The 108,738-nt window shown below is 36.9% G+C and overlaps 8 protein-coding genes and 1 pseudogene across 14 annotated transcripts; 5 read left to right on the top strand and 4 right to left on the bottom strand.

The window, feature by feature from the left end:
- Positions 1 to 3,759: 3,759 nt before the first annotated feature.
- On the top strand, positions 3,760 to 20,176 carry LOC113069889 (nuclear receptor ROR-beta-like). 2 transcript variants are annotated; one of them, XM_026242993.1, is made up of 10 exons: positions 3,760 to 4,099; positions 12,026 to 12,111; positions 13,055 to 13,196; positions 13,473 to 13,928; positions 14,559 to 14,680; positions 14,891 to 15,023; positions 15,580 to 15,687; positions 15,990 to 16,100; positions 16,209 to 16,321; positions 17,187 to 20,176. In XM_026242993.1, exons 1-10 carry the CDS (start codon positions 4,093 to 4,095, stop codon positions 17,346 to 17,348), a joined length of 1,440 nt encoding a protein of 479 aa, XP_026098778.1. In that variant the 5' UTR covers positions 3,760 to 4,092; the 3' UTR covers positions 17,349 to 20,176. The 2 variants fall into 2 exon arrangements, with proteins under 2 accessions (XP_026098778.1, XP_026098779.1); XM_026242994.1 differs by lacking the exons at positions 3,760 to 4,099; positions 12,026 to 12,111 and adding an exon at positions 12,459 to 12,642.
- A 1,241-nt stretch (positions 20,177 to 21,417) lies between these two features.
- LOC113069888 (endophilin-A2-like) lies at positions 21,418 to 40,340 on the top strand. 2 transcript variants are annotated; one of them, XM_026242991.1, is made up of 10 exons: positions 21,418 to 21,786; positions 31,374 to 31,442; positions 32,005 to 32,077; positions 33,768 to 33,911; positions 34,012 to 34,145; positions 34,552 to 34,710; positions 36,093 to 36,196; positions 36,289 to 36,422; positions 36,685 to 36,732; positions 38,153 to 40,340. In XM_026242991.1, exons 1-10 carry the CDS (start codon positions 21,742 to 21,744, stop codon positions 38,344 to 38,346), a joined length of 1,104 nt encoding a protein of 367 aa, XP_026098776.1. In that variant the 5' UTR covers positions 21,418 to 21,741; the 3' UTR covers positions 38,347 to 40,340. The 2 variants fall into 2 exon arrangements, with proteins under 2 accessions (XP_026098776.1, XP_026098777.1); XM_026242992.1 differs by lacking the exon at positions 36,685 to 36,732 and having other exon boundaries at positions 21,419 to 21,786.
- Positions 40,341 to 46,338: 5,998 nt separating this feature from the next.
- Positions 46,339 to 56,054, top strand: LOC113069885 (signal-transducing adaptor protein 1-like). 3 transcript variants are annotated; one of them, XM_026242985.1, is made up of 14 exons: positions 46,348 to 46,770; positions 48,005 to 48,076; positions 48,287 to 48,406; positions 48,513 to 48,569; positions 49,164 to 49,303; positions 51,484 to 51,615; positions 51,853 to 51,925; positions 52,463 to 52,565; positions 53,368 to 53,460; positions 53,763 to 53,852; positions 53,982 to 54,047; positions 54,178 to 54,243; positions 54,559 to 54,675; positions 54,818 to 56,054. In XM_026242985.1, the coding sequence occupies exons 1-14, from the start codon at positions 46,678 to 46,680 to the stop codon at positions 54,859 to 54,861; spliced, it is 1,266 nt and encodes a 421-aa protein (XP_026098770.1). In that variant the 5' UTR covers positions 46,348 to 46,677; the 3' UTR covers positions 54,862 to 56,054. The 3 variants fall into 3 exon arrangements, with proteins under 3 accessions (XP_026098772.1, XP_026098770.1, XP_026098771.1); XM_026242986.1 differs by having other exon boundaries at positions 46,351 to 46,770; positions 51,856 to 51,925; XM_026242987.1 differs by lacking the exon at positions 53,763 to 53,852 and having other exon boundaries at positions 46,339 to 46,770.
- On the bottom strand, positions 55,500 to 66,328 carry LOC113069882 (fibronectin type III and SPRY domain-containing protein 1). The gene is made up of 14 exons (XM_026242981.1): positions 65,972 to 66,328; positions 64,343 to 64,438; positions 64,000 to 64,131; positions 62,584 to 62,685; positions 61,587 to 61,609; positions 61,050 to 61,171; positions 60,148 to 60,357; positions 59,964 to 60,062; positions 58,811 to 58,964; positions 58,499 to 58,581; positions 58,144 to 58,395; positions 57,581 to 57,669; positions 56,977 to 57,015; positions 55,500 to 56,867 (listed from the first exon to the last, which is right to left on the bottom strand). The coding sequence occupies exons 1-14, from the start codon at positions 65,984 to 65,986 to the stop codon at positions 56,667 to 56,669; spliced, it is 1,617 nt and encodes a 538-aa protein (XP_026098766.1). The 5' UTR covers positions 65,987 to 66,328; the 3' UTR covers positions 55,500 to 56,666.
- A 288-nt stretch (positions 66,329 to 66,616) lies between these two features.
- Positions 66,617 to 71,357, bottom strand: LOC113069883 (coiled-coil domain-containing protein 181-like; annotated as a pseudogene).
- On the top strand, positions 71,354 to 77,275 carry LOC113069884 (oxygen-dependent coproporphyrinogen-III oxidase, mitochondrial-like). 2 transcript variants are annotated; one of them, XM_026242984.1, is made up of 8 exons: positions 71,354 to 71,894; positions 72,832 to 72,975; positions 73,160 to 73,270; positions 73,380 to 73,521; positions 75,123 to 75,341; positions 75,872 to 75,976; positions 76,337 to 76,442; positions 76,476 to 77,275. In XM_026242984.1, exons 1-7 carry the CDS (start codon positions 71,354 to 71,356, stop codon positions 76,419 to 76,421), a joined length of 1,347 nt encoding a protein of 448 aa, XP_026098769.1. In that variant the 3' UTR covers positions 76,422 to 76,442; positions 76,476 to 77,275. The 2 variants fall into 2 exon arrangements, with proteins under 2 accessions (XP_026098769.1, XP_026098768.1); XM_026242983.1 differs by having other exon boundaries at positions 76,337 to 77,274.
- A 3,654-nt stretch (positions 77,276 to 80,929) lies between these two features.
- LOC113069886 (transmembrane gamma-carboxyglutamic acid protein 1-like) lies at positions 80,930 to 83,580 on the bottom strand. Its single transcript, XM_026242988.1, has 4 exons — positions 83,505 to 83,580; positions 82,910 to 82,953; positions 82,333 to 82,493; positions 80,930 to 81,482 (listed from the first exon to the last, which is right to left on the bottom strand). The coding sequence occupies exons 2-4, from the start codon at positions 82,917 to 82,919 to the stop codon at positions 81,009 to 81,011; spliced, it is 645 nt and encodes a 214-aa protein (XP_026098773.1). The 5' UTR covers positions 82,920 to 82,953; positions 83,505 to 83,580; the 3' UTR covers positions 80,930 to 81,008.
- Positions 83,581 to 86,132: 2,552 nt separating this feature from the next.
- Positions 86,133 to 92,158, top strand: LOC113069887 (transmembrane protein 47-like). The gene is made up of 3 exons (XM_026242989.1): positions 86,133 to 86,588; positions 91,181 to 91,321; positions 91,780 to 92,158. The coding sequence occupies exons 1-3, from the start codon at positions 86,354 to 86,356 to the stop codon at positions 91,956 to 91,958; spliced, it is 555 nt and encodes a 184-aa protein (XP_026098774.1). The 5' UTR covers positions 86,133 to 86,353; the 3' UTR covers positions 91,959 to 92,158.
- A 1,427-nt stretch (positions 92,159 to 93,585) lies between these two features.
- Positions 93,586 to 107,951, bottom strand: LOC113069881 (TGF-beta-activated kinase 1 and MAP3K7-binding protein 3-like). 2 transcript variants are annotated; one of them, XM_026242979.1, is made up of 7 exons: positions 107,767 to 107,951; positions 98,385 to 98,553; positions 96,400 to 97,561; positions 96,028 to 96,188; positions 95,499 to 95,592; positions 95,301 to 95,372; positions 93,586 to 94,415 (listed from the first exon to the last, which is right to left on the bottom strand). In XM_026242979.1, the coding sequence occupies exons 2-7, from the start codon at positions 98,484 to 98,486 to the stop codon at positions 94,288 to 94,290; spliced, it is 1,719 nt and encodes a 572-aa protein (XP_026098764.1). In that variant the 5' UTR covers positions 98,487 to 98,553; positions 107,767 to 107,951; the 3' UTR covers positions 93,586 to 94,287. The 2 variants fall into 2 exon arrangements, with proteins under 2 accessions (XP_026098764.1, XP_026098765.1); XM_026242980.1 differs by lacking the exon at positions 107,767 to 107,951 and adding an exon at positions 107,204 to 107,753 and having other exon boundaries at positions 94,288 to 94,415.
- Positions 107,952 to 108,738: the final 787 nt, after the last annotated feature.

Genomic DNA, 108,738 nt, shown 5'->3' with positions numbered 1-108,738 from the left:
GTGGTATTTTTAGCCTGGGTGAAGATTACTAAGGGAGCTGCAGAAGGGAGGAGAGGAGAAAGAAACAGAAGATGAAAGGAGAAGAGAATGATGGAGGATAGGATGGGCAGGGTAAAACTGGATTACACCCTCGCACAGAGAAAGAGAGAGGGATTATCCAGCCTGTGAAAGAGGAGAGGAGTCAGCGGATTAAAGAGATAATGAAGAGGAGTGGTGAGGGGATTATGCTGATGAGAGCTGGATTCACAATAATCCCTTCTGAAAACCAATATTTTATCAACTGCCAAACACACTAGCACTGATTGTTTCATATATTTCTCCATAACCTCATCCACTCTGTTTCTCCACCTGAAACTCATTCGCCAAGATTATAATGCACTTCTAATCTCACTTCACGATAACTTTCTTGTCATGTTTTCCAGCAGACATTTAATAGAAATGATGCTTCATTCACTGCCTATCCGTGTGCCTCCATCTAATGGCAGCCTGTTTCACTCTATTCTCTGATGGAGCAAGCTCTAATTTAAGAGACTGTGGTAATATGAGACAGATGGTCAGGAGGTCAGTGATTGTGTGTGTGTGTGTGTGTGTGTGTATATCCCTTTTGAATGAAAATATGCAATTCAAGACTGCAGGAAGGCGAGGAACAGACTCTGAAACAGGAAGAGGATTCTAAACAGAGGAATAATGAAAAGGGAAGCAATGCTCCTGGAGCAGAAAAGTTCATATGTTTACCCCAAGGAGGTCTGTTTTGACAACGCTGCACAAACACTGAAAGACTAATTTCCTCCCGTTCTCTAAAACAAAGAACTCAGTTTAATGTGTATAAAAAAGTTGGAAACGAGACAGAGATAAAGTCTGAGGGAATCAAAAAGGTTCATGATGATAGGGACAACAGTGTAATTCAAAATAAAGGACATAAGTCTAAAAGAGAGTTATGAGAAATTAGAAGGAAAGAAAGCTGAGGCTGAAAAGAAGGAGTGACCGGGTGGGAAGGAGTGAAAAAAGCTTTCTGTCAGCTTCTGTGCATTTCCACTGTTCTACTAACCTACATACTATAATCTCTTCTCTCCTCATTTCATAATGGAGACTCCCTGGTTACATCATGCCCTTTCCATCCTTTCCACTTTCACACGTCCTGTTATTTCATCCCACATAATTATTGTCATTGTTATAGTGGCATCCTGAAGAAAACTCCCTGCCTTCTCTCAAACTTTGCTTTAACTCTCAGTCACCCTCCCCTACAAAAGATGTTCACTGAAATTAGATTTATTTTTTGATAATCTTTTTTGAGACGTGAGAAGAGACAAAGCCCCAAAATTGTGTTTCCATGGGAGTCCAATTTGGGCCATTCATCTGTAGTAGTGTCCATGTTTCTTATTTTAAATGTTGTCTCATTTGTCAACATTAAACACTGCATTTTTGCAATGCTTTTTTGAATAGACAGAGACCAGATGTAATTATTTACATCACTTATCTAAACATTTTTGCACAACATTTCTTCTTCTTGGCTATTTGAGAATGTAATAAAACTTTGCTATATGGCAAAGATACTTGTATTGAGCTCTGTTTTGGATTAATTTCTGTGCATTGCTTTATTCTTTATCGTTTCTCTGAATAAAACTGGATGCTAAAAGAATAAATGAAATTAATTAATAGATTTGATTTCCATTTGGCTAACTTGGTATAATCCACATATAATAGAAAAATATCCATACCCCATAAACAGAGATGTATAAAGTATTAGAGAACCATACTTGAGTAAAAGTACAAGTGCTCTATCAAAAAAGTGACTTGAGTAGAAGTAAAAGTGCTCTTTAAGCACCACACTTAAGTAGAAGTACTAAAGTATTCAACATTTTTTGTACTTAAGTATTGCAAATAGTCTATTTTAAAATGTACTACTCAAGTACTGAAAGTAAAAGTAGAAGTATTGTGTTATGTAGCTATTAAAGAAAGTAGTCAAAAGTTTGAACATATTGTTTTTACTATTTCAAATGATTAACCTAAAGGACAATCACAATTCCTTTGACTGTAACTTCTTGTAAACAAAAAAACGGTTACTAGGGTTAGTTAGCCCAATTTGCAAAATGATGTCATTAATAACTTACCCTCATGTTGTTTCAAACCCGTAAGACATCAGAGGATCATTTTGAATTTTTTGAAGCATCGAAAATACATTTTGGTCCAAAAATAGCAAAAACTATGACTTTATTCAGCATTGTCTTCTCTTACGTGTCTGTTGTAAGACAGTTAAAAACAAAGCAGTTTGTGATATCTGGTTCGCGAACGAATCATTCGATGTAACCGGATCTTTTTGAAACAGTTCACCAAATCGAACGGAATCGTTTTAAACAGTTCGCGTCTCCAATACGCATTAATCCACAGATGAATTAAGCTTAACTTGTTTAATGTGTCTGACACTCCCTCTGAGTTAAAACAAAACAATATCCCGGAGTAATTCATTGACTCAAACAGTACACTGACTGAACTGCTGTGAAGAGAGAACTGAAGATGAACACCGAGCCGAGCCAGATAATGACTCGTTCACGAGTCAAGAACCGTTTCTGTCAGACGCGTCCGATTCGTGAACCGAGGAGCTGATGATACTGCGCATGTGTGATTCAGTGTGAAGACCGACACACAGAGCGTCTGAACCGAACTGATTCTTTTGGTGATTGATTCTGAACTGATTCTGTGTTAATGTTATGAGCCCAGGTGCAGTCAACGAAAAGGACGCCATTGCATCGAGCGCAAAAGAATCGGTGAACTGTTTTCTTCAACTGGTTTATTGAATCGAACTGTCAGAAAGAACTAACGTTACTGGTCATCCGAGAACCGATGCAACCGGTTCTTGACTCGTGAACGAGTCATTATCTGGCTCGGCTCGGTGTTCATCTCTCTCTTCACAGCAGTTCAGTCAGCACGCGCAGTCTTCTTAATCGCTTGATTCGCTTAATGATGTGCCAGCTTCATCAAACCTGCCATCTACAGTTCTGGCAGTGGTTTGTAATGGAATGATTCGTAACATTATTATAATTGTAACGAGTAACGATGCAGCACATAAAAAAAATATCGGAGTAAAAGTATTAAACTCAGCGAAAATATGTACCGAAGTAAAAGTGGAAGTAGGAGAAAAAAATAATACTCTAGTAAAGTACAGATACCGCCTTTTAGTACTTAAGTACAGTAGTGAAGTAGTTCTACTTCGTTACTATACATCTCTGCCCATAAATATATGTGCAGATTTGCTAAAATATTGTAAAACTATGGTATATTCATGCAATGTCTCATTTAATCAAAACCACCTAAAAGCACACAATAATAGGTGCCTTTTTAAAATGGTCTTCAACTGTTTTTACTGACTGTATGGAAGAAAGAAATACACGGGCACTTATATGATAACCTGGTCAGGTCTGTTTTAAACCTATAAAACATTGATTTGCAATTTCTCTAGCCTTTTCGAATTACTTGACTATTAACAGATAAAACTGTGTTGAAAGAGCTTCGGCAGCAGTCAAGTACATTTGGTTTAAATGTGGAAGGATAAGAACACTGTTATTTTTTTCAACCGGTGCTGTGCTGTGATCACAAACAATCACAGCCGCAGGAACCGCGAAAGATTCCCACGATTCTGCCACACTTTCCCACGCGCGCTCGGGCTCTGGCCTACAATATGGCTCTGGCACACGGATCCTCCTTAAAGCGCGTGGCCGAGTGCGCGCGCCGCTGCCTGAGGGCACGAGGCGGGCCAGTGGAGCTGGATCATGTGAGAGTCCACGCGCCGAAAGTAGGTTAGACTACAGTAGAGCACAGACGCAGAGAGAGAGAAAGAGAAGAGGGCATCATTTTATTGCACAGCTGACAGTGCGCACATTTACGGAGGAAAAAAGCCTATGATGGAGCGGAATTTACTCTGAAGAACCAGATGAGAAAAGCAAGTAGGCTGTGCAAGAAGTTACGAGTTTTAGTAGTTATTTTCTTACAGCCGCTCTCTGTTTTGGAGTTTTAAAAATTTACCTGAGTTTAACTTTCGGCGCAGTTCAAATGTACTGGAGTTTTATTATCGTTCGCAGATAATATAGCATCAAAATGAGAGGTAAGTTCAATGAAATAAAATAAAATAAATATATATATATATTGTCTAATAATGGAAACAATACTGTCACTTTGTCAGCGGTATGGTGAATGGGTTTGCTTTGATGTTTGTTGCACGAACTGCGCAAAGTCTTAACTGATGTTAAGCGCACAAATATATCTCCAGCAGCAAATCTGCACTGTTTGGTTGTTTGTAACATATGTTTCTTTACTATTTGATAGCTTTTCACCCCCACCCAGACATATATAGAAAATAACAAGTGCACTGACATTTTAAACTTTGCATGGTTCGGTTTTGTTTTTTCGCTTGTAAACGTGAAAGAAAAGCGATGAGCGTCATGAAGGAAGCGTCTCGTGAGTTGCCATGTCCGCTTTTTATAAGCAAGTTGGGATTGTTTATTGTTGGTTTATGTTTTGGAGTTTTTTTTTTTTTTTACAATATAGCCGCGCATGTAAATACGCATTTTAGCCAAAAGCTGTGCGCGGGAGAGATTTATTTAATAAGTATTTGAAATAAGGCATATAATTATTGAAATTACGTACCTTGCAGTAAGTTACAATTTAGACTATTTGTTTATTTTGCTAGAATAATTTATTCAACTATATTGACAACAATATTTTCTACTTCGTTTGCTTATTTTGAAAAAAAAAAAAATCTTGTGATATTTGGCAACACTCCTCTGACTGTAGTTACTGTTAACTGACACTAAGCCAAACCTATTATGTAAGAATCAAACAACGTGTTTAAAATGCTTAAAATGTATCCCTGGCTACTGTCATTTGAACTGAATTAAATCATGGAAAGCTCAAATGCTGCATTATGGTCGAACGCAAAGTTCATATGCCTTTGGTTAAGTATGTATAAGCCCTTAGCCGCCATGTTGAACTTGAGCTCAGCTTAATGTTTGTCTTTATCGTGATGATGCTTATCAAGCAGTTGAGGGGAGACCCTCAGCTTGTCAGTAGGTTGTGTGAGCGGTTGGGGCACAGGGAGTGGGGATGTGTCTGCGGAGTTGTGCGTGTTGTTGTTTTACAGTCTCAGCATGGCCGCCTGTGTGACAGAGTCTATCTGCCCCATTGACCTACTTCTGTCATTGAGCATTACAGCTTATTACAACACTGCGAGATCAGGAAGAGACTTGGTCAGTTTGAATATCGGTTTATTGTTTTCCTTACTGGAATTCTATTTTAACCTTTACCCAGTGCTGCATCACTGCATAACAAACAGCGTGTTGGTAAAACTACGTTAAACCTAAAATGCCGTACAAAGGAAACAGCGCCTCCTTTGGTGCAAAGGTATAACAACATGTGCTCAGTCAAGCTTAGTTGCCTTTGATTTCAGTTGTATATTAACTGTTTAAATCAGATATTTATGCTTTTCAACTGAATGTTGCAGACTTTTGTTAGAGTTTCATCTATGAAATTCATAGCATGTGCTAAACAGTCTACAGTACCAGTAGAACTGAAAATGTGGATTAAAGCAGTGCCATTGAAAAATTTTATGAAATGAGCATTGGATATTCAGTATATTTCTTTTGACTTTGTCCATGATCCTGAGGAAAGGCACTCTTCTGTATGCAGAGAACTATAGTCTATAAGCCACCATTGGCTTTAAAGACTTAAGCAATGAGCTGTCTATAAATGAATGCTGAGCAGCTTAATGCAGTGGCACTTTGACACCTGCCCATGAACTTTCCATTCATTTAAACCACAATTTGACCAGTCATTTGAACTGTGAGGGATTACAATCTTCTTTTTCAACATCAATTCAATATATTCAGTAATTCTTAACAATAAATACATTATAATTGTTACACGCCTAAGGTGCATTCTTATGTTTTTTTAGTTAATGCGTCTTAAACCCAGCCTTTTTTTATGTGAAGCTTAACTCACTTTTTTTCCCTTCATGAATCATTGATCATGATAATGACCAAGCAATTTTCATATTTTTAGCATTTTTATACAAAGTGATCTTTTTTCAACAAGGATTTTTTTTTTTTTATTATAAAGTCAACATATAAAACCACAAGATTGGAAAATGACTGAATGCATGTATTTGTAGAGACTTTTATTGTTTCCTAATCCCAGCAGGCATCAAGATAATTAATACCCATCTGGAGTCACCTTACAATCCCTATCAGCTCATGTTTTTCAACTTGGTGTTGTTACTTATACCAAAGAATTACTCAATCCCTCTGTACATATTTAAAGAGAGGCTTGCGGTGTCATTTCACCATCTCAGTTTACTTAATACAGGTAGGCCATTTTTAAGTGATGTGGGAGAGGAAAAATCCTTACAAATGAAATCTCAATTAAAAGTAAGCGGAGGCAAATTGAACCCTGTTTGTGTAATTCAGAGCAAACCTGCTGGTGAGGACAGAGCAGACTCAAATTGGCTCTAATATGAACTGCACACACACAAATCTCATAAAAGTTAGGTTAGTTATACACTGTGCTATGCAGATGCAAGGTAAATGAAACCTTTGGACGTTGCTGAACAAAGTTGTTTGATTACGTGCGGTAAAAGGGCAAAGTCTCTGAATTTGTATTGGGTTTTTCCCAGCATTACTCTGTGAAACTGCTGACTGGTGTTTGATGGACTGACATACTGACTAAATGACATAGAGTGGCCTAGAGAGAGGAGATAAGAAGAGCTAGGTTACTAACCCCAGCTTGCCCGATAAACATAGCACTCTAATAAATCTCCTCTTAATTAGTTTTCTGTAGTCTGACTGTGTTTGCCTCCGGTTTCAACAGCAGTGCTCGAATCGGTTAATCAAACAAGAGCCGTTTGATACTTTTGATTTGTCTTATTTGAATGTTTGTGGGAGATTGCCTTGATATGTTATGAATAATGGCTTTCAAAAGATGTATTAACTAATTAAACTTTTTAAAGTGATAAAGGGAGATTTATCAGTCTAAATACCAGAGGTTCCTGATTTTAACTGAACAGGCGGTCATCTTGCTTATTCTGTCAGCCCTTTTGACCTCAAAAGTTTTAGTCAGTGATATATTTATTCCCATTTTTCATTGATGGATTTACCATAAAACTTGTAATGTGTCTTGACAATACTGTTTGATGTGTCATATTGCCATGTAGTCTGTGCAGTTTGCTTTTACCTGACATTTTGCTGTGTGATATTCTCAGTATGAAAAGTTTTGTTTAACTAACACATAACATGGTAAAACCAAGTCTTTATTTAATTCAACCTCCAACTATGGAGTTAGAATTGTGTCTTTATTACATGCGAGAAAATAAAAGATCTGAGAGAAAAAAAAAGTTTGAGAGAAAAAGTTATCACACTGATAGCAAAAAAACATTTCATGAGAGAAAAAAGAATATTTGAGAGAAAAAGTTTTCATGCCAATAGCAAAAAATAATAATATTTGAGACTAAAAAAAGTTTTGAGAGAAAGTATTTTCTCATAGAACATAAAAAAATATACATTTGAAATTTTTTAAATTATTTCTGAGAAAAAAAAATCTCTCTCAAAATACTTTGAAAAAAACTCTCAAATATATATTTTTTGCTATCAGTGTGAAAATATTTTCTCTAAAAAAAAAGTGTTTCTCTCGAAACGCTTTTCTTTGCTCTTGATGCAATTTCTTGCTCTCGTGTCAGGATTTTGCTTTCACTGTGAGAATTGTGTCATGGGCGGGGCCACGTTCCTATTGGCCAGTCGGGTGAGCATCGTCTTGTCTTGGGAGTCGAACTGAATCATTACACCATTGTTCGGTTCACCTGCATAGATGCCGCCTCTGCCTTATGGCTAGTTAAGTTGAGCACGGACACTCCAATGTTTGGGTAAGATGATGACACACAGCTGGCTGAGCAAGTTCAGTATCACTGAAGATTAAACATTAAAAAATAGTGCTTTAAGTGGCCCAAAAGAGGTGCCGGTACTCTATTATAGCATATATATATATATGTTTTTTTTTATGACTCCCCTCATCCCCATTGTAAAAAGAAAAAAACATAAAAAAACAATGACAGTTGTAACAGTGCATAAATCAGACCTTAACTCTAATGAGCTTAAACTTATTTTTGTTCACAGTGCCCGAACTGTGTGACAACATCTAAATAAGGCGTGAAACTATCTAAATCAAAACATTAATTTGGCATTTGATTTAAACAGTATAAACCAGGTGAGTTTGCAAGTTTACCTAGCATGATGGCTGGTTAGCTTTACTAGCGATTAGCAGTGCTTTAAGTGGGCGGGTACACACCGGTACTCAGTACCGCCACTTCCAAATATAGCTCTTGAGCGTACCACCACCTCTCCGTGCGCCCAGAACGTGCTTGTAGCGTACCGGTACGCTCATTTGGACATCTGTTTTAATATAGGCTTTAATCTTTTGCCTGCGCTGCCGCTTTTCAGAGCGCCCTTCACAATGCAAGCTTCATAATTCGTCTCACCGAGTGCAGAGACTATATTAACCATAAACCCTAGAGTTTCACTAGTGAAAAGCGCATGCAATTGCGTCGCTTTTCCCGCTGTCAATTACAACTCAGCGTGGCCGGAGAAAACGTGTGATACGCGCTAGCTCAGTTCTGTAATGTTTAAAGTCAGTGAACAACACCTATGCTCTCCTGGCTTCAGACTCTGATTATTATAAGAACAGCACGGTCAGAATCAAATGACTCGCTTGCTGACTCTTTATCTAGTCTGTGTGATAGCGTTGCAGGTCAGACGCAAGCTAATGAAGTAATGCAGCAGCTCTTTCAGGAAGGGTGACCAGACATCCCGAAAAATTCGGGACAGTACCGAAATCTAAACTGTTGTCCAGAATCCCGAATCTGGCCCTAATTGTCCCGAAAATTATACTAAAGCAAAATCTTGAGTAGTTATTGTCTGATAAACATTAAAAACTGTCTGCGGAGGTTGAGTCATCCTGCAACCAGCCCCCGCCGGCTGCTCATTGGCTGCAGCATCTTTTCTCTAAGTTCTAAACAAAAATACCGTAGGTGGCTAGGCACGAATTTATTTATTTATTTATCTGATTAATCCATATGCACGAAGACAATACGACCGTTTTGTCCACTTTTTGTTTTAAAGCTCGATGAAGAGAGCGCAAGTTGCTGCAGCTGCAGCTGCGATGAGGACAGTCAGTGATGCACGCGTGTACAGGAGTGATTGACAGTTCGGGCACTGTGTACAAAAATAAGTTTAAGCTCATTAGAGTTAAGGTCTGATTTATGCACTGTTACAACTGTCATTGTTTTTTTATGTTTTTTTCTTTTTACAATGGGGATGAGGGGAGTCATAAAAAAAACATATATATATATATATATATATATATATATATATATATATATATATATATATATAATATATATGCTATAATAGAGTACCGGCACCTCTTTTGGGCCACTTAAAGCACTGGCGATTAGCAAGCAAATAATATAATACACATAAATTCATGAATATGAGTGCTATTTTTTAATGTTTAATCTTCATTGATACTGAACTTGCTCAGCCAGCTGTGTGTCATCATCTTACCCAAACATTGGAGTGTCCGTGTTCAACTTAACTAGCCATAAGGCAGAGGCGGCATCTATGCAGGTGAACCGAACAATGGGGTAATGATTCAGTTCGACTCCCAAGACAAGACGATGCTCACCCGACTGGCCAATAGGAACGTGGCCCCGCCCATGACACAATTCTCACAGTGAAAGCAAAATCCTGACACGAGAGCAAGAAATTGCATCAAGAGCAAAGAAAAGCGTTTCGAGAGAAACACTTTTTTTTTTTTAGAGAAAATATTTTCACACTGATAGCAAAAAATATATATTTGAGAGTTTTTTTCAAAGTATTTTGAGAGAGATTTTTTTTATCAGAAATAATTTAAAAAATTTCAAATGTATATTTTTTATGTTCTATGAGAAAATACTTTCTCTCAAAACTTTTTTTAGTCTCAAATATTATTATTTTTTGCTATTGGCATGAAAACTTTTTCTCTCAAATATTCTTTTTTCTCTCATGAAATGTTTTTTTGTTATCAGTGTGATAACTTTTTCTCTCAAACTTTTTTTTTTCTCTCAGATCTTTTATTTTCTCGCATGTAATAAAGACACAATTCTAACTCCATACCAACCACCATGCACAGCAGTCAAAACTTAAAAATAGTTTTATGTGAGCGCTACGAGACAGCTGGGACTGTGCTCAAATTCTTGACAGGCTGCCACATGTTGAGGGGCAAGTGTAAGTTACAGAGCCCTTAATGAGTGTACTGTAGATATTTCAAATGTGCAAAAGTCATATATCACTCCTGTGCCATTACATAAAATGCACCTCTTGATCATGTGTCTGTGCTAAAAAAAAAAAAACCCTATATATATATATCTATAATATCTGGAGTCACTTATAGAGGCCTTGGATTTGTCTGAAACTGAAATGACAATTTTTCCTGATAATATAATGGTCTTTGATTTTTGCGGTTCCTCCTTAAACATGCCAAGAAGGGGGGAAAAAAAAGGAAAGAAAAAATAAATCAGATTACAGCACTTGTGAGGCTACCGCACAAGCGCCTCCCTCGGCTCGGTAGGAAAGTGTGTCAGTAGAACAGTTCAGCCCCATAGCCTGACTGTGCTACGCAGGTGAGTGGCATGTGAGCGGACGAGTCAGAATCAAAGCCACGCTGTCACAAGCCAATGGGAAGGTGGGAGGGGCGGGATGGAGGAATGCTCGTCACTCCGTTGCTAGGGTGATCTCCTCTGAATGAGTGTGTACGTGGAATGTAGCCAGACAGCAGTTATATAACACGGGGAGGGTGGGGGCCGGGGGCTCAGAATGGAGTAGAAGGAATGACAGCGAGTGAAAAAAAGATAGAATGTGTTCCATTAAGTAATTTCACTGACTTACTGTATTAAGGAATACATTTTTGTTTTCTTTCTCGATGCTTTGAAAAGTGCTTGAGCAGATTGTGTTTATCAACTGAGCTTTTGGAAACATCACAAAAACTTGTCTCATGTTCCCTCTGTTTTTATTCGCCCCGCTCTCAGACTCCATTGCTCAAATGTGACACACATCAACAAGCATTCGGGCTCAAGTGCGAGTCCTCATGTCATTTTCTCTGGAGTGACGGTTCCCTGTTACAACAAATGTCACAACCGTTACCTAAGATATTGCATCATTTGCATAAAACATGAATGACCTTTCCTACATCCACGTCATCATGATAAAAACCTTTTTTGTGATCTATCTTGTGCCATTTGGCTCATCTGCACTAGGTGAAGCTTCCTTACCATAGGCCCCTGAAGAAAAATTATATTGACCTGCTGTTCAAGGATAGTGTTTCTGCTTGAAAGAACAGCTTGTTTTAATGGGATATAGAGGACTTCCAAATGTAAGTGTGTATAATGTTGTTTGGTTCTGAGGAACTCTTTACACTCAAAGGTACTATTCATGAACCTGCAACTGTTTATAATTCCCATACAGAGCATTACAATCTGCTTAATTCCATCTCAGCTGTGCCAAGCAGAGAGCAAGCTTTGTTTATAAAGCTGTTTTTCATCCTGTGGTCCAAGGACTTGTGTTATTATGTCATCCTGAGTGGGTCAAAACCTAAATTATTTGAATGTGAGCTGTAGCGCTTAACCCATCTCTTTATGCATTAGCTGTGTATTGTTGCTGTTGAAGGAATATGACAATAGCAAAGTTTCCACGTCCCTGTGAGAGTCAGACCAGACCTTCGGGCTCGACGCCAGCCTATATTTCTTTTATGTTTTTGATTGATTGCTCAAAGATCAATGGGTCAAACAAAGAACACTGTAGCTGTAGCTCACTTTAGAACTGTAAGTAGCAGATGGATTTCAATGCTTTGTGTGCTTTGTGTCAGGACCTTTATATAGGCTGTGTATGGGAGGTGCTGGGTAAGTGTGTCAAACTTTAGCCAATGTTTCATGTTCCACTTCTCCCTCTCTTAGCACAAATCGAAGTAATCCCATGCAAGATTTGCGGGGACAAGTCATCAGGCATCCACTATGGCGTGATCACTTGTGAAGGCTGCAAGGTAAGAGAGCATCCTTTCAGTCAATTCATTTTCAATTCTATACAAGGTTTAAAGGGAGCAGAACAAAATGACAATTTTATAATAATTTACTTACCCTCATGTCATTCCAAACTTCCACGTTGTTCTGTTTTTCTGTGTAGTGCAAATTAAGATATTTTGTCGAATGTTTCACTGTTTGTCCATACAGTGAAAGCCAAAGGGGCCCAAATCTTTAAACCCCTGTTTATTGTATGGACAAAAACACTGAGACTTTTTAAAAACATTGTTTTCTGCAGAAAAAGAACATCATACAGCTTTGTAACAGCATGAGGGTGAGTAAATGAATATAGAATTACATTTTTCTCTTTAAAAGACCAACATTTCTTAGAATTGCTTTAAAGGTTTCTGTCAAACTGTTTTCCCCCAAATTTTCCCTTTTCTTCAGATAAAAAAAGGTAGAATAAACACATTTGAAGTATACAAGACTTGCAAGAAAGTTAGAGTACCTTGTAGTTACACCCTGATGACGTCTTCAGACCGTTTCCTGAAACGGTAAACAATTCAACCCCTTTATCTGATTGGCTCTCCGACGAGTCAGAAATCTCAGTCAGCTTGTATTTGACCACAAGACATACAATGTGTGTCAGATCTGATCTAATGTTTCAGACTCTCTGCCCGAAAGTCTTTGCCAAATGACGTGCTCTTTGTATTGAACCACATTACTCCACATTATGATTTTTTCAAACCGTCATGGATTGCATATGGTATTAATAAATGATGGCATGATTGCACTGGTGTCTGAACCAATACAGCTAGTCCTTGAGATTTTGATACTATGAAAACAGTGAGGTTTTAGAGTTAATTGAGGTTTTGACCTTGATTTACGAACAATGAGGAAATGGAAACGCGGGCACATTTCTTGACCTCAGTTTTCTTTTTTTTTTTCACATTTTCATTCATAAAGGGCTTCTTCCGCCGAAGTCAGCAGAACAATGCGATGTACTCCTGCTCCAGGCAGAGGAACTGCCTTATTGACCGAACCAATCGCAACCGCTGCCAGCACTGCCGCCTGCAGAAATGTCTGGCACTTGGCATGAGCCGTGATGGTGAGTCTAATTTTATGAAAAATCATATTTCCTACTGGAAATGGAGTATCCTTGAGCTCTATTAAACACAGCTGTGGTGTTAGTATGACTGTTAGGACTTCATTTAGCCACTGGCCGAAGAAACACAGTCAGGCATGAAAAGTAGTTTCAGTTTTGATCTCCCCTGTGTGGTATGAAGTTGGCACGTTCCGTGTTTTTAAGCTTGCTTTTCAGTTCTTATCTAAAATCAAATATAACTGTTGTCTTACTTTCCACACCCTCCTTTTTTCTCTGCAGCGGTGAAGTTTGGACGCATGTCAAAAAAGCAGCGTGACAGCCTTTATGCCGAGGTTCAGAAGCACCAGCAGTCCCAGGAGCGGACAGGGGGCTTAGGCAATGGTGTACCCAGCCATGTTGGTGACGAGGTCGGGGAGAACAGCAGCAGCCAGGGCCGGACCTACAGCCGGGGCTCCAGCACCACACTAAGTGACCTGGATGACATAACCACGCTACCAGACGGTCTCTTCTTTGATCTGCCACTCACACCGGAGGAAGCTGCTGACTACTGCAGCCTAGAGCTGCTGGGAGGAAGCGGTGGGAGCAGTGAGTCCTCCCAGAGTTCTCCTGAGCAGAACAGACAGGAGTTTAGTGACACAACACGGATCAAACACGAGTACCAGACCCTGCACGAGACGGGACTTTACACTCGCTCATTACTTAACCCACCTGAAGGCTGTTCCTTGATGGAACTCGGTTAGTATACAGTGATAATGGAAAAGTATGCATATTCTATTATATTACTGTATATATAATATGTACCAGTATGCACTACCGTTCATAAGATTGGGGTTGGTAAGATGATTCTTTTTTTTTCATATTTCTGAAAGAAGTATTTAAATCTCACCAAGGCTGCATAAATGCATAGATGTATTTGCTGTTACTTTTGAGCAATTGAATGTGTCCTTGCTGAATAATAGTATTACTTTTTTTCCAACAAAAAAACAGTCCAACCCCTAACCTTTTTTGAACAGTAGTTTTTGAATATTATTAAATGTCTATGATTAATTATTTGTTTGTTTGCATTAGAAATTATGCTATTTTCTCTAAATAAATAAAAAATAAGAACGAATCAATTGTTTTACATGCAACAAATTCCATGTTTTAAAAAAACAGTTTTATTTTTTATTTTGTTGTTTAAATGTTAACCTTAAGTGAGCAATTTGAAAATTAACATGTATCATTCAGCATCGACTGATACCGCCATAAAAAAAAAAAAAAAAAAAACTAATTTCTGTTATTTATCTTTGTGACATTCTTCCATATTTTATATAATCTTTATGATGTTGTGTTTGGTCATATTGTAAAAATGTATGTTTCCTTTAGAACGGATTACACAGAATGTGGTAAAATCCCACATCGAGACAAGTCAGTATAGCACAGAAGAACTGAAAAGATTTGCTTGGACGCTCTACACACCTGAGGAGATGCGTGTCTTCCAAAACAAGGTACCACAGGGTGTAACCGTATGTACAATATATCTATGTTATGATCCAAGCAATTGCCCAACCTTAAATTCCATTTTAATGAATAACACAGAATACTTAATATTTAAGGGGCTAATTAAAAACAGATTAAAAAGTACGTCAAGTGCACATCATAATTGTGAATAATTAGAACATGGGTGGAAGAGTCTAAAATGTATTGCTTTATCCAAGTCCACAGAGGTAATGTGGCAGCAGTGTGCTGAGTACATCACGAACGCCATCCAGTATGTGGTGGAGTTTGCCAAGCGCATCTCTGGATTCCTGGACTTGTGTCAAAATGACCAGATTATCCTTCTCAAAGCAGGTCAGCATCAACTCTGTGCAAGACAGCAACCAAATCAGTTATCTGTTATCCACATTAGTTAATACCTCCAGTAAATACACTTAAGTGCCCAGTTTATATTTCTGGTTAACCCTTCTAATACAGCATATTTATTATGGCATGATAGTTGTATGTTTCATTTCTCAACTGTGTTCTGACAATGGCTCTGTTGTTGTTTTCTCTCACCCATTTTCCCCCGCTTATGTCCTCCCTATTTGCATTGTGTGGTGTGCCTTTTACCCGATTTTAAATGGAAACAAAAAACACTTTTGTCTTTTTTCTTTCTTTTCTTTTAAAACAACCATCATTGCCATTCGATTGAATGTTGACATCACTCTTTGATTGTGAAAATGATGACTGTTTTAATGAAACCTCAATTTGAAAACATTTTGTAATTTGTGCAATTAAATCCTAACTGTTTTTTGTTTTCCTGTGTGTACGTGTGCATCGTGGAGCATTCGTTTGCCTATTTCTTCCCCCTGCCTCCCTCTTTCCTGCCTTTCCTATGTCCATCTTCTATGTGGTGCTGCCCATCCAGGCTGCCTGGACGTGCTGTTGATCCGAATGTGTCGGGCCTACAACCCCATCAACAACACACTGTTGTTCGATGGAAAGTTTGCAAGCCCACATCTCTTTAAAGCGCTCGGTGAGTCTCTTCCCTAGACCTTTCACATAATTTAGAACCTTGTGGCATTCCGAAGGGCATGTTTGGTACTTGTATGCAATTAACCTGAGCAATGGTACACCATGTGCTGTAAAATCACATGATTAAGTCACTGTTACTCTTTATATAGACCTAAACAAACATTCATTTTAAATGCAAAATAGGTCAATTAAAAGATTGCTGAAGTTGGCTAAAGTTGTGACATTTTTTACTGCTCTTGGTAAACTGTGCTCTACTATTTTATTTATTTTTCAAATGTGTTTTCTGGGTTTTCCTGTCTGTAGGATGTGATGATCTAGTGGGTGCTGTGTTTGAGATGGCTAAAACCCTGAGTCGGCTACAGCTGTCTGAAGAGGAGATGGCTCTGTTTACCGCCACTGTGCTTCTGTCTCCAGGTGGTTTTACTGTAAAATTAGTTTAAAGTAATCTTTAACTCTTACAGTCTTTCCAAAAGATACATAACCAGACATTAGAGTTTACTCTTCCACCAATTTATTTTACAGACAGACCGTGGTTGACAGATGCTCAGAAGGTGCAGAAACTTCAGGAGAAGGTCTATGTTGCGTTACAACACTGTCTTCATAAAAGCGGTGCCCCTGAGGAGAAACTGGCAAAGGTACTGGGGAAAAAAATCTTAGGAATGGATGAAAAACAAGTTCACTCTCTCACAGCTGCTAAATGTGAGAAAATCAGGGCTGTCCAAATAAACACATGCAATTAAATATATTTATGCCATTCTGATTTTTATGCTGTTCACACACTTAATCAGTTTGACATTTTAACTGTTTTTTTATTTTTATGATTTGTGTGAATTCTTAAAACTGTTCCAAACCTTGTTGACTATGACAGATGTGTCAAAGGTCCTATTTGTCAGTGAATAATGGAGAAGACTTTATTTATTCTAAATATTATAATAATAGATGTAAAGTGTCAAATTCTTTATGAATTAATAATATTCATCTTTGTATGGTGAAACATGATTATTTTTTTCATTGTTACACATTACTGTTAGAACGTTTGGGATCAGTAAGTTGTTAAAAGTTAAGGAATACTTTTATTCTACAAGTATGCATGAAACTGATCAAAAGTGACCGCAAAGACAATTACAATTATTCAGAAGTTTTATGTTTCAAGACTGCTGAAAGGTTAACCAAAAAAACTAAATTAATGTTGCTGTTTTTTTTATTAAATAAATGCAGCTTGGTGAGCATAAGAGAGAGCATAAGAGAAAAAAATATTACAGACCCCAAACTTTTGATTCATAGTGTATATTATTAATTTCCATAAAATTAATTTAAAAAGACCCAAATGCACACATTTTTCACTACAATTTTTTTTTACACTTACATTAGAATATTGAATATTTAAGAATTTTATCAATCATGTTAAATGATATTATACATCTTTTTTGTGATGTTTTTATGAGTTATGTAGTAAAATGTTATAACTGCTTTTTTTTATTTTTTTTATTGACTCAATAGATGGTGTCCAAGTTGCCCATGATGAAGTCAATTTGCAACCTCCATATTGATAAGCTGGAGTTTTTCCGTCTCCTTCACCCAGAAACGGCCTACAGCTTCCCTGCTCTCTACAGAGAGGTTTTCTGCAGCGAGATCTCCTTCCCAGACTCCACCGAGGGCTAACATTCATTGAAGTGTCATATTGGCTCTGATGCGAGACAGAGAGAGGAAGAGACAGGGAATGGAAATAGGAGGAGGTAGATGGATATGTGTTTGAGAAAAACCAGCAACACACTGACAATCTTGCACGTTACACTTTAGGACCTCATCTATAACCTCCCTCCTGATGGAGTGATTCACTCCTCTATTTGAACAGGACCCACATTTCTTATAAGATGCTGTTTAATATCAGCAGTCATTTAAGGTGCTTGTTACTCATGCTACCTACATATAGTGACTCGAAGAGAGTAAATGAAGTATATTTAATTAAAAAGAAAAGAGTATTCAAAGTGCTTGAAAAGTGGATACTTCCCATTTTCAGAGTAGACTTAGGAAGAAAACTATGAATGTAACTCAACTGACATGTGGCAAAGCCTCAGGATTTAGACAAAATGTATTATGTATTCCTGCTCCATATATAAAACAAGCTTTAAAGGCCTGGTTTCTGTAAACTAACAGTTTTGAATCCATGCAAAACTGTTTAAAGGGACCAATGCATGTACACCAGATGAGCAGCTTCACTTTAACAGACTGAACACTAATGCACAGCACACTGCACAGGCCATACGTGCACATGGTTGTCATTTGAGCTCTTTATTTTTGCATATAAATTTAAAAGATGCAACTAAACTAATGAAAACCTCATCCTTATTTCCCTTTCCCATGCAAATGCCACTTGTATAAAGACATCAGATGATATTTTGATAACCTCATTAGATCCGAAACCACACGTATGTAGAAAGATAGATGTATTTGAGAGTATATTTATAAACAGAGCCTGTAGATAGCATATGTAGGCAGAGATAGAAAGTTTGCACCTTAGATTGAATGTTCTCAAGCCCTTTCAAAGACTTCCCAACCATAGGAGATGAATTCTGGGCTGGAGTTGGAATTGGCATGACATGCACATTTTGAAAGCTTTAGATTTAGATGCAGGTGGACAGCACTTAAACACTCAACATAAAAAGGACTTTGCAAGAGCAGGTCTTTGCTGTCTCTTCACATTAAATGGCGAAAAGACAATGCCACTATATGAGACTTTCTGAAGCACAGCAAAACACTCAAGACAGCTCTGGGAGCAAGGCCTTGGGAGAATGCAAAGAACTTGGAAGGACCTTATATTTCTAGAGACAACGGCCAACCTGAGCTAGCCGTCAGTCATGAGGACACCACAGAAATGTTGTAACTTTTCTGTTTCTACAGCTGTGAGGATAAGTGGATTCACAGGCCATACCTCATGCTTTGCATTGTGTCTGATTCGGGGATCGGTGTTGTGTTGCTATGTGATTATTTTCCCCCCATCATCCATTTGCCCTTTGTTTTCACTTCTAACACAACTATTGGTCGACAGAACCATCAGCTACCCCCCTGAGTTAGGGAATACTGATTAGTTTATGTTCCAAAACTCAAACCAAAGGAGAAAGATCTACTATCTGTCCGTTCTTATGAGGATTGGTCTCAGAGGAGGTGTAAGAGTGGCCCAGAAACCAGAATGCAAACTAAAGCCCAAAGGAGGGCTTTTCGAAACCCTTTAGTGCCCGGTTCTAGCTTTTTGAGATTACAGAGATAATAAAATATGTTTTGAATGATTGATAAGTATCAACGTCCAGTTTCCTGATAGATAAACTTATCAAGCTCGTCTGATGTTTTATTTTTGCACTGCTGGACCAGTGCCTAACTGTATATTTTCTTGTAAGATTTTATATGGTTGGTATAATACACATTTTCTGGGTGTTTAACACCGTATCATAGTGTCTGCCTGTGCAATAGTCAGTCTTTCCATTTTTAGTATTGACGGCTTTCACAAGCTGAGGGTCTGCTTGGATTTCATAAGCACTCCATCTCAGATCGTTTAACACCCCCTTTGCTAAGGTCCGGCTACACATTATTTTTTTACTCTTGTCTATTAGCTTAAATTAAATTAATGTGTGAAGGTGGAGAAAGATTGTGACAAAGTGCAACTACTTTGTAAAAAACTTTTAGAGTTTTAGACTATGTATATTTTGGAGTGTAACTCGCAGCCCTAAAAAAAGCCACAAGTGTCCGGCCTGTCCTTGAGGCTAGTTCTGGAAGTGTGCACTCAGTCACTCAGGGAGATAGCTGGGTTCTCTGTCCTAAAATGTCTTCTTCAGTTAGCCTTAGCAAGACACCTTGAACCAAATAGAAGTTTGTAAACCTTGATCACTGTGTTATTGTGAATGTTAATCACAGAAGTATGAAAGAATTTTACCCCTGTCTTATATCAGTGCTTTTGGAGGACTTTTTCAGTTAAAATTGCTTACAAAAATGAATAGGATCAAAACTAAGCTGTTTGTGTATGTATATGTGTGTGTGTGTGTGTGTGTGCGTATATATATGTATATATATATATATATATATATGCACACACACACACACACACACACAACAATGGATTTAATCTTTAAATCTAGTGTTGTTGTTTTTTATTGGTTTGTGATATTTTCTTTCATAATTTCTGCGCTTTTATGTAAAATTTTCTCACCCACGTAGTGTCGTCCTTTGTCTTGAAGAATTAAAATTGTATTTTTTTAAACAGCACTTTTTAAGCAGAATTCCCCTACATGAGTCCTAATTCTTTGCCATGGTCCTTCTGTGGTTGTTTCAGTTGTAACTTTATTTTTAAGCAAATAAATCATATTATAGATTTAAAGGAATATAATTTATGGTGTATTATGGACACAGAGAATAAAAGAACCCCATTTAGAGTTAATATTGTACAATAAGAATGATATACATGGATTCCAGAATGTAATAAAGGTATTTTTACTTTATACTGAATGTTCTGTGGCTGAATTTAATTGTTTATTTATTTATTTTTATTACATTTTTATGTAAAATGCAATGCAAGACCGAAATCCCCAAAGTTCCCATATCTTATTCATGTCTAGAGACGGGGGGAGAAAAGTGTGTAGATGGGTAAGTTACAACAGTACTGCTCACTTATTTGATAATAAATATGTTTGTGTATAGCCTACTGTTCACTGTATTGGGCTAAGTAAGATTTTTTATTATAAAAAAAAACAAAAAAAACTTTTATTTAACAAAGAAGCATTAAATCGATCGATAATGACTTACAAAAAATTTCAATTAAATGCTGTTCCTCTGAACTTTTTATTGAAGGAGAATAAATAAAAAGGCTTAACACAACCGCTTAACTTTAAAATAAAAATAAAGAAATATATAGGCTATTCAAAAATATATTTGCCATTCAAAAATATCATAAAATTGAAAACAATTGTAAAAATATTTTTACAATATTACTGTATTTGTGAGCATCAGATAATTATGTACTATAAAACGGCCTAATAGTTGTAGTTTCATTATTGCTGTTCATCTAATAGCTTTATTCGAAAGACAAAATGTTGTGCTCAGAAACCACATGTCGCCAAGATCATCTCAGTATAGTATTAGCATAGAGCAGTGGTTCCCAACCTTTTTCAACTCGTGACCCACAAAACCAAAAACATATGTTTGCCACAAAATAGCCTGCCCCTGCTATTGTTGGGTTAATAACTTAGTACTCAGACACTAGATTGTTAACTGTCTTTATTGAATGAACTGGCAATGAATAGAAAATAACTCGGGCTGGCACCGCTTGGCACAACTGCTATTGTTCTGTAGCATATGCAGCAAAAATATCTAAGATAAATTGGTGGTTTATTCTTAAACCAATCAGCGAGCTCGAATAGTGGAAGCATAGTTACAGTTTAATATTTATTTTTTGTTATTTCTTTATATGAAATTGTGTTATTATGTTATGACTCAGACATTTTTACATATGTGAACAATATTATTATTGCTTTTAATAGTTATTGGCGGCCCACCTGCAATAACATCGCGACACACTAGGGGGCCAAGGACCACAGGTTGAAAACCACTGCCATGAGTCTTTTAGTAGATCTCCACTAAAATAGACATCTGGCCCCATCATCTGGTCAACAGAAAGCTGTGGGTGCAGTGCATTTCCTGAGCGGTGGGGGCGCTGCTGTCCCGCTTCCAGTCTCTTCTCCGCTCGCGCAAGGAATGTGCTTGCGTTGCGCAGGAAACCGCTAGTTTCGGAAGACAAATGCGGTGGCTGCACTGTGAACCGTATTAAAGTCACAATTTAATGGAAAGCCACCAGAAGAACATTTAAAAACATATCTTTATAAAACCTTTCCCAGCAGACACTTGGAGTATTCTTTTGTGGAGCGGGGTCATAAATCGTTTATCTGAGGACTTGGGTTTTATATTTCACTCAGCGACCGTTGGTTGACTTTTGTCACACTGTGTGTCAGTATTCAAACCTACTTTGCAAGTCTTTTTTTTCGTCAGGAAAGAGGATTACGCTTTGAAGATGTCCGTGGCGGGCTTAAAGAAACAGTTTTACAAAGCTAGCCAGGTTAGCGAGTTACTTTTTTTCCTGTTGTCTTCTTCCATTGAACCGCAATGCTGTGCCAACTAGCTTAGCCTGCTAACGCTGCGCTAAACTTCAGTCCGCTATTCTGGACTTTAAAACTATTTTGTGTGTTTTTCTTCTATCTCTATTTAACTATTTCAGAAAATGTACAACGTTTAACCGTGCTGTTGTTTAACTGTCATATCATATCCCTGTAGAGATATTAACTGCTAACTGTCTGGTCCTAACTTGTAGTCATTACAAAATGTAATATTTTTAACAGCTTTTACTGGTCATAAATAGTCAACGTCTCTTTTTGGGTACGTTCACACCTAATTAGAGGTTACAGTGTGTTATAAATATGCATAAGAGTGTCTGTGTTTTCTTTTAGCAATACAACGCCCACGTCCTTACTATATCACTTCATTTGCCACGTTTACTGTAGTAAAATGAACGATTTGGCTCTTAGCATAAGCTCATGATCTACTCGTGAATTAGGGTAGTTTTAAAATGTAAGCATATATATGTAAATTCTGCATACAAAGAATATACTGCAGCATCAGGTTTACTCCAGATTACCGCAGTTTACTTCAATGCGTCTGCTGGACAATCACGTCTTGTTTGTGTCTCTTGTTTCTATGGTTCACACTTTATGCTGGCCATATGTAGTTGGAAAATGTGGCTTACAGCACTGGCTTTCGTTTTCAAAATGAGAAAAAGTCAGTCATGTAACTTGTCAGTGGGTTAAAGAAACCTGCATCTGATTAATCACAATTTGGGTAAATCCTGCTATGCAGTAACTTTTAAGCGCTTTCAGAATTAAATATGCATGTGAATATATTGCATTTATCAGTGCATGGTATTTCTATAGAAGAGTATGGCAGTGTTTCAGACATTTTTGGGGTCAAGCTCAGGTAGTTAAAATGTATTAATTATATCTTATTATTTACAAAGTGGCCAGAATATAAAATACAGGAAATATGAAATTTCCTAGGATGAAAACAAAAAGCTGTAATTTATCTTTGCTTAGTGAGAAATTGAAAGTTCAAATGCTACTACACCAATCTATGTAATTGTGTCCAAAGGATTGGGCAAAGCAACTAATACCACAAAACATCACAGAATTGATCGCTGGTGTTTCTGAAACAATGGGATCTTATGAAAGGCTAACATGATAGAAAGTGAAATTGAAAACAGAAAAATAAAAATCTATAAAATTAGTTGTTAGAACACATTTTAATTAATACTTTGATTATAGTGAGGAAAGAACAAAGAAACACCTGAAACATTTTTAAAGGGGTCATATGATGCTTTTTTTAAAGATCAACATTTTGTGTATTTGGTGTAACAGAATATGTTGACATGCTTTAATGTTCAAAAAACACCTCTCTCAGGCCTCTCTCAAACACGTAGTTTTCTCCTTCTGACAATAGCAGTCTGCTCTAATTTGCCAACTGACCAAGTGCATTGTGATTGGCCCAACACCGGAAGTACTCTTTGGAAATGTAACGCCCCTTTCCATAATCGCAAGCTTCATCTTTCAAAATAAATGTAAAGACAGTTAATAATGTCCTTAGTTTTACCATCAGTTCAAGCCCGAAAGGGGAACAGAGTGGTGTGATATAGACAGTGATGAAGCTCGTATGTGTTTGCAGTACACAAGCCACGGACGGTTAAGACAGCTGACTCCACTGTGTGACTGTGTCTCTCTATCTCTCAAACACACACACGCAACGTGCAAAACTCCACATTTGAACATTCAATAGAAAATACTTAAACTAATAACAAAACATACTTACAGTCGCTGATTCAGAAGCGCCAGATTGTTGTAGGAAAATCAGAATTACCTCCTCTCCTAGGTTCACGAAACGGTCTAAGTAATCTTAAAGATTCCTAAATGCATCTACTTTTGTGAGGCCAAATAAAGTGCTTATGCTTTCGCCTAGATACACACAGCATCTCCCTGACATGGCTGCTTCAACACTGAGGTTACAGAAACCACCATGCCTTCTTTCTTTGCCTGAACATTTGGGCGGCATTAAGCAAATATTTCCATGTATGTGGGGGAGTGTTTTAATGAGGCGTGACAGAGTCTTAACTTTGATAAAGAATATCTCTTTGGATTTGAGACTTTTATTCTTTGCAACTTTACAGATCTTCATGCACCAAGAGCTTGTAACACTCCAAAGAGAAAGCAAAAATTGAAAACGCATCGCATATGACCCCTTAAATATTTTTTTCCCCCTCATCTTAACCGTTAGTATGCTCTTGATCAAAGTAATTAAATTCTTTAAAGTTTGCTCTTATTTTCATGTAATTGTCATATTATGGTTAAAGATAACTGGCTGATGTGGTTTTCATTGGTTTCCAATTGTGAGTTTATTATATTTACCAATATATTTATACATATGATGGGAACATAAAAGTGTACTGCATAACAGCAAGAACTCCTTGGAGAAAAATAAAGGTTTTCTGGCCAGTTATATCTAAACAAAATTATATCCTTCTAGTTTAGTTGAACATTGACATATTAACATGGTAAAAGTGTAACATAATTATGCATGTTTGTGGGCTCGCAGCAAGCAATGTGTTGGCTTAAAATGTGAGACAATCAAATGTTATCATGAAAACCTCTCCCTGATTTTGGCTGCTCTTGTGTTGTTGTGATGGTTTTGTGAGAAGGTTCTTTGTCTGTGGTTTATGGTGTAATTAACTCAAGACTTAAAGTGTTTTTTGTCAGTTTGTTAGTTTCTCGTTGCAAGTGATAGTGTTTTCCAAAGGGCACATGAGCACAGATGTAGTGGAAGCAGAACATCTCTGTTCCTGTTCGCTGATCTCAGCAGGAAGGGACAATCTGTTGCCCAGTTTCCTGTTAGGAACATGTTCAGATCCTCGGTGGGGGGTTTACATGAGTGGAGGAGTACAGCAGGGTAAACAAGCGTTTGGGCCTGAGAGGCGGAGCATGAATCATGCAACAAGGGGGGTTGTAGCTGTGCTGTCTCCTTCTTTTGCCTGGCTCTTTTTATTGGACTGCAGTGCTGCAGCAAACTCATGACAGCATTCCACAGTAATCAATACTTGACACAGGCTGGACACCCTGCCAAAAGACAAAACTCTGACACCAGTCACACCCTCAGTCCAGCCTTCCGGAGAACTGTTTGAGATACTGTGTGATTACTTTTTTTAATGTACACACCAGGGAATGATTTAAAATTGGCTTTTTTTATAGCAGAAACAGTGCTTTTATGCACTGGCATTCTCCAGCCCTGCTTACAAATGGTAATGGGTAGAAAAACATGAAATCGTAAAAATTAGAATGACTTCCATGTGTGAAAGATAACACATCTTACCACAGCGTAGCCTTTGTGGGATAGAATGTTGGCTAATATATGAAAATTACCTGTAATAAATCTTTCTGGCTAGATTTCCCCAGAAATCTATTAAAGTCACTGTGAAATTAGTATATATTTATTATTTTAACCTGAGACCATCAAAGAGGTATGAGTTTGTTTCTTCTTTGTGCCATCAGAATCAGAGTTCAAACAGCTGATGAAAACATTAATTTACATGACTCCAGTCCATCAATTAATGTCTTTTGCACTCAAAAAAATGTACTTTCACCTTTGACAATTTTACTTAATCTGTTCATGTTATTATTACTTAAAAAATAAATTTAACAATGTGAACTTGATTTAATCTAGTTCATCCAACAAAAAAGTGTGTATTGTCAGCTTTACTTAAAAATTATTTGTTCAGTCAACATAACATTGTTGCGTAAAAGTAACAGATTAATAAAACCAATACAGACTTGCATCTCATTGGCTGAGAATTTTGCAGTGTATTATGGGTGATTTTTGTTCTGTCACCCTCTTGCAGAAGTGTAGCACCATTAGATATGAGTAATAAATTGTTTGGAGTTGTTGAGTTTGTTCTGATAAATTTTAGATCAAAACAAACACATAAACAAACAGTTTGAAGTGTAATGTTGCATTTCAAATATGTTTGAGATCTGAATGATATACTGTAATAAAAAAAAAGGTTTATATGAATAGTGGTATCAAGTAGCTGTTCACAATCTTAATTAAAGGGGTTGGTGTTCCCAATATGGCATTATTCATATTTTTTGTCATCATTAATAAAAATGTTTATGTACAATTAACTCAATTGTTGTTTGTTGACTCTACTAAGGTTTGTTAAGTTTACTTAAACTTATTTTGTAAAATGAACTAAATTATTAAAAACATTGTCCAAAACATTGCAAATTAGTTGGACTGACACTAATAAATTAAGCTGTGCCCAACCATAGTAAATAAGTTGAATTCACCTTTATGAAATAAGTTGACCCAACGTAAGTACATTAAATTGGAATAACAGAATTTCATAACGCTGAATTAAAGAAAATTAATCATGTGGAAGTCCTTTCCATGATTTTTTTATGTTCGTTTAAAGAGTTATTTTTTTTTAATGTTAAGTGGAAAGCTTCATCATTAGCACTATTCGGACGGGACTAGTTTTCTAAACTACGTTTGAGTTTCGATTCTTACCACCTGACGTCTGTGATTTTCATGTACCAATTCGGACGGGACTAACATCTCCGTGTTTATTACAGAGGTGGGAGGGTCTGATTTGTGCATCTGGGCGTTACAGAGATCACGCGCTCTGTATGCGTGCATTGCATTCATTCAGAATGATTGCCTTTGTATTATTACACAATAAATACTAAATGGCTAGTATAACAAAACCATGTTAATGTGTGGTTCCTTTAGTTTAACTTGTTTTCCTTTTTTTTTTATTAAATGTAATTAAAACATTATGTAACTGAGTACATAAATGAACGTGAGTAATCTTATCTGATGCTGATATAACAATAGCCGGTATTAACAGTTTACGCGACCTTGCTCTTGATTTTATTATTTTGTATTATTTTTGTATTATTATTTATTGGCCGCTAAGCAAATCTATCAAACATCCGTGCGGTAAAAGCATCTACGGTAATTCACGTTGGCCAAAACACACAAGGAAACGCGTTGTGAAATAAAAAATCACCGGCAATCACAGACATTCGCATTCGGACGGGATTAGTTTTCTCAGAGGATCACTGAGTTTAATGAAAAATGGTAGGTAATTTGCTCTGGAATTATCACAGAGGTTGTGTGAGAAAAACACAGATGTGGCAGATTCGGACGGGATTAAAATCACCAAGTACGTCTGTGAAACGCAGATTTCTCTAACGACCCCCTGTAAAACTAGTTCCGTCCGAATAGGACTATTAAGATGTTTTGAACTTCAAACTGTTGCTTCTGGCTAAAATACGAGGACTCCATCCATTATATTGCCTTCTCCAGGGAAGAAGCCTTTCTGAACCAAAAGGGGAGTGTGCAAATTTAGTAGCATTTATAAGCAGAAATAGTCCAAAACAGTTATAAATAAATATGTTTGTGGATTTTGATGTTATAGGACAACAGGGGAGGAAGCATTCTTAAAGTTTACAGCTTCATGTTAAAAGTTGCTCTTTACATTTATATTTGTAGACACTGATTTATCAATATTTTTAATGATAATATTCTGTTGTTAAAAATCTTAATAGCATGAGATATTTATTTGGTTATGATGTCATTGTTTTGAAAGTGGATACACTCATTGAGTCTGTATTTGGAAATTGGAAAGTGGACAGGCTCCTGTAAACTGAAGTTCATCCGTCTAACTCTGACCGACTGCAGTCAGTGGGGTGGTGCCAGCCTAAAAGGTTGTAATTTCTGCCCCACTGCAGTACAGTGAACTGCTTTTGTGAATGCTCCCTCTGTCTTCCACTGGTCAGACAAACAGATGCCATTGGTTGCTCCATTGTTGCTGTGTTAGACTTGTTCAGATGCTTCAACAACTAGCAGTGTTTTAATTGCACCCCATTGTTAATCATCCTAGAAATCATCCTAAGAATGCCTTCTAGTTGCCTTGGCATTAGGGCTGTGCAAATAATGTGATGATCATTCGCATCTCGTCATTAAAGCTAGTCATGTGATTAGCAGTAAATCTCCATCACCTGCATTTAAATGGAGCGGCATTTACCATACAGAGCTGTAGTTCACTGACAAGCTACACAGTTACGCTTTCATCACTGGCATTACATTGGCAATAACATATGCGATATTGTGTAACTTGTCAGTGAGCTACGGCTCTGTGTAGTGAATGTTACTAATAATCTAGTGGTATTGGAGAAAGTATTTTAACTGAAGATCCTTAACCTTTAAGCACGTGTCTACCTAGTAACACATTTGCTTGGGATTTGTTTTGTTGTGTGTGTCAGTGGTATTGTTCTGAAATTTCTGCGTTGTCTCTATGGCAGTTATAATCACAGTCATGCATTCTTCTCTTCATTAGATTCACAAGCACAGTATTATCTATGGAGTCTGGTCTTGGTTTCACTCTTCTCCTGCTGGGTCTGCTTTGGATAAGTGGCTGGCTGTGTGTGTGTGGGTATGCATATTTGTGTCAAAGTTAGCAGTACTTTGCATACTTTATCAACAGTGTGTGTCAGAACCAAGCCTCTGTATTATCTATATAGCTGCAGATAAGGCCTCTTTCACTCATAAATATAAATAATCATGTTGCACGCTGTACAACAAGCTGTAAAGTTTCATTAGGGGAGTGTCTGACTGAGTTCAGTACTTTTGGAGAGAATAAATAGTCTTTTGTTGTTCTTGGGATTTCTTTGAACAATTTTTTTTTCTGGAATATGCAGCAGATGTAGCTTGTTGATTATTTAATTTTGTATTAATAAGTTTATACAAAGATGCATTAAACTGATCAAAAGTGACAGTACTGACGTTTACGTTCTTTTGAACATTCTATTCATCAAAGAAAAAATGTCATGATTTCCATAAAAACAATATTACCAACTGTTTTCAGCGTTGGTAATAAGAAATAATTCATAAGCACCAAATCATCAGCATATTAGAATGATTGCTGCAGGATTATGTGACACTGAAAAATATAGAGTAATGGCTGCTTAAAAATTTTTGCTTTACCATCACAGGAATCATTTACATTTTAAAATATATTAAAACAGTATTAAAAACGTTCATTTTACTGTTATTTTGATCAAATAAATGTAGCTATTGGTGAGAAAAAGAGAAAAAAACATGTTTTTAAGAACATTAAAAGTATATGAAAAATTTATATAAATACTTTTATTACCACAATATTGTTTACAAAATTGGATTTTTGGGAAGGTGGCACTGATAATATTGCCTTCATTGGAATGTTAAATTAAAAGGAACTTGCCATGCCAGTCTTTATCTGTGGCCTTAATCTAAGCTATATCATGTTTTCCACCCAGTTTATGGTGTTGACTCTATCCAGTGTCTTTCCCCACCTCAACATATTGGAGATGTTTTGGACGCACCACTTGATTTGCCACAAAACACTGGTCAAATATTGACTGAATTGCACAGATATGCAAACATGGTTAGAGGATATATAGAGGACTGAAAAGGTCACTGCAAGCAGACACCTCTGCCTAACACAGCTACAGTTGTAACGGAGCGTTCTTGTGCTGATGTGTTTGGCTTAAAATAACTGTTATTCATCTTCATGCAAGCTGTGTAGGGATGCTTTTGTTCATGGTGGTGTAAACAAATAATTTATTGTGTTTTTTATGACATCAGTCTGCATATGTAAAATATTACACTAACAATTAAAAATATTGCAGGTGAAAATGCAAGAATTCTGTATGAAAGGCCGCCACAGACATATTGTCAAACAGTCAGTGACAAGTTTACATTCACTTTATTGACCTCTGAAGACACTGTTTGTAATATCTGTTCACATTATATCTGTATATCTGTCTTTTTTTCTCCCACAAAGTCATGTCTTTGAATCATCTTAATTTTGGCGGCTTTAGTCAATAAATATTATGCAAATAATTGAATAATTTTAATTCAAATCATATGTCATAACATATAATGTCATTTATTAAATAGACTGCCCTAGTTTAACTAAAATAAAATAAAAAAAATGTCAAACCTTAGCAGCAAGAGATGTCTTTGTAATATGTACAACTGATGTTGTAAGAACCTCCCTTAATGGATTTTAAAATATATATATATATATATATATATATATATATATAAGTATTTTTAAACTTTGGACAGATCAGTTGGATTATGTCGTTCACAAACTAGTCCTGGATGTTTACAGTTTGATTAAACTGTAGAAAGCGCCTACAGTATAAATTCATGGAACACAGAATTAGAAACAGCAAAAACACAAAATGAACTTCTCAACGTTGCAAGTTAACACCATAAAATGACATGTGTTTTTGATTAATGTTCTTATGACGTGATATGACAAACATCCATTTCCATGTTGAAGTATACGCTTCCTTCAGCTAGGGTAAAAAAAACAATAAAACGAATAACATATGTTGGTGTGGATTGAGACTTAACATGTGGCTTTGTTTCAACAGTTGCACGATCACTGTCTTTTTTTCACTATTGCATGTTCAGGATATTAAGAGAAGTGGGACGAGCATGTGTCCTGACTCTGAGTCCTGAGAACAACAACTGTTGTGGCAGACACAGGTTCTCACACAGCTTTTTTTTGTATAAAGCTTAATGTAGCCAAGTTATTCATGATGTGCTGTATAATTTTTATATTGATTTACTAAGAAGAAATTGTCTTATTTGTCTTATAGTCAAAATTTGAAGAAGGGAAAAATGGTCCCTCCTAAGTGATCGCAGTTGGAATTGGGGTGAGGGGAGGGCTAATTGGATTTTCATGTGTGCAGTGCTAAAATGAATGCTTTGAGAAAGATAGCTATTTTCTGTACAGTTTATATTTGGTTGTGAGGAATCTAAAGAATGAATGTAAAGTGTATATTTAGAAACGTCTGACACAAAGATCCTAAGGCAAATTTTTGCGTGCGTCATGTCTGATCTTGCCTTGGGCCCCTTGTGAGTCAAAACTGCTGCTATCCTTGTGTGGTTTAGACTTGAAAAATGAGCTTCTGACATCACACAGGTTTTCTTATACATAACAAGTGAGTGTTTTTTCTTTGTGAGTGAGTATACATTATGAGTGTTTTCTCTGCCTGACATTCAGGGAGGTTGTCAATGAATTATATAATCACTGACAGTTCTGAGTGAAAGTGAACTGGTTGAATCACATTGTATTTTTAAATCAGTTTTAGATATAGCATCAGACTAGTTTTTTTTTCAGTCAGACTTGAATATGCACTATTCATTCAATGTTTTTATATTTCTTTTTTTATTAACTTTTATTACGCTTTGCACAATCTTTGATTACACCGTGTCATAGGAAACTCCAGTGAGTAATGATTCCAATGCAGGTTTCAGAAACCTTAACACAAAAGTTGTTTCATTTTGACATAAATAACTTTTATAGTCACTAACCACCCTGACAGATTTAGATCACTCATTGAGGGTTATTTGTTCATGAATTGAATTGAACTTGTCACACTGTGTGTCTTGGTTTGATTTTGTGCTATGATCAGTACTGTACAACCTTATGTAATCTAGTTGCATTTATCATCTTTTTAAAACAGTCATTATACTGGCTTCTTTCTCTGTCAGATGGTGAGTGAGAAGGTTGGTGGTGCCGAGGGAACTAAACTGGACGAGGAGTTCAAGGACCTCGAGAGAGTAAGTGGAGAGTATTTTCCCACACTGAAGCCAACAGTCTTTCTAAAAACATTGATTTAAACAGATTAAGTAAATTTTACTATACCACCTGTGTTTTTCTGGAAAGTTTCTTTCACTTACTAAGTGTAATTGTTGTGTAATCCAGGATGTTTTCATAATTATCTGAAATGTTTATTCACTGCAGTGTCTTAGAATTATATTTTTTTTTTATTTAATAATCCAGTGTCCACTATACCTTAGTGATATCATTCGGAACACTGCTCGATATACATTCAACTAACAATAAACATTAATGACTTCACAGATTTGATACTGCCACTTCATTCAGTTCCTCTGTAATTATTAGACTAAATGGTTTTGTAGAATACTACCAAATAAAGATGAAATGAAGAGCACTGTTCTGATAGATCTTATGTAGGGATATTCAGTACAATATTTATACGGAAGTGGTCTGCTGGTCGTCATTGCTAAATACACCTTATCTGGAAGGTGATACTTATGTTATTACAGAGCCATTTTGTTATTTTGGTTAGTATGTGACTTCCCCTCTGTGTTTCTATAGAAAGTCGATGTGACAAATAAAGCTGTGATAGAAGTCATCTCTAAAACATCAGAGTACCTGCAGCCCAATCCAGGTAAGACCAAAAACACTCCTGGAGCTATCTTTGTATCTGTTTAAGATTTGCATACATAGTCCTTAAGCCTGCCAGTTGAATTGGAAAATGGGACAAGGGAGGTCACATACGGGACACATCAAGTAAGCCCAATATATGGGACACCCCAGCTAATATGGGACAGTAGGCAACCCTAGTCTTATGCCATCCTGGAACGTTTTGCCTACTGTTTTATAAGTACTGTGAATTTGTACCTATCAGTCTGCTCAATTACCGTTTTTCAGCTACCATATAGAATGAAAGCAGATATATGCAGACTCAGGTAAACTGCTGTAAACATCAACAACAATAGATGCACATGTTTACAAGTGATTGTTAAAGTGGATTAAAAGATACCTGCAGCTATAGTTTACACGAGTACATGAGACATTTTATCGATACTAACTTCTGGAGAGATATAGCACAGGCACTGAACAATGCTTAAACTTTGTAGCATGCATGTTTTAAGCACCTATAGCCACGTTTCCACCGCTGAACTTTACCCAGGATCTAGGGACTTTGGGTTGGTACTCAGTGTATTTCCACCGCAGGAACCAGGATCTTAATAAAGTTCTGGGTAAAAAAAAATGGCCCTCAGAAAGTATTACTTTGTGAGGTATTACTTTTTCAAAGGTCTGGAACTTTTGGTGGCGGGACTTGGCCACTGAGCATGCTGATTGGTTGAGGTCACGCAGCATTGTGATTTCAACCACCATTTATTCTGATAATTTTCAAAATATTATTGTTATTGTGTCACGAAATGTAGTTTTAAAAGTATTTCAGGTGAGAATTTAGTTGTATAAAACTCAAATCTGCAGTTTATTTAGAAAGACAGCAACTATTTAAAAATGGGTATCGCCAATTTTGGAGACAATCATCTCCACACGATCAGCGGGACCTCAGTGCTCATGTTACAGAGGAGAGCACTCTCAACTCGGCTAGTCCTTCTGACACTTCCCACTGGCTCTGATATCTCTTTAGTGGTTAAACATAAAATATAATTTATTTTAGTGTTGGGTAAATCTAACAGGTGATCTTTGTTCTTTATTCACTTTATCTATATGTTAAAATGAAAATAAAATTTATATAATATTACGTTTCATTGTAATATAGGCTGTATAAATACACATTTCTCTGAATTAATATGTTTAAATAAAAACGAAAGGAAGCAGTGGTATTTGATAACATATTTCGTCTTACTGATGTTATCAAGTACACTGCTGTTTGCAGAATTACCGTCGTCCCGTCCGTGGGAGATCACACTCCCGAGTCGAACTCACAAAGTCTGAACTACCGGGGATGCAAGTCTGAAATTTGCGTACTTTGTATTGAGAAACACGTGCAGACGTCACCAGACTATTTGCCTAATCTTCACGGTACTTTAGACCGCGGTGGAAATGCAGAAAGCAACAGGTCTGGGGGGAAAATAGTTCCTGGGGAAAAAAGTTCCTGGTACAATTGTTCCGGGTGATTTCGTTGGAAACGCAGCATATGTTCACTAACATTATCAAAAGGGGTATGCTTTGAAAGCTCTGTGTTCAGATGTACGCATGAGCTAAGCTTTTGTACCAAATACATGTATACTTTTTTTTTCTGGCAACACAGATGCTCACAATAAACGTTATTGACCATTACTGTGAAATATCTTTTTCCTTCTATTTCTTTCACACAGCATCTCGTGCAAAGCTCTCCATGTTGAACACAATGTCTAAGATTAGAGGGCAGGTGAAGAGTCCAGGTTATCCACAGGCAGAGGGGCTGCTGGGAGAATGCATGGCGAAGTATGGCAGAGAACTCGGAGAGGAGACAAACTTTGGTGGGTTTAGAAAATAAGTGCAGCTTTTAAATTCTCAGAGATTTTGTTTGTAATTCTCCCACTAACCAAATGTACAAAACAACCACACGTGTGTCTGTAGGTGGTGCTCTAGTTGACGTTGGTGAAAGTATGAAGAGGCTAGCAGAGGTGAAGGATTCATTGGACATTGATGTCAAACAGAATTTCATCGACCCTTTACAAGGCCTGGCTGACAAGGACTTGAGAGAAATACAGGTTTGCTTTACAGGTTTCATTCTCTGTCGGTCTCACACACATATATGATTTAAACATACCTGTATACATTTTATGTGATGCCCATATTCTAAGAAAAAAATAGCAAAAATTGGGGTACCTTTGTACCCTGTTGTACCCTTTAGGGGTACAGCAGCTTGTCATTGGGCCGGTACTCTTAGAGTAAGGTTCATTAGTAGTACCTTAAGGGTACATATTACTGCAAAAAGGTACTAATATGCCCCTTTCAGTGGTACATAAGGTACAAAGATGTCCCTTCAAGGGTACAGCCTCTGTGACAAGCTGTTGTACCCTAAAGATGCAATTTATGCACATTTTTCCCCGAAGGTGCAGATAAAATATGTATATGTATTGTAGTATTGAAATGGAGAGTTTCCCTCTTTCGCAGCACCATTTGAAAAAGCTTGAAGGGCGCAGGCTGGATTATGACTATAAGAAGAAACGTCAGGGGAAAATTCCAGATGAAGAGGTCAGGCAGGCTCTGGAGAAGTTTCATGAATCTAAGGAAGTGGCTGAGATCAGCATGTACAATCTTCTGGAAACTGATGTAAGGATTTACCATCTGACTCGATGCTTCATTTGGTGTGTTTTTGTGCTTTTGTTTCCTGGGGGGTTGTGCTAATCCTATTAGCAGCACTGAATAATTCAATGTTTATCTGGAACACCTTACCCCTTACTGATTTTGTACCTACTCTCTCTATTTTAAGAACTTGCGAAGACAAAGTCAATTTAGAATTAGCAGTTTGGAAGATAAAACATTTCTGTCCTTTTTTGTCTCGAGCCCATCACTGGGGTGGGGTTAAGACAGGTAATCCAATAAAGCTGTAGTGCAGCCAAAAGGATAAAAATCCTCTTGCTTCTTGGCTGTAGCTTTTAGTTTTAATGGAGTGGTCAGAGCGCCATCTATTGGTTGAAAATGACAATAACTTAATGAGGGAATAAACATCTGCTGGTGCAGTCTATGGAACAAGACTATTTTAAAGTCATCTAGTGCTAGATGTAAAGTAATACAGTATGATACAGCTTTAAACATGTAAACATTTAGTGTGAACAGCTCGCAGAGCTTCCAGTCTAGATTCAGCAGTCAAGTGAGTCCCATGTGAACTCAAGGCCTCAGGAGTTACTCATTAACTAGGCTATTTGCTTATGAATGTCAAGTCAAGTCACCTTTATTTATATAGTACTTTATACAATATAGATTGCGTCATAGCAGCTTTACAGTGTTAAACAGAAAACATTGTGTGCTAACAATGCAAGAGGACAATAGAAAACAGTCAATTTATCATTTAAAGTCAGTTCATTGTTGATTCATTGATGTCATTGTCCAGCTCAGTTCAGTTCCCTTCCAAAAGTTGCCAGAAATTGTATCCCCTAATGGGATAATAAAGCAAGCCAAAGGCGACAGTGGCAGGGAACGAAAAATGCATTGGTGACAAATGGAGAAAAAACCTTGGGAGAAACCAGGTTCAGTCGGGGATCCAGTTCTCTTCTGGCCAGCCGAAACCAGCGTGAGGACTTGTCTGGTTCTCGTGGTCTTGTGCCGATGGCCGATGAGGAATGTTGTTGTGCTTTCCCAATGTTGCTATAAATACATCTTTATATATTTCAGTGTTTCCCATTCATTAATTTATTTGTGGCCTGCCACAATTTAAAAAAATGACCGCCACAAATAAATTTTCCAAAAAACATTGACTTCTGAAAATGTTCAAAGTCATTTTCATTTCATCTTTCCTATAATATCTAAGTAGCATTCATGAGCACAAGTGCTGCTTTGTGTACGCCAAAAACGGCTCCTGCTGGCATAGAATGAATTAGCATTTTCAATAAGAACATATACTATTTTATATATTTCCCCTGGGGGTAGTGCCGCCACACATAGTGTAGGTATATATAAGAAACACTGTATTTAATGTGTGTGTTCCTGTGCAGATTGAGCAGGTGAGCCAGCTGTCGTCACTGGTTGAGTCTCAACTGCAGTACCACAGGCAGGCTGTTCAGGTCCTGGAGGAACTCTCTGACAAACTCCAAGACAGGTGTGTATGTGGGCACGTGTCTTTGCAAAGCATATGTGTTTGTTCTTTATTCTGTCGAAAGAAGCAATAATGACTCTTGTTTAACCAACCAGGATGAAAGATGCTCAGTCACGTCCTCGTAAAGAGTATGTGCCCAAGCCCAAGCCTATAATTGACTTTGGAGAGACCAACGAACAGTCAAACGGTGGCTTCACCCCAACATCTGCTCCACCCATGCGCAATGCAGGTAAGACCAGACACTTTTACCTGCTTAACATGGTCGTAAAATACACATTTCACCTATTTAGCTGTTCCTGGATGAGGATAGATGATCTTCATTACATTGGAGGATATGCCTTGGATGTGGGACTAGTGAGAGAAAGGCACATTGTGAGTCCCGGTGGCAGGGTGTGATGAGACCGCCTGTACATGTGGCGGGATAGGCAAGACAAATGGACAGCTGTCAGCCAGTGACCCTGTTCTGTGTTCTCTTCCCATTACTTCATCAGAGCCATACCGCCAGTTTGGCAGAATATCCATGTGGAAACCCAGATTGCGTGAGTCAGAGAGTGTGTGGCTCTGTATGTGTTTGCATGGGAATGTCTGTGTGTTTATGTTTGTTTGGGTGGAGGAAAGGCTTGGGGGGAGGGGGTTATTGGAAAGGTGCAAGAAAGTAAAGGAAGTAGGAATGTGCAAAATGGTACATTTTCTAGGTGTATAATCATTATATTTTTACCAGATTTTGGATATTTAATTGAATATTCTCATGCCCAGTGTTTGTAGACTTAGATTTCCCTCATTTAATAACACTGTGCAATGTAATCATTAGCTATGAGTGTGTATTTTCCATACTGTACATTAAATTGTTGTATGCGATTAACTTAGAATCTTAAACTACTTGTTTAATATCTAGTAATTAATTTTACATATGCTGTAGACAAGGCGTTATAAAATTTAAATATATATGGGCCATTTATCACCCATAAAATAATTATGGGCTTTTCATATCGTGCATCCCTGATATTTTTATATGGAGGAGAACTAAATAAGAATGTGGGGGAAGTTATGAAACAGTAAAACAGTTACAAAAATAAGCATTTTGTGATTTTATGAAGGGAAGTGCAAAGTTCATGAAAGGTTCAGCTCTTCATTAAATGGTAGTTTATTGCACTGACACACAGTAAACTACAGCTTATATAGTGTCTTGTTGGTGGGTATGTGTGCTTTATGTATATGTATGTGAGAGAAGAAGCCTTTACGAGTATCTCTGTGTTTAAATGTGTGTGTGATTGTCAATGTGCGCTTGTGTGTTGGCCTCAAGCACAGAGTGCTGCTCCACATAACAGAGTGATCCCCTGCTACAGACAGAAACTGTCACATGACCACAGACCCAGGCATTGGCACCTGACCCCTCACTAACACAGAGCATCTCATCCTAACCCAGGTGGTTGTAGTGGGATTAAAACTGTGTGTTAAACATTAACACTATGGCACTCCATGACTTTGGTTTGTAAGACTTGTCTAGGAAGGGTTAACGTAAAATTTTAATTTTGTGCTATGAAATACTGCTATGATATTTTTATTTGTATATATAATTGTTTATTATTTTAAGTTTATATATAATTTCAATATAGCTTAACTTCTTTTTCTCATTTTAGTTTAAGTCATTTTAGTATTTCAACTGATTTCAAATGATTACTTTAGGACTTAAAAGGTCAAATATTGGTTTAATACTTTTGTTTTGTCTTAAGAAATGTTATTTAATTAAAAAAAGTTTTTCCAGACAAGAACAAAATGTCTTTAAAATACTTGTATTATCTGACCCCTAAGGATGTTAAAGTAAAATTACTGTTATAAGTGCTAACAATATATTTCCTTTTTAGTTTTTACTTCCTCCATTGTATAATAACATCCCTCATTCCCAGAATCTCTACTTAATATCCCATTCTCATTAAATCTCTCCCTCTCTGCTTTTAGCAACGGAGCAGCCATGCTGTAAGGCGCTCTATGACTTCGAACCGGAGAATGAAGGTGAATTGGGCTTCCGCGAGGGTGACATCATCAATCTGACCAATCAGATCGATGAAAACTGGTATGAAGGCATGCTGCGTGGCCAATCTGGATTCTTCCCTCTCAACTACGTGGAGGTGATCGTTCCTCTGCCACACTAAGAGGTCTTCATTGAGGAAAAGAGGGGGAGAGAGAGAAATAGCAATAAAAAAGTGCAAGGGAGAAAGCTGGAGGGAAGTGAGGTAGGGAGAAAGGAACCAGTTGAAGTCATCTTGGTCTTCATCCTCACCACATTGTTGCCGTTGATCCAAATGTACCTGTACTCTGGCACTTTTACACATTGATTTATTTTTTGAAGGATGCAACTTTGGGAAATGATGACCTTTCACATTCCAGGACTGACTGACTGACCGGTTGACTGACATATGGACAGTATAACCTGGTGCTTGAGCTACAATTTCAGACACACTAACTCGCTTCATTGTCCAGGTCTTTTAATAATGTCTCATACTGTTTGTGCTGCATTAACCAAAAAGAAATGACTACAGACTATGATGTCCCTTTGATAAAACGATCATGCTTCTAAAGAGTAGACTGGCTATTCTTAATCAGTACAAATTCTCAATAGTTGGATTGCGAAAAGTTGCTTTTAGACTCGACTGGTCCCCTTACTGCCCCTGCTGGTCAGGCTGCAACATTGACCTTCCTCAGATTAGAGAAAACTGCCTTGCATCTGTGATGAACACGTAAGCACTGTGGGACTGTGCGTATAGTGTCCCAATGTGCAGCAATCCTGAGCCACAGACCTGTAGAGAGGAATCAGTCCTTTTGTACGCTCCATTATTTTAACATTTTTCTATAGCTATTTGTCATCTAATATGTTTTCATGTATATTTTTTACAAGATAAAAGAAATTAGATGCTGAATTGCACCTTGCATTATGTCATAAAGGTGAGCGAAAACACCTAAGGGATGTGTTGCGTCACGTAGAGAAGGTTTTACTGCACTACAACTGTTTTGAAACACTTTGTGCAGCCCTTACAACTTCTAACACACTAAGGGCTGCAGACAAACCATTTACAAACCAAATAGTTCTTTAATACCTGAGTAATAGAGTCTTCCTCTCTCTTTCTCCTCTTTTAATGTCAGTTTACAGTAGTCTCTACATCTGATGCTGCTGGCAGTGTCCCATTATTTCAGGTGTGTATATGTGGGTGTGTTTAGGGTGGATGTTGGCTCATAAGCCCCGTATTAGTCTAATTAACACAGAATATTTTGATATTAAAAAATAAATCTTCCCATTTTCAGAAGAGAAGGGATGGTGCTACATCTCTTGCTCTCCTCCATCATCGGCAATATATTTTTAGAGCTTTAAAAGTGGTTGAAGTGGTTTTCTTCATTTTTCATCAGTGTCTTTAGGATGTTTTTTTCAAATACTGTACCATCACACTCCATAAAAGCATGAACCTACAAACATCCACCCAACTCCAAGCTCCCGACTATAGCACCTCTGTGTCCTTTTCCTTCCAACATCTGTTTACATGTCTTGTCCAAGTTTTTTTTTGCTTACCGTAACAGACTTGTAGATGTGCTGAATCAGACAGGCTACGATCACCGTTTCATTGTGAAAAGAGTTTTAGTGCCTTTTTGATGGCAAGAATGGATCTAGAAAACCAAACAAAATATGAATTATGATTTTCGAGCTAATATGTAGTTTTGTCTGTCCTTTTTCTTCGTTTACAAAGGGCTTGTTGGTTTCAGTATTTGGCATGAGCTGTGACCCAGAAGTACAAGCATGTGTACAGATGTGCCTTTGCAACACTACAACTTTAAGAAGACAGCAAATGGGTTATCTAGATCTAATCAAACGAGGGTACCAGAATGATTTTCATGAAAATAAATCATTCTGGGACTGTTCTTTTTAGTATTATATTATTTTTTTTATATATGCATACAAAACCATTCAACCTTTTTATTAATGATTTTTGCATGTTAGTTTAATAGCAGGCCGGTGTATGTTGTAGTTTTAAAGTCTCCTCTTGTATGTTTCAGATTTAACTGCATTATTGTTATTCTTAAATATCCCAAACCCTAAATATTTGTATCTTATTGTCTCCACTCATCTTTAAGTAAATAAATTCAAGAAAGTAATCTATTTGTTTTACTTGTGTATGGTTTCTTTAATTGTATGGTAAGAAAAACTTTGTTACAAGGTTCAAAGCCAGAAGCAAATTTAATTTGTTCCAATGTATATTTCAAGGTATTCAGCAGGTAAAAGGCATTGTTTGCATATTGCGTAGTCAACATGGCACAGATCTAAGCACACGAACAGATAAATACTAGCCGAAAGAGAGAACTCTGTTACCCATCTTCCTCTCTTTTCTAACTACCCACCAAACATTTCAACCACAGAGGAAGACAAGTTTCACAGCACAGATATGACAGAATCATATAAACCACAGCCAGTGATACAGACCTAACAGTCCTAAAGGCAACAGTTTGGATGGAAGCATATATTATATATCCTCCATGAAGGCATTCCATATAGAGTGTAATAGTGCACAGACGTAATGCACTGTGTGGGAGTCCCAAGTCAACAGTTCTACAGCTTAACACAAACAAAGACTGTTTAACACAAATACAAAGAGTGTTGCGCAGTTGGTTGTACACATGCTCCAGGATCTGTGCGTACGCCTGGTCTTTGGGTGTGTGGCCTCTCGGAGAAGGCTGAGGATAAGAGAAAATGAGCATTGCTGGTCAGACATATATGTCCCCACTCACATTTCACTGTTGGTTATATATGCTCTGTATAATAGTGTGTGACGAATAAAAAATCTTGAATGAGATTATTGTTAAAGACACAAACTCTGCATAATAGATAGAGACAACTTTAAGACATCAAAATACAAACTTTTTATTTTGCAATTGCAGGTTTATATATGAGATTACATCTCACAATTCTGTTTTGTTTGTTTCTGCCACATAATTAAAAAACAAAAGTAATTCTCACTTCTTTATCTTGCAATTGTGGGCTTATGTTTTGAGTTGAGTTTATATCTTGCAATTTTGCCTTTGTATCTCTTATATCTCACTAGCCCCACAATTCTCACTTCTGTCTCAGAACTGCAAGAGAAAAGTATGAATTGTGAGATGAAATTATAAAATTACCTTTTTATTTATTGTTGTATTTTATTTACAAAATTGGTTCTAATGTGATGTGATGAGTGGGGCAGGGCCGAGAGCCATGGGAAGCTTTCATTTAAATGTCCACCGGGAACTGGCGGACATTTAAATGAAAGCTTTAATAACAAAATAAACACAAAACGGATGCCTGCCGCACACAAACAAAACCAAAACACAAAATAAAATCCAGGCCTGGTCCTCTCTCGTCCTTCTGTGTTGTAACTCCTCCTTTTTTATAATTCTGGAGCTCCTCCGTGGGACTCGAGACCGGTGAGTGGCGCAGGTGTCGCTCATTTCCAATCACTCCACCGGCTCTCGTTCCCACGCCTCTCGGCCCCGCCCCACTCGTCTTTGTTGACACTAGTGGTACTGGAATTACACACTTTACCTTTAAGAACATTCTTGATGTTAGTTGTAAATCATCAAATAGATATTGTATTTTGTTTGTTTGTTTATGTATGAAGGAAAGAAATTAATGCAGACCTTGATTTTGTCGAGTATTGAGGTATTAGGACTCCATTTCTGACTGAACTGCACAAGGTCAGGAGCACACCGATAAAACTCCACCAACAGCAATCTACACACATATAAAATAAAGACACATCAGCCTCAACTTCTCATAAAGACTTTACACATCGTACTAATTAATTCTACAGGATGTAATTTAGACGTTGTTTTAATCTTATATATATGTTTTATATATATATAGTTGCAGGAAACTGAAGAGACAACCAGTGAGCGATTCACTTAAAAAAAACTACTGTTTCCGAATCACACTGAACTGTTAAAGAGATTAAAATCCCTGTTTTCCCACTATAGATATAAATTTGGCATGCTAGTTGTTTTCGTACCATCTCGTTGAGCACGTCTGTAGTGAGGAAGGTGTCTTGCACATATGTGACCTCTACTGCAACTGGGATGCCATAATCATTGGGTCGTTGCTAAGCGGAAGAAGAAAATTAGAGCAAGCTACTATCTCGACGAGGACAATATGTTGCGTAATAATCAACTGTGAAATCCATCACGCACCACAGATAATCCCCAGACAGGGCTGGAAGCCATTGCTGCTGCCTTGTAGGCGGAGCTGGTGATCCATCTGTGAATCAATGTCCGTGAAGAGATTTTGGCAAATCTGCAACACAGTTTATAAGTTCAACATTATATGTTAATAACTCAGACTTTGGGACTTCACTATTTTTTTTAACTAACAACATGTATTTTGTAGACTAACCTCTACTTCGACAGCTGGAGCGGTGTGTCTATCTGCCAGCCGTGTACGGCAAGGGAATGCCCTCAAGACTGTAAGCACTGAAGAACATGAACTATACATTTTTTGTGTTTCTAACGTGCAGTTTGCTGTTAGTTTGTATAGCAGTTACAAAAACGATCACTCTTACACTGTGTGTTAGTGTCCCATTGGCCTCCCAAATACCCCACCACGTCACTTGTGGCCAGGTGACAATGAAAATCCTATGAACAGAGGTGGGTTAAAAGGTTTATATTGTGTCCAACTGTTGAATTTAATTGTCATATCATCAGTATTGACTTTACTATCCACTGTAAAATCCATGAGCACTTCATACCATTAGCAGCAGAATGTTGCTGGACACTGCTACATTGAAAGGTTGGAAGCGGTTGATCACAGAAAAGGCAGACAGTTCTACGAGAGTGTGAGGATCCCTGTCAATACAAGCACAGAAACACTCAAACGTTTGGGGTCAGTAAGAATTATTTTTTGCTTTTGATTTTTTTTTGCTTTAATGCAGTAAATGTCGAATAAAACTCTATAACTGCCATATGAAAAAAGAAACATATTTGTAATATAATAATTATCTTGCAGTATCTCGGGTGCCAAGAGTGCAATACCTGACTGGAATTCTCTCTCTGTCTGGAGAAAAAACAAACAAACAGGAAATAACGTGTAAACTGGCCAAATCATCTTTATTTAATGCCTTCTCAGGTGTCCTGTTTTGATATGAGGAGTCTATGTGATTGTAAAGATGTTTCCGTGTAATGTTTATGTACTGTACATGATGAAGACATACTGTGCAGCTCAGGTTTGGACTTTTTATTCTTGTCTTCTACTGGCATGGTTGTTTTCCCTTACTCTTCTTCATCATCTCCCATCTCATCATCTTCTCCTTCACTTACCAGACTCTGAGGTAAACAAATCAAATCATACACAAATTGCTGGCTGCACCATGATCGTTCATATTTATTGTAACTCATTTATCACCTTTTAAAATGTACATTTTACTTTTCTTTTGACTATTTCAGTTTTCCTCCATTGCTCACCATGTCGGTACTGGGCTGGTATTTGTGTTTTGTACTGGACCAGTTTCTGTCCCCGGTAGTGCACCGAGGCCCAGCCACAGCCAGACTTCTTGGCTGGGTTCACTAGACGCTTGCAATGTGTTGCCTGAGCACTTGGAGAGTTTAAGATCTGCCCAGTCTCCACCCAATGAATCTTCCCATCATTCAAAAGATCTCCAACAAACTTTTTACCCTGTGGAGAGACAGACAGAGCCCTTACACCTGACCGGAAAAGTATTAAAGGCATAGTTTACCCAAATAAAATAAAAATTCTGGCATTATCATTTACCCTAATGACAGTCATGGTTACTGCGACTTATAGTCAGGTGCGATTTATTTATCAAAATTAAAGCTGCAGTAGGTAACTTTTGTAAAAATATTTTTTACATATTTGTTAAACCTGTCATTATGTCCTGACAGTATAATATGAGACAGATAATCTGTGAAAAAAAATCAAGCTCCTCTTGCTCCTCCCAGTGCTCCTATTGCCATTTGCAGGAATACATCGCTCCCGGTAAGAAAACAACCAATCAGAGCTGCGGTCGGTAACTTTGTTTGTGTTCAAAATGTAGAAAAAAGGATATAATAAGTGAGTACACCATGAATCCATTTTCCAAACCGTGTTTTTAGCTTGTCCTGAATCACTAGGGTGCACCTATAATACGTGTTTATTTTCGGACTATTTTAAATTGCTTCGGGGGTAACGCTGCGGAGTAACCCAGTACCTTTTTTTTTGATTCTTCATAGACATAAACAGAGAGAAGTAGTTCCGGCTACGATGTTCTTCCGCAAGACGCAAGCAGTTCTGTTTATTAACCGCTAGAGTGTCAAAAGTTACCTACCACAGCTTTAACTTGACATGAACCGAGAGAAATGAACCAAGAGAAAACATTACCGTCTACAGCCGCGAGAGGGCGCTCTATACCGCTCAGTGCTCCTGTAGCCTACACTGAGCAGCATAGAGCGCCCTCTCGTGGCTGTAGACGGTAATGTTTTCTCTTGGTTCTTGCTTCTAAATAAGTGCAACTTATATATGTTTTTTTCCTCATCATGACGTATTTTTGGACTGATGCGACTTATACTCAGGTGCGACTTATAGTCCGAATAATACGGTATTCAGTTTCATTTTATGGAAAAAAGAAAGGCGCGTAGCTATGACATTCTGTTATGTCAGGGGTTTTGATTTAATCTTTTAGATGTGATGGGCCCCCAAATGATCATCTTTGTGGTTGGGACCCCCATCCTAGAATTTAAAAAGAAAGCTATATATTTTCATGCATAAAGACAATTTACAGTGTGAAAAAAAAATACACAATATATGTAAAATATTATTTGGAAAACATTTCATTACATTACATTTTTATTTTTTTCTTTGACATACTATAGTACTGTACTCTTTAAGTAAATCCAATGCGTTACAATTTCATAGTTTAGGGTGAACAGATTTGCATTCATTTCTTTAATGATGTAAATGATAATGGCCCTAATGATGTCATTTCTGGACAGTACCAGGTAGTGTATGGACAGAATGTCGTCTCCAGGCTCCACGAGACCATCCTTTAAGAGGACTCTCAGTGTGATGCCTCTCCTGGTCAGGAGGGACCCCCTTCCAGAGGAGGCCCTAAGGTCTGCATCTTCGGCCCCGCTCAACTCCTCATCCTCTTCATCCGCTCCTTCCTTAACCATCTGAGGAGATGAGGGTGGCTCTGAGCCTTAAGACAATCAACAGATAGAAACACTGAATTAATACATGCAAGAATACATCATGCATATTTATTAAGATCACTTTAATATTAATGAGATGAAGTCTCACCTTCATTTAGGCTTACCCGTCCTTGTCATTTAGGCTACTCACCTTTATAAATTAGCGGTGTTTGGGGTGGCAGTCTCTCCAGCACTGGGAGGATGGAGGTGTTTTGCATTTCTGTTAAAACGGAAGCCATATCGCGGAAATATTATAAGCAAATTGGATGACATGGTTTGCAATTTGTGAGTTTATATCAGTTTAGATACAGTTTCTAATGGCTCTGGACCACGGTCAAATGAGAAGAACTGGGACCCAGCAGTGGACAGATGGTTTCAATAGGGAATATGCGTAAACGTTATAGGATTTACGGTAATGAATGGAACGCAGTGTCTGATTCTGACCGCTAGATGTCGTCGTTCTTTGAAATTTTCAATATACCGTGGAATAATACACTTCATATTGAAAAACTGTTAACACACATATAATGAAAATTATCAGCAGAACAGCAAAATCACCATGGCATCAGCCCAAACCTGAAATGTTTAAGAAAAAAAGATACTCTGAGCACACACTGTTTTTATTTTAAACAATATAATCATTCTATTTGATGACATGAGTCAGGTTTTCCAGAGCAACCCCAATGGTAAGCCTACACGACCTACACGCATTACAGTAAAGTGTGACTGTAACCTACTTTTGTTATTTTTAGTAAGAGCATTGTGTTTCAGACGTCTAACAATCTAAATTCTAATTCTTGTTCAAATCAGAAGGATGTAAAATTGGTGTTTTCAAAATGTTCATTTACCGCAAGCGCTTTGGATGTTGGCGTTACTTTAAACCGGGAATTCCCCAATACGTTTTGATATAACCTACGTGTCATGCCTAGAGGGGGTGGTTATTTGTCTGCTGACAGCTTTACTCTTCTTCTTAATAGGCGGGACTTTCGTGCTTCGCGGCAAACCTCGAGCACATTAACTCACCTGTGTTCAGGTAGCCCAAGGGGTGGGGGATGATGACATCACTTAGATCTCTTTAAATAGGCATTTGCCGGCAGTTGTGTTACTTTTAGTCCACAAGCTTTCTGTTCGTCAATAACTTTTTTTATAAAGCTTTAGCACGTGAGCTCTAGTATGAATTTGAAAGTTTAATAACGCATTAAACTTGGATCTTGAGGCGGACACTGAAGCGTCTTCTTTCAAATACTTGAACGGGTTTTTTAAGAAGTTTGCAGTTGACAGGAGTGTAATTTATGGCAGCATCAAATCGCATTGGACGAGGGAGATCTCAGCTTCCAACATGCTATTACGAAGGATTTCTGGAAAAGAAATCGATCAAAGACAAGGTGAGTCAGTGTGTCCACGATGTTTAAGAAACTATCTTATTATGTACATCTGTGTTTAGGGGAAAATAGTTTAAATAAATGATCTCCTTTGGATGGTTTAACTAAGTCTTTAAAACGTGCAGCCCAAAGCTCTTTAGACCCCTTAGGTTTAAGTTGTCATCAGCAGGGTTATTTTCTTCAACAGCTTTTCCTGTATATTCGCCATGTAGCCTATAGTTTAAATGGTTGGGTTATATATATATATATATATATATATATATATATATATATATATATATATATATATATATATATAGTGCAATATATATATATATATTATTTTTTTTTTTTTTTTTTTTTTGTCGCACATTACTAGTGTTACTGTAAAAAAAAAAAAAAAAAAATTAATAAGCATTTATCCCAGTATTTCTGTAGGATCACCCCTCTCTAAATGGCACAAAGAGTCATTTAAATTCTTTCACAGTTAATCTTCAACATAAATTTTGTGTCTTTTAACTTTAACTCTGACTTTTGTAGCAGGAATTGTGCATTTTTTGAGCAGTAGGTTATTTATGGACACAGTTCTATGAATTGCTTTACGTTTTACAATGCAAGTTAAAACTGGTTTGATTGCATACTTGCGTGCAGATCTGACACTACAGAAAAAAGATTTGCATATAGTGACGGTGGTTTTAGTAAAGAAGGATTTCTTTCATTTGCATTTTAGGTCTTCGCTCTAATTCAGCTGATAGAGGACATCATTTGTAAAAATGTGGTCTTTTGTTTGTTCATTATTTACTGTAGGTCAGCACAGGGTAAATATTTGCGTCATGACATGCACTTTAACGATACACATTCCCGATAGTTTGGGTTTATAACTAATATAAGTCTTATAACAATCTAATTTCATGTCCGCTGGTTAAAATTATTATAAAATAATCATGTCTCTGGATCAAGTCTTGTTTCTGAAGTGTTTATTCCTTTCTTCATTCTTTTCATTCTTGAAAAACTGGTTCTGTCTTTCCATAGGTATGTATTTTATGAATCAACTCAACCATTGTCAATAATGACAAACATATGGAGAACACCATTTATATGTACATATGTACACAAATTTAAACCTGGAAATACACAGAAATTTGATAATATAAAATTGATGCAAAATATTTGTTATTTTTCTGAAGTTATTGGTTTTTAAAAATTTTATTCAGAAAATGTATTTATTTTCAGTAAATGTTTATTTTTCTTTGCACAGATGGGTCGTAAACTCTGGACTAGTTTATGTGGCAATGTACTCTTTTTCTACAATAACACCAAAGACAATGTTGTAAGTGATTCTTATAAGCTGCCTTCTCAGTTTAATTTGACTAGCCGCTTCAAAATAATTTCAATGTGTGTGTGTTTATTTTGTATATTTGCATAAATTTATTCAAATGCATGCGTGCAGGCCTGAAGGCTATTTGATTCTGTATACGTTTGCCTACATATAGAACAGATTATTTGTGCATCAACTGTTTGCTTGTGCTTGTGAACGCAGTATATAGAGAAGCTGGATCTCTCTGATCTTGTATCTGTGAATGATGACCGCTGTCGTGACCGAAACCTGGATGCTGCTAGATTCACGCTGCACATGAAAAATGAAGACATCAAGATGATTGTAGGGCTTCTCCCATCTCTAATCCTTTAATGTAAAACTAACTCTGTGAAAAATAGTCTTGACTTGACTCAGGTACCCATGATATATTTTTCCTCTGTTTTCTCAGGCCCCTAGCCTTGAGGCCCGAGAACTGTGGAAAGGCTTCATGCTCTCAGTTTCTAAGGTTAGTTGGGCTTCTCAAAAACATCTTTTAATATATAAATGGATCTAAAATCGGTTAAAAATCTTGTGAAAATTTTTAATTTCCCCCCTATTTCATGTAACAGAAAGTTTTAGTAATTTAAATATAATTGATTTATTTGGAATTTTATCGAGCTCTGTTTGTTAAGTACCACCTTACCAAAGTGAAATTATAAAGACATCAAAAGAAATATGAAGGTACAATATTTAGAGGATATCTCCTCTTATGCATTTACACTATAACTATTAAATAACTACCGGTAGTTATCAAATAGCGCTGCAGACTTTTATCAGCGTTTGTTCAGACAAGGCCCAATGGCTTGATCATTTTAATGTTTAAAGTTATTTATGCTGTGATTTCTGGTTCTCTTTCTTCTTGATCTCAAAGGCTAGTGTTCACTAAACCAGAGAGTTTTTTTTTTCTTTTTTGTTAACTTGAGTTCATCTATGTGATGAATTGTCAGTACCTCTGTATGACTAATCGATTGGTCAGAATATGCCACAAGAAACAGTCCTACGTCATACCAATCAATTATATAAATATAAAATGATAATTCTCACTGTTTCTGTCCTTCAGCTGTCTGTGCCGAGTTCTTTGAACCTGCTGCCTGGTCAGATTCACATGATGAGGGAAATAATAGAGAAAGAGAAAATAAGGCAGCGACTTCTTTCATCTCCTCCACCTCCCTTAGTTACTGTACAGTCAGACATGCCTCCGTAAGTTAAAACCACTTGCTTTATGATTGATAACATAACATCAAAGTTTAAAGGTGATGTGTGTAATATTTTTGGTGTTTGATGTTTAAGTACTTTCTCCCGGCTTAATAAGAAGGGGAAACTAACTCAATGGATTGGGTGGGACGCAAGTATCAGTTTGGCAAAGCAGTGGCAGATAGGGAGGATGTGGGAAAACTCAGTATTTTTGACTGCGATACAGGAATTACACACTTAACCTTTAATAATGTATTGTTTTGCCAGTCTCTTGCCAAAATCTAAGAGCGTAGGATGAGAAAGCCCTGTCCTCTACAGATCGCAAACGTGTCTATTAAACAGCAAGTAAACCAGCTTATGAGGAGCACAAATGACACTTGTGGGTATTTGAAGAAAAATACTGAGGGGCCAGACCATGCAGTGCCTTATATGTGAGCATTAGCATTCAACTCAGAACCTGACTGGAAGCCAGTGCAAGGACTTTATAATTGGAGCAATGTGTTCTCCTGTCTCCAGTCAGGATCCTTACAGCAGAATTTTGCACACATTGTAATTTGTTGACTTGTTACTGTTGCATTACAGTAGCCAATTTGGTAAAATACAAAAGTATTAATAAGCCTTTCAGTCACAGATAGGAAAACATTTCATTTTATTTATTTATTTATTTTTTAATATTTTTTTAAGACACAAAAAGTTTTGAGATATCCATGAAAGGTGATAAGAAAGAAATATCCATGTTTTGACCTGGCTTAGAGTGAATATAAATCTGAGTGTTGTCTGCATAGAAATAATAACTAAGCTCAGGTGATCTTAAAAGCAAAAGAAGTAAGGGGCCTAAAATTGAACCCTGAGGAGCACACGTAGGGAGAGGGCTAACCTAAGACCGCTCATACAGATAAACTGTCAACAATCAGAGAGATATGATTTAAACCAGGTTAAAATGGTTTCAGAAACACCAAATACAGTTTCAGGATGGTTAGGTAATAGTTTGTGATTGAGGCTGTCTCAGTACTATGAAATTTTCAAACTGAAGGTGCTCAGAAAGATTATTTATTGTAAAGTCATTGTTCAGCTGTAAGGGCACAATACTTTCTAAGATTTTTGCAGGAAAACTAAGGTTTGTTATGGGGCGATAATTAAGATATCCCAATCAATATTATGCTTTTTTGGAACCAGTGTTACAACAGCAGTTTACGTTTACAATGCTGAGAACAAGATTTACAGTAAATAAGCTTGTAGTGAGGGGATTTGCAAGTGGTAACTTTCACATGTGATACCTCCCTAATAATCAGCTTAGAGTCAATTTGAGTAAAGGAAACTTGAGAAACTAGGTAATCAAAGTGTTGAAGAGGAAACGGGTGTAGACCTAGATCAATTTTAGAACTGAAAAGATGAAGGAAGTCATTACACAATTGATTTGAAGCAGGCAGAGAGGCACCAACATTAGTGTTTAGAAGTCTATTTATAGAATGAAAGAGATGCCTAGAATTACTTATTATTATTAGAATTACTTCGTATTAATCAATGTGAGAGAAGTAAGCAGATCTTGCTGACACAATTTTAGCTCTATATTCCCACAAGTAGTCTTCCCAGGCTTGGAAAAATACATTCATATTTTTGAATGACTTTTTACGACAAGCTTCCTTCTCTGAGTGCATGTCATCATTATTCCAAGGAGCAGAATAAACAAATGAGACATTGCGTGACTTCAAGGAAGCAAAATAATCCAAATTAGAGGCAAGAACAGTATTCAAATGTAAAATCATATCTTCAAGAGGAGCTGACTGAAGACCACTTAGAGAGGAAACAACAGTTTGCAAAATCTGACAGATTTATTGATTTCCATGAACAGAAATAAAGTCTGTGAAAATGATGTAAAAGACAGACCAATATCAACAGAAGACAGCTGTGACAGGGTTGCATCATTTGCAATCACAAGCCCTAAAGTGTGACCGTTGTTTTGTGTTAGGCCACTAGTAAACTGCGTAAGATTAAAACAGTCCAGTAAAAATAAAATGTCATTTTACAGTCATTTTGGTTGATGGGTATGATGAAATCCCCTAAAATGAGGATTCTCTTTAATAAAAAAACAACAACATTGACAGCAAGTTATCAAACCCAAACATTAAAGCACACATGCCCGTGAAAATGCAAATGATGTAATAATGCAATAATGCTTTGTGCAGGTGTTATCATAATGTTACTCGTGTCGAAGCTGAATACTTGTTGGAAAGGAACAGTGTTCGGGGAAACTTACTGCTGCGGCCTGGTCATGATGGGACATCTTTTGCCCTCACTACATGCCAAGATATTAACGGGTAAAACGGACAGCTTGCACATGCATTATCAGAGATTGCTGGATGCCCTGAAGAACTTAATTTATTGTAATTTATCTTAATCATCTGAATTGCTGGTTGAAGAGTCTTGAACCTTAGACCTTGATCCTAAGGCATGTTACCCAATAATCGGTGTGTTCTGGGAAGTTTTAATAAAAAGGAATATAGCTGTATTAGATAAGAATGAATAAATCCTGAAGACTCTTATCTTGTGCCCAGCAGACCAGTATTCAAACATTATCGTGTGTCTCGGAGCCATGAAGGAGGATTCACCATTGCCCTTGAGACTCCTGTAAGTAATAGCTTACGTTAATAAATTACATTCACAATATGCCTGATAAAAGCTTCAGTCTAATAGGACGACTCTCAGAACATTAAACGATTTAACCATCTGCGAATTGGTAATTTTGTGTGAACTCCAAGCTCTTGCGCTAGGCAATTTGTTCTTTCTGTCATAATGTGTGATTGCTCTATAAGCAAAATTCTGATAAGACAAAGTTTTATTTGTCAGTGTTGGGAATCAGAAGCAGTGGATCAGTAAAACTGATTTCTTATGTAGTTTTGAGCAGCTCTATGTTTTGACTTTTATCTTAAACCCTAGAATTTAGAAACCCTAGTTTTTGATTTAAAGAAAAACGACATTCGTCAGTTTCTCTTTGTAGTTTTTGCATGTTACAGGATATGTGTGTTTTTGTGTATTTATTGGTAAATGTTTCTCCAGTGAGCAAACGTACATTAAGTACTACTGAACTTTAGGCTTATTGCCACAATCAAATCATTTAGTCTGGTATGTGTATCAGACAATGTGAGTGTGTTCTGAAACCCACAGATCACCTGTGAGACCCTGCATGATGTCGTTAACTGCATGCTGAAGAAGTCCAATGGAGTTTATGTGCCTCTTCTGATGGAGGAACACTATGAGAAAAGTATCAGTAAGAGACTCTTTCAGGACTATTAGGAAAAAACTTGTTTGTCAGGCAGACTGACGTATTTGTAGAAAATGTTAACAACACTATGAATGATGAATGACATGTAGCTTACAAAATAATGTCACCCGATCATAGAAACCACTAAAAGAATGACTGACAAACTATTCCACTGTTGCTCTGTTGAAATTAAAATTACATTAAAATTTTAGACATGAGATTCCAGCTGGCTGACATTTTTTTCTTTGATTGCTGTTTGAACAAAAATACATTGCACAAAACTTTTTTTTTTCTTTTTCTGAGAAACAATTTTTTAATGTTTGTTAAAGAAAAAGTTAAGGTTCTTTTTTTTTTATGTTACGTTTTTTTACTAAACATAATCCTTTACCCCATAAAACAAGTGTTTCAGGTTTCATTCAAACAGTACATTTGCGACAAAAACATTTAAAAAAATTCTAAAAGTCCTTGTGAAATTTCCAGAGCTCTTTATGAAAATAGAGAACTAGTTAGTTTGTGTAGTCTTTCCATTCTAGATGAAAACTGTGGTTTTGGTTCTATCTTTTTCTTAATGAATTTAATGAATGCTGGAATTGTTTGTATTGATTTTAAATTGAATGTTACACAGTTGAGACACATTCTCCACAGAGCAGGGTACACATTAGAGTTTTATAGAAAATAAAAATCATCCATGTATAAAAATAACATTGAGTATTGTAACACATGGAAAGCATGCTTCGAGAAATGACTATGAACCTCATGTGGGCCAGTTTATAAGCCTGATTTATACTATTCTTTTTTTCTCTCTTAGCATTTATTGAGACCAACAAGGAGAATGGTGAGAGAAATGTGCTTTGTCCCAAAGCACCTTCGCCTACTCCTCCAGTGCCTCCCCCAAAACCAGGTAATACATCTTTAAATCATCTTTATGAACAAATACATACTGAATACTGTTGCTTAGATTATTTACCATTTTAAACATACTGTATTGACTTATTTAAGCTAGCAGCTCTACTCTTAGAAGTAAATTAGACTGATGCCAGAGCTGAAACCGTGAATGTTGTCTCTTTGCATAACAAAGACATTGGTTGAGAAGGAGTTTTTGTTAGCGTGATCTAATACTCATTCCAATATAGTTTAAACTGCTGGTATTGGTTGTCTTTTTCCAAATTAATGAATTGCTGGTATTTTCTTTTTCTCTTTCAGCATTTGTCGAGACCAAACATGAAAATGGTGAGACAAGTGTACATCTTCCCAGATGCCCTTCGCCTACTCCTCTGCCACCCCCAAAACCAGGTAATACATCAGCCTATCATTTAAAACATACACCATTGGGTTTAATGAGTGGCCTAAACTGAACTTAACCTGACAGCTTTACTTTTAGAAAACATGCAAAGTAATGTAACTTTTGATTTGCATGTTTAGTACCAAGGAATCAAACATCCCAGTCAGAAACAAACACACATGAAACAGCCTACATCAACGTGTCAAGTGAGTCCTTATACACTTCGAAGTATCTGCAAATTTAGGGTTTTGCAGTTCTTTAGCTTTTTTCAAATGTTTTGTTGAGATTCTAATGCATGTTGTTAATCCTCAGTTACTGTATGTTTGTGTTTTCCAGATGCTGGGGAGTATGAGATGGATCAGACGGCATGTCCTCCACCTCCTGTCCTGCCACGTCTTCAAGGTAACAACAATAGCCCAATGTCCCATATTTCCAAATTAAGACTTATTCGATTTTCCATTCCAGCATTTATTGTAAATTTACACTTCATTTCATTGTTCTTGTTTGATATTGACATTAACAATGAGAAATAAATGCTGTAGAAATATTGTTAATTCCAATATCACTTTCATTCTGATGATGGTATTTGGTTTAAGCAATGATGATGATATTTAGTTTAAGCAAGGCGATATTTACCACATCAGAATTCAGTGCCTCCAGAATTAACCTGTGGATTTTGTTACTAATAATTTCTTAATGTTTTCTGTTTTAATGTAGCTGGTGAAAAAAAGATTTTGGTACCTCCTGGCTACTGTAAAACAACTTCCCAAAGGAACGGTTTGTCAAGAGTGCCTAAGAATATTCCAAAGTGTGAGCGGAAACATGTTGACATAAGTAAGAACAAGTAGTCGTTTTTTATTGACACCATTTCACTCGAATAAATCTTTTATTTTCAAATCAGAACAGTATTTCCTTCTTCTGATATCTGTAATTACTCCAAAATAAACATAACTCACTGTGGTTTTGTGCTTAACAGGTGAGCTCCTAGAGGTTCTTAATAGGAGACGAAACCAGGAATAAACGTAATCTCTCTAAGATGATGATGATGATGATGGTTTCATTGTGGAATGAGGAATAATTCCTTAGTATTAAGCTATTCTTAAATTTATACCAGCAGATATATGGATATACAGCTTTACTCGCCAGGACACTGAATCTGTGATATTTGTTCACTGATGTTCCCTTGAATCTAGATATTGATTGATTGATTGATCACAATCATTTATTAGACCAACATATCAATCATCATGTGTCATGTTGCATAGCTGTTGACTGTAAATCACTACTGCTGTTTGTGTAGTTGATCTCATTGACCTCATTTATCATTTATTAAGTTATTCAGATGGGAAGTCAAGTTTAAATATTGTCTTGAATTCCTTTGTGTCATATAGCTGGTCTATGTCTCTCTTCTCTATCTCTGATCATAAAATATCAGTCTTGCTATAATAGTCACAAATGGATGTTGATAATATGTTGATCTATAGTGTGACTTTACTATGTGGGGAAGTTGCAGGTCTTCTTTCTCCAACAAATGTTGTTTTTCTGTTCCTGTTAAAACATGTTTTATACTATATATTTTGAGAACAATACATTGACCATGGAAAATGCGTACCCTGTGTCACACTTTCTTCCTTGTGTGGTTGTGCAAGACAAAAGCATGTTTGGCATTTGTTTTATTGACGTGACAGGTAGTGTAATAGCACAATTTTACAGGTTGACTTCAGTTTGAAACAGTAATGTTTAAAATGTTCAGGTGTTTGACTAAAAGCATTGCAGATTATATTAGATCAGCCAACAATAATAAAAAAAAAAGATCTGTCATTGAACACACACATGTTGTTCTAAAACTGTATATGTTTGTTTTCCAATTCAAATACAATGTGGAGCTTTCAAGCTTTTTGGTCCATACAGTACATCTTGTTCGTTATATTCTTTAGAAAGTCATCTGATAGCTTTGTGTGATAAACAGTCTGAAAAATCTTGCTCTCTTAATGAAAGTAAGAGATTCATATCATGAATTAATCATTCTTTTGAATCGGCTCTTTGCAATGAATCAGTTAATCCAATTCAGCTGAGTTCAAATGACTCACTGACTGTTTGCAATGGTTTGAATGAACCGTTCACTGGAAGAGAGATTTTCAGTATCTACTGACTAAAAATGCAGTTTCTTACCCAAAACTACCAGCTGAAAATGTCATGTCCTTTATTAAACTTGAAAGCTATAGCATTTTTCAAAATGTATTGTGTGTTCCATAGACACAGAGTTAGTTTGGAAAAACATGTAACAGAATTTTTTTTAGTTTTGGGTGAACTATCCCTCGGCAATGTGGCAAAAATAACTAAAATCACTGTTTTCTGTGATCAGTAATATGTAATTGCAACAGGCATACAAAAAGAAATCAAGTTTGGTAATATTTGCATCAAGAACACTGAAAAGTACCTTTCTGGGTGACGGATTATGAACATGGAGACACACACAGACACACACACACCGTGCACAACCAAATGGTTCCTTCCATTCTTTAAAAAACATTTGATTTCTATGATTAAGCTTAAGATTATTGTGCTATTCTGATACTGTATATTTAAAAAGTTTACGGAAGCAGCTACTGAAGCAGAATTCGAGGCATATAATTAAAGACATTCAGTGTGTAAATATAATACAGTTTCGTTTGAGATTTCAAACAATAACACCAACATGCTGCTGCTGCACTAAAATAACTTCAAATGTGGCTCAAATACTGTGATATGAATAAACAAATGCTACAAAAAACATAACTTTTGGCCATAGTGATATACACAAGAAGACAAGGCTATTAAAGCTGTTAGCATGTTGAAACAGAGTAATACCTCATTATGCCAGGACACTGAAAGGCACAGGATCCATATGAGTGAGCTAATAGGAATGGAGGAAAGCAAACTAGAGCAGCTCTCCCCCAGGGCTGGGAAGACCTACTGATGATAGGAAGAGTCTCCAGGCTTTGTTGGACCAGTGTTATGTCAGGGTTGCCAGATGTTCTCCAAACCTGTGTGTATGTGTAGCATTAAAGAGTAAAGTATGATTTAAGTAAGGCTGGCATTAGAGCTGCTTGTATTACTGTTTCGCTTCTGACCGCACAACACGATGCTGGGTACCTGAAGGCCCGTCTGTACTGAGAAACTCCCATTCCACACCTATAGGGGGCGAAAGAGAATTGCAGCGTCACCCCATTACGCTTCTGACAACTCTTGCAGTCTTTATTTACCAATCATTTTATCAGAAAGTTTGAGTTAGAATAGTTTGTAAGTGCACTAAAGGTGAAATAGTTAGTTGATGGCTTTTCCCGTTCAGTGTGATATTTTATGTCCTCTGCAATGTACTGTGTAAGTTTGTAGGTCACTTTGGATAAAAATGTCTGGTAAACGAATAAATGTACACTTTTTCTTGTACATTTTATACATCTTATTTGTTTTAGTAAGTTAGTTAAAGTTGCACTGCAATTGAAGCACCTCTCTAACAACCATGCATACCCAGACAAACATGCTGTAACTAGGGTTTTTTTTTTGTTGCACCAACTGCATCTGCATTTTTATGACGCTGCCAAGTTAAAAATAGACCTGCATTCTATTCCATTGAATTGCACTCCACTTAGATGTTTTGAAATGCAAAAATGCATCCTACGCAAAGAACTTGTTATAGCCGGCTAGCATGTTGTGTGATTAAATTGTTAAATACAAAGTGAGCTGAATTATTTCTTACCATAAAGGCTGGTATAACAGGCTGCTGGAACTTGGTTCTGAAGGTATGAAGAAGAGTTTTGGTTCTAGAGTTGTAAAAAGACAATGTGCCTGAAAGGGGATAGGAAAAACAAGAACAAACTAGTTAACAAGTAACTAATTAGCGGCTGACTGATATTTTAAAGATTAGGGTGATTGATGGCCAATGTAAAGATGTACAATATCTTACAATTTAGTTTAATTTAAAGATACAAATGACACATGCTGCAATTAAATTTATGTTTACACATTATTTACGAAAATAAATAAATAAATAAATATATATAAAAAAAAAAAATACCGGTAAACACATTTATACTTTATAGAGCAAACAAGTGATTCTATGATTCTGACAAACAACAATTAAAAACAGCCAAATATTCCCCATAGCAATATATCTGTCAAGCACCATATTAAATATACAATCTGGGACTGCTGCAACCATTCGGTTCTCCCACAGCCAATCATCATCCATTTGCTTTTACCATGGCTAACAGCTTCAGCAGTACTGTGGCACTATTTTGTCATATTTCCAGATGAACTCACCTTCTTCGTAGTTGCAGTAAATGCCGATGCGGTCGGGAATGGGGCAGTCCAGTGTTCTGGCTTTATTATTGTGCTTGGCTGTGAGGCTCTGCTGAAGCCAGTTGTTAAGGTGGATGCACCAGGAAGCGTTACTCTTCCCCAACTGATCAAAGCGTCCTAGAGACCGCAAAGCGACTCCTGCTGCAAACACCTTACTCTCCTTATCAAACCGTACCTCCCAGTAATGCTGCCCTGCATCGATCATTGTGTCTCCTAGACATTGGAGAGAATTTGGGGAGCTTTTGAATGAACGCTCTCAAAGTTGAGGGTTCTTCAGTGTCTTGTAGCTCAATGCAATACATTTGTGTTGACTCACCTAAGACAGTGTAGGACTCTGCTGTGAAGCGGTCCCGGCCCACTCTAGCAGATGGAGCTCTTTTGGGGGACATCATGGCTGTCCTGAGGGAGACATTTGTTTTATAAGATTGGACAAGCAGGGCAGTTTATCTGGCTTAAAGCTGGGTGAACATTCCAGCAAAGTCTGCTTTTGGTATACAATTTAGTCAATGACAGCATATGTAAAGAGGACACGATGAACATCTGCTTTCTGTCTACTATAGTCAGCTATGAGAAGGAATCAACACATTTATTTAATGAGAACAGCTGTTTAGGGGCAATCCTGTCGGACCTGGCAGGAGAGTGCATGGGAGAGCTGGTCCTGTTCTTCTCCTTACGGATGTCCTGGACAGCCACCTTCCCACCGCTGCTGTCCCATTCCACGCTGAGATCCTCCACCTTCAGGTTCTGATGGGCTGAACCTGCGTCCAGTTTGAAGACGAACGCTGGAAGCAAATGTCAGGGAGACTTAAAAGGTAAGAAAAGAAAAGGTTGTTTTCCATGTTTTCAGAACATCTCAAATAATCTCCTAGGCCTGCACGAGGTAAAAAATTTTTTTTTGATTATATATAATAGGTTTTTTGTGCTTGTGCATTTTGTGATTACAAATCAATATCTAAATAAGAATAATATTAATTGTTATTTATATTATTTTATCAAATAAAAATATTAAACAAACTAATTATAATTTATATTATTAACTGTAATTATAATTTCAGTTCAATATTACTTAGTTTATACTGAATTGTAATTGTACTGTTGAACTGTAAAATAAAATAATTATTATATTATTTTTCATAACTAGCTTCTTGCAGGTACAAGATCAACAGTGCTGCTCTTCACTTTGAACCATGCAGTGCTTATATAAAATTAAATAACAGCCTTTGCGATTTGATAATCGTGTATTACATTTTCACTTTATTTAATCTAATTGTGCAGCCCTTTATATTCCCATAAATAAACAAATTTAAATTGCATAATCGGCCAATTAATCAAATTAAATCAGGATTGATCACATAATCTAAATATTGACAATTGAAAAAAATTATTATGCATTGAATAGGCATTCAATGTATAAATAAGGGGGCATTTTCACTTGCTTATATTTTGACTGTTATTTTAGAATTAATTACACTAAATGAACATTTATCAACATATTAATAAAAAAAAACATTTGACCCTTTAACACTTGCACTCTTCAATTGTCCTACATTTAGTCATCTGCTAAACGACTAAATGTAATGTAATTAACACAGATTAACATTAAATTGACAGCATTAACTTTTATTTCACAAAAGGGCAGACGTACTACAGCAGTGGTCTCTAAATCAGACTGTTTAGTACTGAACGTGCTTTTAAAGTGCTTTGTAACTTCTGTTAGACTCTTCTCTCTCTGCAGAGAAGAGACTTCATGCCTCATTACCTTCTGTGTGTGTGAAACTTACCATGTGTTTCTAGAGTAACCAGCTCTGAGAATTCACCCGCCACAGCTTTATTGCATGCCTTCACTCTAAAGGTCATGTAACGCGTATCAAAACGAAGGCCTGAAAAACAAATGACATCATGGTCACAACTTTATCTAAAACTACTCATGAAAAGATCACTTCCAAAACAAACATCAACACTTACCCGTGATTGTGTACTCAGTCTCCTTTATCCCTTCCACCACCATCCAGGGGTGGTCTTCTCGAGCCCGAGGAGGACCTTCATGATTTGTTCTCCGATATTCCAGGATGTAGTGGTCGATTTTGGAGTCGGGTCCAGGTAAGGTCCACACCACTGTGACTGTGTTATCAAACACCTGGCATTCAGCCACGTGTATTTCTGGTGTAGCAGGCACTAAATGTGAGATAAACAGAGTATCTGTTCAGAGATACCAGCCAAAGCCTAAAATTTTCACGAGTCCCAATAATCCGAAACATGAAATACGGAAATTCTGAAATTGTCATCATTCAAAATGTAAATAATATGTGTATATGATTTTATATTATTATAACTTTCTTCATTTGATCCAGTAAAAGAGAGATAATGAAGTCATAAAAATGTAAACTAATTCAGTCAAAAATATCAACCTACACTGGAAGCACACACTTGTGACACACTTGTTTACTGTCAGATTTTCTGAAAATTGTGTCATGGTTAATTAGTTATATATTGGAATTCTGAAATTATTATAGTTATTAAATGTGAATAATGTTTATAAATAATTATATAAATTTTTGTCACAATTATTATAATTTATCCACTGATTAAAATTCAATTTGATCTTAAAATGGCACCTTTTACCAAGCCTCAGGTTGAATCTACTAGACAAGAAAACAAGAAAATCAAGTCAGCATTTATGAGATATTTTGGAAGTCTTGTATTTTTTCGGATCTTGATGTCAAAGCTGTCCCACCATCAGATATATCGACACTGCACACATTGGCACGACACCAGCAAAACCGGTTACATGCAAATTAGGCAGAAATCTCTCATTTGGGCGTTGCTTAAACCATTCATGACATCTTCCTTGTTGATGATACACCGACCTGGAAGAAATGTGATGGCCTGTAGCATTTTTCTTTCCTGAGAGAAGTCCACCATCATGTGATTCATACTGTCACTGGCCTTTGCTTTCAGGGACAGACGAAATGCTGGAGCCATAGTCACACTGCAGACACATGGACCCACAATAAACATCCACAGTCAGTCTACGAAGACAAACAAACTCATCTGACAGACTGAGAACAGGAATGTGGGAATGTTATGAAGGAAACATCAATGAGAGTACAGTAAATCACTCCATGCACACACACACACACACACACACACACTTGGGGAGTCAGACGAAATGAAAATGAGTCAAATATCACTAATAAAATTACTAGAATTCTGCTAATATATATATATATATATATATATATATATATATATATATATATATATATATATATATATATATATATATATATATATATTAAATGAGTTAATGATAAAATGAATGAACTTTCAGGAGGAGTGTTTGAAGATGTTCTACACTGTATTGAACTCAATCAAAGATCTAAGTAAGGACATCTGTACAGTACCTATCCTTTATCTCTTTGGCAGCCTGCAGCAGAGAGGAAAGAGAAAAAGAAGAAGGGACAGAGAGAGATAGGGAGCAAGAGAACTGAGTCTCAACAAAACACAATACATCAGTCATACCAGCACGTGTTAGCATGAAGAGCCAGCAGCATCTGACACAATCTGACCACTTTGTTAGAGAAAGCAACAGCTAAAGTCTCCTAAAAGCAAGTCTCCTAAAAGCAGTTGTAAAAATATAATTTCATTCAAATATTTATAAAAAAAGATAATTGGTTGAAACACCATAAAGCCATTAAAGGGGTCCTATTATGCTTTTTACACTTTCAACTTTCTTTAGTGCATTATGTTGCGAGGTCTGCAAAGTCCACTCTTTAGGGAGTTATTCTCTATACCAATAACTAACTCCCTTAAATGCCTCGATTGTAATAGGTTTTTTTTCTTCCAGGAACATACATGTCCCTAATTTAAATAATTCCCCTCCAAGGCATAAACAGAAAAATATGAAGGGACGAGGCCTGCTTGAGTTGCGATAGTAGTGTGTTGTCACCATATCCAAGAGACACCATTTCACCGATCTAATACAATCATACATGTCTGATTTCTTCCCCAACTGTTATGTGAACTTGTGTGCTTTTTTTGTGTAACAGCTGATGCGAAAGTGAACTCGTGCAGCTTGCCGTCCGACAGCTGGCTTTCTGTGCACTAAGAAAACTGACAAGGCTTTAAATGCATGAAGATGTTTTGTTTGTTTCTGCTGATGTATCAAATGCACGAGCCGTAAAGACACTACCCTTTTCTGAAAAGCGGGCAGGGAGCAGCAGCATGAAACTATAAATGATCCGTGAGGCATTTGAAGGTAAAACTTTAAAGACACATTCTGGTGACACTTCAGACTTACAGTATATCTTGTAAAAAAAAAGCATAATAGGAGCCCTTTAAGTGTAAATAGATGAGTCATTTAGTTGTAACAGTGTTGTAAAGATTCCAAGTGGGCGGTACCTCAGTGAAGCTGTCATTCTCAGATGAGCAGAGCGTCTGATTGGCTAATTCCAGCAGCTCCTCTGAGCTCTCTAGGGCTTTGGTGCATGCACTCAACTGACTCTGAAAAGACCATCACAACAATATCACTGGACAATTACATAATCTGGCTGAAGTTTAATAAATGATTGAATGACTCTATTCATCTATAGTAACTAAATAATCTTTCTGACTTTTGGTAGTCTAATAAAAGTATCTAGCAGTGTGCTAAATTGTTGTAGCTTTGTTGTATTTTGCATACTGCTGTTTTTCTCAGTACCAGAGGCTTAACTAAATTTGCATTTGATTTTAAAACATTGCTACATTATTACAATTGCTTTGCCACCAGTTCAAGTAATTGCCGTTTAGTCAAAATGTGTTTTCGTGTAAGCAATGTACTGTTTAAAAGTCAGGGGTCTGAAAGATTTTTTTTATTTTTTATTTTTTTAAGAATACTTTTATTCATCAAGGATGCAATAAAAATGTATCAAAAGTGAGAGTAAAGAAATTAATGCTACAAAACATTCTATTCAACAAAGACTGCTGATTTTTTTTCACAAAAATATTAAATGTTTTCAACATATTGATAGTAAGAAATGTTTCTTAAGCACCAAATCAGTACATTAGAATGATTTCTAAAGGATCATGTGACACCTTTGCCATCATAAGAATAAGTAAAATTGTAAAATATATTCAACTCGACAGGTATTTTAAATTTAAATAATATTGTAGAATACTACAGAATTATTTATTTATTTATTTTCAAATGAATGCAGCCTTGTGGAGCATAAGAGACTTTTTTCAAACACATTAAAAATCTTACAGATCCCAAATTTTTGAAAGGCAGTCAAAATGCAAAAAAACCAAACAAACAATAAATAAATACATCCTATGGGTAATCATATGTCATGTAGTATAAAATAACTACAAACAGGACGGAAAAGCATTAGTGGATAATTGAAATAGAAAAAAGTGGGCATGCCTAGGCTTCAAAAATGCAATAACAGCCTATCACACAGAGCCTATCTTCATCAGGATTTAGTTTTTTGTAACTTCAGGGCCACACACTTAGTCACAAGGAAGTGCTTTGAAATAATATTCTTTCAAAAAAGTAAAGAAACAAAGATTGTAATGACAGATGTCACTCAGTGAAAGAGATAATGATAGGAGGAATATGTGCTGTAAACACACACACACTGTAATCCTCAAGGGTGTCTTATTATCCTTCTCTTAACATGACACACCTCAGTCATGCACAAGCTCTAAAGCCATCTCACTCTGCCTTTTCCTGATATATCTGATCAATCAGTCTAGTCAGTCAAATATAAAACATTTGAATTAATTTAGGAAGCATGTGTTAACCTGTGTTATGGCTAGGGATCCTCACAGTACTCTCACCTGTAGCTCATATGTGCGACTGGCTCTTTCCTGTTTGATTCGTGTGACCATGACCTCTTTCAGTTCATCCAGGACAGCATGCAGAGAAGTAAACTCTGACTCCAGATCCTCCTGCACTCGGTTTGAATTCGCCTGCAATCATCATGAATGCAGAGTTAAAGCTGGATTGTCTCTGGATTTAAAATGGTATTGCTGTTGCAAATTGCTGGTTTAGTGAAACATGTCTGGACAAACGCTGTGCTTGCAACATATTTGGGCCATCTGAGACCTGACAAAGACACTTCCTCATTCATCAAACAATTCATTATGAAAACGTGAGTAAAAAGAGCAGAAGGTTGTTTACCTCTAGGTTCTCTAGACTCTGCTTTAGACAGCAGATAAAATTCTGAATTTCCTCATTCTTCAGAGCCAGCGTAGTGATAATCTTCCTCAGTGACTCCTGAAACAGAGTATGAATGCAATTCTGATTTCACATGCATGAGTCATATAAAACCAACACTTAATTAAAGCAATAATAAGTTAACAAAGGCAAAACGTGCAGGATGGAGGCCTGTCTCACAGAGCAGATTCACTGTAGTGATAGATATATTAGAATTGTATCATTCCTTTGTGTTAGCTTTTATTATAGCACATAAAGTTTAGTTATATTTTTTTATTTATACTTTTAATAGTATAAATATATTATAAATATTATACAGAATTAATACATAACATTTTTTTTATCTTTTCTTACTCTGCTTAATATACGTTTTTTTAAGCTCATTGTACCGGTATATAAATATCACAAGAGCTATTATATTTTGACCATTTCACACTTTTAATTTAAATAATATTATTGTATTATAAATATATAGAATTCATATATAACACGTTTTAAAGCTTTTAATACTTTGCTTGCTGTACATGTTTTTTAAGCTCATTACATATAATGATCACATATGAACAATTACATATTTTTTAATTGTATGTTTTAATTGTATATTTTCTGAGCTAATAGTGTGACTATACAGTATATATGGAAAATATATTTGTTCTATTATTTTGTTTGTTGAGTTATTTATAAATTAACAATTGCATGATGGCTGATCATGTGATTAAAATATATATATATATATTTTTTAGAAGACTGATATGACTGGAATCATTTTAATATTTATCAAAAGTGCTATTTTCGCAACAAAAAAAACTAATACGATTTAATTAGCAATAAATGACTTAGTGCACCTTTATCAATTTGTTCGATCCCATTCAGATGATACTTTGCCATCGACTTCATTGTTCCCTTGTCTGTTTTAGAGTGTTTCATGGGGAGACAAGTGCAGACTGCTAAAGCACGTTACACAGATGAAGGAGAGTGAGCTGATATCACTGTAGCTCACATAGGGTAAATGTCATGTTTCACTCTCCTCTCATCCAGGCCACTTGTTCTTCATCAAGTCCCTGATGATGAGACACACAGGAGCGCTTTATATCCGGGGCGTCTCCCTGAAGCCAGAAGCTTGTAACAATACAGGCCGGTTTAGGGTTCCCCCGAACCAACATTTTCTCTGGCAATGGGTATTCATCATCTATGACTAAACTGAAATATTATTTCCTCCCTTCATAGCATTTCCTGTAATGAATATTTGAAAACAATAGTTACTCGTTTCGCGTTACAGAGTTGCAAGAACCGGGGCGGTTTCTGGTGATTCACATTGGCTGGCTGTTGTTAATCAACGTGAGGAAATCTTAACTCACATACAGGCCTACATCATACTTTTAATCACCGTGCATATCATAACCGTGCGAAGTTGTTACTTACTGTCCTAAGGACTTATATCCACAAACACAATGGGCGAAGGACGTGACAAGTGAAGCTACAAGCTAACGGTATTTCGGATTAAGTATCTCTTTTCACGCAGCATCCTCTTTCTTTTTCATCCATCTGTAGCGCCTCATTCGTAATGTTTCTATAACGGCGGTTGCCTCTTACCTTCTGGTCGTCCATGCTGTCCGCATGCAGCACCTGTTTCAGATATTCTCAGGATATATCTCCCAGGTCGTCCGCTACAGCGCTCCTCCGCTGGTACTGATGTTGCTATGGAGCGTTGCATCCCTCAACAACTCATTAGCTGCAAAGTGAGTTCTGCGCAGGCGCACGACAAGGATGCTGGGTAATGTGGTTTCCTAATTTATCTCCACCACAAATGTGTAACTGTTCACCATTATTAATTATGTCATGTCAATTTTTGAAACAAAATATGAACCTTAAATGTGAACTTTTGTTGCCAGAAAAAACTTGTATGTGTCATTCGAGGAACATATATTTTTCTCAATATGTTGAACAATAATAGCCTACCTGTCACAAGTTTGGAATAATTACAATAATCTCTTAATCTTAAGGATGCATTTATTTGCTGAAAATTAAAGTAAAAAAAAAAAAAAGCAATTTTATGTCAGCTGCTCACATTCAAATCATTGATCTGAAGCTTTGGGCCTGAACTGCTGCTTTAATATTGTTCCTGCAGACTGCAGTATCTGTGTAGCACACTAGAGCCCGCAGTGGACACGTGGCAAATCTACAGGATAGCCAGCTATAAAAAATAAAATAAATAAATAAACAAGGAGAATATCTGGTGATTCAGCAGTTATGCAAAACTTTATTAAATCATCATGGAGCAGCAATTATCTTAAGTGCCTAAAGCTGTTGGGATACCCACTCAAGCACCTGTTTGATCTCTGTATTTTGTAAAAGGATGAATAGACAATTAATAAAAAAGCTCCTGCTTGTGTTCCCAACCACATGTTCTTTCATCCACTGTATCATGGAGATAAGACAGAACTTCAATAAGATCAATAGAACAGTATCCATAGATACACATGAATGGATGACTCTTGAAATTAGAAGAGCTTCAGATCCTGATGGTATCAATGGTCACATGTACATTATGAGGTGATCAGTAGCAGTATCCATAGGGGTCACTGAATCGGAAGGGTTTGATCTCATTGACAGTGCAGTGGTATGAGTCTTGCTCTGCGCTCTTCCAGCATGAGTCTGCGTGAGCGCTCTTGAGCTGCCTGCTGTTCTGCTCTTTTTTCTGTATGCTTTCGTTTCAGCCACCTATTTTACAACAGAGCAAGAGGGAAATGCTTTCACATTGGTTTTGAATACAATTCTCCCTCTGCTTCTTGATTTTAGAAGGATAATATATGGTGCTGAACTCACTGTCTGAAGGCCTTCTTACTCTCATCTTGACTGTGCAGGCAAAAGCCGCTCTCCTTTCCCAGTCTCTTTATCTCTTCTATCTGCTTGTCTTTGAACTGCTGTTCATGTTTCTTTTGGAACCAATTTTTAAAGGCCTCCTCTGGGTCACCACAGTCCCTCTGGCAGAAAAACAAAAGCAATTAAAGTGACAGTCGGTGTAATGCCATTAAGTCAATAATAAATTATACACACACACACAAATATATAAATATACATTTAAAATATATATATAAATATATATCCATTCCAGTATTTCCCACAGACTTACACTTATTTAGGGGAACAATGTTTTCAACACTGATAATAATAAGGAATATTATTATTATAATAACAGGAAATGTGTGACATTGAAGTCTGGAGTAACGGCTGCTGAAAATTCTGCTTTGTCATCACAGGATAAGATTACAGAAATTACCCAAAACTTTACAGAATTACAGAAAACAGTTATTTTAAACTGTAATAATACTTCATAATATTCATTTGATTTATTTTTAATCAAATAATGAAAATGTAAAAATATTATAATAAAAATATAAAATTTGATTTTAGAATGACATAATTACATTGTAGAAGGTTATTATTTCATTTGCAATTATGTCTTTATAATAATGAAATATATATATTTTTTAATAATAATAATAATAATATTTATTTACTTCATGTTTTATGCGGGGGTGGGGGGGGGGTTTCCTGGGAACGCAATTTCTGGTTAAACGGCTCCCCCTGGTGGACATACCATGCAGCTCATCCTTTCCATTTCCTGAGCTTTCTGAACTCTCCTTTCCACCTGCAGCTGCTCTCTCTTCCTCATAGACCACGATCGGAAGGCTAACTCATTCTCCTGACGCTTCTGTTCCTCTTCCTCTTTTTTCTTCAGTTCATCCTGAAAAGGAACCAGAAGAGGCAGAAAGGAAGTCAGAACAAAAACAGGAAATTAAATCAGTTTTTATATTAGATCATGACAGAAACTGATATTAAACTGATATTAAAACCACATCACACCTCTTTTGCTTGCCTCTCTCTCTGCTGCTGAAGTTTGGCAAGTAATTCTTTCTGCTGTGGTGAAAGGGTGAAAGTAGCATGTGATGGAGCTCCATTTGCTGACTGAACCCTGCGCTTGTTGACCTGATCCCATTCTCCCCTTTGGGATGGCCTGGCAGAACGGGGCCCGTTTATGTGCTTCGGCGGAGGTTTGGGGATGTATAGAGACTCAATGCCAGGGGGAAAAGGTGAGGTAGAATTTTGCCTCGGTGAAGATACAGGACTCTTGCCGAGATGGAGGCCAGATTCACTTTGCTATGAAGATGCTCGCTGATTGCCACTGTGAGAAACTGGCAAGGGAGGAAGCACTCCATGACTTTCCACCTCCTTTAGACTTACCAGATCAAACTTTCCATCCCTTTCAACCAAAACCCGTCCTTCCTTTGTACCCTCATTTTGTTCATCATCAGGCTCTCCAATCTCCAGTCTCTGCATTTGTGCAGATACCTCTTGCTCTTCCTCTACATCCCCATATGAGGTGGTGTTGCTCTCTTGAGCGTCAGACTCTTGTGCATGCACCACCAGATCAACCAGAGTGTCTTTAAACTGCAGGTGTCTGCGCCGGCTCTGGTCTGGAGGATCCTGGTCCTGGAGTTGTTTGCTAGCCTCATGAATCGTATCCAAAATATATTTATTTTCTTCATTGTTCTGTACATGTGGAGAGGTTACAAGGTCGTCCCTGTCAGTATCTAAGGCACCCTCTAATGGCTCCATGGGCGTTGGCCACCTTTCATCCGCTTCTTCCTCAACCATTTCCTTTTGTTTGCGCACATCTTCTTCAAGCTCTTTGTCTATCTGAGCTTCATTGTCATTGTCATCAGGATCCTTTGTTGGAAAAATTAAGTGTTCAGTTTGAGAAAACCAAGAATAAAAGGGGTTTGGCATTGTGCGATTTAAAGGGATAGTTCACCCAAAAAAGAAAATTCTGTCATCATTTATTCACCCTGAAGTTGTTCCAGACCTTCTTTTCTTTTTTGAAAATAAACAGTATATGTTTTGAAGAATGTGGGTAATTTCGGGGTTGCCGGTCAACATTTAGTAACATAATATGTAACAAATAATACTATGGTAATCAATGGAGACCAAAGACTGTTTGGTTACCCACATTCTTCAAAATATCTTATTTTGTATTCAACAATGAAATAAACTGAGGGTGAGTAAACATTGACATAAATTTCATTTTTGGATGAACTATCCCTTTAAGGACAGCATGCTTTCTGAAGGGTGAATTAGATACATAGAGCGCATGTGTTGAATAATGCAGTGCCATGAGATAGAGTTCTCCGGGTCAGTGAAAGTGTGTATGGATTTGTGTCAGTGGGGAAGGTTTCACACACACACAAGGCACAGTGTCTGTGTAATGGAATACCACACACCAGAAGACTCTCAGAGACCAGAAGTCTCAGAGATATGAACCGGTTTCTGCCATCATTGCACATTCAATCACTCACCTGTTCCTCACACTTGCTCTCCTCACTGATAAGCCAATCCAGGTCTTTCTCAAAGTCATCCTCATACTCATCTGGAGTGTTCTGGACTGCAGAATCACTCATTGTCTCTTCACTTTCTCACTATAGAAGGATCAAACAAAAAAGATGATAGAATAATTTTATTTTTAGCTAAATTAACTTATTTCGGGTGTAAAAAAAATGATTATAAATATGTATAATTATTTAAATAATTATTTGGCCATTTATTAGTGAATATTAGATTTCATTGACAAATGTATTGATCATTCATAATTCTCACTTTTAATTTAGTTACATAAAATTACAATTACAATTAAATAGGTGACATATCACGTAAATGTACACACACTTGGTAGGATTGTTGACATTAATGTAGCTAGTGTTATGTAATAAAAAAGCCCAAATGCATTAGGGCTTTAGATTCAAACCACTTGGAGTCTCATTAATAAGTTTCAGAAAGTGAGTGAGGGGTGTGTAGACATGACAACTGATCCATTATGAGCAGAAGTTATTATAGTCAACTAAAACCTTTCAATATATATATATATATATCGTTGATTTAAATATAATAACTTGATTTAACTTCATGAATTTAAAAGGACTAAAACTGAATAAAAATCTAACTTCAAAAATAAAAAACACAACAAAATTGCATGACTTTAATACAGCAAAATAAAAATAAGAACTATTTCTAAATATTAATACAATTATAATAGTATCTCAATTATACTAAAACAACACTGGTCCACATAAAGTGACAATTAAACTAACAATATTCTCCATTGCTGTCCAATGAGAAATATCTTATTTTTAATTTTAAATGGTTATTCATTCGTCTTTATTAATTTTTTTTTTAACCTCAGACTTTGCAGACGCAGCTTATATATTTAAAGGGAAGCTTTATATTTCATGTGGTAAATGTCACATATGGTCATTCCACTAAATGCACTGCAATGCCTAATTAATTATAAATATAATATGAAATGCCCGTGATAAAATAACAATTTAACGAGCATTAAGGCTAATATTACAACCCAGAACCTGTTGGTATTGTCATTGGGTAAGAGAACCTATCGTTTGCTTTTAGAATTCAATTTTATTACTTTCCGCGACTGAAAATGTTTGGGGCTTACCTTCAGAACTTCTGTTTGGTGTTGCTTCATGTTAAGTTAAGTGTTAGATCTGTACCCGTACATTAGATAGCAGCTCGCTCTAATCCTCTGCTGGCCTCAGCTTCTAAGCAGTGTGTTACCATAACAGGTGTTGCCATAGAGACGCACAACACGGTATGTCGTGGGGGCGCGTGCATGCGCAGACTATTTATTAGCTACTCTATTTTTTAGAAGTACATTTAACGATTAGTTTATACTTTCACGTTTATGGTATATGTAGTCCGTACTAGATTAAATAAAACACAGTTCATAGGGGGAAAACGCCATTTCCCATAATACACCTCGAAAAGTCAAGACACGCCTCCGCGGGCGGAACTATTGAAGGAGCTACGTGCAAAACTGCATATAGTAACTTTTCACCCATTTATGATCCATTTATTAATTGCCAGCTCGTGGACCGATATGGTTGTTGTCACTCAGTAGACAAAATGACTTTTGTAGCTTTGTACACAATAAACAACTCAGCGAGATCAATAGCAAGACTGTGCCAAGTGTCCCGCTCTGCGCATGGCACAGCAGAGTTCCACTCTTTCGTAGCCCGTTACTCTACACTTCGTAAATGTGCCTTTCTTCCGGGAGGAAAATGGTCATTCACAAGAGCAATAACAAGACAGATGTCTCAAGCATCGCCGGGGAGGATCTCACTCGGACGGTACGGTAGAGGTGTATTTCTGGCTGCCGGGGCAGCAGCTGTCACCGGGATCCTGACGGCAGGTGTAAGTCACTTTCAGCGGGCCGAGATGGCAACGAAGGTATCCAAGGTTGAAGAAGAAGAGGGGGACATACGGGAGAGATGCAAGTCGTTCATGTCTCTACCAGTCACTGACATCAAGGTCTTAGAGCAGAGGAAAGACGCGATGTCTACGAGGATGGAGATGCTCATCATGGAGACACAGGCTGCGTTCTGTAGAGCCCTCGAGGAGGTGGATGGAGGCTCGTTCAGGGTGGACAGATGGAGTAGAAAGGAAGGTCAGCTCATTTCTGCTGCTCTACTTTACTAATGTAATGTTTAACTTTAAGACGTTATAATGAATTTCTCTGTGGTTTATATATATATATATATATATATATATATATATATATATATATATATATATATATATATATATATATATATATACCACATTGTGGTTCTAATTTATGTTTGGATCTACAGGTATGTAGGAGCCCATTTCCACCACATAAGGAAAAAAATATGTTTTGGTAAACAAAACTGCAAAAGTGGAAATGATAAAAAAAAAAGAAAAAAAAAAGAAAGTCATTTATGATATTAAAAAGTTTTATTTGTGAAAAAACAAGACATTTTTGGCTAAATTATAACTTTGTGTGTTGTAACTTTGACTTTATCTCTTATCATTTTGACAATATAAATTAATTTTTACTTTTTTTTCAATAATTGTGACTTCTGTGTAATAATTACGGCTGTTTGTCTAATAATTTAAAATGTTTGTCATAATTGTTTCTTATTGTGATTTCGGCTTTTTTGTTTCATTATTTAGGCTTTCTTACATCATAATTTTTTGTCAAAATTTCTATTTTTCTATATCAATTTTTTTATTTTATTTATTTAATGATTATGGAGTTTAAATTGTCCCAGATGACACTATACACCATGCACTCTACCATCTAGTGTATGAATTTTATAAAGTTATTTTGTCAATTAATCTTTTTAATGTTGCATTCTAAAGATTATTTAGATATCATAGTTCAGAAAATGAATGCTTGATTATATATTATAACAATTTGCTATATTAAAAAGTTCATTGTTCAGAGCATTGGAAAGATTTCGATTTTGCTTTGTTAACCTATAAAACAGAAACATTCATGTATTAAACATCAGCTTGAATATTCATGCATGTGTTACACTGTAAGAAAAACGGATGCATGTTTCTCGTGTCTAATAAAGGTGGTGGTGGCATCAGCTGTGTGATGCAAGATGGGAAGGTTTTTGAGAAAGCGGGTGTGAACGTCTCCGTGGTGTTTGGGAACCTCACTGAAGAGGCCGCCAGGCAAATGCGCAGCCGTGGAAAAGTTCTGAAAGGGAAAGATGGTGAGAGACTGACTTCTCATTTCGAAGTGAATGCAGAGTGTGACAGAAACCAGTTCCTTATATATTCAGTCCTACTTCTAGTTTTTAATTTTGAAATAAGTTTGAATTATTGATTTTGAAGGAAGATTTATATGATGTGACTTGATGCTGTTGTTTTAACCATAGCAATATCTCTGTGTTCCAGGGAAGCTTCCGTTCTGTGCCATGGGTGTGAGTTCAGTCATACATCCAAAAAACCCCCACATTCCCACAGTGCACTTCAACTACAGATACTTTGAGATTGAGGAGGCAGACGGTGAGTGTTCTTGCCGAGTCATTCGAGGCTGTGAGAACTGAGAAGAGAGATGTTGTTATCTGTGACCACCACCCATCACTTTCTCTATCCATCTCCCTCCTTGTCACAGGCTCAAAGCAGTGGTGGTTTGGTGGTGGAACAGATCTCACTCCTGTTTATGTTGATTTGGAAGATGCCACCCATTTCCACAAGACTCTGAAGAAAGCATGTGACAAGCACCATCCCAAGTATTACCCAGACTTCAAAAAGTGGTAGGAATCTGATTACTGTTGTGTGTAGTTTGCATGGGGTGTAGAGCTGCACGATTAATCGTTAAAAGATCGCGATCTCGATTCAGACACCCTCTCGATCTCATTTCTAAAAGACAACGATTCCCCGAGTCTGTTAAACCTTTGACAAAGTCTTACCGGATCATTCAAATCCGTGCGCGCACTGCCGCTGACACAGAGAGAGCTCTTACCATGTTTGGTTAAGAAACATCTTCACAAACAGTCTTTTCAACTACACAGTATTATATCTTTCTTACAGTCATTTATATTATCACAGAAATACTGGGATAAAGTTTATAGTTTAAATATAAACATTGATGTCTATATGGCAGCGATCAAAATATAACAAATCCCCTTTTGAAAGTACTGCGCTTTAAATAACGTTTGTGTCGATTGCATTGTTTCACCAATAGGTGGCGACAAGTGTCTTAATTTATTTGTCAATGAATTAATTTTTCATTCAAGAGAATCGTTCAAAAACGCTGATTCATCCATAAATGAAACAAGTGTAGTAGGTTTATGAGTGAGTCGTTGAATCAGTGATCTAAACAACTTTTTCATCATTCTAATATTAAAAAACTGGGGTTTTAAATATATTGTATATACTCTACCAGTCAAAAGTTTTTGAACCATAAGATGTGTAATGTTTTTTTAAAGTCTCTTCTGCTCACCAAACTATATTTATCTGATCCAAAGTACAGCAAAAACAGTAAAGTTTTGAAATATTTTTTTTTTTACCATTTAAAATAACTGCTTTCACTTGAATGTATTTTAAAATGTAATTTATTTCTGTGGTGTGCAGCTGTATTTTCAGCATCATTACTCCAGTCTTCAGTGTCACATGATCTTCAGAAATCATTCTAATATGCTGTTTTGCCGTTCAAAAAAAAACATTATTATTATTATTATTATTATTATTATCATTATTATTATTATTATTATTATGTTGAAAACAGATGAGTAGATTTTTTTCAGGTTTCTTTGATAGAAAGTTCAGAAGAACAATACTTGTGTGTAATAGAAATATTTTGTTATAAATGTCTTTGTCACACTTGATCAATTTAAAGAATCCTTGCAAAATAAAATAATTAATTTATATACTTGTGATAATGATAATGTTAATAGTAATAATAATAATAATAATAATAATAAAGAATCGTAGGAGAATCGTGATCTCTATATGAGATCAAAAAATCGTGATTCTCAATTTATCCAGAATCGTGCAGCCCTAATGGGGTGTGTCACTGCTGTTTTGGGTGTGAGGCTGTGTGTAGGAGCGTTTTATCTTCTGGGTGGATTTGAACTGTTCAGCAGTGATAACAATTCTCATTGTTTACAGCAGTCATTGTTTTTCTTTCTTTTGTTTCAAGGCATCCCTTTAAATTTTGTTTTGTTTATCATGAATGAGACCGATGCACATTTAAAAGACAAAGTCTTTCAAATATTTGATTGTTAGTACTTCATTTTTGTATTTTATAGTATTGTTACATTTAATTTTATTTGTAACTAACTAGATTTGTAACTACATTGAACTTTTCAATATTAGGTTAGTGTCAGTATTTGTATTGTTTTTTTCTCTTAAGGTGTGACAATTACTTCTACATCCGTCACCGAGCAGAGACGAGAGGCATTGGTGGGATCTTTTTTGACGATTTGGATTCCCCCAATCAGGAGGAGGTCTTTAATTTTGTGAAGAGCTGCGCTAAAACTGTGGTGCCTTGTTACCTGCCCATTGTATACAAACATCTAAATGACTCCTTCACTCCTGAGGAGAAGGACTGGCAGCAAGTCAGGAGAGGCAGGTTGGTTAAAGAAGGAGTCCATGCTGATGAAGGGGGGTTATTTATATATATATATATATATATATATATATATATATATACATACATACACACACACACACCCACACCCACACCCACACCCACACCCACACACACACACACACATATATATATATATATACTCTGCTTTCAAACACATTTTTAAAAACCTACCGTCCCCAAACTTTTGAACAGTAATGTATATAAATATATTTTTATTGCTTTATAGTATAATGCTGAAAATATTAAATTGCCAGCAACATACAAAAATCTTAAAATATATAAATCTTAATAAATATATAAAAATCTTATGCAAATTCATTCTCTGTTCAAATAACTCAGTATTAATAATGTTCGTCATTATTCAATATGTTACAGTGGTATGATAATATAGCACGGGTATGACTGCCTTTGTAATTGACATTTGAATTGAATTTGATGTTGTTATTTATATAATATGTATGTCATTTAAAAAATGTTCAGCAGCTAACCGAACTCTCTGTATTTCCTAGATATGTCGAATTTAACTTGGTGTATGACAGAGGGGTGAAATTCGGCCTGGCCACACCAGGGTCTCGCATCGAGAGCATCCTGATGTCCCTACCACTTACTGCTAGGTAAAGGATTTTGTATTTAGCAAACTTTGTCACATCTGCTACTGCCTGTTACCGTGGATCATCCTCTTGAGCTTTTATTTTTCAATATTTTATAGCATTTACTTATAGACTTTAAAGAAGTTTAAAGGTTTTTTCATGTTTCCCCTGAGGTCCACTTATAACACAAATTTTTCCACACCAAACAACCATTTCTGAAAATGAGCTCACACAATAACTTCAAACAATAAAGGAAAATGGGAATCCTCATGATATGACCCTTATAAAAACGTTTAACTTCTTTGGTGTCATTTAAACTGTCTTTATTGTATTAACCTATCATTTAATATTACTAACTCACTAGCCATAAATGTTTCATTTCAGGTGGGAGTACATGCATGAGCCCACCAAAGGCAGTAGGGAAGCCGAGATGCTGGAGGTCTTACGAAACCCTAAAGAATGGATCTGACTGAGACCAGTCATCAATATTGGCATCATTGGGTGGGAATTGTGATAATGGGGGGGCTGGGTTGTCTTGCGATTTGCTCAGTAATACTAAACATTTTTCATACAACTTCTCAGACAAAACAAATTCTCATCGTTTACTGCAGTACTACACAGTTACTGGCTTGGCTGTAATAAATTTTCTATCAGTGCCACTGGCTGTATGGATTCACTGGAAATGCAGTGTTTACTCCTGTGACAGTGTTAGTTTCTGCTTGCACTGCTTTAATCATGACTACTGGTGTATTCGAAACCTGTAATGACTCTGGTATGCTGTTTTGAATGGATGTGTTAAATCACATACGTCTAAATGGTCATGTTTACCATGTGGTGATGTAAGTGCCATTCCATTATTGTGTTTCTTCTTACCCTGTTAATTTTCTTTATGGCACACTATAAGGCTGTTTTATGTCCTGTCATATGTTATTACACATATCGATTTCTGTACTTAAAAAAAAAAGAAAAAAAAGGAATATTAAAAAAGTATAAGTATTCTCAGGACATTATAATGTTGATATTCTCTGTATTACAAAATAATAAAGTGTTTTTATATGTGGTTTAATGTGATACACTATACTGTAAATCTGGTCAAAAAAGTAGTCTAGTTGTTTATAAACCTAAAAAAAAATAACAGTTCTGACATGCCTTTAAAAGCTTTTACAAATAAGAAAACTGCATGATATGTATTCATCCCACAAATGCATTTATAAAACCTAAAAGGGAATACTTCAAAATATCAAATACATTGTACATTATGCTACTTTGTTTTCAAAGGATTTTTGTTGTTTATATAAAAAAGACAAGTAAAAACTGTAATAATGTTAATTAATACAATTCAATTTAATTATTTGTTAAAACAAATAAAAACAAATACATTCATTCCTGTGATTGCAAAGCTGAATTTTTAACAGCCATTTCTAACATTGATGATTCTAATATGATGATTTGGCACTCAGGAAATTCTCTCAATTATCAATGTTGAGAATAATACATGGACACATACAACAACATCAGAAAGTCAGCCAAACTTACAACATCAGAGTATTTCGAGTCTTATTTTACTTTACCTTTAACAACATCATTTGAGGCAAAGTGAGACTATTCTGATTTTCACAAAGGTTTCTGGAGTTAGTGCTGGCCATGTATTTTATTGCATATTTCTGTCAGCTGAGCATGTTGTCAACGAACTGATAATATAAACTGTAGAAAGGCAAAAGGATAAACCAAACAGCATTTGCTAAAAAAATTAAATCTTTTACATCAATTAAAAATATCTTTATACATCAATTAATATTTATTTACAAAGAGCAATCAGTGCTCTAAAAAAAGTGCATTCACTCAGTTACTGAATAAGTACAATAAGTAGATTTTTCTATTATGCCCCCCCCACCACCACCACCACACACACCCACCCACCCACCCACAAGCACACACTTTCCTGATATTTAATACTGAATATTTCCTTGAGTTTTCCTTCAATTTTTTAGAGGACTAATACTGCTTGTTCCCATAATTTGTTCTTAATTTAAAATTCTCTTGGTTATTGTTTAGTGTAGCTGGGCCTGAGGTGAAAACTAGACTAACTAACATAATAGTTAGTGTCAAATATCCAAAATTGTTTTTCAACTGTCTGAAAAGAAAATTTTAGAAGGTGAAATCAGTAACACTTTAACTGAAGCGCATATATGTATACCTTAAAATGTATTGTATGATCTCATGAATAATTGTAACCACAATACTTGCTATTTATAGTTGCATTTTTTATATTAAGACATGATAAACAATTAATTTTAGATGTAACAAGGAATCTGCCAATATTATAACTCATTTTAATTTTGGTTACAATTATTTATAAAAAATAAAGAATGCCTTAACAATGTACATTATAAATACCTTTATAATATATAAAGGTGTCAGGTTAAAGTGTTACCAAAAAAAAAAATCATGTCATGGGGAAAGAGTTACGCTTTGTAGCACACTCTATTTATAGTGTTACACAGCTGCCGCTAACACTTGCATTGTAAATGCAAACATACTACGATTCTGACCCAAAACTAAAGTGTGAAAGCAGAAGGGGTTTAATCAAACCACTGTTTCAGCAATCAAACCAAGCGTGAAAACAGCCTTCGACACATTCAAAATATACCAGAGCTCAGATAAAAAACACCAGCATGGCCAAGTCATAATTGTTATTTCCAACATTCTATAAGAAAACACGAGTTATTTACTCTAAATCATCTAAAAGAGATTCTGCACACAGCTCATAACAAACAAAAAGCATGCTTCTTGCTCCTTAGTAATTACCTCCACAATGAACAATTCATCTTGATTTTCTTAGATTTCCAATCTTGGGATGCTTAATATGCCTGTTTATTCCTTGGCTACAATAAAGAATAATTTCACAAGGCTGTGACCGTGTAAACTGCTAAACTGGACTGTGTGCATAGACCGTTTAGTCCACCACGTTTTGCCATTGAACTCACTGTGGCTTGACTGAAATGGCAAACCGCAAACCACACTTGCACAATACAAAAGTTCAAACAAAGGTTCACACAAAAATGAAAGTTTGCTGAAAATGTACTCTCAATCTTTCCACGACACAGATTAGTTTGTTTCTTCATCGCAACAGATTCTGAGAAATTTATCACTACACCACTTTCAGTCATGTGACCGGCTCGAAGATCTGGAGGACAAAACATCCATAGAACTGCAGCAAAAGCCTGTCTCACAGCAGCAAAATATTTAAATCACCTCTAAAAAGAATAAAACAAAGGTATGTGAACAAGATGCAAGTTTTGGCAATTTGCAATCCATATTTAGCACCCATGGCAAGATTTCAATCATTAAACAGTGCAAAAAAACGTAAAAATACTTAAAGTGCCTTAATATATTTAAAACAGTAATATTAAAAGATCAAATTCAGCAATTAGCATTTTAATGATGCATAGTTTACAAAGGCAATCCGCTTAATGGTTCAGTGTTTTCCTTATAAGGGTTTTCTATGAGAAACCATTTAAAGTGAAACATTGCACATTGTAATTATATTCTGGGTCCATATGCTTGCCTGTACAAAATATACATCATCAGTAAGGTGTTTATTGAATTTCACCTTTTAATATCTCCATTTTACTACATTACTAATTAATGTAAACTGGGTAAAAATAACTGGCAGTCAGATGGACATTCCTTCCAATCAGTGTGTGACGTCACACAAAAATGATGGATAGATCCTCTGCAGTGAACGGGTGCCTCAGAATGTTTCACTGAAATTTTTATTTTGGATAGAGGATTCATATTTTGGCCAGAAGCAATTATTTAAAGTATATATTTGTTTATTACAAACATCACTGCACAAGATGTTAACTAATGGGCTGGAGTCCTGTGGATTACTTATGGATTATTGTGATGTTTTTATCAGATATTTGGAGTCTCATTCTGATGGCACCCATTCACTGCAGAGGATCCATTAGTGAGCAAATGAGGTAATGTTAAATATCTCCAAATCTGATCCAATAAACAAATACATCTAAATTTTGGATGGCCTGAGGGTGAGTAAAATTTCAGCAAATATATTTTTTTGGGTGAATTATTCCATCCAGTATTGTATTTTCCTTAATCCAAATATGAATCAGAACCACACACATGTTGACTTGGTTGAGCAACTTGAGGCTGATTCAGCATTAACAACCATGAAGCTACATAAAATCTGGATTTAATTTGTTTGGTCAATGTTATCAGCAATGTATTCTCAACTCAAACTGTTAACTTGTTATCCATTCAGCTAAAATGTTTCCAACATGCTAACTAAATCTAACACAGTGTTTAACGCCTCAACTAGTGAAAAAATAATAATCAACCCAATATCAGCATTTCATTGAGGCTGTGAGTCCAGTGCATAGTGACGTCTATGCAATTACACAGAGATAGCCCAAGTTTAAATGGCTACTAATAAAGGTCACAATGAACCTTGAATTTCAGTAAACAATACAATTTAAACTTCCTGAAATTATTGTGCATTTTTTTCCCCTCAGAATCTGATTATTTACAACTATATGTTTTAATTGTGCCATGAGAGGCCACAACTGACCAAATGTTCAGTTCCTTTCTAAGATGTTCTAACATCCATAGGACTTACTAACTCAAAAGAATGGCTGATGACATCACAGTACTTCGTCACAGTACAGAATTCATGTTTTTATGAGTTCTACGAACATCTCTGAAATCAAAGCATCTTAATGTTTATCAATATCCAAGTTACAGAACTGTGGATAATGTTATTGCATTAGTTGTTTTCTCTTCACATTTAGTAAAGTTTAGCTGTTTTGCTAGTGCTGGAGTTGAAAAGCCTGTCATAGAAGTAGTGATGTTGTAAAAAAATATTTATAGTACTTAAAAAAAAAACGGGGCAAAGCATGTTCATATCCCGCCAAAACATAAGCTATGAAAGAGAAGAGAGACACAGCGAGTAAGGAATGACAGAGTTAACAGTATTGGTGTATTGGCATCAATATGCATCCCTACATGAGGCTGTATAACATGCCTGGAAGATCCATCACTTTCCCTGGGAGATGATAACTGTGTTACTGTGGTCACTGATGATGTCTTCATATTGTGGTGGAGGCTCCGCTTCAATCTGTATATCTGTATGGCCCACAGCTTCCTCATATGAAGGGGGCGGGTCACCCTGACTGCCCCGCCCATGTGTGAGGTCAGCACCAGGGTAGGCGGGGCTACTGTGGGCACTGATCTCTGAGTGAGGACTGATGTCAGGATGGTAGTGCCGACCCCACTGGTCCATGGACACCACTGATAAGGCTGTGTCTCTTTGTGGACGCCCAATGGCAGGGCTTTGCTGGTATCTTTTGCGTGAGTGGCATCTCCAAACCGTGATGGAAACCGCAGCAATGAGCAGCAAAACCAGCAGCAGGGGTAATATCAGGTACAGAGAATGAATGCCACCGGCGATGGATTCCAGACCTCCAGGCCTGGGGCTGCTCTCACGCTGGTACTCCTCCCAGAAACGCCTCTGTAAGAGAGAAAAAAAAACTATTTGATAAGGACATTGTCTGGATACATGTAAATAAGCAAAACAAAATTGCTTGTATTGAAAACAAAAACCACACCCTATCCAACGACTGTGCACCACATTGAAATAGTGTTTAGATTAGCAATATTAAGTGCTCAGTTACAAACCATTTGTTGTCAACAAAGGAGAAGCTGAAAGGCTCTCTGAGGTTTTACAACAAAAGAGTTTAATATTTGAAAATGAAGAAATAAAGATTGCCATGATCTATACGAATCTTGTCATTTGAAAGTTTTACTGCAAATAAAATGATTGTTGTATTATTTTTCTTAAAATCTTGTTTTTCTTTATTTCCTTTAATATTTGTATTAAGTACAAATAATAAGAAATCACAATATTAATGATTATATTCAGTTATTTCCAAATATATTTTTGGACAAACATGCATGCATATCTACAAACAAGCACATCAAACCTGTATTGTTTTATTTATTTTCTTTGTTACAATCATCTGAGAAAAATAAAAGAAATAAAAAGAAATTATATTTTTCCCCCCAAATCATCCAGCCCTGTACTGGAGTCGACAAGAGCACACATTACATAAAAACATAATTTTTATATTGTTCCGTTATTTCGTATAAACAATGTAAATGCCCACAAGTAAATGACTCAAACATCCCTAATCTGAATGATGCATAATTAACCATCCTGAGAAAATGTGTATCCACTGAGCCTTTTCCTGTCGATAATGCTCACTTCCTGCCAAGAGGAAATGCCATGGCATGTAATGACGGAGAGGACTTTGTGTTCAAGTTCAAGCAAAAACATGAGATTGCATCTAACTCAAACTCACCGTTTTTTCGTCATTCTCAAACGCCTCCCTGGCTTCTTCATAATTGCAGATTTCCTCCCTGCATTCTCGCTGGATGTTCCCTTGTTTCATCTCCTCCAAGAAGAAGTTTGCTCTCGGGAGCCTCCGCAGCACCGAGTGCGCATCATCTGCTGGCAAGAACACTGACAGAGATACAAACAATAAGCACACAGCACAGAAACAAGGAGGGGGGCTATAACTGACAGTGATTTCTTTGAAATGCAGGTTACTCCCAGGCATAGGGAGCTTGTGGAAGAGTAGCCTACTGTTCTTCAGCATTGAGAGTGGGAGAAAAAAATTTGATGCTGTATTGTGATCCAAAATGATCTGATTAAGCATGGGTTGAATATTATAGGTGCTATGTAGGCCAAGACCCTTGTTGATAATCAGTGACTAAAACCAAGTACAGAAAGATGCATCGCCTTCACTTGACATCCATGACATCATAAGCTGGCTCAGCATACACACCCACTACATATTTTAGCAACGCAAAAAAAAAAAAAGGTATCCTTTTAAATATCAAATAGTCTGTAGAACTAAAGTATAAAAAAAGACTCACCAGCTCCCATGATTCCTGCAGCTTTTCAAAGAGGGAAACTGGACCTAGGGGACAACAGAACAGACGACAAGATTTAATCAACGACCACCCTTTTACAGGACATCACTTCTGCATTTTCAGTTTCTCAAATCCAAAACAACAGCAATATTCTCGATGGAATTCGGCATACAGCTCTACAGAGCTATGTCCATATGTTAAATCACAATAAACAAACAAGAATCTGTCCAAATCATAAATCATTTTGTATGGCTCAAGGACTGTTGGCGTACTAGCATGTTCGTCAATCATTGTCAGCACACAAATAAAAACGGGAAACGTTACGTACACAAAACGACTGTTATTTCAATATACAGAAACGTACAGCTGCAGCCAAGAGACGTTAAAAAAACATGACAGGAATACAAAATTGTGTCACTAATTCAATCCATATACATGATGACTATCTCCTGAAGCTTGTCGACGCGGTTTTATACATAAAAACGGCACAAATGAATATATCTATCGACGCGCCCGAGGCTTTATGTGTTGTATATAATAATTTAAAAAGGCTGCGACTTTAAATCAGATTAATAGAATAAACAAAAACTGTGTTTACCCGTTCCACCCCAATGCGCCGTACACAATCCAAATGTCCTGATTCGGCGCATGCGCAGTCAGGAGCCAGAATGAACTGGATAGTAAAACATGATAGTAAGCTGATGACGCGTTTTGTGGGATATGGGCGGTAATTACAGAACAATATTTTTTCTTTTGTAAATCCCTTTGTGTATGTGTATGAGACAGGAAGGAATTCGTAACGTTTATATGGCTTGCCAGAAAATACTGTGAATACGTGAAACAAGTGAACTACATTAGTGCATTAAATAAATCTTAAATACATGTGATCAGGTTGTGATGGATACTTTATTCCTGTCATAAATACATAGTCTTTACGGTTGATATTCATCTCATCTCATTTTATTTTTTTCTTCTTCATGTCAGTCTCTAGAAAATGGATTTTAATTAAAATTTCATTGTTGCTGAATTTTCTTTTTCTTTTTTTTTCTGGCAAAGCAAAACTGTACATTAGCCTTCTATCAAACTGTATAAGGGAACAATTTTCGTTGAAAAAATTTAAAACAAAAAATGTATAAATGATCAAGTAGCCTAAAATCAATGAATAAAATGAAATGTAGACCTAGTTCAAAATACTGCTATCACAGTAATCTCGCTTATTTTCTCTGATGTGTGTATTGATCAACATGGACTCAATTTTTATCTTGCTACACTATTAACTTGAATAGTGTCTTTTTGGGGCTATATAGGATTATTTTTTCTTCTGTCTCTGATTAGAATTGGCAGTTGCTCCAAGAGCTACTTGAAAACACATTTGGCCTATGTTTGATTTTTGATTATCTAACCTTGACCGGCAGTATAAAGACCTGCATAACACTGTCCAGTTTTTTCTTTTAATGTATTCTAGCTAAGCATTTAATGTGTTATGAGACTATGTGCTTTATTTACAGCTACATCTCTTGATTTAATGATTGCTTATAAGACAAAAATGCACTTATAATGCTAACAACAAATGGTGTCTAAAATCAGTACATATTCATTTCTGAAACAAGCATAAGGATGCAATACACACACAGTATCTCATATTATTCCTGTCTCTTTCACAAAATCCTTGATAAAAACAAACAAACAAACAAAAAAACCTTACTGACCTGAATAGATGAGAAGAGAAAGAATTTGTCTCATCTTTGCAGAGGGGGGTTGGGGGGGGGGGACAATTGCCTGCAACTGAGAGTGCCAGTCTGTTAAATTCTGAATGTATTCTACCTTCAAGGTAAACCAGTATTTTTGACCTGTTAAACAACAATCATTCATTTTAATTGCAATTATAATAATTCATTACGCCACATAAAATGCTCATTCATGATGAACTGAAAACAGTAATAGAATTTGAAGTTTAATCTTGCTGTGTTAACACACAGTGGAGTTACAGAAGAATGTGAGTGTAAATCTTGTGAACTGAACAAAGAATGTATTGAGGGTGTTATCTCTTTCTGTTAGATACTTTTGTTAGCAAGGCCAAGCGGTTGATAGTGTAATGGAATTTCAGGTGTCCTTTGTTGACAGACTTTCCAATCATGAAAAATGTGGAAAAAGGAGGAAACTGATTAATCTCTCTTTTGACTTATAAGTGAATTTCATGGAGCTAGTGTGCTATGCTCTACTAATGAATATGCATTCATATACTTGCAAAAAAATAAAAGGCCTACTTTTTAAATGAACAGTTTTAGATAGGCTACATTATGCACCAGTTATTTCTTTTTATTTTTTTGATGAAATAATATTTTCCCTTCCCCACACAACGTTTGGAAAGCATTTCTATCAGCACTCATGTGTCTCTAATTATACTGAGAAAGATGATTCATTATCTGTCTGAAATAAGACACATTGCTCTATGTGCGTGTTTGTGAGAGCACATAGCACAGATAAAATGAAGATGGAGAATGGGAGAAAATAGCAAATGAGGGAATATCATGCGAGACAAATATGCCACAATCTAAACGCCAGCTGAGAAGCAGTGACGGGACGTCCGACTCATTTCCGCAAATCGATTCTTTTGAACAGTCCGCTTCAAAAAAAAAAAAAAAAAAAAAAAAACTGGTTAAGAAAACGATTCAGTGATTCTTTTTAAAGGTCAAGTGATCATTCCATGTTAAATTGGCTTATTAACATGCTAAACCGCAGCTATCTCGACACAATAGTTTTTATATCCTACTATTAAGTATTAGCTTATTAATAAGCATATATTGTATTTTGTTTTGCTTCAGCCATGATTCATCTAATAAAAAGCATGCAGTAACCTAAACAATTATTTGTACATAGGCTACAATAATGTAGGTTATCTCTTCTTGAGTGAAAAAAGGGTTTGCTTGTTAATTAATAAATTAATAGCCTAAATGAAAAAATAAATTAAAAAAAAACACACACACATATAGGCTACATATTCTATATAATAATTTAAATTGTTTGGCTATAAAAGCAGTTTAGGTTTTGCTCTCAATCGAATTCTCAGGCTTTTGCGTCTCGGAAGACTCGGGAGGTTCACATATTTTGATGAATTGTTCAGTCCGCTTGGAACGTTTCATTTCTGTTCGTAAACGAATCGTTCATACCCTGTTTGTGAACAGGGAGTTCTAGCTAGGCACTAGGACCCTGCAGGTGGAGCAGAGATTTTTCAATAATGTGCAGTGCAGTCGCGTCCACAGAAGCGCGAGGGCAGCTGCTTACAGCGTCCCTCTCGCGCAGCTGCTCCACGATCTTCAAAACACTGATCGCGCACACAGATCTGAAAACATAGTCTGGGATCATCTTTCCTGGCTTCTCCGCGACGCAGCGCAACATCGATCCACATCACAACATCGCTCCACATCACCGGCGCATCCAGCCGACATGGCCTCGTCCGTGAGCGGAGCGGAGGAGGTGCGCGTGTCGGCGTTGACGCCCCTGAAGTTGGTGGGTCTGGTGTGTATTTTCCTCGCGCTGTGCCTGGATGTTGGGGCCGTGCTGAGCCCGGCGTGGGTCACCGCGGATGAACAGTACCACCTGTCCCTGTGGGAGTCGTGCAGGAAGCATGCTGCCTCCGCGGACTGGAAGTGCGACAGCACGCTGGGGCAGAAAGGGGCCGGTGAGAGCCGCTACTTTTTAACTTTGCAATAAACACTGCAAATGTTCAAATAGGATGCTGCACATACATATTTTAAGATGCGGGGGGAACAAAAAAGGACGCAGTCTCTTTAACTTTAGTGAGCTCTGCAACATGGCCCTGAAGGCACATATTTGATTTATGAGATATAACAAAAGGGGCCCTTCGCTCCCAAGCGCATCGTTATCACTCATTGTTCAGCTCATGCTTAACCAGTTTTTACTAAACACTGAGAAAACAGTCAACAATTTGCGTTTTACATTTCTTTGTCAGATTAAAACAGAGATGACCATTTTTTTGTTGCACATTTAGTGCAATTGTATGCATTTTAAAGTTACTTATATTTCAACAATAGAAGCCTACTTTTTAAATAGCCTATATCCTACATAATTCGAGATCTATCCCAATTGTTACTAGTTACATTCTTCATTTCAGTTGCTTTTTTTTCTAGATTAAGTAAAAAATCTTAATAGGTTACACCAACTATTGAAATAAAACATTCTAATAGTTAATTACTATATATAATGAGTAAGCACATATAATATATAAATAAAAAATAATGTAGGTCCTGTTGGATTATTTGCTAATTTGCATCACTAGGATTTATTTTTAGGGACTATAGCTACTTAAAAATAAGTGCCCAGTGTGTGTTACTAGTTAGTATCACTTGAATTCGTCTTGTTTATTAAAAAGATCCTGCCTACAGCAAGTCAGGATTCATCTAATTACAGAGACAATGTTTGTTCCTTAATTAATGATATCGATCCTCAACATTTACTAGGATGCTGTATTTTATTCACAGCTTGTTTGGTGGAAGGGCTTTTGGATGATGTGGGAATGTGTGATGGAATCAGTGGTCCAGTTGGGGTTTCGTTCTGCTTTTGTTGTCTATAAAATGAGCCTTTGTTAGGGTGTCCTCACCGGCCAAGGAGTGAGGTTAAGTGTGAGAGGAGAGCTCCTTAGAGGCCCTAATGTGGACAGATTAGTTACCAAGGAAACAAGTGCTGCATTCTAGAAATGTCATTTGGCCCTGAAAAAGAAACTTCCTTTTTGGCATCTGTGAAGGTTTACTAGCGAATGAACCGCTGTTTGGGGGCACTTCCCCCTTCATATTCTTGTATGTTGGTAGAGATATTTGGTGCCAAATTTTTTTTTAATAGTTAAGTCTCGGATAGCCATAAGCAGTTAAGATTTTAGGTGTTATTTTAGCTCTGGTTTGCAATGATAACTTATTTGGCTCAGGACCTTGTCCCATCATATTTAAGAGGCACAGTTTGACTCCATATAAAGTCATAAAGCTGTAGTCGAAATACCAAAGGAGCAGCCTGGGTGAATGACTTCCCTCTGCAGCGCATTATTGATTTTAGGTTTTCTGTAATCAGTCCTTCCATTTCCTCTGTGTTTCCTCTGTGTCATGAACTGTGCATTAAACTAAATCTCATTAGCCTCGCAATTACCGGCTGACTCCACAGCCTACTATATACAGGCATATTTCATCGACTCCAGGGTATCATTTTAAGTTTATCACTGTCAATTAAACAGCATAGATATGCTAACATAAACACACTCCCTTTTACATGTACACAATTAGCGGAAAACTGAGGTTGGGAAAGCTCTCTGGGAGAGATATTCGTGAACAACAGTTTTTTGTTGAAAGTGTCTGTTTGTGCTGATGTTACACTCGACTGGTGAAGAGGCAGCGGTTCAGTGTGGAGTCCACGGCGCAAAGTGTAGGCTACACCGGTTTCTCTTCCTTTCTGCGGAGGCACTGTGTCTTATTGACGTAATTCAGTCTATAAGATTGGACTTCTTTCTCCCCTCGTCACGGTATCTGATTGAAAGAACCTAGCTAAGAGGCACTTGCTTGCTGAAAAACAGATTACAGTAATGAATGTTTTGATTTTTATCTCATATCCTCATTTCCATCTGTAGTCCTACAGGGGTTTTTGGATAAGATCCATTCTGCCAGAGACCCCTCAGATGTAGACCTCAAGGGTACATGAAGTCAAAATCTTTTCCCCAAAGACACTTTCGTTGATGATTTGCAGGCTTTTGGTAGCTCTTCAGAGGGGTCAGAGATCGAGGTGTCAGAATTAAATATTTATATGGAAGCATATATCAGCAGCTCTGTTTTCATACATCTCTCTCCAACTTCCTGCGATGACAGACATCATTATTATGCTTCATTTTTTTTTTTTTTTTTTTTAACGGCTTCGTTTATATTTGAAACTATAGTACAGTGGAATGAAGCTGAATCTCAGCCATTTCTGAAAATTATGTTTTGACTTGATTTAGTGCTAGAAATGATTATTTTCCAGCAGAGAAAATTATAGATCATTTTCCTGAGCTGATGAAGATGTTTCTATTTACAGATATCACTGTGTGATGACGAAATCCTGTGACAGGATCCAGGGCTTTTATGGTTTTATTTAAACAAACAGCCATCAATGTCTTATGAAATGTTTTGAGTCCTTTCTCAGGTTCAGTAATTGAATCATTTATCACATGATGACTAAAAAACATTATCATGGCCTTTGTTTCTAATGTATATAATATAATTTCTTTAACTTTCCGAAGTAACTCTTGAGAAACTCGTTTGTGAACATAATACAGGAGAAGATGGTTAGTCAAAATGTCCTAGTTTGCTATTGTTGGCCTCATTTATATAGTAATAAAAGACCAGTTAGAGTTTTTCAAATCTAAAACAACAAACCTTTTAAATTATTAATGACCAGTGGTTCCTGTAATGTACTTGTTTTTGTAACTTGTGTAACAGTACAAACACACTGTGTCTATGATTTTATTTATAATGGATAGTGTTGCAATAGATTGTTTGCTTGCCCCTGAATAACAGAAAGTTAATGAAACTTTGAGATTTTTAGATGTATGTTAGCACTGAGTAAACACAGATATCTTATTCTTTTTGTTGTTGTGTAATTTCCATCTTTAAAATTCCCCAAATTCCCTATACTGAGGGAAAAAAAACAGACATGCTAGAAGTAAACTGTAAGTAAGCCTTTCTGGAAGCTACAATGATGCAACAGTCTTTATGAGTCTCTATTCATTCAACCCATTTGTTAAAAACAATGTTTAATTTAGAAATGTAACAAATTGTAACAAATTCCTGTCCATACAAATGAGTCATTGAAATCTATGCCGAGTCATTCAGATCAATTAATTTAGGATTCAAAACAGATGACTGGCCTTTTAAGGGAGTCACTGAATCATTATCTCAACTGATTTGTTTACAAACACTGGTTGGCCCTGTCCCAAATGGCCCCAAAATCCTTGGTCTTCCTCTGAGTCCACACTTTTGTGACATAACACTGCTTTGACTGTCGGGAAGGAATCTGTAACACTTGAATCCAACAGTTGACTGTCGGCCCACCGGCCATTGTAAGTCCACATTTGGGACAGTCCCATTCATTTATGATTCAACACAAGTGACATGCCTTGAAGTCGATGTATCATTCACTTAAATGATTAGTTCACAAACAATGAATCATTCATGATTCGAAACAAATAACTGTCCTTATGATTGAGTCATTGAATTATTGAATTATTCACTCAACTGATTCATTCTTGATTCAAAACTAGTCATTTAAATCTTTCATTTTGATTCATACAAAAATTAAAATGTTGCATTGTTTGGATCTTTTTTAAAAAAATTTTATGAACAATATTTGTCTCTAAATGTAAGCTACTCACTATTAAATAATTTGAAGTATTTGACATTCTGAGTTAGAAATATGACAAATTAGAAAAAAATGACTCCCTCAGCCTCCCTAGCTTAAAAAAAACTTGACCAGTCAGTCCTCAGAGATCATCTGCTCATAATGCGCTTCCCCTTTTGCCTACCTAATGAGATTCCTCAGGAGTCGTCCCAAACTGCTTGTGAGATTCCACACATATACTCTCATGTCTTCAGATATGGAAGCAGGCATACTGTGTCAGGCACCTCCTCTCTGTCTCTTTCTCTTTGCCCCCTCCCTCACTCCCACATTCCATGGAGGATTCAGTGCTATTTCTGGGCCCTACTCGAGCTGAGTTTATCAGAGTGCTTGAATGAAAAGCAGAAATAAGAGGGACTGAAGAAGAAAGAAAGGGAGGGAGGAATACATTACATGATGCCCCATTTAGCTCACCAGAATTGTCGATAAGCTTTCTGCTGCCCATAGAGGTTCATTCCTTCAGTTACGCAAACCCAAGGTGTGAGTGTTCGTGTCAGCCATTCTGTAGCCATGTGTGTATTGACTTTTCAGCATTTTAAAAGAGTCTGTTAAAGGAATAGTTTACAAAAATATGAACAATATTATACAAAAATAATAAAATTAGTTAACTACATAGGTTAACAAACTAAGAAAGAAAATGACTTGTAAAGCATTTATTAATCTTAAAACCAGAGATCTGATAATATTATTTAAAAGACCGGAGTAAACATTTTAGTGCATTAACTAATGATAACTAATGGGACCTTATTGTAAAGTTTTACCACTCACCCTTAATCTATTCTATTGGCTATAAAATGTGATAATTATGAATATAATGCATTTTTATGTATTGTTTTAATGCAGACTGGCAGATTGCCACATTGGCCTTGTTGTTGGGTGGAGCATTCCTTATTCTCCTTTCCTTCCTGGTGGCTCTGGTGTCTGTCTGCATTCGCTCCAGGAGACGCTTCTACCGACCAGTCGCTGTTATGCTCTTTGCTGCAGGTGAAATAGACACAACCGTGCATACACTCACACACACTTACATTGAAGACATTAATGAGTTGGTTTCTCATTTCTGTTTTCCATGCACATTAAATTAGGCTTCATGTATTATGAATTTAAAATGTGTTGTTGGCTCCAAGACGCAACTCCTGCGGCTAATGGACCAGGAAACAGCAAATGCATTATTTTTTCCAAGCCACATCACACAGCTGCTTCAGTAATCAGTTGTTCTCGATATGAACGCATCACAGGGAAAAGATGTAAGGTATTTCGAAACCAGACATTTGCGCATCTCTTTTTTGAGAGGATTTTTACATTGCTTTGAAGTCGCTCACTTTGTTGAGGAGCTTATCAAGAAATAAAGCCCATTGAGGTTTCAGACTTTTAATGTTCTTAACCTACTTTTGTCTCTTTGATGATTTCAAATTTCATTGCCTCCGCTCTTCTGTTTCTCACAGTGGTCCTACAGGCCTGCTGTTTGGTGCTGTATCCCATCAAGTTCATCGAGACCATCAGTTTGAGCATATACCACGAGTTTAACTGGGGCTACGGTCTGGCTTGGGGAGCCACCATCTTCTCCTTCGGAGGAGCGATTCTCTACTGCCTGAACCCTAAGAACTACGAAGATTACTACTAAACATGCTACGACACCCATAATGAACTTCAATGTCCTCTTCACTGTTGCACTGAACGTTCATTTGGAACTGACCCTTGACTTTGCAGACACACAAAGACCCTTAAAATGCAGGGCAATGCCGAGCTGTTAGATGCATAGATTTGGATCCTTTTCCCTCAGATTACTCTTTCATGCAATTAAACCCCATCATCCAACTCTAATTCTTTTTCCATGTCATCTCTCTCTCTCTCTCTCCTCAAGTCATTCTAACACCTATGATCTTCTTCCGACTGTCAGAGAAGCATCTGACTCCAGATGTCAGCCCATGTTCACAGAAATACTGCCAGTCTGTGATGTAATCAGTGGGGAAACCTCCATCTGTGTTGGGATCTGAAACAAGGCAGACAGAAGTCTACAAATCTGACATAATAAAACTGTGCCACACATTTGTTTTAATACTTGCCAGATACAAGACAGGTTTAAAGACAAAATTTAACCTGTTAGAAATGTACCTGAGAACATAAAATGTCGATTTTTTTTTTAACTTAAAATAAGAAAGTACTAATCAGTGTAATTAATTATAAACTGGTCAAAGATCTTACCCTTAAGGTGCAGCAAAGTTTGTGAAATTTTGCACGTAAAAAAGATCCATTGTCAAGAGCTTTAAGTCACTTTCAAACCAAGCAGCTTTCTGTTGGTCAGCGTGGGGAATTTGTGACCAACTTGAAAACAAGTGAAATCTGCCTGGGAAACTGATGTAAAAGTCCCGATCTCACGGATTTCTGTTGGAATGACAGAATTTCACTGATCAATGGTAAATATTAGTAATGTTAAAAAACAAAATAGAGAACTTTCCAAGGTCAATTGCAACGTAAGGTGCAGCAACTTTATTTGGTCAACACAATGATTTCACGTGACCAATTTAAACATATTCTGAGATTTGAAATTCCCCTTTTGCATGGATCCCTACTGAAATGGCTATTTTTTAATGCGATAACTTAGTTTGAACCCACTGCAAAATCTTTCACCCTCCAGTGAAATTCCCCTTGGCACTGTATCTTATTGAAATGACTGAATCTCGAATGCAAAAATTTGCCATATAACAGTAAATATGACCACCCCTTTCTCCACAGATGTGTATCAAAGCATATTTGATCTCATAAAATGCTAAGAAATGGAGACAGCTGTTACTTTAAGCACAGATCATGTACATAGCACATGAATTGTCATTAATTACTTTGTACACAACGAAAAATCTGCATATTCAATTTAAAAGGGATTTGATAGAAGATACTTTGCATTGTAGAAAACCTAGGTCTTTCATATAGACTAGTTTTTTGACTGGTATCTGGAGTGATTATTAGTCTTTTGCACAAGTATCCGTACAGGTAGTAAAAGGCAGACTGTAGGGTTGTTTTTTTAGCACTGTGAGTCTGTTGTGCGCATGTTGATGTGTCTGAATTAGGGTGCATGTCTCATTTGAGTGCGTGTTTGAGAGATTGTGTGCTTTCTGTTAGGATTTTTAGATCCTCAATGCAGTTGTGGCATACTGTTCTAATTTATATACTAATCAAATAAACATTTAAAAAGAACAATGTGGTACGCTCATGGTTTTACATTTGGAAGGTCTCAACATCAGCATATAGTCACATAGAATGAGATCCTTTATTAAGTACAGCAATTTGAGGCATTTGCACAGGAGATCAACATCTTAAACAGAATACAGTGCGGAATATGCATAAAAGTACCAGGTATGGGTTCATATGCAGGTCTTGTAGTGTTCATCATTCATGAGAAGAGCTCATAGTGAGCACATACAGTGTAAAGTCTACATTAAAATTATTCAGCCCCTGCTTATCTCAAAACAACGAATGTGTTGTAAGAGAAGCCCTGCACGTGGGATTGTTTGGGCTTTTTCTGTGTAAACACCACAGTCTCTTGGAATGGTAGCTTGGTAAACCACACCTCCCCACATCTGGAAGCTCCACCCTCTCCTAAAACCACACCTTTTTGGTCCACTCCAGCGCCAATCAATCAATCCCTTGTTTCTGTGAAGTCAAGTCTCCCTACATCCTCTTTTAAAGCAACTTTCAGTAGAAAAAAAGGTAAATACAAGTGCAGGAAGCTCCTCAAGAGGAAACACAAGGTGGGTCTGATTGGATAATATTTTACTAAAGTAGTTGTCTCTTTTTCTGTGGGGTATGGCTCAGTTATTGCTGGGTGAAGCTGAGGGCACAAGGGACGAAAATTGTCGAATGATAGATGGGACTTGAACATTGCGTGATGGAACAGAAGATTAGTAGGAAGAGTGCGGTTCATGGCCTGTCGGAAGGGTCGCGGTGAAGCCGGCTCAAGTGTTGCGTGGCATCTCACACTGTTCACAGCGGTGCAGCGCAGGGTGGTTAAGAAAAGTGCAGCTTTCACAGTTCCACTGAGCACCCTCGAAATCCTCGTCCGTTTGCACGACCGGAGGCTTAACTAGAAAGAGGTAACAAAACAGTGTGAGAACAGCATACACACACTTATTTCTTACTGCTGTGAGCTAAATTTGAAGGCTTGAGGAAGCTCTAGCATTCTGCCACACCCATTGACATTAGGGCCACTGGAGCCGCATAGCAACAAAAGAGCGATGAAAATAGTACTAGGGTGCAAGAAACACTATATCATAACAAGCAACCTAATACCCTCCACTCCACTGGTGTAGTCAGAGGTCAGGACAAATCTGACAGGATATTCAGAGAGCAAGGGGCTAATTTTAGCCCAGTGGCGGTTAGTCTACAAATACAATGAGATTTTTAATGAAAACCACATCTAGGATACATTCTAGCATAGCAAAGTAACAAAACTTGTAACTTAATGTTCAATCGGTTAACATTAGTTAATATGTCTTATATAAATAAATATATATAAAAAATATATATTTATTTTCTTCTTTTTTTTTTTACATTTCTTTTTACATTTAAGGCCAAATATGTTCTCTTGCTGAAATGTTGAAGCATAATTAAATTCACAAGAGCTTTTGGAGAGCTCTAACTTCTACCACCTGACTGATGCTATAACAAGTGGAAACCCTCAAAATGACAGGGCTTTAGTGTAATGTCCTGGTTATCATCTAACAATTATGGTAATTATGAAACTGCAGGAACACAGAATTCATTTGAAATGTTGAAAATGTATTCACATATGTAGAAATTAATAACCAAAATTAATGCTTACCTACCAATACCTAATGCATTTACTAATATTAACAAATTGAACCTTATTGTAAAGAATTACCAAAAAATTAAATAATGAAATGTTTAAATATGCAACATTGTGTCAGCTGACTTTAATCAAATTAAAAATAAATAATTGAATTCCCACCTCTTGGAGGTACAACAGGACCAGGCTGAATATTATCATAAAAGTTGTTCATGGTTCTCACGTCAAACTTGCCTAAAACATAAATTAAAAATAAGAGATGGATGAAGCAAATGGTAGTCATAATTTTCAACACAATTTCGAACAATCTGTGCAGTCGTGCTAATGTTCAGTTCATAAAGAGGAGTATATTCATGCTACCTCGAGACTGCATCAGGTCTGTCTCCTTCAAGGTGCAATCGATGTCAATCTGGAGTTGTCTGTTTTGCGACCGAATTCTGGTCATATCTTCAGGCTAGGAAATGTGAACACAAAGTACATGACCTTTTCACATTAATTGCACACATAAAGGCTGTTTATCACTGTTACTCTCTTCACAGTAGCTTGTTAAACTCAGAGGAAAGAGATGATAGTTGCACTGGATGGGTACATTATGTAAAGAGGTTTAACCTTTTTCAAAAGAGATTCATTCAGTCTGTGAAGCATGCAGAATGAGCGAGAACCCGAATAAACAGATGTGAAACATTACCACCCCATAGTATTTGCACATTCTGCATGTAGATTCTAGGTGTGTATGTTTTTATATGCAAGGCTCATTTGGAGAATTTGATGAGGATTCATTTATTCCCTTTATTAGCGATGTAAAACAAGTGGGTGTGTGTTCCGACACCCCTTCAAAAATATGCATTCACACACTATACACACTATAAAAGCCTGGTCTCTCACTTACCCGAGGGATCAGGCTGGTGCTGTTCACCCGTCTGAAGCGTCTCTGCAGGGCGTCAAATTCCATTTCATTCACTTCCTTCTTCAGCTGCTCCAGTTTCTGCCGCTCCAGCATGAGTTCTTTCATCAGACGCTCCATCCGAGCACGCTGGTGCAGGAGCAGTGCTGAGGAGGAGACATACACAAGCATACAAGCCTGAAGACTTGCCCACATACACCCAACACTGATGCATACAAACACCATAAACGGACGCAAAGGAGTTGCATAAAAAGCTAATCATGGACAGGAAATGACCACTTTGACAGTAAAGAGTATATATATACTTAATTATTTGCATATACATACACATAAGGGTTTACATAAGCAGATTCATACCTTGAGTATATGCATAGTCATCCGAGCCGGAGCTGAATCGTCTAGGCATGCGGTTGATGTGACTGGAGATGTTCCCTGGCAGGGCAGAGATGGGCAGGATCGGAGGAGGTGCACCGTGGCGCTCACCCTGGTGCACTATATTGAGGAGTGACTCTGTCTCAACTGGTGGAGAGCTTGAGGAACGCTGTGCCTGGCCAGGGGACACTTTGATCTTGATGAACGCAGAGCTGGCCGGCTGAGGAGAGGATGCAGGCCGGGGCCTTGCCACACCCTGGTGGACATACATTCCTTGATGAATGGAGGCCCCAGGGGGTCCGGTCATACTAATAGCCCGGGATGGGGAACTTGGAGAAGGGCTGTTGGCCATATAGAGTGTTCCCTGCGGAGCATGTACAGGGGAGTTGCTCCGTGATCGTTGTCCCTCCAGTGTGATCTCTATATGGTTCTTCATAGGGACTTTGGAGGACATAAAAGGCCTGTGGGAAACTGGCGTCTGCTGGTAGGACAGCCCAGGGAGGGTGGGGGGACTTATGGGCAGAAACACCTGAGGCGGTTGCTGGACCTGATGTTGGGGAGAGCTGTAAGGAGACTGGTATGTCGGAGTAGCATAAGGAGACTGCTGGTACACAGATGTCCCAGATGAGGACCAGGGAGTGGGTTGAGGACTTTGAGACGGTGAGGGACGCATGTACACCGTGTTCCCACTGTTACAATAGACACCAGGGGGTATCTGCAGTGCTTGTGGGGCAGAGGGGATGTTCTGGGATAAGGTAACTGTTATAGGAGTCATGTATCGTGGGACAGGGTGGTATGTGGGCGACATGCCTTGGATGCTGGGTGGAGGGGTGGGGATGTTTGAGCGTCCTTGATCGTTAATGAAGAAGGGGTTAAAGCCGGGTGATGGCGCCATAGTAGCGGGGGCGGAGAGGGGCTCATGGAAACCACTTCGAGGATGCTCGATGTGCCCATCGCTGGAACTGTGGACCAAAGCTCGGCCATCAGCACTATTTTTAGCCCCTTCAGTAGCAGGGTAACCCACACTAATGCGCAGCATGTGGTTCCGGTTTAAGTTCAAGTCATCTGGGCTGTGGTACTCCTCATACAGGTATCTATTACTCTCTTGAGCCAACAGATGGCAGCAGAGGTCCAGGTTATTGTTGTTCTGAAGAGGAAATGGAAGACAGTGAAGTAGACATGTTCTTTGCACCTGAAGTCACTCTGATGGCATTAGTAATGTATTGAACAGAACAGAACAGTAATGGCATTCAGCCAAAATGACACAGCAAAAAATATTACTTATAACACTCACTGCACATCATTATCATAAGGTATACATATGCCATAGTTCTAAAATTTGGGGCCTCTCAGTTTTTTTTTTTTTTTTTAAAGAAATGAATATGTGTTAAGCATGAATTCATTACATTAGATCAAAACTGACAGTGCATTGCAAAATTTTTCTATTTAAATAAATGCTGCTCTTTTATTCAGCCTTGGTGAGCTTAAGAGATCTTAACTGCTAACATTTAAATGGTAGTGTATCATCATCTGTCTCAGTTAACCTACTTAAAAAGGTCATTTTCATAAGATCATTTGCAAAATGTGCAAAATATTTGAGTTGGAGATGAACGTGACTGAGGAATAACATTGTTTTTGATAAAGCAATGCCTCATTTCAAATTGTCAATTTTATTACAACATTCAAACAATAAATCAGTGAATCACATCAATGAAAGATATTAATAAAACAAAAAGCCATCTGGCTTAACATTTATCCCAGGAAAGCCATTTTATCCCCATGTTTCATTAGGCAGAAAGAAAGAAAACGAAAGATAATCTAAATATGTAAACTAAAACTAGATAGTGTGTGTGTGTGTGTGTGTGTGTGTATTTCATTTAAATGTGTAATGGGTAAAAATGGCTCAAAGTACTGGAGCAGGCCACATTTTTAACATCCCATTTGTTTCAATGGTGTCCGCTGGTTCTCACCTGAAGAAGGCACTGAGACACTACTTTCTCTGGAATCTCTGGGAAGCGCTGTTTGAGGTCCTGCAGTATGAGGTAGTCTAACTGAGGCCCTCCCTGCGCCATCCTGAGTCCAAAGAGAGAGTCACTGAGTCCGCAGCCAGGAGCGCAGCACCTGCTCTCCTCTCATCCCCTGACAACACACGAATAACATCCCATCAGAGCCACAGACTGAGTTTGACTACTCACAGTGCACTGCCAACAAAGTAGCTTGGGGTGTTTGCAACAAATATAAATCATTAAAGGGACAGTTCTGGTATTAATTCACACACTCATGTTGTGCCAAACCTGTAGGACGTAACCAGAATGGTAGGGTGGGTAAATGTTGATAGAATAATCATTTTAGGCTGAACTATCCCTATAAAGACCTATATTTAACAATCTAAAGCTTAAGTATCATTGATACATTTCTTAAAGCCTTTAAATGGTCAACATGAGCTAAAAGACCTATTGAATACAATCTGCCACATGCCTTGTGATTGATTTTAGCATGTAAAAGGCCTTTTAGTACAATTCCAAAAATGTCCACTTTTAGGTTGTGATAAACTTGTCTTTTTGCCATGAAACATTTTATATTTTCTAAAGTAAATGTAAGAATAACTTTTACATTTTTAGTAACATTTCAACAAGATAAACATTTAGCAACTTTATTTGATTATCCATACAGCTTTAAAAAGTAAGTTTTTTAAAAGTTTTTTAAAATATAAAATAATTTTAAAAGTTTTTTAAAATATAAGGATCAAACAGGATACAAGCTTTTGAGCATCATTTTTAGGCTAATTAGAGGTTGACCGACAGTGAATTTTACTGATACCAATAGCTAGGTTGGATCACACTTTCAGACACTGATTAATCAACCGATAATTTTGAAAACAGATTCTGAACAAAATTTTAAATAGTGCTTTACTATAAAAAATATTATATATTGATAATTAGTTATTTCATTAACTAATGTTAACAGATGAAACTTTAAAATTTGTATTAGTAGATGTTGAAATTAACTTTAAATATCTACACCCATAGCATTGAAGTTACATAAATATGGATATTGTATGTATACTCTCACATCAAGTCTAAACCAGAAAGAAAAAGCGCTATCTATATTTTATGGCTCTATAAGCATATAGACTTTATAAGAGCCACAGAAAGACAAACATTTCACTGAAAAATGCAAAATGCACAATTTTACAACCTAGGGTGAAGTCATTATGTGCATTAACCATGATTCAGGACAAATATAATGGAAAACTGTGTGAATGGCACTGCAGGATTTCTTTCGGCTGAATCAACATATCAGATGGCTTTCTCACGTCACATCTTTAAATCTGCAACTTTGCTGGCTAACAAATGCAGTGATTTTACCAGCAGGATATAAACTAAAGAAAATAGATGGTAACAATCGTGACTAACACTAAGGGGTCTGAGGGGGTTTTGGGGCCGGAGTTTTGACATGCCCGGACATTGTCCTTTTTTCAGGATCTTAAAAAAATATTCATAGCTAAATTCTGATTACACTGTATCAAGCACAAACTGTGCTACAGTAATATGTAAGCAACATGAATGTGCATGTTTGCGTTTTTGAGAAAACAACATTTATGCGTGGTTGATTAGTGAAAAAACAGACAAATATTTTTATGTCACTGAATTAAGGACATAAAACACATACAGAACATTTGTTCAGAAGACTTTTGAGAACTGGATGTGGTAGACTACAGTTTTTTCTATAAAATAAAAACCATCCTGAAAAAAAAAAACACATATAATATTATATATATATATATCCCCTAATGGCCCATGTAAGTGAAAAAGTGAAAGTGACATACAGCCAAGTATGGTGACCCATACTCAGAATTCGCGCTCTGCATTTAACCCATCCAAAGTGCACACACACAGCAGTGAACACACACCCGGAGCAGTGGGCAGCCATTTATGCTGCGGTGTCCGGGGAGCAGTTGGGGGTTCAGTGCCTTGCTCAAGGGCACCTCAATCGTGGTATTGCAGGTCCGAGACTAGAACCAACAACCTTAGGATTAGGAGTCAAACTCTCTAACCATTAGGCCATGACTTCCCCAACTGTGGGAAAGTCGTGGCCTAATGGTTAGAGAGTTTTCGGTGCAACTGTGACTGTGAGGCAGGCAAGAAAGAATGAGAGTAGAGTAAAATAATGGGAGTTTTGATTATTTGGATTTTATTTACAACACAGTATAATCAAAATATACACATTTAATGTCAAAGACACAAAATTGAGCACACCGATCTAAACACAGAGACTTGAACAGTAAAACACCTTTGAGCCATTGCTGCAAACAGATCCTGTTCAACCGTTGGAGCAAGTACACCATACCTGGTATTTCTAATCGGTTTGCTGCTTCTTTCCATGCATTCAAGAAAAACAACAGCCACGTCACCAGTAGAAATGGAGCTTATTTTACCATATTGGTGTAGAATATCAGCCCAATATAGTTGAACGGCTTCTGATGTTGGTACAGCACTCTCAGAGGAAAACAGTTTGAAGTGAAGTTTTAGTCTTCAAAGTATCTGGTTACTAAAATAAATAAATAAATAAAATACAAATATCAAAAAACAACAACAATCTGTTAGCATGTTGATATATTTAGCAACTATATTATTACATTAGCAATCATTCATTTTGCCCACTCATAAAAAAATAACAATTTTGTAAACATAAACACAAGCATGTTTTGTATATATTATAAAATACAAAAACTAAAACTAAATTATTGTTAAGCACGTTATAAACCTCTACATTCACAAACAGAATATTTCAGAGTAAAGATTGGTTTTAACATTCTTAGATTCTTAACATTAAAAACATCCTGGTGTTGTGCGACAATGAAACGTAACATTTTAAAATGCTTTACTTGATTTCATACATTTAGGAATTATAGTTTGAGAAATGTAAAATAACAAAATAACAACTAATGCAACTATTTAAAAATGATTTACTCATCAGAACTGATCTCTTCCGCTGCTCAAGCCTCATGTTGCTTTACGTTCTTCTTCTGAGGTAAATTGTCTTATTCCTCACAGTGATTCTTCTTCCAGAAACGGAAAGTAGCCGAGATGAACTTGATGAACCTTCACACTTTGCTAATGGAGGCGATGTGGGGGTTTGTTTGTGCGTCTTACGTGGATTATTGTCCTATGAATGAAGTGCGCTGTGCGTGATCACATTACAGATAATGAGTTAAGACAGGAAAGACTGGACCTCGCGTTGGTTTCACACGGATAGAAATGTTGCAATAACCGCAAAAAAATAAAATAAATCGCAATACCACACTATTGACAAGTCAACTGCAGCAACCGCAATATTTGTGGTTTTCTTTTTTTACTTAAGGTTACGCCATTTTCATTTTACCCTTCATGAATGTGTACTGAATATTAAAAAAGTTAGGAATTCTAACAATGTGTAGCATGCTGATTTGCACTAAGGCTCCATAGTGTTTAAATGTTTTCAACAGCATGGTTCATTACATCTCTCTTTAAATGAATCAGCGTTTTTGAACATGCAGTTGAATGAACAGTTTAAAGACTCAACTGACAGCCCGTCTAGAACACACAGGTGAAATATCTGCAGAAAGTCTCCTGTCCGGTCATATTCGAAGATCAGAATTAACTGTTATACATTGAGGCTAACAATTAATAGCCCAACATCTTATAGACCCTTTTCACAAGACTGTGATGATGCGTTTCAATGGTCATAAGCATCATAAATCCTCACAGTACATCTAAAGTTTTTTTTTGGTGTATTAATTTTTAAGAAAATGTATATACATTTATAACACTATGTGTATTATATTACCTTTGCATCACATTACACAAAAAATAGTTATTATTGCTAATGCAAGGAGGTTTCTAATACAGTGTCTATGGGAGTAATGGTGGATTTGACATGGTTCTCTCTGCCATTATCAGTCTTTCTCTTATTTTTTTCCCCCGTTTTGAAAGTCATGAAAACACTATCACGGATTTTTTTTTTTTTTGCTATTTGAGCGAACAGGAATGGAAAAAAATATATATATATTTTTGGCAGTCTCCCAAATGTCAGGTTTATTTTCTGTTATTTTGACATTCTCTTCGGTTTACTTCACTTCCTGTATCAACGCCCTATTTAATTTAGTTGGTTTCTGAATAATGACCTCGTTATATCGTACGTATGGCACACTCTCTCTCTCACCACACACACAAAAATTATATATAAGAAAACGGTCATACAGATTACTTTATCAGATAATTATCTGTTTTCAATATGAATTACTTCATCTAAAATTAGACATTTCAAGCTTTCTATAGATGCATTACTCCTGTCTGTGTGTCAAGTATTAGCTGAGTTTTGGTTTTTTTGTGACCTGTTTCAGAAAGTTTTTCACAGAGACGGCAGAAAGTACACCCTTGTATTACCTTTATTTTACAAAAGCACAAAGTTTTTTTGTTATGAGTGTATTCAAATAAAAGTAGACCCTTTAAATATTCAAATGATGTGTTACTGTTATCTATACGATCAAAAAAAATCATCATTATGAAGAAAAAGTGTGCCGGCACATCTGCTGAACCCAGAGGGTTTAAGCATTTGCATTGCTGCTAATGTTTGTGTCCTCTCAGCCTCTCATACATACTGCTGTCCTTTCTCCACGAATGCAACATCTTGTCAACAAATTAATTACTTAGTAATGATATGAAAACATGCACTACAGTATAATGTGTACACACCGTTTAATAGGGCTGCATGATAAATCGCATGCGATTCAGTGTCAGAATCAGAAAGAGCTTTATTGCCAAGTGTTTATACACACAAGGGGTTTCCTCCTGAAGCCCGCTATTATCTTCACTGTTTTGAGTGTGTTGTATGGAAGCATATGGGTAGCATTATTCAATTTGGGATGTAATATGCAAAATGACAATGCAATATGTAAAATGGCAATGCATTTCTGTATTTACATTTACATTTTCCAATACATTTGTGCAACGTTTGGTGCAAAATGAAAATGAAAATTAAATTACATAATTTTAATTAGCCATTTACTACACCAGTTTTAATATGTAAAATGAATATGAATTTTAACGCTTTATAAGTTGCAAAATTAAAATGAAAATGTATTACAGAAATGATTAGATATGTCTAACATGTTAAAGCAAAAACTGTGGCAAAATGATCATTTAAATGCTATTTTTCTTAATTGCATTAACACTCACAGTCAAGACACTTACGATTGCATTTTCATTCGGTGTCCCGCAATGAATGTAGCAAAACTCAATGTGCACATTGAAAATGCATTCCGAGCCGATCACGTGTCCCCGCCCTCGTGCCACGTCAATCATTGTGTGAACAAGGCGGGGCTTACAGAAGGTCAGAGACTCAAGTCTCAAGAAGAGGATTCAAGTGAGAGAACATGGACAAGACAGTTGGTCCGTGTATGTTTTGATCATTTCGGTTTATGGCTTCAATATTTCATTCTGATTTGTGGGCGGAGCTGAAACGCTGCTTTCATCTGATTGGTCGAATCAGATCGGTTTTCATCTGACAGCCTTCAGCTGAAATGTCTGAAACTACACTCACTGTTAATTAGCATAATATTTGAATCAGATGTAGCTGGGCACATAATTCGTGCTGCTGAGACCTGCAAATTATTTCTAGGTTGTAGTATTGTATGAATATTGTCCCACTGATAAAAACAGTGCAAATAGTTCTGTCCCTTTGGATAACAGTAAAGTGGAAATAAATATAGTTAAATTTATGAAATAAAATTAAATAGGATTTTTTGGGAAGGTAAGTCTGGCCAGTTATACAAGCAACACGAGTCGGACGAGTCTAAAGATATGAGCTGAATTGGGTGAAACATTAAAGTTCTAGTCTGTGTCAATTACTCTCATAATAAATAATAATAATAATGTTAACTGTATTTTTCGGTATAAGTTGCATCAGTCCAAAAACACGTCATGATGAGGAAAAAAACATATATAAGTCGCACTGGACTATATGTCACATTTATTCAAGACCAAGAGAAAACATTACCGTCTACAGCCGCGAGAGGGCGCTCTGGGGTAGGCTACAGGGGCACTGAGCAGCATAGAGCTAATTTTACTATTTTTAATTTAGAAATGTAACTATATTCATTTTTACAATTATTTATTAATGTCACACACACACACACACATACCTAGTGCCTTATGACTTAAAAGATGAGAGTGGTAAATGTTACAGACATGGAACTGTTCAGTCTATTATTGATTTTAATTTCCACTTCACTGTTATCCAAAGGGACAGAACTATTTGCACTGTATTTATCAGTGGGACAATATTCATACAATACTACAACCTAGAACTAATTTGCAGGTCTCAGCAGCACGAATTATGTGCCCAACTACATTTGATTCAAATATTATGCTAATTAACAGTGAGCGGTGGTTTCAGACATTACAGTGCTTCACTCGCACTGACTCTTATTTTGCCTGAAAGAATGACAAGACCGAGCTGAAGGCTGTCAGATGAAAACCGATCCGATTCGACCAATCAGATGAAAGCAGCGTTTCAGCTCCGCCCACAAGTCCGAATGAAATATTGAAGCCATAAACCGAAATGATCAAAACATACACGGACCAACTGATTGATTGAATCCTCTTCTTGAGACTTGAGTCTCTGACCTTCTGTAAGCCCCGCCTTGTTCACACAATGATTGACGTGGCGCGAGGGCGGGGACACGTGATCGGCTCGGAATGCATTTTCAATGTGCACATTGAGTTTTGCTACATTCATTGCGGGACACCGAATGAAAATGCAATCGTAAGTGTCTTGACTGTGAGTGTTAATGCAATTAAGAAAAATAGCATTTAAATGATCATTTTGCCACAGTTTTTGCTTTAACATGTTAAACATATCTAATCATTTCTGTAATACATTTTCATTTTAATTTTGCAACTTATAAAGCGTTAAAATTAATATTCATTTTACATTTTAAAACTGGTGTAGTAAATGGCAAATTAAAATTATGTAATTTAATTTTCATTTTCATTTTGCACCAAACGTTGCACAAATGTATTGGAAAATGTAAATGTAAATACAGAAATGCATTGCCATTTTACATATTGCATTGTCATTTTGCATATTACATCCCAAATTGAATAATGCTACCCATATGCTTCCATAGTGTTGAGCTCCAGGTTGTTAAGACTGCACCAGACAGCCAACTGCTTAACCTTTTGAGGGGCACCAGTGCTGATAGTGAGGGTCCTGAATGTGAGTTTCCCCAACCCCACTAGTTGCTGCCTGTCTGTCAGGAAACTGGTAATCCACTGACAAGTGGAGGTAGGTACGGAGAGCTGGGTCAGTCTGGCTGAGAAAAGATCAGGCATGATGGTATTGAAGGCCTAACTAAAATCTACAAGAAAGATCCTTAAATAATTCCCAGGTCTGTCGAAGGTGTTGCAGGATGTGATGCAGTGCCATGTTGACTGACCATCCACAAACCTGTTTGCGCTGTATGTAAACTGAAGAAGATCCAGCAAGGGCCCAGTGATGTCATTCAGGTAGGCCAAGTGCCAAGACCAGTATCTCAAATGACTTCAATGATGACGCGTCAGTGATTTCTGCCTCTAGAGGCTACTCTTGTACTGTATAAAGAAAGCTGACCTTCTCAGCCACTCCAGAAATGGACGCAAACCAGAAAATCTATCAGTGAGGATTTTTGCAGATATATATCAAAACCGATATATTGATTGACCTCTGCACGTAATCATCATCGTATTGCACTGCAGTATCTATATATCCTAATAATTAATATTACAGACCTTTGATCATAAAACTAAACATTAAAATATCATCTTCCTAAGGAGATACAGAGCAATATATTGAGTGACCGTTTATACAGACCTTACTAATTTACGTTACAATCTGTCAGGATTTCATCTTTTCGTAATGGACTACTAACAGCAAATAACATAACATCTGAACAAAAGTGAATTTTTTGGGGCCTCTGAATAAACTTATTTTTTTCCCTCCTTGAATGTGAGCTCCATATTCTACATAAGCTAGATGTATCAAACATATCATTAGTATTGTATCAAACAACTCATTTTTCTGCCTATTATTTCTCACGTCAGACTTTATATGGTTAAGGTCGCGTATGCACAGGACGGCCTCAGACTCTCGGCTGCCGCAGTGTAAACATGGCGCATTACTGGACAGGAACAGAGGCTTCAAACCTACACCCGAAAAACTGCTATTTATCAGAACAAATACATGTTTATATGGTATATCTCAGGTTAAAGTCTGATGTAAATGCAAAGCTAAAAGACATATTACGCTAGTCCTGTGTGTGGCGGTGCATAAGAATGGCTTGTGTTGTGTTTATCGATCTCACCACTGACAACGACCTGAAACCTGAGACATCAACCGTGTTTCATGTATACAACTTCCCTCCGCTCGGCTTCATCCATCCACACACGACAGGTGTTAATAACTGTCATAAGAATAATTGCAGCGCTGTTAACACCCTATTTATTAAACGAAACACAAGCAAATTCAAAGGCTCGGATGCCAACCTCAAACTAGCCAAAAAGATGCAGTTGAAAGCAACACCAGTTTTATACACAATAAGCCCGAGTCACCAGCAAAACTAAAACTAAAAGAGCAACATTTTAGATTATATTAACGACATCAACTTCATGATGGGTTCCCTTGACAGTTTCGGTTCTTCATGAAAACACAAACCAAGCGCAGGTTCATTCCAGCACTGTCTCAATCAATAAAAAGCATATTTTGTTACCTATTAAAGTCAAGTAGCTACAGTTCTGCCCATTTCCTGTGTCTGGAGCCTTCTGGTAGCGGTGAAACAACGACGAGCCATCGCCAAATCCGTTTAAGAGTTACAACACAACGCTATTTTTACAGGACAAAGATAGAACGGAGGAACAACTGAGGGGATCAACACGAACGGTGTCTTATTACAAAACAAAAGCTTCCACAGTCTTTTTGAACATTTAGAAATATCACGATAAACACAGTCGTTTCACTCGCACATAACGTTAGTTATCTCCGGGTGGAAAAAACACTGGCTGTTTATTAACCGTTAGCTTTAGCACAGCCGCTAGCCGTCCGGTATTTAGCCGCGGGGAGAAACGGAAACGCAGCGCCCGCCGCTCCCGCGTGTTTATCTGACTGACGTCTAACATTAATTAATCCTGCGCTTTATTCCTGCCAAAAGCTTGCTAATATCGTGAAAAAGTCCAATCAGCAGTTTAAACGAACACTCGCTGTCAGTTTCGGTGCAGTGCAAACAACAGCTGCTCGCCGTGCCGATAACAGTAACGTATATGTACGAAAACATACCGTGCGCCGGAGCCTCACGGCCATTGACCATCCAAGCAAGGTTTTTCACAGGGTGGGTGTCACCGTACTGCTGAGGTGATCGAAAAATAACAATTCACCGGGATCTACTGGGACCACAGCGGTTAGCACAGTCGCATCAAAACTGTCTTCCCTTACGCCTTTCTCTTCTTCTTTTGATTTTAATGGCGGGTTGCGAACCAACTTCCAAGGTGCATACCGCCACCTACTGTGATGGAGTGTGAAAGGAATGAATAACCCTTTTACTGTCTATGGAATAACCCTCCTATATCCTATTAAATAGCCCACTATTCTTAATAAATCTCATGACTGCTTGCATTTGTTTCCTTGAATTTGGACCATCATTTAACATGCTAGTTATATTAAATTCTTGGCATCCTACTTCTTGTAACTCTTCCTTAAGAATCCTCCTTTGTAATTCATATGTCTTGCATTTCTGCATAACATGCTCTACAGTTATGCTCTACAGTTTCCTGTACTGAACAGACATCACATAGACCTGTGTCATGTTTTCCTATAATGTGTAAAGTTTGATTTAGATTTGAATGCCCGGTTCGTAAATGTGTGAAAATAACTTGTTCTTTTCTACTTAAGTTGTGAATTATTTTGCTTTTCTTTATGGTTTTTTGAACCTTATAATAGTGGCGTCCTGTATGACATGAGTCCCACACTGTCTGCCATTTCCTATTGCATGCTTCTGAAATTAAATGTTTTCCTTCTGATCTACTGAGTGCAATATTTATGTTTGGTTCTTTCATTTTAATTGATTCTTTGGCAATCTTGTCTGCTTCCTCGTTACCTAGAATTCAAACATGTGCTGGTACCCACATAAATTCTATTATTATTCTTATCTGTCATAAACCGTATAACCTTATCATGATTTCAGTTAAAATGTCAGTTCTATTTGTTTCCAGTGATTGTAAACTTAAAAGGACTGCCATTGAGTCAGAACAT

This window comes from Carassius auratus, unplaced genomic scaffold (genome assembly GCF_003368295.1).
Source record: "Carassius auratus strain Wakin unplaced genomic scaffold, ASM336829v1 scaf_tig00002576, whole genome shotgun sequence".
Lineage (NCBI taxonomy): Eukaryota > Metazoa > Chordata > Actinopteri > Cypriniformes > Cyprinidae > Carassius > Carassius auratus.
This window is presented reverse-complemented; position numbering and strand designations above follow the sequence as displayed.

What these genes read in the sequence shown, in the direction of transcription:
- LOC113069889 (XM_026242993.1), top strand. An exon ending in TCACTTGTGAAGGCTGCAAG is followed by an intron (nt 12,112 to 13,054) that starts GTAAGAGAGCAT and finishes TCATTCATAAAG; the next exon opens with GGCTTCTTCCGCCGAAGTCA. An exon ending in CTGTTCCTTGATGGAACTCG is followed by an intron (nt 13,929 to 14,558) that starts GTTAGTATACAG and finishes TGTTTCCTTTAG; the next exon opens with AACGGATTACACAGAATGTG.
- LOC113069888 (XM_026242991.1), top strand. Translation starts at nt 21,742, where the DNA reads ATGTCCGTGGCGGGCTTAAAGAAACAGTTTTACAAAGCTAGCCAG. An exon ending in AGTTCAAGGACCTCGAGAGA is followed by an intron (nt 31,443 to 32,004) that starts GTAAGTGGAGAG and finishes GTGTTTCTATAG; the next exon opens with AAAGTCGATGTGACAAATAA. An exon ending in TCTGACAAACTCCAAGACAG is followed by an intron (nt 36,197 to 36,288) that starts GTGTGTATGTGG and finishes TTAACCAACCAG; the next exon opens with GATGAAAGATGCTCAGTCAC.
- LOC113069885 (XM_026242985.1), top strand. Translation starts at nt 46,678, where the DNA reads ATGGCAGCATCAAATCGCATTGGACGAGGGAGATCTCAGCTTCCAACA. An exon ending in ATGAAGACATCAAGATGATT is followed by an intron (nt 48,407 to 48,512) that starts GTAGGGCTTCTC and finishes CTGTTTTCTCAG; the next exon opens with GCCCCTAGCCTTGAGGCCCG. An exon ending in TGTCCTGCCACGTCTTCAAG is followed by an intron (nt 54,244 to 54,558) that starts GTAACAACAATA and finishes GTTTTAATGTAG; the next exon opens with CTGGTGAAAAAAAGATTTTG.
- LOC113069882 (XM_026242981.1), bottom strand. An exon ending in GGTTACTCTAGAAACACATG is followed by an intron (nt 58,965 to 59,963) that starts GTAAGTTTCACA and finishes ATTTGCTTCCAG; the next exon opens with CGTTCGTCTTCAAACTGGAC. An exon ending in CTGTTATACCAGCCTTTATG is followed by an intron (nt 57,016 to 57,580) that starts GTAAGAAATAAT and finishes CGCCCCCTATAG; the next exon opens with GTGTGGAATGGGAGTTTCTC.
- LOC113069884 (XM_026242984.1), top strand. Translation starts at nt 71,354, where the DNA reads ATGACTTTTGTAGCTTTGTACACAATAAACAACTCAGCGAGATCAATA. An exon ending in AGTTCTGAAAGGGAAAGATG is followed by an intron (nt 72,976 to 73,159) that starts GTGAGAGACTGA and finishes TCTGTGTTCCAG; the next exon opens with GGAAGCTTCCGTTCTGTGCC. An exon ending in CAGCAAGTCAGGAGAGGCAG is followed by an intron (nt 75,342 to 75,871) that starts GTTGGTTAAAGA and finishes TGTATTTCCTAG; the next exon opens with ATATGTCGAATTTAACTTGG.
- LOC113069886 (XM_026242988.1), bottom strand. An exon ending in TTGAGAATGACGAAAAAACG is followed by an intron (nt 81,483 to 82,332) that starts GTGAGTTTGAGT and finishes TCTCTCTTACAG; the next exon opens with AGGCGTTTCTGGGAGGAGTA.
- LOC113069887 (XM_026242989.1), top strand. Translation starts at nt 86,354, where the DNA reads ATGGCCTCGTCCGTGAGCGGAGCGGAGGAGGTGCGCGTGTCGGCGTTG. An exon ending in GCTGGGGCAGAAAGGGGCCG is followed by an intron (nt 86,589 to 91,180) that starts GTGAGAGCCGCT and finishes GTTTTAATGCAG; the next exon opens with ACTGGCAGATTGCCACATTG. An exon ending in TGTTATGCTCTTTGCTGCAG is followed by an intron (nt 91,322 to 91,779) that starts GTGAAATAGACA and finishes TGTTTCTCACAG; the next exon opens with TGGTCCTACAGGCCTGCTGT.
- LOC113069881 (XM_026242979.1), bottom strand. Translation starts at nt 98,486, where the DNA reads ATGGCGCAGGGAGGGCCTCAGTTAGACTACCTCATACTGCAGGACCTC. An exon ending in GCACCAGCCTGATCCCTCGG is followed by an intron (nt 95,593 to 96,027) that starts GTAAGTGAGAGA and finishes CACATTTCCTAG; the next exon opens with CCTGAAGATATGACCAGAAT. An exon ending in TCCTGTTGTACCTCCAAGAG is followed by an intron (nt 94,416 to 95,300) that starts GTGGGAATTCAA and finishes ACCTCTTTCTAG; the next exon opens with TTAAGCCTCCGGTCGTGCAA.